Raw genomic sequence first — 131,548 nt, forward strand, 5'->3', positions numbered from 1 at the left:
ATGGCTGGTGGAAGGAAGAGAGAGTAGACAAGAAGAATTAAGGTGCTGCTTGAGCTTTTGGGGGTATGAGGAAACGGGTATGGTGCAGCGAGGGCGGTGGGAGAGGCGGGGTGAAGCCAAGTGGGGAGCGCGATCGCGGACGCGGGGCCAGCCATTCAGGGCAGGTCCGTGCGCGACACTGCCACGCGGACCTCGCGCATTACGTCAGCCTCGCCACGGAGTTTGTGCGGCGTCCTCCGCCTTGCCTATGCCCGCCTCCCGACCCACCAACACACGCTTGCTTGGATCTATTTTGGCGGGTGGGCGGTGCGTGGCTCGTGTCCTTTGTTTCCCACGTCATGCCAACCGCGCGCTAATGGCCATGTTCAGCAGGTCTGACCATGTGTTGTGGACGCCGCACTCCTTGAGCGGGCACTTTATCCAATGGAGGCATGGTCGCGTTAGCAATTTTACAACACTAGGGCATGCTTTGCACTTCTGGGAAACACCTACGCGACCTTCGGCGAAGGTCGGTGTGTGTGTTGCTCACCGCTTCTGCGCACAGTCATTGTGGCTGGACGCTCGGATCCGTCGGGTAGACCTGACTCGCAGCCAGGCGCTCTCCAGATGGTCTGTGAGGCGAATATATAACTCGCCTCTTTGACCATCCCTTCCATCGTCCCTCCCTCCCCCACCATGGACACCTCAGATATAATCCAGACTGTCCTCGCAGCGCTCCAGTCGAGATCTGATCGCCCCGGAGGCCAGTCCGATCCAACCGCAGAAGCCAACAACACGAGGCAAACGCCGACCCAGATGAAGGCGCCCGGCAGCCTCCCAGAGGCGATTCTGGTGCTGCTGTCCACGGCGGCCATTCGAGATTGGTTGATCCTCCTGGTGATCGGCGCATTCTTTGAGACCATCCGCCGCTCGCTCAAGGATCTCTGGACAAAGGCTGTCGAGCGCATGTGGGTAACAGCCGTCTTTGCATTTGACGATGATGCCTCAGGTCCGTGTCCTCCTGGGCGGCCTCTTTCCGTTCAGTCGGCTCACGTTTGGATCCGCATGTAGACTGGATCATGCATTGGCTATCTCAGCGGAAAGTGTTCCGTCAGTCCAGTTCCCCATCGCGGTCGAGGATCACACTGACCGAAGGTCCACAGAACACGCACGGAACGTCGAAGTCAGCGCATGCTTTTTCAACCTAGAATATGACCAAGCTCGGACGACTTGGGAGAAAAGAGGACGGCGAAGAGCCCATCGCTTTCGTTCCCGCCCGCGACATGACTTACTCGTTCTGGTACAAGAGGCATTTCGTCCGCGTCAGCCGCTCCCAAGAAGAAGCCTCGAGCTATTACAAGAGGCCAAAGGATATGCTTGAGCTCCGGTGGGTTGTCTTCTCGCTCATCCCATACGCGTGCTCATTGAGGTTAGCGTCCTGTCCTGGCGTTCCGATATCCTCCGGGACATCCTTCTCGAGGCAAGACGAGGGTACAAAAAAGCGAATGAATGCGCGATGCATGTCTACGTCTCTGACGGGTCGGTCTTACTCTTTCCTGTATATGCTTTCCGTCGACACGAGCGCTCACCGGGTGCCGCACAGACACGACGAGTGGAAGCACGTCGCCACACAAGATAAGCGTCCGTTGGTCTCGGTCATTCTAGACCCAGGTGTTATGGAACTCGTCCTCCACGATGCACGCGACTTTCTGGCGAGCAAACAGTGGTATGCCGACCGAGGTACGGACACTCACTCGGGCCGTCACGCGCCGCATCTAACCACATGCCGTCACTTTGGATGACACGGAACACCAGGCATCCCCACCGTCGCGGTTACCTCCTTTACGGAGCGCCCGGAGCCGGCAAGACGTCGCTCATCCACTGTATCGCCGGAGAGCTCGGCCTGCATGTTTACATCCTTTCACTCACCGTGGCGGGACTGGACGACAACAGCCTCAAAGCGCTCACTTCGCACCTTCCACGATCATGTGTGGTCCTCATCGAGGACATCGACGCTGCGTTTACGCGCACCATGAAGCGCGACATTGCTGACCCCGAAGCCGCTCCGCGCGACGGGCCCACCGACGCCCCGGCCTCGAGGTCTTCCGGAAAGGAAGAGGACGTAAACCGAGTGACCCTCAGCGGCCTGCTCAACGCGCTCGACGGCATCGCCGCGCAGGAGGGCCGCATCCTGTTCGCGACGACGAACGACATCTCGGCGCTCGACCCGGCGCTCCTCCGCCCTGGCCGGCTCGACCTCCACGTCGAGTTCAAGCTCGCGAGCGCGTACCAGGCCGAGGAGCTCTTCAAGCGCTTCTACGCCACGCCCGTCCCGTCCCCCTCCTCCGCACCGCGCGAACGCATCGCGGACGAGGCACAGAGCCCGAGCGCCGCACGCCCTGACACCACACCGCCGCCCGCGCCCACCGCCACCGCCCCGCCCGCGCCCACCTCCGCGTCTCAGTCGCCCGAGGACGAGAAGGCCGCACCCCACGGGTCCGCGTCCGGTGACCCGCTCGCCCCCGAGGAGGTCGCAGCGCTCGCGGCCGCGTTCGCGGCGGCGGTGCCCCCGCGCGCGTTCTCGATGGCGACGCTGCAGGGCTTCCTGATGGCGTACAAGGAGCGCCCGCGCGCGGCGGTCGCGGACGTGCCGGCGTGGGTCGCGCGGCGGCGCGGTGGGACCGTGGCGCGGGTGGCGGCGGACGCGTGAAGCGGCGGTGGACGCGTGCAAGGCGGCGGCCAGCCTCCACCGCTCGGCATCGGCGGCGGGGATTTCAGGCTCCAGAGACGTTCCGGCGGCGTCCGAAGCGGGGTTCTAAGCGGGGTTAACGGTTGGTGGGCGGGTCGTGGAAGGGGCATGCAACCAGCTGAGCTCGATCGGCCCACGACCCACGACCACACAGTGGTCGCGGGCAGGCGGCGGCGTGGGGCTGTTTCCGGCCCGCAGGGGCCCAGTGCGCGGGTTTCATGGGGCGAATAGACGCAAAATACACTCCTTCTGGCTTCATCTGCGTGCCTCCCGGAATCAATTGCAGGGGCGCGGGTGGCGCGCGAGTCAGACCAGGAGAATGTCCGAGGCGTCGTGCCTTCCCCTCGGCTCGCTTCGATGTCGGATGTGGGCCTCGGAGACGCTGCGACCGCCTCGTGCGACGGAGAGATGAAGTAGGGTGCTTCCCCCGTTCGTTCGCCTGGTAGTGAGACACAGAAGCACGAGCCGGCTCCTGTGTTGCGGCGCCCTTCTCCTGCGGACCCTGAGCGCCAGTGCATCCGAGAAGGCCTGTCCCAGGCGCAGTTAGTCTAGGCATTTCATGAACGGAAGTGAGCCGGGCAGGAGGACCAGGGCCGGCGGCTGGAGACGGTCGGAGAGTGAAGAGGACAAAGCAGAACAATAGGCTTCCAGCAAGTGGCACATAGCGCTGGAAATGTAGCCCTTGTAGCGCCTCTGCGCAAACCCCTGAGCACCGTGTTCTTGAGAATCCCTGGCGTGCTTCTGGTCCAGCCGTGGACGGGCCTCGAGGTGGTATGGGCTCAAAAAAAGCGGTGCAGTGGTCCGAATTTGTGCAAATCCATCACGAATGCTAGGACGAGCACTCACGATGCAGGTACACCCCATTCGGAACGCGGAGGCTGGAAGACATTCGGCGGGGGTGAACGGAGGGAGGGGATCGATGGATGGATGGAGCACAAATGAGGAAGTCGGTTGTGCCATTCGACTTGTATTATTGTCTGTGGACGCCGAGCGCCGCCTGGTGTGAACAAATCCCTGTGTGCGACGCGCACGACAAGGCCCTTCATCTGTCGCGACGGTACGAATGAGTTGTGGGCGTACGCTGGTCGGTCCCATGTCCTCCGCGAGGAACACCAGGCGGACTTGGTGTCGGGACCGCGTGGTGAGAAAGCAAGCTGCTGGGCGCCGGCAACGCCCGTCGCCTGATGCCGGGCGGTGCCACTGCCAGCAGCTTCCAGCCGACGACCACCTCGCCAGCCGCTGCCTGCGCCAAGGCCCGCGCCGCCCTCTCCGCAAACACCAGTCATGCGCCCGTCGCAGTGGTCGCCCGCATCGCGCCGCCCCCTCACGGCGCGGCACCACCGTTCGCGACGATCCGCCGCGCCACCCCTTGCTCCGTCGACGACGCATGCAGGTCCCGGTCGCTGCCACGCCCCGTCCACAGACCCATGTGGTTCTCCTCTCGTGTCCAAGGACGATGCACAAGGGCAGTGCAGCGAAGCGGCAGCAGGCGCACTCCGCCCTCGAGCAGTTCCTTTATTCGATCGACCCGTCCACATCCGACGTCCACAACGCCGCGTCCCCCTCCCGATCCGTTTTGGAGTGTACCGCCCGAACTGACACGAGTCACTGCACCTCGAATGCGCTTGACTCCATCCCACAGCAGGGCCCCTGCGAAACAACGGAAACGGAAATTCGGGTCCGGCCGCACGCACCCTGCTCTCCACCTCCGCACCCTCGCGCGCACATAAAGCCAGGCGCATTTGTGGAACCCGTTGTGTCAGAACACTCCGCCTCACGCACACATTCATAAAGCTGCACCAAGATCATCTAGCGTTTTCCCCGACCATCACCCGTCTACCCCCACCATGGAGGCCGTCGTCCTCCAATCCGTCCTCTCTGTGATCCAATCCAGTGGCGCGGACTTGAACGCCTCAAATGTCCTCTCCGGAGTCGCTCCCAGCCAAAACGTCACCCCGCCCATCGACGCCGCTGCTACGTCGGTGTCGCCCTTCCAACTCCCGGCCCTCCTCCTCGCTCTTCTGCACCTCTCCGCGGTCCAGGACTGGCTCAAGATCTTCCTCGTCGGTGTTCTCATCCAGAGCCTGCGCGGCTGGCTCCAGGACCTCTGGGACTGGCTCTCCGGATGTATATGGGTCTACGAGAATCTCGACGCTGACGATGACTGCGGATGTGAGTCCTTGTTGATCCATGTGGCGCCCCATCTCTTCACGCGCGGCTGCGGCTGACACAACCGCCTCCCCGTCCCGCAGTGTGGCTCCAGTACTGGCTGTCGAAGAACCAACGATTCCGTACGTCGTTCTCATTCCGCGCCGAGCCGCAGCTTACCGTGGTTTCCCCCAGTGAACGCCCGGATGCTGGACGTCAGCACGCGCAACGTTCCAGGGATGGAGGCGCCTGTGATGCTGGGATTAATGGACCCGTACCAGGAGCGTGGGAGGAACAAGAGCCGCACGCCCGCGTTCTTCCCCTCGGTGGGCACGACGTACACACTGTTCTACAAGTGCCGGTACATGACCGTGAGCCGCTCGCGGCTGAACGAGTCGCCGTGGCAGGTCGGCGGCAGCAGCAAGCTGCACATCCGGTGCGTCGGAAAGTTCGCGCCGATCCCGGGGTCCGAAGCTGACTGCGCGCGCGAAGGATGCTCGCCCTCAGCCACGAGCCCCTTCGCGAGCTCTTCCACGAGGCCAAGAAGCTCTACCTCGCCTCGCGCCAGCACAGGATCTCCATCTACACCTCCGACGGGTACGTTCATCCCTCCCGCGCGCCCGTCCCGTCCCGCTCACGCAGCCGTGCCCTCAGCGACTTCTGGAGGCTCATGTCCACCCAGCCCAAGCGGTCGATAGACTCCATCTTCCTCGACGAGAACACGAAGGAGGAGCTCCTGGAAGACGCCGAAGACTTCCTGTGCCAGGACACCAAGGACTGGTACACGCGCATAGGTCCGTGCCGCCATCTCGAACCGAATCTGCGCTGGGATGCTCACGTCCCCCTTCAGGCATCCCGCGCCGCCGCGGCTACCTCCTGCACGGCGCGCCGGGCTCGGGCAAGACGTCGCTCGTGCACGCGGCCGCGAGCGAGCTCGAGCTCGACATCTACCTCCTCCCGCTCACGCGCTACGGCATGGACGACAGCCTGCTCATGCAGTCCATCCTGCAGCTCCCCGAGCACTGCATCGTGCTCATCGAGGACATCGACGCGATCTTCCACCACGGCATGCGCCGCGACATCGATGACCCGGAGCAGCTCGCCGCCGCGCTCGCCGCCGGACACGCGCTCCCGCCCCCGCCGCCGGCGTCGGCGCACAGCGCGCAGCAACAGCCTGCGAGCCGCGTGTCGCTCAGCGGGCTCCTGAACGTGCTCGACGGCATCGGCGCGCAGGAGGGCCGGATCGTGTTCGCGACGACGAACGACTTCCACGCGCTCGACGTCGCCCTCCGCCGCGCGGGCCGGTTCGACAAGCACATCGAGTTCACGCTCGCGAGCGAGCACCAGGCCGCGGAGCTCTTCAAGCGCTTCTACGGCCTCCTGTCGTCCGACGCGGACGACGCGCGCGAGCGGAGCGAGGAGGAGCGCGAGCGCACCCCGAAGCCGTCCCGCAAGAACACCGCGGATGCCCCCACGGAGACCGCACTCCTCCTTGATGCTGCTGTCCTTCCGGTGGAGTCCCATTCCTCCTCTGCCCTGGCCCCCGCCCTCAACGAGAACGGGGGCCCGAAACGGCGGGCGCGCCCCCCGCGCCTTGCGCAGGCCGAGCTCGCGCGTCTCGCCGCGACGTTCGCGCGCGGCGTCCAGGGCGGCCGGTTCACGGTCGCGACGCTGCAGGGGTACCTCCTCGAGAACAAGGCGCGGCCGGACGAGGCCGCGAACCGGGCCGCCGCGTGGGCCGCGAACCTGGTCCTCGAGCGGTCGGCGGAGGGCGCGGGCACGCGGCTGGAGAACGGCTCGCCGCAGACGGACGTGTCGACGCTCGCGGACGACGGCTCGTCGGTGGCGGGGTCTGAGGCGGACGCGCAGGAGGGGCCGTCTTCGCTGGGCAAGGAGGAGCTGGTCGCGGCGTGAGATGACAAGGTCGCCAGGAGTTCCTCGGACGCTTCACCACATAGAGCCGTCGCGCACTCTCTCGAGCGTGATACATTTTGCTTTCTGTTGTCGCACTGTTGCTTTGCTGCTTGTGTCGTGTTCTCTATGCTATCTCTTCGCCCTGCTCGTATTGCTAACGTATGTTTAGGTCCCATGAACTTGCTCATCATCTCCGTTATCCGTCACTTAATACCTTCACGAATTTCTTCCTGACAATAATAAAAGTACCATTTTTTACCTATGATTGTCTGCGTGAGCTCTGCGGTGCTCTCAATTGGCACTTCAAGCACTTCAACTTCAATGGGTCCAAACTCCATCAGCTGGTTAGTCGTGGGAATATATCACGTACATATTCAATATACAAGCCCGCCCCCACCAGCTGATCTGCGCTCGGGCAGCATGGATACGTTGTTTGGGCCATAATGCATGAGAGTTGAGTCAGAGAGCGACCCAAAGTAGATGCAGAAGTACAAATATGGCGCGCCATCACTCTCACTTGTAGCTTCTGCACACCAGCCTCATGAGAAACGTGTGGCTGATGACTGTCTGTGAATTGAGATTGCTGCGGTCTGCCCGTTGCAGTGCTGCGCAACGGGTCATAACAGTCGTGATTATGTGTTATATATAATTCCATGCAGGTCATTGAACATGGCCGCCTGGCGAAATGGCATCGCGTCTGACTACGATGAGTAATCAGGAGATTGCAGGTTCGACCCCTGCGGTGGTCATTGCCAATGCACAGAGTCTTTTTTTCTTGGCTCTGTGGTCTGAGATCGCATAGTGGAAGATCTAGTTTCGTAAAGCATGTCCTGATGGGAAGCGGGACGCGTTGGTCCTCCGATCGCTTGTGTGGTAGGCAGTGATCCGCGAGGATTGGTCAGCTGCTGCAATCCTCCCGACCGCGGCTCTGAGCAGTGGACACAACTCCCGCAGGCAATGCCGCCCTTTGTGAGCACCGTCGGGATGCGCCTCGCGATCCTCGACCATGCTATAAAGCGCGGAAGGCCGGTCAGCGTTTCAGCAGCGACATCAGCCTCGCGCGACCGTCGTCGTCTCCGAGGCCTCCACCATCACTTCCGTCCTCCTCTTCTTCCCCTCTCATTTACACTGACCGCCGCACACATGGGGCTCCTCGACTACGCGTCTGACCAGGCCGCAAAGCTGCTCATTCTCAAGCACACCTTCCTCGGCCCCAAGCCCGAGTGGACGGCCGACAACATCCCCGACCTCTCTGGGCGCGTCATGGTCGTCACCGGTGCGTCCTCCCGCACCGCCTTCACGCGTCCCCTCCGCTCACCCCGCCCGCCCGCCGTCCAGGCGGGAACGCGGGCATCGGCGCCGAGATCGTCAAGGAGCTCCTCAAGCACAACGCGAAGGTGTACATGCTCGCCCGCAACGCCGACAAGGCCCGCGCCGTCGTCGCCGCGCTCAAGGAGGAGACCGGCGGCAAGGAGGCCCTCTTCGTCCCGCTCGACCTCGCCGACTTCGCGAGCGTGCGCGCGGCCGCCGCCGAGGTCCTCGCCAGGAGGAGGCCGTCCACGTCCTCTTCAACAACGCGTGCGTGCCCCCCCTCTCCTTTCTCTTCTCTCCTGCCCGCCCCCCGCTGACGGCCCCCACAGCGGCCTGTTCGGCCAGGGCGAGCGCACGACGCCCGCGGGCCACGACCTCATGTTCGCGACGAACGCGATGGGCCCGCACCTGCTCACCACCCTCCTCCTCCCCGCGCTCGAGCGCGGCGCGGCGGCCTCCGCGGACGGCCGCGCGCGCGTCGTCGCGCTCGGCTCCGCGACCGCGTACTTTGGCCGCCTCCGCTTCGACGCGCTCGCCGCCGGCCCCGCGCGCGACGCGCTCGGCACCGACGCGCTCTACGCGCAGAGCAAGCTCGCCGACGTCCTCCTCGCGTTCGAGGGCGCGCGCCGGTACAGGGCCCGGAACGTCGTCTGCGTCGCGCTCCACCCCGGGATCGTCCGCACGGAGCTGATGATCAACGCCGAGGGCTTCGAGAACCAGATGATGGTGGGTTTCGCGCGCGCGCGCACGCCAGACTCATCCGCGACGTCTGCTCACGCTCCGCCCTGGACAGCGCCCGCTCCTGCAGCCGGTTCCGCTGGGTGCGCTTACGCCGCTCTATGCGGGAACCTCGCCGACCCGGACGAGCTGAACGGGAAGGTGCGTGCCCGGTTGGCTTTGACGAGAGGAGGGGCTGACGCCAGTCTTTCTCGCAGTGGCTCGTTCCTTGGGCTCGCGAAGTACCGTTCCCCAACAAGCTCGGCAACGACGAAGAGCTCGCGAAGCAGCTCTGGGATTGGGTCGAGAAAGAGCTCGAGAGCCAGTGACCGCCTTCTGCTGTACCTTACATTAGATGTGCTCAATCACATTCGTGTTGGATAGTCGTCACACGGCCGAGGTGGGCTCTATGCTCCAATATCGTGTTAGCTACGAGTATTAAGACAGCGGGCAGAGGGAGAGGATACAAATGCGGGTTAGGATATATATGCGGTGCGGTGATGAGAACGGAAACGAGGATGGATAGGCGGACACGGACACGGACATCCACACAACACACATCATGGGCTCCATCAAGATAAGGCGAGACGGGTGGAGGCGGCACGCGAGACATGGGTGCGCGGCGGGGAGGAATGATGATGAACAGCACAGCGCACGGATGGTTGGGAACAGTGCGGGATACAAGAGAACAGTGATGGACCGATGGGTGCGTGGACAGCAGGATGACTGAGACGGGGACATGGACGTGGGGCAGAGACGTGCGTGCGTGCGTGCAGTCATCAGTAGAACGAAAGGTAGATAGAAGGAGGTAATGGACAGTGCAATATACAACAGATCGGTCGAGTCAGGCTTGAGAAGTCGTCACGTCATGAGGGGCCGTCACTGGGAGCATCTTCGCCGACGGGTGGCCGCTACTGTGGCTGCCCATGGTACAGCGCAGCCCGGGCTTGTTGGGTCATCTGCAGGCGCATGATCTGGTCGTCCGATACCATGTAGATCTCGTCCCGACCGACGCCTTGCGGCTGCCGCTGCATGTAGGCGTTCTGATAGTTCCCGTAGCCGTTTGAGCCGTTGGGGGGTCCGTACTGGTTGTAGCCGTATCCTTGTTGTTGGTAAGGTGAGCTGTAGGGGTTGTTGGCGGAGTTGGTTGTTGATGGAGGTGTGTCAGCGAAGAGACACCGCAGGTTGTTGCCCTGAATAATCTGCGACATCGAGCCCGTCTCCACATGACGGATCTCGACGAACGTGGGCTCGAACGCGAGGACGTAAGGGTAATGCAGAGCTATGGGAGGAGGAATTAGAGACCGTATGGGGTGAACGCTACGAGCATGCGCACCGAAGCCTGTTGGCGAACCCTCCCAATACACCATGAACTCCCGTCGAGAGCGCCACCCGGTCTTGTTGACATAGAAGGCGAATTCTGGGGGGATGATCAGACGACTGCGGCGATACATCAAGACAGGGAGCTTACCGTCATAACACAGGAGAAACTCGTTGTCTATTCGGTAGATGGCAAGCGGCTTCAAGTTCTCCCTCTTGTGGATAAACTCCAGCGAGGTGTCCGCTGGGTCCAACAAGCCTTGCGTATCCAGCGTATCCAGATCCACGATCTCGAAGCCGTTTGTGCAGCCGACACACAGACGAGTCTTCAGGAAGTGGATGGAGCTCGATTGGAGCGGGATATAGAACTCCTGCAGAACCCCGTTCAGGTCAGCGCTCCGTCTTACGCCCGCACGTCCACATGGGGAATCAACAAAAGATTTACGTGCCTTGAACACCTGCAGGGTGTCGTTCCCGCCCTGCAACCGCTTCCGGAATGTCGGCTTGCTTCTCCCGCGAGTGTGTTGATCAATGGGCTCGAGCGTCTTGATCGTACTTGATAGTGGACTCGACTTGACGGCACACACGAGGGTCCGGCCGAGACAAACGCCGGCCTTGAAGAACGAGATGTGCGATGCTATCCTCTTGGCCCGCTTGAGCCCTGACAGCGGATCCATGGGATCTAACGCATCCAGGGGAACGTAAGGACTTGTCGTTCTATTGGTCGACTGGTTAGCGCTAAGCAAGACGTCGAAGTCTCGCCAGCTCGCACCTGACAAGACGATGAGAAGCTGATAATATTCGAGCACATCCACTTGGGCAACGTCCTTCAGAGCAAGCACTTTGATCGGCTCTCGGTTGCGCTCCATGAGATTGGAGAGATAGACGCCGTCGTCAGTACCATAGACCGCCTTCCTACCGCCATCTGCAAGAGACGTGAGATACGGACCCTCGGATTAACGCGCGCAACATACCAAATGGCGCCGCACAGTTGACCCGGTTGACACCCACGAAGAAACCCTCGCTGATCGTGACCGTCTCAAAGATGTTGCTTCGTTCGCGCATCATGTCCTGCTGCTTCTGTATGTGCTCCACCCATTTTCGTTGACTGACGTAAGTGCTCGCCCACAGTGTGATATGGTAGTACTTCCGGCCAAGGTGGACGAAGGTGAGCGAGAATCCACCCTTCACATCCTTGACGGGGACCACGGGTGCGTGTGGAGAGTTCTTGACCAGCTGCCTTTGTTTAGCGTTATTGGACCTGGGCAGCGCGTAGTCGTCGGGTGCAGAGACGAGAAGAAGTTCAAGGGGTATTGGCTACAGAACAGCGGTTAGTCGGAGAGGGTTGCGGACAACGATATTCATACGTACGCGACGATACACCTTGTACTGCTCGATTTTGCTCTTGGGCTTGACCATGAGAAACGCATGATCGAACAGGAAAACCATGAGCTCGCCACTGTCACCCTGACCGCCTCCGCGCTTCTTGAGTGCGCCCTTGTAAATGAGCTCACGTCCCTCCTCTTTCAATCGTAAATCCTGAGAATGCAATCAGTATCGCATCGCTGTGTGATGCCACTGTATAACTCACCACTTCCTCTCCCTGACGGAAGACCAGTTGCTGATCGAGCTGCAAGAGGTTGAACCTGTTCTCCGCACGCCCCGTCTCCGCGTTGACGGCCTTCAAGAACTCGCGCACGACCTTGACAACTTCGGGCAGCGTGACCTTGTCCGGGTTATCGTCTGGCGTGTGCTTGAGGACCGCCTCGAGCAGAAGCGGGTAACGAGCGAGACGGGTCGTCGGTTTCGTGAGGTAACCGTTGAGCTCGAGCTTGCGGGACTCCGGCCTCCGCTCAACTTCCTCCACGAATTTCGCGAAAGCTGGGTTCGAGTTCTTCTCCTTCTCAAACTCGTACTTGCCGTACAGCTGGTGGGCGCCGTAGGACACGAACGGGTGGAAGTGTGGGACGGCCTCGAGAAGACAGTCGCCGATCTGCTCGACGACGGCGTAGGCCTTCTGCCGCTTGTTGAGCGCGTCTCGTAGTCGCGTGTTCACGGCGATGATGTCTTGGACGTTCCAGAACACCTGCTCGAGGAAGTCTTGTCGACGCTCCTCGGGGATGATGTCGGATTCCCTCAAGGGCTTCATCCAGAGCTATATGCGCACGTTCGCCTGAGCACGCGATTTAATGCAGAGAAAAGGGAAACGTACGTCTCGCAGGTACTCCATGTCGCGAACGAAGTCCCGCTCCGTGTAGATGACCTCGTTGATCGCCTCTTGCCGCTTCTTCTCCTGGTCCGACACGCTCGCCACGACTTCCGCAGGCACGGAGTGGATCCAAAGCGTTCCCGCTTCCTGCCATACGCCCCGCCCCGGTTTGCTTCGCCCGACACGCGCATGAAACGAGAAGAACAACGCACCACGATCTCGCCCAGGCTCTCCTTGCTGATCTGCTTCTTCAACTCCCGCTGTGGCTTCATGTTCAGCCGCGCCTGCTGCTCCAGCCGCCGCGGGCACGCGATGGAGTAGCACAGCTGGTCGCGCGTGCACGTCGGCGAGTAGCAGTCCGTGAGGAGCGTGAAGACCCCCGTCGGGAGCGGCACGTCGTCTGAGGACACCGAACCCGCGCGCGGGCGCGTTACGGGGGAGGCAGTAACCGAGGGCGTAGGCGAGCCCGAACGCGACCCGCCCTTCTTCTCCGCATCCCCGTCCTCGGCTTCCGCAGAAGGCGTCGGGCACTCCTTTTTGGCGCCGTCGTCGCTGCTGTCCGCGCCACCGATGAGCGGCTGCGGCGTCGCGCTGAGGGCCTTGAGCAGCTCCTCGTGCTCCGGGGGCACGTTCGCGAGCTCGCCCGAGACGAACGGGCTGGGCAGCTTCGTCCGGAACTGGTACAGGTCGTGCGACGAGTCGCGGAGCCGGTGGTCGTACGTGACCGCGTGGAAGAACTTCTGCGCGTCCAGCGCCCGGCCGAGGAGCAGCGCGAGGTTGCGGTCTGTGGTCTTGATGATGTACGCGATCGTGTCGACCGCTTCCCGTCCGTCGAAGGAGTCTTTGTACGTCAGCCCGTCCTTGACGCCGTCGCCGAGCTGCAGGCGCGTCTTGAACGCCTCCGCGACGCGCGACAGCAGCGCCGGGTACACAATAGGCCCTCGTTTCGGTCGAGTAGCTACAGGTGTTGCAGAGTCGCGCCCGCCGGATGGAGGCGCGGAGGGGACAGGAGGCCGGCCGTTCCGGCCCGCTTCAATCACAGCGTGGACGTGGGGCGACATCGTAGCGGACATGGACTGTGTACGGTCGTTGATGCTCCGGTTGCGGTGGAACTGAGGCGGGAGGGTCTTCGCAGAGTCCGAAGATCTCCGTCCGTTTGCGCTGTGGTGGCTAGGAGCAGCCCTGCTCGCCTGCGTTTGTGGTTCTTCGACAAGAGTGGACGATGCGGGGGACAAGTTGACGCCAGCGGCGTGGGCCACGGCCATGGCGGTGTCGACCTGGAGGGGGTAGGGGCGGGAGGAGCTCGAGGACGCAAACGGGATGGAGGAGTTGGTGAAGTCGCCGCTGCCGCCCTTGGTGGACGATGTCGACAAGCGCGATCGCACGCTATTCGGCGTGGACATGCGCTGCGGTCTACTGTACGGCAGCTCACTGAGATCGCCGTCGTCGTCGTCGTCGTCGTCATCGTCGCTGGTCGAGGTAATCTCCGTGGCCTTCGCCGTGCTGCCGCCGTTGTTCCCCCGCTCGCTGAAGTCCAGCCCCAGCCGTCCGTCCTCCGCCTCGAACTGCATGCTGATTTGCGGGAGCGCGAAGTCGAGCACCTTGTCCTCCGCCGTCGACGGCAGCGTCTGTGCGGACTGCGGCCGGGGTCCCCGCGGGCCGCTCTGGTGCTGCACGGGCAGAGGGGCAGAGGGCGTGGGTGAGTGTTCGGGCCGAAATCGCTGCTGGGGCTGATGGTGCAGGTGCTCTGCTGAGCTCCAGGCCTGTTGCTGGGCCATCGGGCTCCCGTTGGCGTGCGGCTGCGTCCGCGACACCTGCGCCAGGTAGGCTTGGGCGGGCGTCATCCCGGCCTGGGTGTAGTGCTCCAGTCCCGGGTCCGCAGACTCCTCCGGGAGCGGGGCGATGATCCCGGGAGAGCTGCCGATTGAGCGAGCGCGACTTGCGATGGATGGGGGCGCAAGAGAAGTGGCGTAGCCGTACCGTGGCTGCTGCTGCTGCTGCTGCTGCTGCTGCACATATGAGTGCTGCTGGAAGCCATGGGAGACGGGCACGGGGGGTTGCGGTACGGAGGGGGCGGCGGAGTAGTACGACTGCCGGTTGTTCGTGGGGGCCGGTTGGGAGTACTGGAGGGACGGGTTTCGAGCAGACGAGTGGGAGGTGCGGCGGTCGAGCGGGGGGGAGGCGTGCTGCGGATAATAAGGATAGGGTTGCTGTTGCGGCGGCGGCGGCTGGTACGGAAGTGGGGAGGGACCCGGGGCGTACTGGCCAGGGTCTTGGGGATGGAGCTGATGGTGGGTTGCGCTCGGCCGGCCGAAGATGGATTCGTAGGCCGCATTGCGCTTGTCGGGCCTTCGTGGGCCCATGGGCCGGTCCATGGCGGCCTAGGAGGTGGAGGGCAGCGAGGCAGCGAGGAGGGCAGCAAGGACAACGAGCAAGTGGTACAATCCGCTTAGCGCCGGCGCGAGCCTCGCGAGCCACGGGTGACGCGAGTGACCGTGACGTCACTCGTTACCTCTGCAAGTCGAATTCGAACGTGTACAACACATGCAATCCGCGGATCCAGTGATCAACCGGTGCATTAGGTCCGTGGTATACGTCTGTGCCCAGACCATTCATAGGACATACGGGCAGATAAAATACTCATACACCACCAACCAAAGCAGTCTCTGCATTCCTGCCTGCGGTGTCCATCTACACCACCCACGGTAACTGGCAACATCATCTCAGAACCGCAAGAACCCACGCTTCTTCTTCTTCTCCTCGGTGTATGTGCCGCCGGTGCTGAAGTTGCTCCCGACGCTCATCGACGAGCTCGTCTGCGACGACGGCGCTGGCGGCGGGCGTCCCATACGTCCGCTCGGAGCCGGTGATGCGGATGGAGGGGGCGCGCGTTGGGGTGCCGGCGCATCGCGCGTGAAGTACTTCTTGTCGTACACCTCTTGCGCAGAGGCCATCGCACCTCCCGACTCGGGGATGCCGTTCGGGAGGCTTCGAGAGCCCACTCCGCTGCCTTCCAGTGCCTTGAGGTCGTCCACGAAATCGCGCGGGGTGAGTGTGTGCGTAGAGCCTAGACCCATCGCGCGTGTGATAAGTGGGGACCGATGACCGGAAAAAAAGTCAGCAGGGGGTCGAGCGCACGAAGATCGCTGCGCCGGAGGGACGCACCGATGATAATATCTTTGTTGAGAGTTCTCGACAGAACGTACGCCTCCCGCATCTCGGAATACGTCATGCCGCCAGCAACGAAAACAATAATCCGCTGACGGTTGTCATCGCGTCCTCCACCGCCTCCTACCCGCGAAGCTTTGTGCCAGCTGGGTTTTTGGCTACGAAGCGACACCGCAGGTTGCACCGAAGGCGCCGGGGAAGAGCGCAGGCTGCTCGTCGTGGGTCCAGCTGAGGGGGAGTCTTTGACATACGGGAAGAGCGTGGGGTCGAGCTTGTTTGCAACGTGCTCCTGTGACGCGTAACAAGTTCAGGCACAACACATCAGCGATGAGGGTATGGCGTCATACCTCGAGCACGGTTCGGAGGACGGGCTTGTAACGTGAGAGCTCGTATTCTTCCTCGCTGTTCGTCTTCTGCTTGATCTTCTTCTTGACGTCTTTATCGCCAGCTCCCTGCTCCTATCGTCAGCACGAGTCGAGGCGCGCAACACATGATGACGTCTGCTCACGCGAGAGATCCGCACGCCGAGCTTCACGAGGGCGTTCACCGCGTCCTGCTCCGCCATCGTCAACCGCGCATGCTGGTACAACCGCCTCCGGTCCTCGTCGGGTACGCCTTCGCGGTGCTGGATGTAGAGCGCGATAATCCGCACTTTGTTCATGTTGCTGTTCGCCGACGGTCACCCGACCGGAGCATGCCGAAACGAGGGCAGCGTCAGCGCGAGAACGAGGCGGCCCTGAACGTCATGCCACGCACACAACATCTCGGCTGTCCAACAACGGCACCATCTCCTCAACAAGCGTCTTCGGCGTCTTGCCCTCCGCCGTAAGGCCGGTAGCGCAGTTCTGTTTCAGTCAGCACCCGGCTTGTCTCCAGACTGGTAAAAGCGCGCACTTGTTCGACAGTGGCCACGGCCGGGAGCTTATCGCGCTCGAAGATGCCCATGCACTCTTGTGCCATATTTAGATGCAGCGAAAACTAGAGCACAGGCGCCTGTGAGAATCTTTGACGATGAAGTGACCTGAAAAGTCCCACCTTGTCTCGTTGTTCCTGGAATTGTGGTAAGCTGGCAAGCATGTCCTTCATGTCGTTCAAGCTCGCAGCACCCTCTCTGTATGATATTTGCGTTAGCCAAACCCGTGCTTTCTCGAGATATGACTTGCCCCTTGAATCCAGCGTTGTCCTGCAAGAACTTGTTGAAGTCGGCCATGAGCTTGTCAATGGCCTCCCGCATGTGCATGTGCCTGATGTCGGTCCAGACGTTGTCGGCATCCGACAAAGTGGCCGTCTTGTCCTCCGTCCCCGTCTGGGTCTGGAATTTGTACCTGAACACACACCTCCCTGTCAGCCTCGTGCCAACAGAACGACGCGCCCGAGCGTCACTCACCGGTAAGACGTCCCGTCGTCGATCGGCAGCAGATCGTTCGCCATCGCCTGGTACGTGAACTCGTGCAGCAGCGGCGCCACCGTGTCCATCGCTCGGTCGGTGATGATGAGCGTCCCCCGCGGGCGGGCCGGGTCCGACGGCTTCGGGAAGTTCGGGTCGCTTTTCTTGTGGTCGTCGAGGTGTTGCTGGACCATGAAGGCGAGCACCTTCGCGACGTAGTCGCCCTCCACGCTCTCGTACGCCCGAGCCTCTCCTCCACGCGCCAGGTTTGTTCGCCACCGCCCGCTGCCTTCGGGTGGCGGCGGAGGGCGTGTGCTGGCGTGGGGTTGGAGCGGACCAAGGGGTGGATGGTGGGAGGGAGTGTAATAACGGACGTAAGGGTATTCGTTAAGGGTGATGCAAACGTTCGAAATCTACGAAGCCCACAAGTCAGCGGAGAGGTCGCACAGCAGGTCGGTCCAACGAACCATTTGGCTGATGAAGCGAAGCTCTTCGTTCAGCCTGTCGAGCCATGGCTTGAAAGACGTTTCGCTTCGAGGCGCACTGTACAGGTTGAAGAACGTGGCTGGAGTCTTGGACGAGAATGCCTGAGCTTCGATGGCTAACAGCGCGGACGCGACATGAACGGTCGCTTCTCAGAGAGAGTAGGATGCACGTACCCCAGAAGTTGACGAACAGCTCTTGTAGCGCCTTCAGACGCGGTTCAGCAGGTGAAGACATGAGACGTTGGAACAGCGGCTCAGGCAGCGCTTTTCACGACGACAAAATCAGAACGTAGAACTAGCACTGGGACCACAGGCACCGGAGACGATGATCTTCATGCAAACAAGGCTCAAGATCCGCACATACTTGCCCACGTCGAGACCCGTGGCAAGTCTATACTTGAGTGGACCTCCAGCAGTCAGATCATAAGCATAGCTCGCACGTACAACGTCATCCTCGTACTCAAGCCTCTCTTTGGACGGCGACTCGGTAGTTTCGGAATTGGCAACCGTGAGAGGCCACAAGCCTACGCGCCAGTCTTTCCCCATGGCGGAACTGCGTCGCCGACCGCATCGCCCTGCCAGGAAGCCGCAGCCCTCAGACGACGACGGCCGACCCGCCGTGCCTCCGACCGCACGCTCGGCCCATTCAAATCCGCCCCCACCGTCCCCGATGCCCGTGCGACGCAGACAAGCAGATCACGTACCGTCGACGAAGAACAGGTGCACGCCCGAGTACACCGGTTGGGCGCCCGAGCAGTCCTTGATTATCCGCTCGACGTTCTGCGACGTCGCCATGAGGATGTACATCGCCTCCAGCCCCGGCTGCGGCTCGCGGTGGTTCGCGATGCTCTCGATTTCTGTTCCGCGGGCGAGGCAGGGTGGGCGGGGGCGGGGGGCGGCGCCGCAGTGGCGAAGCGGTGGTCGCATCCGCGGCGGGGGGGCAGGCGCATCCCGCCGCATAGGTCGACGGCGACGGGGGAGTAGTTTGTGGTGAATGCGGAAGGCGGAGCGAGATGGCAGATCCGGGAGCGGGGAGGTACGAGCCAGGTGAGTGCACGGGACGCGAGGTGGACGGGCAAACGCACGGGTGACGTTCTCCTCGAGGATGTCGTACTGCTTGAGCACGGAGTTCAGCAGACGCTGCGAGTGCTCGTCGACGACCAGGATCTTCCATCGTCCGGGGGCACGACCGAGCGGATCGCCTCCAGGAACTCTGGTGGGCGAGGCGGGTGAGCGCAGAGCGACGATGCAACGGGCGTGACGCACTGGTCTTGACGCTCTCGATGAGCGACATGGAGAGTCAAATGCGGGCAGTGAAGGGGGCGAGGTGGCGAAAGGGAGGTCCGGGGAGATGCTCGAGCGAAGTGGATCCACCAGCTGGGACTCGAGGGAGGTGTTGGGAGGAGCGGACGATAGAGCGGTGGCAGTACGCCCGCCATCCCCAGGCATCCGGCGATCTGCGCCGCTGTGCCCGCCAGTTCGACATCGCGCGCGGACTCGGCCTGTTCCTGCGACGTGCGTCGCGCCCCCACCCAGTGCTGGACCACGCAGGTCCGTTCCTGCGTAAAAATCCTATAAAATGCATTTAAAACGAGCGAGTCAGGCCCGAATGGGGCGGAATCGTTTGTCTACGATGTCAGTGCGCACGACAGGCTAGTTTTACCGCGCCTGTCTCATCTCGGAGAGACCCACACAACTGAACCCTTATGCCCACGCCTTTTGGACCTGCTTTAGCACTCCGTATGATTCACGCCCATCGCGGCAGGTTTCAAGGTGTGTATTAACAGCAATTGCGGCCCCGCGCGTGGGGCAAGCGTATCGTACTCGGGCCGACGCGCACAATCGCCGGTATACTGTAAGTCCAGGGGGGGAATCATCGCGCGACGTGCGTCTGCGCATCTAGGTCGAGGTCCAGACAGGTAGCTAAGAAGAAAACCGTCCACGTCCCAGCCACCGTCCTCTTCGCGCTCCAGCTCAGAACGCCCCCGCGAACACCGCGGCGACACCCGCAGCGACGACCGCCGCGAGCCGGACGCGGGCGCAGGCAGGGACGAGGCGGGCTGGTGTCGTTGGCCGCGCCGGAGCTGTTCTTGTTCCCGCCCGTGCTGTTCGTGATCTTCGTCACCGCGGTCTCCTGGTAGAGATCGAAGGTGGGGATGGCGAGGCACTCGCCGATCGCCTTGAGCTGCACGTCCCACGTCACCCGGTCAGCACCCCAGAGCAAAAACCAGTGGACGCGCGGGAAACGCACCTTGAACGCCGGGTTGTGCGAGAGCGCGGACTGGAGCGTGTAGCCGACGGCGAGGTCGACGGTGGTCTCGAACAGGTCGTGCTCGAGCACGATGAAGCCGGTGTCGATCAGGGTCGCGTTCCCGAGCAGGCTCTGGAAGACCCCGAACTGGACCTCGCCGTTCGCGATCGAGCCGTCCTCGACGCGCCAGTCGTTCGTGTCGAACGGACCCGCGGGGCCGTTCGTCCAGATCACGGGCTTGAGGCCCATCGCGTTCGAGATCGCGCGCACGCGGTTGTCTGTGCGCGCGCGGTCAGTGTCTCGCGGTTACGTCGTGGGGCTCGCGAGGCGTACCGATGTCACCGCGAGGGGGGCGCATGAGCGTGGGCGTCACGCCGATCACCTTCTGGATGGCGTGGCGGGTCCAGCCGAGCTCGGCGACGATTTGCTCGTTGGTCATGGTGGTGAGGGCCTGTGTGTCTGAGGTCAGCACCGGGCCTGCATGAACCGCCGAGTCTACTTGCGTGATGCGACCAGGTGTGGACGGCGATTTCGTGGCCCGACATGTACTCTGTCCTCAGCATCTCCGGGTTCGAGACCACACGCGAGCCAACGACGAAGAACGTCGCGTGCAGGTCGTGGTCGTCGAGGAAGTTCAGAACCTTCGGCGCTGTCGCAAACCCGTCAGCGCCCCCGCTCGGTCCCCTCGAGCACACGACAAAGACGCACTGTACGTCGACGGGCCGTCGTCGAAGCTGATACCCCACGTGAGCTTGTCCGGGCAGGAGACGACGTCGGTGTCCGCGACGTAGTGGCCGCACGTCCACCACCCGCGCGCCGCGGCGTCCTTGGACGCCGCCGGGTTCTCCTCGCACGTCGCGTCGCCGACGGTCGGGTCGAGGTCGGGGATGTCCACCCCGTCGAGCTCCTTCATCCACTCTTTGACTTGGGGGGAATCTGTTCCGGGCGTCAACATCACCACTGCACACACACGCGAGACGGGCGCCCCGCGCCACGCAGCTACACGCACCAGTAGGGGGGACCTTGTCGAGCAGCGGCCAGTCCGCGGACGAAAAGACGACTGCACGCACACACAGAAGCTCTCAGTTTCCCTGTCCTTCCACAAACAAAACAACAGAAGAGAAGAAACGCACAGGCGGTGGGGAGCGCGGGAGCGCCCGAGTACGACGGCGTCGCCCCGGCGGCGAACGTCGTGCGGAGCGTGGGCGCCGCGCCCGCGGGCATGCCCGAGGTGATGCTCAGCAGCGGCGGGACGTTGTACGTGCCCGTGCCCGAGGGCGGACGGTGTTCTTCGAGGTCGTGGACGCGGTACCCGTCACGGGGTCGTCGCGGCGGCCGCGCCGGAGCTGACTGGGACGGTGCCGGAGCTGGCTGGGACGGTGCCGGAGGTCGTGGCCGCAGAAGTCGCGGACGACGTCGCGGTGGTGCCCGAGGCGGTCTGGCGTTTGGCGAGGTTGTGGTGGTGGGGGTTGTGGGCGTGAACGAGCTCGAGGGAGAGCGAGGCGACGAAAAGAGCGGACAGCGCGGGGAGTGCCAGCATCGTGGAGCAGCTTCTTCAGGTGGAGGGGGAGGTGCAGTGGTGGTGGTATAGCGTGTGCGTGCGTGCGTGTGGGGGACCGCAGGGGGCGCAACTCACGGAGAGGAGCAGGTAAAGACAGACTGGGAGGGATAAGGGACACGAAGGAATGAGGGAGGGACGCCAGATGGCGGAGGGGAACAGCAGCTGGCCAGAGGCGAGCGGCCTGGCCCTGCAGATTGGCGACGCCCGCCTAATTTGCCGGGTGCCGCGACCGACGCCAACACTCTTGGCGAGCAAAGGGTCTGACTCTTCATTCAATGCGTCTCGCGAAGAAGCGACGGTGGAGACCTCCAGAGCATCACAATTCGCGTCGGGCATGATGCTCCCCGAGCTACGTTCAGCTGTCAACTGCAGCACATCGATGCACGGTAAGCTATGTTTTCTCCGCAAAACCCAAGTTGACAAGACATACCTCGGGAAAGTCGCAAACGACACGATCGAGGGGAGCGAGGGTGCTTGGCGAGCCTTGGCAGGGCGCGTTCCGCGGAGGGCGTCCGAATATGAGGCTCACGTGACCTCTCAATTGCTCCTTCGGGCCACATTCTCGCCCCGAATATGCACAAATATGCTCGCCCACAGCACTCTTGGCGTCCAGTGGATAGTCATGGAAACGCTCGAACCACAGTTTGGAGACCTCGCGATGCAAGCAGGTCCCGTGGCGTTGGCTACATGCCCTGCCCATTCCAGTTGCATCCGATCACAACAAGACTTTTGTAAAACAAAAGAGACAGGCTTGGTCATGGAGGTGACTCGCTGTTTGACCAATCTCGTTTGATGAACTGCAGGAGGTTGCGAAGATATGATGTCACTTCTCTTCAACTCGGAGCCCACCACAACCCACAGCGGGCACACCTCACCGCGAAAGCCAAAGCCTAATACGCACGCGATGCAGTCTAATGCAGTGTACGCATCACTCAACTTTAGTCTTTAGGTGCTGCCTCCGAAGTCTGATGATACAAGATAAATGATCGCGAAGTCCGTTACCCATATGTCCCTATGTGCGCGTATCCAATTGGCTAGATTCTCATTCCTTTTTCTTCTTGCCCTTCCCAGCTGCTACATCGCCCTCGAGGATGTTCTCCTGAGCCTCCAGCTCCGCCGCCCACAACGCGGCACCCATGGCGTTCGTGAAGCTGAACAGCAGCCCGACGAGCGGCACGAAGTTGAACACCAGCGTCATCATCCCGAACCTACAAGCTCTCGCTCATCAGCACCTCCGCCCGTACCCCGAACGAACGAACGCAAACACTCACGCAGTGTACTCCGCCCGCCTGCGCTCGACGAACGCCGCGCGCTGCCCCTCCGACAGCCCCTTCAGCGCAAAGTACCGCGCGTGCCACCCCGGCCCGGCCTTGTGCCCGTTGTAGAGCAGGAAGAACGCGGTGCCGACGACGGGCACCGCGTTCAGCGGCAGCGTGAGCACGTAGCGCACCAGGCCGCCTGGCGAGAACGCCTGCAGCGGCCGCACGAGCGCCGCCCCGATCCGCGTCTGCGCGGACGCGCGCTTCGTCACGCGGGCCGTTCCGGCGCGCACGAGCTCGCGCTGGCCGCGCGCGGCGAGCGTGGTGTCGAAGACGTGCGTCAGGGCGGGCTCGAGGAAGAGCGCGCGGCTGAAGAGCGTGATGAGCGCGAGCGACTCGGCGCCGACGAGGAAAAGCGCGAAGAGGGGCGCGAGGGGACCAGTGAAGATCGCGAGGAAGGCCATTTGAGGAAGGAAGGCGAAGAAGGCGAGGACGGCGAAGATGAACAAGGATGAGATGAGCGACTTGAGGAGCGCGGAGCGAACGGAGAGGATGATGTGCGGGTCTACGGGGAAGATGCGCTTGTCAGTTGCCGTCCAAGTCTGGTAGTGCAGATACTGACTAGTTACGCAGAAGATGATGCCGCGGACGGGCCATAGCCAGGCTAGCGAGAGGACGGCATCACACGTGTGCGAAACTGTCTCCTTGGTCTCTTGCTCGACATTTAACAACCAAGAGCGCGAGATGCTTGCAACTTCGGTTCGCGATGAGAAAGAAGTATCTGCCTCTTGAGGCATGATGGTGGCAGGAGGCAAGGTGCACGCGCGCGAGTTGAGGCGCCACCGCAGCTCGCGCTGCGCGACCAACGTTCACGTTCAGCTAGCGCTCGGAGGAAGCGCTAAATTATACGGCCGTTTCGCTCTCGTCGCACGACTCAAGCGAGCATGATGCCGGGGATGTGGCGTGTACACAATTGCAGAGACGTTACAATATACTACAAAGCTTTGTCCTACACCCGATATTGTGGATCTACGGTAAAGAACAACATCTACTCGTTGAGTTTCTGCTGGGCCTGTCCCTTGTCCTGGCGGGCGTTGCCTGGGCGCGCGCATTATGAGCGATTCAAATGTCGATGAGCGGAAAGCACAACGCACCAGAGACCTCCTGCTGGCGGTCGCCAGTGACGGCGCCAACGATGGCGTCCTTCTTGCCGCCGACGCGGTCCATGGTGCCCTCGGCGTAGCCCTTTGCCTGGGCGGCCTTGTACTCCGTCTCGCCCTGGACGTGCTCCTGCTTGCCCGACGTCTGCCAGGACTCGGAGCCGGTGACGTTTCCGACAGTCTCGACGACGGTACCCTTAAGGGAGTGGTACTGGCCGGTGGACTTGCTGCAACACATGTGCCACGTCAGAATGGTGTCGGCTGAGTCAGATAGATGCACGTACTTGGGCTCGCCTGTGCTGGAAGACATGGTGAATGCGAAGCGGTGGAGGTGGAGGACGTAGTTGAAGAGGGGTGGTGTGCGGTGCGTTTGCTGACGATGTTGAGCACGCCGTGGGGGTTTATATACGCCTCTGGAGGGCATCCGAGCGATGTCGACAGCTGCATCCCGCCTTCGATGTCCATTGAGCAGGCGTTGCGGAACATGCGGAAGACGTGGAGGGCGAGGTGACGTCACGAGACAGCGCGGGATAATGACGTCAGCCCTGCCATCCGCCACAACGACCGCGCGTCATCTGACGTCATTAACTCTGCCTTTATGCCACAGAAACCACCCACAGCGGCGCGGAATCGGTCTGCTGATTGCGGACAGCGTGGGTGCAGAGCCCGCGAGCAGGGAGCTCGGCGTCCAGCGCCATCCTCGTTCATGGCTTATAAGCCCGGCAAAGAGTTCGTGGACTTGCACCACAGTCTACACACACCTCTACGAACCTCCCGCCCATATCATATCCACCATGTCCTACTCCGCCAACACCAACGAGCCCAGGTGAGCATTCCGCTCGATCCCGCCCCTCTTTCGCTTCGCACAGAATCGGCCGCTGACGTCCCGCCCGCAGCAAGGTCTCCGGCCAGTACCACTCCGTCAAGGGCACCACCGTCGAGACCATCGGCGACCTGACCGGGCTCGACTCCTGGAAGTCCTCTGGCCGCAAGGAGCACGCCGAGGGCGAGACCGAGTACAACGCCGCCCAGGCAAAGCAGTACGTCGACGGTGCCGTTGACCGCGTCGACGGCAAGATTGACACCGTCGTCGGCGCCGTCACCGGCGATCGCGAGCAGGAGCTTTCGGGTACGTCCGTACTCCCGTCCGAAAATTGTCCTCGGAGCGGTGGCTGATCGGGTCTGCAGGCAACGTTCGCCACGACAAGGGCCAGGCCCAGCAGGAGATCAACAAGCCTAACGTGTAGATGTGCTGTGACCACTTCGAAGCTTCGCGGGCGTACGATAATATCATGTAATCGCGACATCCTTGCATACTCCTTGCATACTCAGAAGGACGTTCATCGTTGCCATTTCATCTGAAATAAAAATTCTGAACCACGCGCGAGAATGCTGGGTAAGTTTGAACGTACGCTTGATCCGTGCAATCCATGGGACACTTCACCTCCATCGATACCTGCACGGACTATAACAACGAGAGTACCGCCACCGTTGCGGTGACGTTCACAATAAGAACAAAGAACAGACCACATCATCACGAGCGACCGGCCGTGTGGCGACAACACGCGCGGGTGGCGAAGACCACGAGCGCCTCACGATATCTTGTCTGTGCCCGGGCCGCCCGTAAATCGGCCACTCGCTACTTGTTGACCACAATCACGCCACACCACCGCCAAGGGCGTTCAGAAAGCACGCTTTGGCCGTCCAGGAGCGAGCGTCGTTGCGCGAGGGCGTATAAGAGGGGCGCGCGGGACACCTCGAATCGACAGCATCGTCTTCCCCTCATCCCGGGCCCGTTTCCGTTCAACACCTGCTCCGTTCACGAGAGGCCCGTCGGTGCGCCACCGGCGCGCTGAGACTGAGTAGTTTATCTGTCAGAGAGTGTCTGACAGATGGGCGGCTCGGTCATGGCGCGCTCGTGGCCGCGGGCGTGGCCTCTCCTTTCCCCTGCGTCCGCGCGAGCACCCGTTCGGAGTATCCGCGTGGGGGTCCGCGTGGGCGCGCCGCACCTCGCGTTTTGTAGTGTAGAGAGAGTTCCCCTGCTCTCGCTGAGTGGTTGTTCTATTGGCGAGTGCGCGCAATAGATCAGCACCTTTGCTAGGCAAAGACTCAGGAACGACATCTGATTATATGTGGTGTCAGCGTCAAACGGAACGTGCGCCAAGAGCTGTGTGAATACGGCCGTGCATATTGTTCCTAAATGCGCATGATCCTAACCAATATGAGTACCAACGTGGAACAACAAGGGTAGTTGAAGCTTACCATAAGGCTGTTGCACTTGTTGTTAATTGTTGCCACATCGGAATCTGAGGCGTTCATGTGGGCGGCGGACCGTATCGGGCCGGTGAACTATAAATTTAGGCCTGGCATGGCACTCATCCCAGTCCAAGCAGCAGCCCGCACCTCACCGCCACTTAAGCCTCTTCTCATGTCAGACTCCTCCAGTGCGTACGAGAAGAGCCCTTTCGATGACCCGTCCACAGATATCGTCCTTCGAAGCTCTGATGATGTCGAATTCCACGTTCACCGACTCATACTCTCGCTGGCGTCCGTTGTCTTCACCGACATTCTCTCTCTACCGCAGGACCCTCAATCTAAGCATGTCGATGGAAAACCGACAGTAGACTTGCTGGAGGATGGAAACACTCTGCGCCACCTCCTCCTGTACTGCTATCCAACCCCCAAGCCCCGCCTGGAACATCCAAACGAGATAATCCCCGTGCTAAAGGCGGCTTTCAAGTACGAGATGCATGGACCTCGCGAAGAACTCATCACAGCCCTGCGACACGCCGCTCACGTCGACCCCGTGCGCGTCTGGTCCTTCGCGGTCTCCCAAAACGGCCTCGACGACGTCGTCCGCCGCGCCGCCAGACACATCAAGTCCCACATGAGTGGCGCACCCGCGCTCGCCATGCTGGAGAAGAACCTGAGGGCCGCAGGCCTCGAGGAGGTCCTCTCTGAGGTCAGCACAGGGGCGTACTTCCGTCTCCGTGAGTACATCGGCGGCCCCGACGGGACAACCCCCCTCCGTCTGGAGCCTGCGCTGTCGGAGTCGGATGCGGCCGCGGACGCGCCACTGAGCGCGCTCGAGCTCGCGAAGACGTGCGCCACGTTCATACCCGCCCACCCTCCCCCCGACGCGACCCTGCGATGCTCGGACGGCGTCGAGCTCAAGGTGCACCTGCTAGAGCTCGTCCGATGCAAACTCGGCTCGTGCCCTGAGGACGGGGACCCCGCGGTGTACCGTGTCGACGCGCGAGGGCACGTCGTCGTGTGCGTGCTCCAGGTTTGTTACGCGAAGGGGGATCTCGACTTCATGTCTACCTTCGATCACGTAGCCGGCATCCTTTCCACATTTCGGTCGCTCCACGTGTGCGCAGACCTGGAATCCAGGGTCAAGCGTTATTGGGACACGAAGGTGGCGCGATCCGTACAACGTGGGGACGGCGCCCCTCTGGAAGCTTACCTTGCGGCAGTGCAGTACGGACTCAAGCAAGAGGAGATCAAGGCGGCGGTGAGATGCACCTTAGAAAGGACGCTCGTCGAAGTACCGTACATGGAGGAAGCCTCGGCTCTGGCTTACCACAAATTATTGACATGTCACGCCCACGCGCTGCGGAGACTCATCCCCTGGCTGGAGGGGATACGAAGGAAGTGGAAGTCCCATACATGCCACTGCCATTTCCAAACGACAAGCTGGATGGAAGTGGAGCTGAATAAACTGGAGGCAGACCTGAGGCACGGGAAACTGCGGCCCGCGGAGAGCATACTTGCTGGCTTCTCACTGGAGCGATCTCTGCCACTCGTCCGCTCGACGGTTATGCCTCTAGCGTCCGTCCCTCTCGATGTATACCCTTCGGCGCTCGTGGATGTGGTGGTGTGGGTAAAAAAACAAATGGCTTCTGCGTTTCGCGATGCGTACCAGGTGAGTGCGCCACTAAACTCTTATCGTCCTGGTATGAGATGCTGAATCACCAACTATGAGTACGCGACAGACATGTTCGACATGAACTTTGTTGACAACGAACACTCCGAACTTCCGTCCACCTCATAGTTGAGAGCGGTGTGCGCCATGTAAGCTAGATAAACGAATTGGAATTGTCATTCTACGACTCCGCATTCGGTCATCGCACTTTCCGAGTGGTCGTCGCTCGTCTTTGAACGACCAAGTCGCCCGTGCGTGCAGCTTAGCGTGTCGATTAGTTGACCATAACATGGGTCCGGTAGGTAGTATACGCAATCAGGCCTCAGAATGAGCGCGAAGTCCCGGATCCACTCTCGGACAACCATGTGAAGCCAAGTCAAACCCAGTCGCCACGTTCGCCTCCCTGACTACTACCCGGACAGACGACGATCACACTGCACCATACTCCGATGGCGCCTCCACTATCCTCCCCGAGCCCTCTGCAAGTTTTGCACGTCTCCGTGCAGCACCACAACCTCGGTCACCGACAACGACACCGCGTCTGAAGCGCTCCCGTGCGAGATCACGTTTGCCGTCTAGGTTGAGGGCGCTATTCTCCCAGTCAGGCTGGCTAAGTTTTACGGTACTACGCCTCGCTCTTCCGCCATATATCCGAAGCTAAGAACAAGTAGTCTGGGGCGATAAGCAGATCTTTAGGCGCCATCGAGGAGACGATATCAGTGAGCTCTTTCAACGCCTCATACGCCGTCGGACGCTTTGACGGGTCAACCTCGCGCAAACGCTCAAGGGCGGTGTCGATGGCGGGTATGGTGGACTGGGACTCTCGTCATCAGTCGACGACAAGCGGCACGGGTGCGATTCCGAGACCCACCTTGAACTCTGCGAAGCTCGTGCCGAGCTGCCACACGTCCAATTTGTACGGACTGTACGGCTCGCCCGTGAGCACCTCCGGAGAGCTCCGATGGTCGGCCGGTGTGCTCTTGGATACCGTCCCGCCGTAGAGCGGGCCCGCGCACACCTGCTCTTCAGGAGGGGTGTCCTGTGGGAAGCCACATGCGAACTCGAAGTCGTGCAAGTAGACGCGAGGGTGACCCACTCGAACGGGGTCCGTGACGAGTGATTGGGGGTAGTAGTCGATCAAGAAGTTGTCTTTGTATGCATCCTGCATGGCAAGTGTTAGAACGCTGAGCACTCCCGTGACCAAGATTTCCGACATACCCTGTGCGCAATCCCGTTGAGGTGAAGAAAGTTGAGTGCCTAATGTATATCAGATCATGCGTAACAGTAAAATGATCAAGGCGTGACGAACCTCTAGGCATTGCATGATTATGTCGACGATGTCTCCGACGGAATTGTGCGCCGGAGGATTCAATACACCTATCAAATCCGGACCCGCCTTGGGGAAAATAGCAAATACTATGTCGCCGAGCTCGACGAGTTCGAGGACCGGTAGAGTATGGTTCGTGCTGATGGACGCTATAGGCTCGGACCCAAGGAATTCGATGACAGAGAGGTGTGCGATCTCCTCGGCGCCGGCTTGAACGACACGAATGACGACGTCTTGATCACGGGCCTTGGAACGAGCTGCACGGAGTGCGGATGTCTACAGGGGCATGTTAATGTCACCGTGAGAACACGAAGACAATATGCAACTCACACCGCAGCTCAGAGTGAAAAGAGGGTGCCAGGTATTTATGTCGTGATGAAGATGTTTTCCATAGCCAGCGGTCATCACGGGTCCTGGCGGCGCAGATTGTCTCAAGATGCCAGGAATCAGAATTTGCCACAGCTCGTATCCACGCGAGCTAAAGTAGTCGGTCAACAAGTCCCAGACTGCGACATCCGCGCCTCGCCAGGCGGGAAGGTCGGGTGGAAGCTAACCGCGTAGCGATAAGAAATCAACAACGGAATACGTGACATAGGATACCCACCTTCGCTCGAAGAGCCACTAGATCCTCCGTCGCTGTCTGTGACATACTAGACTTGAGCGCTTTTTCACAGAATGTAGAGGGTGCCGGTCAAAAGCGGTTTCGATAGCGGAGATATGTCACCAGAGTCTTCCTGGAGAGTTTCGAGGGGGGAGGTAAGGAGTGTCGGGGAGAAGAACCTTGGACGCGCATCATGATCCACTCCAGATGCGCGGCGCTTGTCTTAGCTGGGTGTGGGCGCATACTGTAAAGGCCTCTTGCGACACGCTGCGGTCGACGGACCGCTCGGAAGTGTGTGCGTCGAAGGAAAGAGAAGTTGGCTCTGTGCTCACGCGCGGGATTTCGCGGGCATAGGCCCGCGCCGCGTGGTGGATGACATCAGATAAGAATCCTGCGCGCCGAGTCATGGTTCTCCGAAATCATTTGCAGGGGCCTTTGGCCGCCCGCTAAGAACCGAGGGCGGAGAAGATCGCAGCGTATTCTGAACCACCGCCTGTGAATCAGGCCAATGGATGGGCCCCAGCACAAGGGGCCTTTGTTCCCAGAAGGTCGAGCTAACCGGAAAGGGTGTGAGTAGCACGAACGGGGTTGCGTACCAAAGCGATCTTCGGCTCAAAGCCCTGGTTCAGCATCAGAGGGCGCGAGATGGAAATTTGCAGGCCCGCCGACGCACCACATCATGTGTCAGGTGGAGATTGAGGGACTCTTTGGTGTAGGGCGCGAGTTCAGGGTAGAGAATGCCAGTGAGGAAAACAAGCATGTCGAGAGCGAAGCTATGAGACCACAGCTGTGTGGGAGTGCTGGGCGATCGCTTGTATTGGGGTCGGGTGATGGCCTCGTGGAGACATCCTGCTGTCTGGGTCGAGCGACCCTCAGAGCACCTCTCGCGCAAAATGACGGCAGAAGAGCAATACGAAGCCCCCAGTTTACATATGAATACTTGGATGACTCAAATACTCAAGCAAACGAGTCAGACAGGAGCGAAATCGATCTATCATGACACGCTTACAAGATAGCATAGAGATATCAATGCCCTGCAGTCCCACATCGGTCCTCCATCTCCTCTTCTTCCTTCTTGAGCCGATTCATAGTAGCTTCTAGCATCTTCCGCCGTCGTTCCTCAGGCGAGTCAGTATCGCTACTGACACCCGAACCTCCGAGAGCATACGCGCCACCGAGAGAATACTCTTGTGCTTCCGCCTCAAGGGCAGGCCGCGGACCGTCGAAGCTGGATGCGCTCCCCAGGTGATGTGTCCCAGCAGCCTGCGCACGCTCGAACTCTGCGACCTCCCGGTTGAGCGTAGAGTTGAGCTCCTTGAACTATCAAAATGCACCGTCAGTCTCCCTCCCCGTCTCCCTCCTCCGCGCGCGAACCGTGACAAAATTAAAGACTCACATTGTTATCATGGTCCCCCCACACGTTGTGCGCCAGCTCGTGGCACAGCACCCTCCGCACCTCCTTGTACGTCCTGAAGCCGTCGTACAGGTTAGTCCTTATCCGAAGTTTAATCGCCTGCCCTGCGTTCACGTTGAGTCCGAGCAGGTGCGGCTGCTCGTGCGGCGCGAGCTCTGTAAGGAGCCCCACGGAGAACCGGTGCTTGCGCATGACGTGCACGATCGCTGGGTCCGCCGCGAGCCGCGCGAGGAGCGCGCGGGCAGCGGGTGGGTCGGGCAGGTGCGGCAGCGGCTGGATCTGGTGGAACGTGTATTGCGCCGCGCTCGCCTCGGCGGGGGACGGGCCCGTGGCGCGCACCTGTGCGTGTGGAGGTCAGCCACGGCTCCACTGGCATGCAACGCACACCGCCTCGCGGGGGATGGGGGGAAAGCGCAAGAGGGGGCGCACCTTGACAGTCCCGCGCCGTGCGCGCTCGCGGAGGATGCGCTCGCGGCGCTGGTGCTCGTTCTCTGCCGCCTCGAAGCCGTCGAGTTCGCCCGCGGTCGGGCCGACGAGCTGCACGCGCGTGCCATCGGCGAGCCCGGCCTGGAGGAGGGAGATGTCGTGAGGGGTGCTGGAGGCGGGCTTCTTGCTGCCCTTGTAGATCAGCTTCTGGTTCGCGGGGCGGACGGAGGTGAGCTCTTCGATGCGGTCGTGGAGGTCTACGAGCGTGGAGTCGGGGCGGAGCGAGAGTGCGTGTGTGGCGCCGCGGTAGGTCAGTGTGAGGCCGAATGGGGCGCTAGACGGGCTGCTCTCTGCTTCCATGGGTCCTGTGTTGTGTGCTGGAGGTTGCAGAAGAACGCGGTAGAGATGTATGGGGGAAAGGTATGCATAAGCCGTCCGAGGTAGTCCGAGGCAGTGGACGAAGAGAAGTAAGCAGAGCGTCCCGGACCGCAGATTGCGCAAGCGTTGCTATTCCCGGAACCCGGAAAATCCTATTTTGGACACGGAAACGCCCAGTGGCTGGGACCGGTTGGTGTCAGCGGAATGATGACATCATGTCATGGTCGGGACACAGTCCGAGGGCCGTCCAAGTTCAAAACATACTCAGTGTGCGCAGGCCACTAGCTACAGGCCGCTCGAATATCCTCAAGAGACCACCTGCTATCTGGAAGTCGGAAGTCGGGTGGGTGGAGGGACACGCTGGCACAGCCTCTTGGACGGGAATTGGTTGATGCGATTTCGCACGTGTTGGGAAACGCAGGTGAAACTGCGTGTGCAGCCACTGGGACAAGCTCGCGTGACTGGCACGCCCGTCGAGTTCTTCCGTCGTCATCTCTCCTTTCCCCAAGCACTTTCCCTGCCTGTCCTCTTACTCTCTCTCTTCCTCCCACCTCCACCATCGCCCACCTGCAATCCACCACGGCGCCGCCATGGCCTCTATATTCAACGGACGTCGAAGACAGCACAGGCCGGTGCCTGTCCCCAATGAACATGGTACGTCCGCTACTCCCCGCCCTGCCCCATCCCACAGCCTGAGCCCCTGCACTGCTCGTGCAGACCCCTGGGACATGCACGACCACCCATCTACCTCGGACGACAGTTCGTCCCCAAGCTCCTCCACCCCCCGCGGCGCTGCGACGAGAATCATGCATCACATGAGGCGTTTCTCCGCCAACAGTACCCCAAAGAAACGCGAGCACAGTCCCCTGGTGCGTGTCTTTCGCGTACCCCTCCCTCTGTTTTCCTTACGTCCTCCCTCTGCCGTTGTGATTTCGCGTCGTGCCTTGTGACGGTGCAGGCGCACGGGATGTACTCGACCGCTGCCGAGACCTTGCCGCCAAGTCCCTCTCCATTCGCCGTGCACGCCCACGGCCATGCACCGCGCCCCACCATCGAGCAGATCGCGATGGGCCTCCACATCTCGCGCACCCCACATCTTCTTCCCCAGCCCAGGGCGGTCTCTCTTTCCCCGCACGCCCACCGGCCACACTACCACCACCATCCCTCCGCCGACGGCACGCGCCCCGGCGCGCTCCCCCTCACCCGTCCCTCCGCACAAGTCCGGCGCGCGTCCGTGTCCGCCGTCGTCCTCCCGCCGCCCCCCGCGCGGTCGTCGATGAAGAAGACTCCAAGACCGCCGGGCCCGCTAGGCGCCTCAGGCACCAGGAGCAGTGAGAACGCGACGCTCGCCACGTCCGCGTCCGACGCGTCGCTCTCCACCCTCACCACGCAGACGTCGAGCGTGCCCGCGACGCCGCACTCGGCCCTGGCGCGCGCGGGAGGCATGCCGACGTCGTTCCACGGGAAGCTGCTCCGGTTGCTGCCGAGCCGCAAAGGAGGCGGGCTCGTCGCGGGTGCGAGAGCGGACAGTCCCGCCGGGCGGACGTCGTCGGACGGCGAGTCTGCGTCGAGACCGTTGACCCCACGGAAGGCGGTGCGCTTCTCGACGAGCACGGATGGTCGGACCTCACACGATGAGCGCTAGCTCGTGTGCATTAGAGTCTGGTTCGTACATATATTATTCGCTCTATGGGCCCTCGGCCGGGTCGTCAGGACCTGGCCAACCAGTGAGTTGTTGTTTCTGTCTCTCTGGGACGCTTGCTGCACACGGTCCTATCTATCGTTCACTCGGCTGCCGTGTCGTCTCCTAATCACCTTCATTCGCGCCCGCACTCACACCTTACTTATTCTCGCGCATCGCATACCACGCAGACTGCATCGCTGTAGCTACTTAGAGTCTCTCCTTTGTCCCCACCCACGCGAGCTACCATGCATACTCGCACATACTATACGCACTGAGCATTGCATCATACGAAGCCGGCAGAGATAACCCAATGTGTGTAGTAGTACTAATAGTAGAAGTAAGCCGCCTATCCAATACCAATACCTGATATCCGTCTGGCGTCGTGCAGTTGTATCTTCGTTAGCTAGGTGCATTGTGCCTGGTAAATGGGATGGATTCCGTGGCCAAATTCTGGGCCGTGGCTGACTCCATCTGAATTCGTATTATTCCGTGGCCGATTTTGCGCATGGAATCGCAATGAAATCGGGGCTCCATTCTGATGGCCAAAAACCGATTTCGCGGATGGGTCACAACCGAGGCCCAGTCATACCGGCTTTGCAGTTTCTCCAAACGTACGTCCATTGTGACCGGTGCGTGGGACACGAACGCAACGTGCGCGATCCCCGAGGAAAAAGGGAGGAGGCCGCGCGAGGGCGCGTCCGTGTTTTGAACAGTACCTGTACCATGAATATTTGCGACTCTCCGTCGCCGCATGTCGCCTTGGTACCACAGGCGTGACGAAACCCTCGAGAGACCTCGTGCGCGTATCTTGTCCACTGTGGATTCCATTGATGTGCTTCTTTATAAAGGGGGCGGGGCGCGGGGAGCTTCTGGTCGCGGCACTTCCTCCCACGCGCGCTCAGCACGCGCGCTACGGAAGCTACGGCCGAGGGGCTGCGCCTGCAACGGAATCGGAATTGGAATCGGGTGTTTGATATCGCCTCTCTCGTTCTCTCTCTTGAGTGCAATCTTGACCTCCTAATCTGAATTCGTGTGGGCACATATGCCATTTGAGCGATAGCCCCTCAGTCACAGTGCCTTCAAAGCAACTACTTTACAATAAGACGCATGGATATCATCATGGGCGGTGATAGTCGGCACTTCCCTCCTTGACATGATCCTGTAGGAAACATGCTATGGTTTTCACAGTTTGTGCCAACCGAGTATTCTGTAGTCACCTCGCATACTGAGGCACCCGAGGCCGAGCTGGCGACGAGCAAAGAAGTTCTGCTCGAATGGAGTCAGCTGGGGACGAGCCTCGCCCTCACGCTAGCGGACGATGTCATAACGTCCGATTACGTGCCGCGGTGCCATCAGCCGTTCGCAGCCGTGCTCGCCCTCGTCCGTCTGCCCTCGACCACCACCCTCTCCTCCCTCCCCCGCGTGACCCCCACCCGCCCGCACGACTGCCTTTCTCCCCGGCTTGCCCGACCGTCTCGCCGCCAGCCTCGCCCGACCCTCGATCCTGATCACACGGCCGATTTCCAGCCCCGTCCAGCTTTTTCGGCATGGCGCCAGTAGAGACCGAGTACTATGACCTCGTCCGTCGTCCCTCCCCTCCCTTCGTCCTTCGCTCATCCACGTCGCGCGTGCAGCTCGGCGTGCCGACAGATGTGAACGATACGGACCTCAAGAAGGCGTACCGCAAGCAGGCGATCAAGGTCCGTATTCCGTTTTCTCGTATGTACGTTCGCGTCCTCACGCTCGTGCCCACTTCCCCCTTGTGTTCCGCGATGCTGCCTGTGTGGCGGCGCGCACGAACTAGTACCATCCCGACAAGAACCCATCGCCCGACGCCGAGGAGAAGTTCAAGGACATCAGGTGCGCCACCCGTGTACCCCTGCCCGCCGCTGTCTGTGTGTGCTCATGTTCGCCGCAGCAAAGCGTACCAGATCCTTTCGGACCCTGTGAGTCTCACTCTCACCACGATCTGCATCCTTTCCTGATCGTCACCACCTCGCCGCTTTGCCAGAACCTACGCGCCGTGTACGACAAGAATGGCGCCAGGATGGTACGCAGTTGTGTCTTCCTCTGGCGGGCGCGTTTGCTGACTGGTGCCGCGGACTGCAGGCGGAAAAGGAGGGCGGCACGACCATGGAGGATGCCGCTGGCTTCTTCGCGAACGTCTTTGGCGGCGAGCGGTTCAAAGATTATGTGAGTGCCTCCCGCGCTCTTCGCCCACCTTCCCTGTGCGTCTCGCCTCCTCTCTGCGCGCTCACGCCTCTCTCCGTCGCAGATCGGCGAGATATCTCTGATGAAAGAGATGACGTCCGTCGCGACGACGATGATGTCCGAGGAAGACAGGGCCGAGGCCGAGCGCGACCTCAACGGCGGCGCGACCCCCACCTCCCCCGCCGTCTCGCCCGCGCCCGCCTCTCCAGCGCCGGCACCGCTCTCCCCGACGCCCGTGCCCGCCGCAGCCGCACCCACCTCCCCCACCGCCGTCGCCGCCGCCACCGAGCTCCCCCACTCGCCCGCCCCGACCCCGTCGCCCGCACCCGCGTCCCCCGGCGCGGCCGCGGACCCGCTCACGGCCGCGGCGCACAGCCCGGCGTCGACGTCGACGACGAACCTCGCCGCGGCGAAGGAGCGGGACGGCGCGCGGGCGGAGGCGCACGCGAAGCGGCGGTCGAAGCTGAGCCCGGAGCAGAAGAAGAAGCTGCAGGAGCTCGAGGAGGAGCGGCGGAAGGCGATGCAGGAGCGCGTCGACGCGCTGACGGGCAAGCTCGTCGACCGCCTCCGGCCGTTCGTCGAGGCGAAGCACCCGGGGGACAAGGACGATCCGGAGACGCGCGCGTTCGAGGCGCGGATGCGGCGCGAGGCGGACGACCTGAAGCTCGAGAGCTTTGGGGTGGAGCTGCTGCACACGATCGGGACGGTGTACATCATGAAGGCGACGAGCTTCTTGAAGAGCAGGAAGTTCTTGGGCATGTGAGTGTTTTCCCTTCGGGTTTGGGGGGTGGGGTGAGATCGGGGTGTTGACCGGTGGCGCGACAGTCCTGGGTTCTTCTCGCGGCTGAAGGAGAAGGGTACTATGGCGAAGGATGCGTGGGGTGTCATTGGCAGCGCGTACGTCCACTTTGGTGTTTTCTTTCCTCTTCCTTCCTCAAGTCTTCTGTAGCATTGGCGTGCAGCAAACAATCCAGGAGATGGAACGATTGCAGGCCAAGGGCGAGCTCGGCGAGGAAGAGCTCAAAGCACTCGAAGAGGATGTCACGGGGAAGATCATGCTCGCGTCATGGCGAGGAACGCGCTTTGAAGTTTCGCAAGTACTTCGAGACGTGGTTGTTCTGTTTGCAGTCCAGCGGATTTATGCTGATGGAGGGTATCTTAGGTCGTCGACCACGTACTAAAGGAGCCGGAGTGCCTGATCAGGTCCTCTACAACCGCGCAAAGGGCCTTCTCCTCATCGGTGCCGTCTTCAAATCCACTGTCCCCGACGAGAGCGACGAGGAACGCCGCGAGCTTGAGCGGTGCGTCACTGTTCTCTGTCGTTCGTCCACCTCGTTCTGAAGAGTTTGTGATGTCGCAGGATGGTTGCGGAGGCCGCCACCGGCAAGTCGAAGCACCACCAAGTCCGTGCGGCCCAGCGCGCGCGCAAACACGAGTCGCACATGCCGTCGCCTCAGCCGTCGCCCGCGCCCGCGGAGAAAGCTCCGCCTGCGTCTGCCGCATAGTCGCTCGTTGTCAAACCCGTCGTCCTGATCTCTGGATCTTCTCCCTTTGGTCACGTGAAAGCTGAAGCCCACCCCCGCAGCTAGGTATCGTACAGTCTATTGTAATCCTCCCGCACACGCCCCATCGCTATACCTCCGTCCATGCCCCTCTCCGACACCCGTTGATTATGTCCGTCCTCCTCGCTATCCGCCACACGAATCCGCTCGCCTCTCACTCTAGTCGTTGCCCTTGATCTGCGTAACCACTTCCAGGACGTTCTCCGTCGAAACTCCCCCCCTCCCTCTTCCGGTTGCTCTTTCTCGGCGTCGTTTCCCTTTACCTTTAACACCTCTATCCCTGGATCCCGATCCCCGTCCTGACCCCGTTTGGAGTAGATTATCGCACGGGCAGCCCTCTTCGCGTTTTGTTTACGTCCACAAGCTACCCCGATCTACACTCGTGACGTGTTTCCTACTGCTTGGTTGACTACGCGTATAATCAGTATGTCTACGGTGTCGAAGCATTGTTTTGCGTCCTCTTCCACCCTCGAAGCTGGCGTATAGACCGGTAAATCATCTCTTGGTGGGCGAAGTCCGATGAAGGCGTGTTTTGAAGCAAGCCAGGTGAGTGTCTGGTACCGTCGTTCCATTCGGACACTCGCTGACTGTGTCTCGTTCCTTGTTCCATGTGCTGCTGAGGACTACAAGACGCCCCCGAGAACATCGCCGCCAGAGACGACTGGAAGATCGATGGCAGCGGCAGTTTTCATGTAGATCTCGACCTCGGCTTGCTGTCGTGGCCGGAAGCATTTCGAATTCAATGAAAAAATCCTTCGCGTGCTCGCGATTGTCTCGCGTCGCGACATGTGCACTTGTACAACTACGCACAGTGGTTTACCCTTTGGCTTGGTTTCACGGCGGACCCTCCCTTGACCACTTGTCAGTGCGGTTCGATAGTCGACAGTCCTTCGCGAGCGGGGTGTATCTTTAACAGTCAACGCGATGGACTAGCACCACCGCGTCCCTCCACCGACCGGCCTCAACGCATTCCCTTCCGCCCGCTCGTAAGGGAACAGAGAGTGTCTCCGAGTGTCCGACTTCGGGAGAGTTATTCGGTATGTGCCAGCGGTCTAATCTCATCCAGTGCTCCATGACGAGGGCTTAATTGCTAGCCTCTGTATAAAATGAACTGTACACTGGCTCACACTGGCTCACACTTACACTTCGCTTCCAGATCACCTACCTCTAGAAACACCTCAATTGACAGCTACGACAACTGATTTGACGCCTGCTTTGTATCAGAGCGCCCTCCAGAGCGCTAACATGAATGTGCTCCACGTCTGGCTCGACGGCCAAGGGCACGGAGAGCAACCCGTTCCCAGACCGAAGAAGATCTGTAACGGTGACCCCCCTGTCGTGGTCGCCGCGCACTCTCATAGGACCAAGGTCCGTAGCCCGTCTCGTCCCCCTCCTCTTTGTCCCGTTCTCCGCGTCTCCCTCGCTCACCCCTGCCACCTATTCACGTACACACTACAGCTCCTCATCTTGATACATAGGTTCAACGCGCTCAGGTCTAACGACGTCTACGCCAAGGAGTACGGCATGTGTGAGTTCTACGAGAAGCCGACACCCCAAGCCTCGCAGTTCAACAACTTAAACCACGCTGAGAACGAGGCAACGGTCAGCAACGGCCCGAGCCATATCGCCGCGCGCACGCGGCGGTAGTGCAACCACACTCAAATGATCAACAAGGCACACAGCAACCTGGTGCATTTACACATCGGGAAATTGTGAGAGAGGGGGCGGGACGGGCTGTCACGGGCTCACATCACGCAACAGATCCTTGTGACGGCCGCTTTCCTGTGCGCCGACCGAGATTTTTGCACCAAGAGGAGGGGAATGTCGAGCGAGGGGCGTTCCGGGGTCAGCAGTGAAATTCGGTACGTGTACGTACTCTGGTTCAGCTTCGACCGGGATATTTCAAAATGGCGGCGCAGCTCACTACCACAGATGACTTGAATGAGACTCGGATGAACGTTCATGTCCAATCCCACCGGCTTCCGCTGATTCTCATCGCCGCGTACGTTCCCAGTATCGAGGCTTGTCCGGCGCGCGTTATGATTCTTCTGGTATTTCCTATCATACGCGCACGGTATGTACACTCTCACACCTGACTCTTGCCATGAGAAAAAAGACCGCAATGTTCGCACATCGCCCACAATTCCTTGTCGGGCGGCCGGTGCGTTCCTAGGCATCGATCTGACAGTTCTACATATCTTGACCACAACACCGGAATCATCTGATGCTTCGGTAGCTGATGCAGGCACAACTTTTTTCGGTCCTGGTTGGCTAGTTTTCGCGTTCTCCGTGGTGCTGAAACTACTAGTACGGCATATGGGTGGCCCAAGAACTGGCGACGAAGAACTTCAACTACATCACCGGGACAGACCTTGTTGAACACCCCGGTCAGGTTCCATGGCATAAGTATACGGCTATATTTAGGCGACGCTCAGGCATTTATTAGATCCAGACTGCAAGCGATTATCAGTTGCGTGAGCCAAGGGCTTATTCTTTGGGCCCAAGGAGAGACACAAAATGCGAGGCGCCGAGGTGCGTCATACACGATCAAGTGCGTTCTTTGTATGGATTCTGTGTGGCGTTATCGTGTTGGTTTATAATTTCGGTATTTCCTTCCTCTCAATGCCTCATCAAAAGGGAAGAATATTTTCAGATGGTGCCCCCAACGATATTCAGGCGCCATCCCTGCTACCTGAGTAGCGACGCGCACACATGTCCCCAACAATTGATGTGACACAGGACGCGGTGAGGGCATGAGGATAGAGAGGCTCGTCTAACATGCAGTACGTTTGGTACCTGTGTGTGTATCATACTCAAAGGGGAAGCAAAGGTTGAATCTGGGAGACAGAGGTTGATGACTGATTCGCCCTTCGGCATATCGTAATTCGCAGCACATGCGTATGCACACCTCTCGTGGCATCAGAATTTCAACAATAGTGTTCACACTGCGCCCACAATTCCCCTCCGGCGGCCGATGTGTGCCTGGACCCTGCTTTGGCAGTTTAGCACGCCCCGACCATGTGTTTCATCATCTTCGCTACACGACACCAAGATCATCTGACACTTCGGTAGTGGATGTGTAACTTCCTCCGGTCCTGGTCGGCTGGTGTCGGTGCTTTCTATATTCATGTTGATGGGAAGTACAACATAGGGGTGATCGAAGCACCAGCGACGAAGGACTTCGTCGGAAAAATCTTTTTCGGAAGCTGGATGGTCAGAGAGAGCCAAGGTGCAACTTCTTGTTCTGAGGAATACTGGGGGTCGCCCTACATCTGTATTAATCATATATGTGCTACCTTACTGTGCGAGTTATGATTGGCGAATTGCGGTACAGATTGGCGAGACGCGAGGGGGCTGCGAGGGCGAATGAGAGAAACCCAAATAAGGATAGATTTTTACGCAAAGTGGCAAGCGCATATCGCATGGCACCAGTGACTGGTTTTCTGCCGGCGCCCACACGACTATTGTATGCGGAGCCGCGGTCAAGTGCCCCAGTTGTCGGAGGCATTACCTGCCGCCATGTTTGTGTATATTTGCACCACTTCTCCTCAAACATTTAAATAGGGAGGGGCCGATGAGTGCTGCCATCAGCTGTTGGCCTTCATTCATAATACCACTCACCCCTCGAGACCGCGCCCAAGTCCCTTATGTATCAACCTGTGAGTAGTGCTCAGCTGCCCATTCTGAGCATGCGTCTCACACCTACTCGATATCGTCCGCGGCCGCAGCGCGCCGGCAACTACCGCATCACCGTAGAAGGGGAGTACTATGTCGGAAAACTGGTGCGAAGCCGGACTGCAAGCCACGCTAACGGGGGTGTCAGTATCCTCTCATTCGTATGTTTTCAATCGCTCACCGTTGTATCCGCTCAACAGAGGTCCTACTTGCTCGAGTTCAACAACCTGGTTCAGAAGTGGTACACCGTCAGATACGACATCACTTTTACCACGTTAGTATCTATGTTTCATCAGATGAAATATCGATCTGGCTGTTAATCATCTCTTAAGCTCGCCTCGGACGTCTTCCCCTCCCGAGGAGCGGTCTCGCGGATGATGCGGTCGCCGCCGTTCGAGCTTAGATAACGTGTATGAGAAGTACCCACGCTGCTGAAAATGCCGTATGGTAGTCTACTGTCAAAACGTACTGGGAATATGGTTTGGTCTTTTCACTGCAAATATACTCGCGCGCGAATCGGCACCTGTAGTCAAATAATGGGCACATATATCGTTTCGAGTCCTCAGCGTCTGGATCTGAGGGTTAGGGCGGCCAATCAGTGATCTCACGCCCCAAACCGTGGGAGACTCTCACGGAACAATCAGTGGGCGACGGATAAAAGGGAGTCGTGGTTTCCGAACTGCCTCATCATACGCTCCGCCCACTTCCTCTTCCTGACCGAAGTACTGGTCGCTCTTCAGCGTTGATGCCACCAGTGACTATGCCCGCTTCTCCAAGTGTCTCCTCGGTACGTCTGGTTGCATGCTTCAGTTGCTTCACTCAACAATGATCACTCACCACTTCTATCAGGCTCACGAAAGCACCTCGTCCGCAACAGAGGGATTGGAAGCACTACGTCCACAGGTACACTCCCTTTTGACTTGCCAAAATTTCTTCAAACATACCGTCGTTTCCAGTTACCTCCTGATCTGCCGGCGTGGATGCTAGCAGTGGAGAACGAGGCTTGGTTTCCACTGAAGGACTTTTTTGAGTCTCGCGGCTATATTTTCTGGGATGGGGATCCGGCAGACTGTACCACATGGCTGCCGAAGACGTACGATGCTGCCAACACGTCAGGGTATGGCCTGGTCCCAGTGTTCGAAGACCGCCTGCTGTTCGAAGACCTCGAGTATTTCAACATCGGCGTACGTTATCCTTCGCCGTATACGTCATAAAAACTCACATATGAGCATTTGTAGACCGGAGTGCTTCAAGCAGCACGTATGGTGGACGGACGGGACGTAGTGATTCGGGTTGTTCGTATGGGCGCAGTTGGGGAGATGCACTTGCGCATCTTGACTGTCCTTGGACGAGGCAAGTGGGCAACACTATCCCGCAACCACGCGCTACCCCTTTACGATACCATCGACCTCGGCGATATCACTTTTGCGGTCTTCCCCAAGGCTGGACCCCGAATGGATCTCGCGTTCGGTCCGGGGATCGGTTGCTCCGTCGGGGACATTATGGATATGATCATGCAGTGTCTTGAGGTACGTTTGGCGTGGACGGGGAAAAGTAATCGTAGTTCTGATGGTATCTTATCATCCAGGCACTCGAGTTTCTGCATTCCAACGGGATAGCTCACCGGGTTAATCCGCCTTTCATCTCGGCCTCATTTTGACGCTGACATGGGACTTGCAGGACGCCTCCGTGCAGAACTTCTTGGTGCAATATCTTCCTAGATCGATCGCTCATAGGAAGTGCGCCAACAAGGACTGTACTCCGCAGAGCAATGTTGTTCCAGAGAGCACCGACGCTGTAGGGAGCATGAGCGTTCTCAGGACAGAAGCCGTTCCAGAAAGCGAGGTGGTTCAGGGGAACTCCGAACCACCTCAAGATCCATGGCCTGGACGCCCTCGGGTCTTCATCATTGACTTTGAGCTCTCCGTCATGTTCCCAGAGGACACGCCGTCTCACGAGCAGGTGTGCGTGGGTCCGCTCTACGGCGGGACAGTCCCAGAAGGGAATATCCACCCGCACCGGTGCCCGCCCGAGGTACTCACTGGCGAGCCGTACAACCCCTACATGCTCGACATTTGGCAGTTCGGTATGAGCCTTCGTTTCTTCCGGGTGAGCAGCTCGTTTGTGTTGTCTCCATCATTGCCTTCCTTCGCTTATGACATTTTCCCCAGTCGACTATCACGGAGATCGACGCCGTACTTGAACGCATGCTCGCGGCCGATCCAACGACGAGACCATCGGCGGGCGAGGCGCTGAAGCAGCTGGCAGGCATTGTAGCTGGAATTGCACCACGCGATCTCCAGATCCCGCCGATCAGACTTGAGGATTATGATTGAGAGTATGGGTCGTAATAGATGTCACTCGAGAAGGTCGTAGGCACGCTCCTCCACCTATACACCCTCGGCGTCGTTTGCCTCATCCGTCACCTGCGCCTCGAGGGCTGCCAGCTCCGCCGTGACCTCGCGCGCCCAGTCCACCTCACCCTCGACCTCTACTACGCCGCAAATTCGCATCGGTTACAGCGCGCGCGCTGCGCCGCCTGTGCATCACGCAGATAGAGTGCCTCAAGGCCTTAAATCCTGTTCGTGAGTGATGGCTGCGATGAAGCCCCCGGTTGACAATAAGTGCATGTCTTCTTTCCTCCCCATCGACACCATCTCCCAGACCGCCTCCGCCGTCCCTCCCGCGACGGTCCCCACCGCCCACGTTGATCGTGACCTAGACACCCCCGGCCCAACCCCCTGCGCCGCGCCCTTCAGCGACGGGACCCAGGACGAGCCCAACCACCCCTTCTCCATCCCCGACGCCCCGGGAGACCCCTTCGGCCACAACCACTTCTTCCGCGTGCTCGCGCGCGGGAACAGACTCGGCCACAACCACAACTCCGTCGACCCTGGCACCCAGCCCAGATCCCCTTCCTCGCCGTCGGCTCCGACCAGCCGCAGCCGTTCCACGACCACCGCGCTGATGCGCGCGCTCGCGCACGGCCTTGGCGCGCTCCAGGTCGTCCTCCCCCGGCGCGCGAGCGCGGACGACGGCGCATCGGAGCACTCGCCCCTGCGCTCGCCGCTGTCCCCGCGCGCGTCCCCGCGCGCCTCGCGCCGGGGCACGATGTTCTCCGCCGCGCTCGACGACGGCGAGCGCGCACACGCCGCGCGGCCGTCGCCTCTCGGCTTGGCGGTCGGCGGTGGACGCGCCGACGCGGAGGACACGGAGGGTTCTGCTGAGCGCGACGGCGCGTTCCTGGCGGACGCCGGGGAGCATGCCGCGGCGCGCGCGGAGGGCGGAGAGGTGTGAGTGCTATGCAGAGGCCCCGCGGTGGGGCGCTCTGAACGCGTTCTGTCTCTGTGGAGTCGTGTACGGCTCGACGGGTACAAGACTGGACAGAGCTCGGTTTTTGGTTTGCTGATCGTCACTTATTCGCTTCGCTAGCACCGCTGTATCCATACCTCTTAACTTATTGCGCACGTGCGCCGTGTAGCATAGATCCTGTCCTCCGTTGTCGCCAGTCGATACGCGATTTTCTGTGCTGTCCGTACTATGTATATACTGTTTTCGATACCGGAATTTCACGATTCAACGATTCAACATTCACTTCGCACGTAGTCCTGCCGCCTGCCCCCACCTATCACTCAACTATCAACTTCCAAACCCCATGCGCTTTAGAACCTGCCCGCTCGCAAAGGAGGCGAAGCCTCCGCGCGCGCGGCCAACTGCTCCTCGAAATCCCGGAAGTCCTCCTGCCCAACCGCCTCGAACTCGGCGCTCGGCTCGCCACCGCGCGCAGACGCCAGCGGACCCCCTCCCACACCCTTCAGCGAGAGCGCGACGGTCTGCAGCATTAGGATGGCCACACAAAATCACGAGCCGGCTTTGTTGGCGTGCCCTGCTCCGCGGAAAAGATCTTCGTCGCGCTTGACCTCGACGGGCTAGCGTGAAGGTGAGCGTTTTGAGGGCTTGGGGTCTACAGATGGCGACCACCCAGCTCTCCTGTGCGCTTGTGAGCGGCGTGAGTGAAAATAACGGGAAAGGGACACCATTGCTCCCCCGCAGATCTCTTCCCGCGGGGTCGCATCCGTGCCTACGGACTTGAAGTGTAAGTCGAGGCGCTCGATCCGCGGCGTGCACACTGTGCCCGGGTCAGGTAAGACCTCCCGTCGACGTGGTCGAGGGAGAGCGGAAGCGGGAACGTCCCGAGTTCGGCGAACGCGTATGGCCTGCGCAGGGCGAGCGTGCGGATCGGGCAGAGCAGCGCGAGCCCGTACGTACACGTCGACGAGCGTGGCGTGGACGCTCCCGAGGCAATATTTGATCTGGGCGCCGACATTTCAGTTGTGGGCCGGGACCGCTTGATCGATTATCCCTGCGGATGAGAGGTGGGGGAACGCGCAAGGCGTGATTAGGGCGGTTGGCAGTCTGTAATTGCGTCATTGCTGGATATAAGGATCTCCACGGCGTTGATTGGGAGGCATATGTATGGTGCTCCGGCGTGTTTTTCGGTCCTGTGCGGCCCACTAGCGGAGTGGGCTTCACATGCATATGATCTTCAAAGAGGGTGCCATCGAGGAGGCCGCGCACGAACTCGGAGTTGTACATGTAGACGCGAATTCGAAATGGCACTACATGGTAAAGGAAACCGAAATCAGGGAGCAGCATCTCGACGGAAACATCAAGATTGAACACTTAAGAATCCCCAAGTTCAACCGGAGGGATCTGGAGGTTGCGTGGTACAATTCCAGCAACGATGCCTGACAGCTGCTTCAGTGCCTCTCCCGCCGAAGGTCTCTTCGTGGGATCAACGTCGCGCATGCGTTCAAACATGGCGTCGATCTCCTTGATAGTCGACTGGGAAGGGTGTGATAGATAATGGTGACGACAACAAAAACGTGTTGCTCACCCGGAAAAAACGAAGGCTCGTGCCGAACTGCCATATGTCGAGCAAATAGGGGTTGTACGGCTCGCCGGTGAGCACCTCGGGCGAGCACCGGTGTGCGTGGATATTCCCTTCTAGGATCGTCCCGCCGTACAGTGGACCCACGCACACCTGCTCATGAGCCGGTGTGTCATCTGGGAACATCACAGCGAGCTCGAAGTCGATCAGGTAGACTCGAGGGCGTCCGGGCAATGGGTCTGGAGGTGATTCCGAGCTCTCTGGAACGCCCGTTTTCTCGGAAATGCCAATGCCCGGCTCGGCAGCGTCTGGGACGGCACTACCCATCGGGACGCCGTGGCTCTCGGAAGACCCTCCGCGCTCTGAATTGTTGTCCGTGCGCTTTGTGTTAGCATCCTTGAGGGATCTCGGAAGATATTGCACCAAGAAGTTCCGTACAGAGGCGTCCTGCAAGTCTCTTGTCAGCGTCGAATCGAGGTTGAGATGAGAGGCGGGTATACTCGGTGAGCTATCCGGTTGGAATGTAGAAATTCCAGTGCCTAGACGGTAAGGTACTATAAGAAATCCTGTCGGGTACATGGGACACGACAAATATACCTCGAGACACTGCATGATCATATCCATAACGTCCCCAACGGAGCAACGGATGATCGGATTGAGAGCGTAACTCATTTGGGGTCCGGCCTTGGGGAAGACCGCGAAAGTGATATCGCCGAGGTCCATGGTATCGTAAAGGGGCAGCGCGTGGTTGCGAGACACTGTTGCCCACCTTCCTCGTCCAAGGACGGTCAGGATGCGCAGGTGCATCTCCCCAACTGCACCCATACGAACAACACGAATCACTACGTCTCTTCCGTCCGCCATTCGTGCTGCTTGAAGCACTCCTGTCTATGAAGGCTCATCTGTGGGCTTGTATAACGCATGACATGAAGGATAACGTACGCCGATGTTGAAGTACTCGAGAATCTCGTGCGGGAGGCATTCAAGCGCTGGAACCAGACCATACCCCGACGTGTTGGCAGCACCGTAGACCTTGGGCAGCGTCGTGGTACAATCCGCTGGGTCTCCACCCCAGAAAGTGTAGCCGCGAGACCCGAAGAAGTCTATCAGTGGGTACCAAACCTCGTTCCGAGCGTCCAACCTCCACTCCGACAGATCAGGAGGCAGCTGAAAGTAGTAACAGGTGAGAAGAATGTTTTCCGGGGGAAAAAGGCACATACCTGCGATCGTAGCGCTTGCAACACCTCCATCGTAGACGAGCTTTGCTGAAGATTATGGGGCTTGTGAGCGCTCGGCGTTGTCTAAAGCGAAGGCAGGGTGCAGTCAGACGTACTATGGAGGGACTTGGAGAAGGGACCATGGTCTCTGACATCGTCGGCGCTGGAGAGCGACCAGCAGTCAGGACAGTAGGAGGAAGCGGGCGATCGGATGGTACTGGCAACTCGACTCCCTTTATCTGTTGCAATTGTCCATATGTTGTTCCGTGAGAGATTCCCACGGTTTGGAGCGCCAGTCACTGATGCGTCACTCGCCGCGGTTTCCCGCAGTGTAGCGCAGAGCCCAAACTTCGGAATTGTCTTGCGGCAATAGTTGAGTGATAAATAGGTGAGATCAGGCGGCAGGACTACCTGCGGGCTGAATGTTGAATCGCGAAAGTCTGGTATGGAAAGCATAGTATAGACAACACAGAAAAGCGGATGTCACGGATCTATGCTACACGGCGCGCGTGCGCAATAAGTTAGGAGGTATGGATACAGCGGTGTTAGCGAAGCGAATAAGTGACGATCAGCAAACCAAAGAACCGAGCTCTGTCCAGTCGTGTACCCGTCGAGCCGTACACGACTCCACAGAGGCAGAACGCGTTCAGAGCGCCCCGCCGCGAGGCAGCAGCGCTCGTGTGCTACGTGCATAGCACTCACGCCTCTCCGCCCTCCGCGCGCGCCGCGGCATGCTCCCCTGCGTCCGCCAAGAACGCGCCGTCGCGTTCAGCAGAACGCGCCGTGTCCTCCGCGTCGGCGTGTCCACCACCGTCCGCCAAGCTGAGGGGCGACGGCCGCGCGGCGTGCGCGCGCTCGCCGTCGTCGAGCGCGGCGGAGAACATCGTGCCCCGGCGCGAGGCGCGCGGAGACGCGCGCGGGGACAGCGGCGAGCGCAGGGGCGAGTGCTCGGACGCCCCCTCGTCCGCGCTCGCGCGCCGGGGGAGGACGACCGGAGCGGGCCAAGGCCGTGCGCGAGCCCGCGCGCGCGCGTACCAGCGCGGTGGCCGTGGAACGGCTGCGGCTGGTCGGGACCGACGGCAAGGAAGGGGTTTGGGCCGTGTCCAGCTGGGTGGGGCCGACGGAGTCGTGGTTGTGGCCGAGGCTGTTCCCGCGCGCGAGCACGCGGAAGAAGTGGTTGTGGCCGAAGGGGTCTCCCGGGGCGTCGGGGATGGAGAAGGGGTGGTTGGGCTCGTCCTGGGTCCCGTCGCTGAAGGGCGCGGCGCAGGGGGTTGAGCCGACGGTGTCTAGGTCACGATCGGCGTGGCGGCGGGGACCGTCGCGGGAGGGACGGGGAGGCGGGAGGTGGTGTCGATGGGGAGGAAAGAAGACATGGTGTATGAAGGGGCGGATGGAGAGAAAACAAATGAAAAGTGGCGCTGAAGTGCTCCGGTGGGAACAGAAGAAGAAGAGCAGAAGGAGGAGGCGAAGAGCGGAGGGGTGTAGAGGATGTTGGTGCTTCACCGTCTCTGAGCTCGAGCATTTATACCCTTACCTCTGAGTGGAGTTTCTCCTAGCTCGCCGGGCGGCATCCTCGGCGAGATCGCGTCGTGGCGCCCAGACTACACTGGAAGGCAGGATGCTGTTGAAACGCAACGCAGCCTCGTCGTTCCACGAGAGATTCACCGCCCGCTGTTGGAATCCAGATATCCATCAAGGAAGTCGATGCCGTGAGTAGGCGGGCTCGCTCCACCGGCCCGCGCGCACCGTTCAAGCAGGCAGCGTTCGGGCTCCCGTGTCGACAAAGCTTCTCGCTGCTGAGTCCAATCCCACACATGTATGCATGACTCTCGCTTGCCCTCTCGGTTTGTGCCCTTGAAGCCCGAATGTGCGCCCTCAGCAGTTGATAAATCGGATTCGGACGGAACAAAAACAAGCGCCCTGCCCAGCATGCACTCGCGCTCTACATCCGCCACTGACCGCCCAGAGGACCGCCCGCTGTCGAGTTGGAGAGATGGCGGAGATGGGGACTGCGCCAGGGCCGTCACTCCGTCTCTTCCGCACCCGCCCTCTCCAAACATTGAGAATCGAGCATCTGGCCCAAGTCGCATGGCCCCGGGCGGTCGTACCTGGCCCGGCGATGCCCTTCGTTCGTTCGCGCCGACAATCGCGGGGAGAGAAAGCACGCACAGATGTGGACGCGGTGATCGCTCCCGGCCGAGCAGAGCGGGGCACCGCGCGCACTCCACAGAGACCTAGTGTTCTCCATGCAGGGCGCCGGCACCGCGTGCCCTTGTACTCCCAAGGGACAGCATGGCGGGCGAATGATCCCGACGGTGGAGGAACGGGTCCGTTACCATACGACTCGTTCGCGCGCGCCAGACTCAGCGGCACCATCCGGCCGCCCTGAATGAGGAACGTTTCCGTTCATGAGATGTGTGCGCTGCCTCAAGGCCTCAAGGCCTCATGTCCCTCGCCCGTGGAACGCGATCAGGTATAGAGCTCCCCGCCGCCGCATTGCCCGCACCCTTGGCAACCGGCCCCTGCTCGGGCCTACAGGTCTCCGGGGAGCTGAGAAGTGACTGATTTCATCTGTGGCCCGCTCGCGCCGCTTCCAATGGTCGATGGCCCATCCTGGCCGTATGGGCGACAGTGATTTGGCGTGGCAGCGCAAATTGCGCGGAGACCAGACTCCCAGAAGTCGTGCACAGCGTTCCGGGCTCGGTGATGAACCCGCGAGTCTGAGGCGCCCGATCAGAGTTGCGGAAGAACAGAAGGGCAAACTCCGACAGAAAGATGGGTAGAAAAAAGATCGCAAGTGTACACAGCGCTTGCGGAAGGTGGTCGTTGCAATGCATCCACGTCCAGTTTTCAGAGAGACAAACCCAGCATCGAGAGGGCGACAACATTCATATGATATGTTGCCTTCACTCGAGACCAGATCGCTGTGACGAAAAGTGTGGCTCACCTCAATTATCGCACCGTTACCGGCGGCCCCGACCAAGAAACCGACAGCATCTCGACGGGGACGGCAACCAAACAGGGGTCCCGTGGGATCCACATCCGTTCCTGAGAGGCTGTCCTTCCTGGTAGTCCCGTCCTTGATGGTATACACATCCAAACATACACAACGCCCGCGCCCCACGACCGGTCGCGTCGCCCCCAAGTCACAGCCTTGACTTCGTGGCCGGCTCCTCGAACATCGCCCGCATGTCCTCCGCCGCGCGCTCGAGCTCCGCGCAGAACTCCGCGTGCGGCATCTCCGTCCGGCTGGTGACCGTGAACTGGAGGAAGTCGTCGAAGCCGGCGGTGTACGCGACCCCGAAGCCGTCGGGCACGACCTCGCCCCACCCGTACGGCCCGAAGTTCTTCGTGTAGATCGCAGACGTGCTGAGCACCCAGTACGCCGCGCGCTTGATGACCGAGTCTGCGAAGACTTCAGGGGCGGGCTCGCCGGCCTTCATAGACATCTTCAAGCCTGTGTAGAGCGCGACGCGGTCAGCGCGCCCGCCGAATCGAAGGGAGAGGGACAGGGGGGCAACATACCGAGAATGTGCCGGTCGACGCCCAGCCCGCTCCCCGCCGCGCGCGCGTCGCTGCCGTGCTTCTTCAGCGCGTCCTTGAAGAGCGCGAGCCGCGCCTCGCGCGCGGCGCCCGCGTCGTCCATGCTCCGCACCCACGCGTCGCTCTGCGCGCTCACGATCCGGATCGCCTCCGTGCGGCCCTTGAAGAACCTGCGCGTCGCCGCGGCCTCGTACGTGGCACCCTGACGCTGCTCGCCGCGCGCGCGGAGCAGGCGTGCGTACGCGAGCTGGATGAGCATCTGCGACCAGCCGTCGGGGGAGGCCCCGAGGCGCTTGATGAGTGCCTTGCCGTACGCCGTACGCACAACCGCGAGGCTTTGCGAGTCGATGAGCGTGCGCGCGGCGTCGGTCGCGGCAGTCATCGCCGACTTGGTTTCTACGCTCACGTTCCAGTCCAGAGGGTCGGGTCCGGCCCGGAGGTGGCACCGGAGGACGACGAGGCGAATGCGGGGGAAGCCACGATGTCGAGCACGCGGTCGCACATCGTCGCGGTGGGCGTGCCGTCCATGACCGAGTGCTCGCCGACGAAGCCGGCGACGCCATTAGGGAGCACTACAAACTGGCAGGGCTTGTCCATCCAGCGATTGCGGAGGCCTAGCTGCGGACCGTGGGCTCCGTGCCAGAGCTGGCGCGAGACGTCGTCCAAAGAGGAAGTAGACTCTGAGTCCAGGCAGAGTATGAAGGCAGAGGAGTGGATGGTGGAGATGATAGAGGCGTTCAGCGGGTCTTCAGCCAGGGCATGGAAATCCTGTTGAGGCGCAAAAAGACATTAGAAACTGTGGATCGACAAGCGGGGTGCTTTCCCCTCCCTCTGCCATAAGCAGGAACACTTGCCTTGAACCACACATCGCGATTTGACGCGGTGAGTATGCCGACACCGGGGTATTCCTTTGTAGTGTTATCATAAATGTGTTGGATTTGCCTACGACCCAATTTCAGCCACTCGGACACAGGAAAAGCGCATATATTCACCTTTGCAGCTCATCTAAGGAGAGGAGCGAGCCGTTCTGCCAAGGCTCGAGCTTCCACACCCGTCCTTTGTGGAGAACGACGACATGACCTGAACGGCCATCATCGCCTTCTTTGGCGTGTGTCACGGCCCAGTCGTGCGTGGGCCCAGGCATGCGACAGCAATCGAACATCCACCTGGTGACATCCGTCAGCGCTCAATAAGACAACTAGAGGAGTAGAAGAAGGATAGAAGAAACCGAGAGACACATGTCTGGATCGAGAACGAGTTGCTGCAGCCGCAGCTCGACGTAGGAGTTGATAGGAAGAGAACGACGATACACACCTCCATGTGTCCATGCAGATCGGACCTTCTTTCGTCGCTTCTGGGGGGACTTGACCGAGCTTGTACTGCTCGCGGAAGAGCATTACTGCACGGACTAGAGACGCAGCGCGGTGAAGAGGTGTTTTCGGGAAATGAGAAGGATGCTCCTTGAATCCATCTGCAACCCACGGGGGCTCAATCAGCATCCCCCTGTAGTAGGCGGACACGCTGCGACATACAAAAGTACGACACGTTCACGACCACCTGGAGGTATTCAATGAGACGAAGTCGCGCATGAACGGAAGAAGAACACGCACCGAGTCGCGGTAGCCCATGTACCCGAGGTCATCCCACCACTCCTCCAGCCAATGCGGCCTCTCCGGTTCCGCCGCGCGAGCCTCGAGGCGTCGCTGAAGCTCTTGCCCGGCCTCGCTGCTCACGAACGCGTCGACTTTCGCCGCGGCCTCCGCGTATTCCTGCTCGCTCCACGCGATGGGATGCAGGCTCTCCTTCAGCTTCTTCGCGGTGTCTGCCAGCGCAGGCACGGGCAGGCGGGGGAGGGCCGCTTGAGCCGCAAATGTCGGTCCGGGGCGGGGAGGCGGCGCGAGGTGCTTCCAATTCGTCGGGCGGGTTGTCGGGAATGGGGACGAGGCGGCCGGGCGGGACATGGAGAACGCGCGGGCAGCGGGGATGAGGCGGAGGCGGAGGCGGGAGAGACGACCCAGGCGGTGGGAAGCGAAGGTGTGCATGGGGTGGGAGAGGACGTCGGCGGGGTGGTGAGCAGGCGCGGGGCGGGACAAGACTTATAAGGGCAGCTGAGCGACAGCTTCGGGTTGATGCACTATCACATGCTAATCTGGTCCTCGGTAGGCGACTCGCCAAACCCGCGTGGACCCTGGTCAATGTATTGGCATTTTTTGGTTGACGCAGGGCGTAGTTGTGAGAGCTTGACTGGAGAGTCAACTAGTGAAGATGCTCCGGGTCCATGAACCAAGTCGAGGCTCGAAGGCGTATTGAGCTACATTTATAATCAATACTCAACCTCCACCGGCCGCCTGGCGTAATGGCAACGCGTCTGACTACGATGCAGTAATCAGGAGATTGCAGGTTCGACCCCTGCGGTGGTCATGCGCAGAAATAGTATGCCTTTTTGGAATTTCAGTTCTTTGACACTATAAGTAGCTGCATATTGGCCCCATTGCAGTGCTCAATAACAACGTTCAAAAATCTATTGCAATTTATCTATAGCATTACCCCAGCATCTAGTGACACCTATCAGCGACACCGAGGTACGACGGCGCAGGTACTCCATCACTGCCCGTGCGATGCGGTGTAGGCATCGCGACAAGGACGGCGACACGAAGAGGAGTGGGTTCTGGCGAGGAGCCTCTGACGGGACTGGGCGGATTCCGTGATAGGGAGAAAGCTGAAAGACCCCGGTGGCCGGTGCGTTCAGACGACGCCAGAGACGCAGAAGATGACGAAGGAGAAGAGCGGCGGGCAGGCAGTGACATGAGCGACGTATGCGACGACATTGTAAGAGGTTTTGAGGGCGCAGATGCGGGGCAATTGTGCGGGTCGATATACTCCGCGGAAACGGGCTAGAAGCACAGGTGAACATCCACACGATGACTCGAGTCCACACGCAAGCAACATAGATACGCACCATGATGTCCGACCACGCAAGGCTACTTGTGGTCCCGCTGCTCGCAGCCGACCGCACCGACGCCGTGTCCCCTCGCGCGCGCGCCGCCAAGTTGTGCATCTCGTACCCCTGCGTCTCCCCCTCGCCCAGCGCCCCCTCCTTGCCCACGTCCCCCTTCTCCCTCTCCCTCTCCTCGACAAGGCTGACCTCCCACATCCGCGGCTTCTCCTTCCACACCACCATCTCGTCCTTGCTCGGCGAGGGGTACGTCGCCCACCGCTGGAGCACGGTCGGCCCGTCCGAGTCGCGGAGGCGCGTGTGCCGCATGAGGTGCAGCGCGACGATCATGCTGATGACGAAGAGCACGACCGCGATGATCGCGGGGAGGATCACGCCCGAGGCGGGGCCCGGGGACCTGCCGTTGAAGCCGTCGGAGAAGAACGTCGGCGTCGAGCCAGGCGGGAAGCTGAAGGTGGGGAACTGGCGCGGGTGCAGCGCGGTCGTGGACGCCTGTGTGGTAAATCACGAGCGGAGTGAGTAGACGAAGCGACGAGCAGAGATAGACGGGGCGTACGGCGTTTAGATAGTCGCGAGGAGGCTGCTGGTTGTACATGGTGGGTATGGAGTTGGATGCGGGGGAAATGCGAAGCGTAGAGGCCGGGCCGCCGTCAACTGGACTCGGGTAGTTATACTCGCGCGCGTCGGCTGCAGAGTGCGCGGTGGGAGAGGCGAAGATAACCAGCATTTGCGGATATGTGGGAGCGGAGAGCGCGGAGTTCGCAGACGCGGCAGTAGGCGAGCGAGAGCACGGGAGGAGGCGGCAGTGCGTTTTGAGGAGGCGGGAAGCGGAAGAGGGGCGCGGCACGGCGACTTGCTCGTCCCGCGCGCTCTTGAAATGGCTTTCTATCCTCGCATAACCGTGCCCGATGTCCTGCGTTTTCTTCCGCGGGAACGGGCGCGGCTCGCCAGTGCGGATCTAGCCTGTGTAGCGCGCCTCGTGAGGCAGCCCCTAGCTCGAGCGCCGCCCAGTGGCTGGTCGATTGCTCCGCACTCAGACGGGAACAGCTGTCATTCTGACGTCTTATTGTACCAAAGGTGGGTTTATGGATTCCACTCACTTTCGCGACTTCGAAATCGCCGCCATCCAGGCCGCGTCTGGCGAGAAGCGCCATTAGATGGCGGTGAGCAAACGAGCTTACGGGGATAGCCCCTGGATACGGTCGCATTTGGGATCCCAAGCCCGTTGGTGGCTGTGGGTGTGCGGTACTCCTCGGCGAAAAAATTACATACCTGAGCCCACGGGATAACGGCACCTTCCGGTTATCTGGTGACCGAGCACAGTTTGGAGTACGGATGCATGAAAAAGCATGATTGGAATACCTCGTCTCGGGGAAGTGTAAGGAGAACATACCAAGACAGAAACCGCAACAGCAACGGTTCTATAGAATCCATGCGGGCCGCTTACCAGCGGACATAGACAATCTTGAGCGGTCAGGCGGAATCATCTTATTGAAAGGTCGAGCCTGAGATTGAGGCGACCACCCGTCCTGGTGCTGTGAGCAATGCTGGTCGTCCCTGCATGCTGTGATATGGACCTGGTGTGTACAAAGTGGACTGAGCGACACACCGACAAGTTTGCGAGACGAAGAGGTTGTTCCATTACATAAGCGACTGTGCCAGCTCATATGGAGATTAAGCGCTCTATGGGTTTGTGCCTGAAATGTTCACTCGCCGTGGCACTCGCGTGATGCACTGAGTGGACTGCTCTCAACTCGAACCATGCCTACGATGTTCTTAAAAGGCTAAAAACGGGGCTTAAATCATGAGGTAAATTTCCCATTAGCTTGAAGAAGTTCACTCGGATAGTGACGTAAGGCCTAAATGGCAACAGCGCGGGCCTGGGGGCCCCTGAAGGCCTGAGATATCGACACAATGCAAATGACCATCGCCCCGGCTGCGCCTCCCGGGCCATCCTCTTCTCTGAAAGATCCTGCATCATACTGCGCAAGCCCTGCACGTCCCTGCACAGCGTCGCGACATCAGTCGCCGACAGCGCGTCCGGCGCGCTCCCCCCTCTCCGGTCGCATGTTCCGTCGGCGACGGACGACATGGAACCCATCTGTCGGCGCCGTCGTGGATCAAGACTCAGGCCGTCGCTCATACCGTGGGGGCATCTTCGACTTTGGGCTCGTGCCAGTTGGATCCGATCGGCACTGTGCGCGTCCTCCTGAAGCACATATATCGCGGTGCATCAGCGGCAACGCAGACCCGCGCGACTAGCCCCGACGCTCCCGACGATTGCACCGGTGGGTGAGCTGCGACTATGCGACTAGCCCCCGCCCCCGCCCCGATCGTTGGTCGTGGGGTCAATGTTGGAAGTGCCGCATGGGACGCCGTCCGAGGTGAGATTAACAGTTCTTCTGGATACTAAGATGTCACTTCCGTCTGCTTCGAGCGCAGTAAGAAGGTCTTCACGTCAAAGCCAGGTAGGAGTACACCGCGCCGAGGCTCGGCCTGTCGCAAGGCGCTGTCAACACATATGATAGGGGACGAGCACAGAAACGAACTTCGCCCCACGCTTCCGTCAAGCTGCCCGTGTGTTAGTGATCCACGAACGGGCTTCCGCGCGCACAGGCGCATGAAATCAGTCGCTATATATTTTACTCCGATCCTGTCTCCCGTGCATGACTCAACGAACGAGTCAAAAATTCTGGCAACAGCGAATAGTCCGGTGCAACACGCAAGTCTCGGGGAGGTGTGGATTCCACGATCTCCGCAAGCGTCCTTAGGGCTCCCTCGGCTGTCGGGCGTGTAGAAGGATCGGGATCGCGCATACTTTGTACGACGTCGTTGATGGAGGGTACGTTGCACTGTGATTCGGACCTCAGGCGCCTCCCGTATACAGCGCGGACGAAAACAAACTCACCATGAACTCCTCAAAGCTCTTCCCGAGCCGCCATACATCCGGCGGCACTGCATAAGAATCTGAATGATGTCCCCAACGGAATTGCCCACGAGAGGATGCAAACAGATCCTAGATCGGCCAGCCTTGGGAAACACCGCGAATACGATGTCTTCGAGCTTTAGGATGTCGAGGAGAGGAAGCGCGTGGTTGCAGCTCATGACGGAGACGTCCGTTTTCCGAGAAATTTGAGTATGGAGAGGTGGTCTTTTCCTTCGGTACCGGTGCAGATCACACGAATGACGATATCTCGTCCATCGCGAGCACGTGCTGCTTGAAGCGCCATGGACTACGCAATCTTTGGGTTGAGCCGCATTGGAGAACGTAAAGAGAGCCGCGCACATACCCCAAAATGAAACTGATGTAAGTTCTCGAACGCCTTGTCGTCGTCGAGCCCGATGAATCCACAGCCAGAGGTGTTGACGACACGGTCTGAGTCCATGGGTGCGTACTGGTAGCACCCAGGCTGACCGCGTTCCCAGAACGTGTATCCGTGAGACTCGAAGAACGGTCTCATGGCGCCCCACACTGCGGGACCATTTGCGTGTCCCAGGCAGGAAGATCGAGAGGTAGCTAAGGGAAAAATGGACGCTCTAATGTTATCGCAGACCCGATTGCTGGATAGGAACTCGCCTTGGCGCGTATTTCTGGGAGAGAGAGAGACTCCGACTCAGTCTGGCGGTGGGTCGAGGCTGGCGTCATACTAGCGTTGGCTCAAGTGCAGTGCACCAGACGGGCTGGATTCGACCAACCGAGTTATTGAGGGTATTGAGACAAAAGAAGTTGATATATGAGCAGACTGACTCTACAGCACACGAAGGTGCAATTTGGGGGGAAGAGACAGGTTATCGGAGACGCATGAGGCCAAGCTGTCAGTGGCGAGCGATGAGAGAAATACGGTATCTTCTCACGCTTTAGCAGTCTGATGGACTACCTTTGGAAGCATAAGCGCTGATATTGATCGCTGTTATGGCGGACCCCGATCAGCGTGTGCGACCACCATATGCACATGCACAAACAAAAGAGAAGTTGGTGTGCAGCCGCAAACAAGTGGCTGAAAAGGTGCGGAGCTATGAAAAGGGCAGCAACGAGTTGGCAACTCCGAGTGGCAATCAGTTCTACACAACAATTCTTGGTCTAAAGAACTGTTGTGGTCCGGGAAAAAACATCCCGTGAGCATACGAAGTCCGTTCGCATAGTGCGCGCCAATCATGCACTACATATTATGCTCCCTTCAACAATAGGGATCGCAACAGGTACGCTAGCAAGAAGGATGAAGTGCTGCGTGCATGGTATACTCGGGACATTCCTGTCAGCCTCCGCCACCGCGACACATTTTCCGTCAGCACCTGCCGCGTACTCAGAACGGATCAACCTATTCTCATCCCACCCATGATCTCCTGGAAGAGACGGACGGCCTCCGCCCCGCTCGTCTCAAACTCCGGGAGCGGCTCCCCGCACCGCACGAACGCCGGCGCGCGCCCGCGCACGCCCCCGAGCGAGAGCGCGACGGTCTGGAGCGCGGGCACCGCCTCGCGGAACCGCCGCGCGAGCGCGTCGAGGTCGAGTGCCGCGAAGAAGACCTCCGCGGAGAACCGCCCCGGGTCGCTCGCCGACGACGACGAGGCCACGGAGCGCTGGCGCGCGCGCGAGCGCACGGGAACGGGGCCGGGGAGGAAGCTCTGGACGGCGATGTCGAGCGCGCGGAGGCGGGGCAGCGCGCGGACCGCTTCGATCCAGCTCTCCTGAGGGGGGTGCGCGGCGCGTGAGATGCGCGCGATACAGGCGGCGAGGGATGTGAGGTGGGGGAACGGACGCACCACCAGCGCGGGCCCGTTGATCCGCGCGGGCGCGAGCAAGCCGCCGACGGACAGGATGACCTCGAAGCACTCTGTACGAGCCGCGCAAGCAGAGTGCAGGGTGTGTATGATCTCCGGCGTGAAGAGGCCGGCCTCGTGGCGCTCGAGGCAGAGGTGGACCGGGCGAGCGTGGGTGAGGACGTCGAGGAACGCCGAAGGTCGGATCGTGTGCGGCCCCCGGATGCGAAGCTCGCGGATAGGGCAGAGTATGCCGAGGGCGTAGAAGTCGAAGAGCAGTGCGGTGGCCTTCTGAAGAGACGGCCACGAGCCCCGCGCGCCCTGCTTGAGAATGTTCATTCGGCGGTGCATGTCGAATTCTGAGGCTTCAGCGGCTTCGACCTGCCGGACCGGGGGGGCGATGTCCAAGACTGTGAGGTTCGGGAAGACCTGCGCGAGGATGGTGGTGACCAGCCCATCGGAGTATCTCAAGGTCAGGTGGGTGAGACTAGGGTAGATGTTGGAGGGAGAGAAGAGGCCGGACAAGAGGCTGGCGCCGGTCGCGGTGAGCGATCGGAGGGAAGATTTAGAATGGGAGAGAAGGATTATGGGGCTCCGCTGGTCGGTTTCTTCTCCAGAAACGGGGTTCCAGTTGACTTCCACGGTGTGGAACTGAGACTGGGAACGACGTAGCATGTCTGACCCGAAGACGCCGACTTCACTAAGCTCTATGACTTCGAGTGTTGACAAGCGGGAGATGAGATTGGCCACGACGGGGCAGCCCATGAGAAGCGACTCTACGTGGGAGATTTGGAACCCCTTGATGCGGATTTTGTCGTGGTGTGTCTTCAGTAGCGCGTCCAAGCGCTTTGCGATACACGCGCTGAGCGCACTCATGTTGAGACCAAGACCTTTGAGGAAGACAAGTCGATAGCCGCCGTACACGGAGAGGAAGCTGACCATGGAGTCCAAATCCATCTCGTCTTCGATGGAGATAAGGATGAGATCGAGGAGGTACTTGGCCGCTTCGCGATACAGGAACTTGTTCGCTTTCATGAGCTGAACGATGACGGCGTCGGAGGCGACAGCGGCAACGTCGAGCAGGACGTCTGGAAAGAGAGCTGGACCCTAGAATGATATCAAATGACTGATATTTGGTGCCGACAAGAGAAAGAGACCCACGGCAGACATATTGAACGCTGGTAGAGCCATAGCATGAGTGGATGCGTCAAAAACAGTCGAGGACATACCGATGCAATGATCGTGTGGGATTGAGTGTATGCGAAACTACTGAAGAGCTCGGCTGGCGAGTCCGAGCACCTTGCTGTTGGGCGGTGGGGACAGAGTGGAGGGCGAGCAAGCATCGTGCCCCAGAGCCAGAGCGCGGCGGTCTCCGCCGACGTGAAGGACGGCATCCAAGACGAAGGAGGGAATAGGCAGAGCGCTGTCCATATTTCAAGCGCTTGTTCCGGGGTCCCATCCCGGCGCTGTACGACCATGACGTCATCATCCAGCTCCTGGTCACTGGGCGTCTCCACTGCCAAAATCGGTGAATTGCGCAATCCGCGGTCCGAGCTCGGCGAAGGCTGCCAGCGCTCTTACCTCTCGTCGTCCACCTCGCCGAAAGCCCTATGCATACAGTTCCCCGCCCGCACATCGCCGACGCGGACGTCCCTCTACGACAATCAGCACACAAAGCAAGCTGAGAATGCCCCGATCATCTTCACACTAACCTACCTGCCACACATGCACTCTCCCTCCGTCCCCACTCCGCGCTCGCAGACGTTCAAACGTTCACGACAACATCAAAGAGCTCTCCCCTGTCTGCCCCACGAACATCTTCAAGTGCGGCGGGAAGCCCCCCGTCTCACGACCTCTCCTCCTCCAGTCCGGGCTCGCGAACGGCACGCGCGTCGGCCCGATCGCGGGTGAGCTCGACGGCTTCGAGGCGGCAGAGAATGGGCACCAACGCCGCGAGCGCGCAAGGCGCGGGACTGTCGAGGTGCGTCCCTTCTTCCGCCCCCTCTTGCGCTTTTCCTCCCATCCCTCGTGGGGCGGTATGCGTTGCATACTGGTGGAGCTGTGGCCGGCCTCCACATGCTCCTATGGGCCCGTCCCCTGCTACGGCGACGCGGCGCAATACACGTTCCAACACATCCAGCCGCTGCCGCACCTGCCTGACCGATCCGCCGCCCGCGCCCTCCTCGCGTGGCTCGCGGCAGACCCAGCGATCGTGCACGTCATGCACACGCACCGGCTCTCCGTGGGGTTTCTTACGGAGCTCGCCCAGCACGAGCAGCCGCACCTGCTCGGCTCAACGTGAACGCGGGCCAGGGGATCAAGCTTCGGATAAGAACGAAGTGGTACGGCGGTTCAAGACGTACAACGAGGTGCGGAGAGTGATGTGCCATGGGCTAACCCATAATGTATAGGGGGACCATGATAACAATGTGAGTTCTCGATACTGGCATGGTTCGCGCGCGGAGGAGGTGTCAATGGGGATGGGGAGGGAAACTGAGGATGCATCTTGGTGGTTGAAGGAACTCAACGCTACGCTCAATCGGGAGGTCGCGGAGTTCGAGCGTACATATCGGACTGCTGGGGCAGTGCACCACCTGGCCAGCGCGTCTAGCTTCGACAGTCCGCGATTTGCCTTTGAAAATGAAGCGCAAGAGTATGCTCTCGGTGGCGCGTATACTCTTGGAGGTTCAGGGCCAGTACTCAGTACTCAAGTACTCAGGCCTCAGGCGAGACTGGCCGCAGTTTGTGATGACGGGATGCTCGCCGTAAACAATTTGGCGAGTGTGACGGCAAGAACGACCACGGCCCGCAGTCGCCGGATCTCATGACCGCGAAGGCACACCGCGCATGGCCGTGGCCCGCGCGTGAACCCGGAGCCGCGATCAACAGAACGTTTCGGCCATCCAACGCAGGCTCCAGAAGCTAGAGCTCTGAGCATCATCTACCAGCTCCTATCCCGTGACGGACGCGCTCGCCCGGAAGTACGCTTTTCAAATTTTAATCTTGGTCGCATGACGCCCTCGGGTCAAGCTTTCAAGATCCAGGCCGGACCATGTATAAATGCAAGCTTTCGACGAAGAGCACGCCCTTCGTCTGCGCCCGTTCATCCTGCACGATGCGCTACCTGCTCTCCGTCTTCGCCGTTCTATCCTGGGCCGTACTCCGTACGCGCGCGCACGCTCCCGCCTGGGCGAACCTCGCCATTCAGGCCAACGGCCGCCTCCTCGAGCGCACTGTGTCAGGCGAACCCTTCCTATGGCAGGCCGACACCGTCTGGGAGATCTTCCAGCGCCTGAACAAGTCCGACGTCGACTTTTACCTCCAGAACCGCGCTGCGAAGGGCTACAACGTCATCCAAGCCGTCGCCATCGCCGAAATCGAGTACGTCCATCCCGCGCAGACTTTTTGCCGCCAGCTGATGGTATTACCAGTGGCACGACGCGGCCAAACTTTTACGGGGACCTTCCCCTTCAAGACCAAGACCCACTCCTGCCGAACGACGCGTACTACAAGTACGTCGACTACGTCGTCGAGCGCGCGGCTCACTTTGGCATCCTCGTCGCTCTCGTCCCGACTTGGGGACGCTACGTCAACGGCGGATGGCACCAGGCGCCCATCATCTTCAACGAATCGAACGCGTACGAATACGGGCGCTTCATCGGCGCGCGCTACCCAGGCTTGCCCAAGATCATCGGCGCGGACTCGAACGCGTTCTGGAGCATTAACGTGCCTGTGGCGCAGCAGGAGTTCCGCGACGACCCGACGCAGGACCCCGACAGCCTCATCGGACCGGTCATAGACACGCGCGCGGTGTGGGCGTCGATGCGCAATGGTCTGGAGGATGGCGAGCACGAGAAGGGGTTCGAGCTGTTCTCCACCTACCACCCGACGAACCCGCGCGTCCGCTGGACGCCCGAGGCCTACGGCTCTAACGTACGTCGTCGCGCCCTACTTTTGATCTCTTGTGCTTAGACATGCGTGGCAGTACATCAACGGTTCCTACGGCACGCTCTCCATGAACGGCGTCCAGTCTGGGCACTCCTCACAGGACCCGAACACGCTCGACTTCGAGATGACGGCGCTCCCCGGCTGGGACGCGACCAAGAACTACGAGAACATCGCGGCGATGCGCGCCATCTTCGACGGGCCGGTCATCGACCTCGAGAACCACTACGAGGGCGCGAACGACAACTTCAACACGAGCAGGCCGGCGTGGAACGCGTCGCAGGTCCGCCACGGGCTCTACTACGGCGTCTTCTCCGGCGCGTGCGGCTTCACGTACGGCGCGAACGCGGTCTGGCAGCTCTACGACCCGCTCGCGCTCCTCGCCCGCCCGGACCTGTACATCGACCCCATCCTCAACGTCCCCGCGGACTTCTCCTGGCGCGAGGCGATGGACATGCCCGCCGCGGGCCAGGCGCAGCACCTCACGCGCCTCCTCGCGCGCCTCCCCGCGGACGTCTTCCGCGCGCTCGAGCCGGACCGGTCGTTCGTCTCCGGCGCGAACGGCGCGCTCGACTGGGAGTCGGACCGGCGCACCGCCGCGCTCGCGAGCGGCGGCACGCACTTCTTCGTCTACGCCGGCCACGGCGACTCGTTCGCGCTCGACCTCGGCAACGTCGCGGGGCGTGCGGGCAAGCGGTTTGCGCGCGCGGCGTGGTACTCGCCGCGCGATGGGTCGTTTAGCGAGGGGGGGATCGTGGAGTTGGGCGGGGAGCGGACGTTCGAGCCTCCGAGCTCGGGCAGTGTGGACGACGACTGGGTGCTCGAGCTTGTGGCTCTGTGATTCAAGCGTCGCGCGGCAGCAATGTAATATCGCCGTCTTCGACCTTCCTCGCGGAAGGCAGTATCTGTGGGCGGAGCGACGCCGTGTCGGACATATACCGACACGATAGTTGCTTGTGATTATATCTAGAGACTCCTCGCTCTTGCGCGAGTAGTCGTAGATCTTGAGGAAGCAGAATCTGGGCGCTCGATGGCGATGGATACGAGGAGAACGCGCAGTGGGTCCAGCACCTCCGACATGTAAAAAAACTAGTCAAGCATGAGATCTTCGCAAGTAGAATGCGTACTACCTTCGCGGGCGCCAGCGAACTCCTCGACAAAGGGCTTGGCGTGGTAAAATGTCTCGTGCGAGCGCCTATGGGTCGCCTCTCGACTTCGATCCGAGTCACCTCAATTGCAAAACTGTCTTGTGCAAGCCATAGAACGGGTATGGAAAAAGTGGTATAATCTATGGCTCACAATGACCGTGAAGTACAGGGGCCACCCAACACACATGTGAGTTCAGAACCTCTCCCCAGACTTGAACGATCGCACTGCGCTGTGTTCTGGTGACGCCTTGATTCTTTTCTTCGACAGCTCCCTCATGGCCCTGCGCAAGTCCCAACTTCGTGACCTCAGTTACTGACAGCGACGTCGCTTTCGATGCGGGACCACTTTCGGGCCCGCCACATAAGTTTGCCACGTGTGTGGCGGCGCACTATACTATGGCTTCGGAGGGCGCATGCCGCCACCGCCGCCACCGATGACGACTAAGGGTGGGATCCCATCGCTGAGCGAGCCTACTGCTTCGGCGACATCGCAGCTCAACTTATCGCTGGGAACTCGGCGCATAGGTCTGTGCGTCACTCCTCGCCGAACGTTGTCTTATGTGACGCCGTTGACGCTGTCCTTCGCTCGTGCGTGTTACGCCTGCGAATTTCTCAACGCGGTATTCATGGTTTTATTGGCACATTTGTGTCGTATTAGATCATCAACCTCGTGCGTTCGTGCTGGGATCCAACACAGGCTCACTAAATCTGAAAAGTAGTACATCGGTATCGTACACGTGGATATGCTTCGAATTTTGCTTCAAGGATCCCTTCGCCGCACTACCCCCGGGCCATAGGCCGGCACCCTTACTGCTGGCTGCGCGCCCGCCTGAGCGCTTGTCATTGGCTCTCTGCAAGTCGATGCATGCCTTAGCACAGTGTTCGAATGCTCACGAGCACAAGGATACATACTCTGTCTCTGCCCACCAGTCAGGTCGGTTCGTGTGATCGACATTCACCCATAGGGTCATCTCATCCGTGAAGTTGAGAAGGTATTGCACCTAAATGCGAATAAAACGTGGGCGCGTCATTAAGAGGCTCAGTACTAAGTGGCGGGCCTCAAGCCTGCTACTCACCCCTCCGCTTCCGATCCTGCCCAGAACAAATGCGGACTCGGTGTATCCTATAATCTCTCCTACGTAGCGCACCCCAGCGTAGTACGGACCCAGAGGGTAAAGCGTTTGGCCGTAACGTTTGCCCTACACGAAATGTTGGCATGAGACAGGTCCCTACTAATCTCGAAAATATTGTACTCACCCGAAGTCGAGCGGGCACTCTGGATCCAGAATTCACTTGGGTAGGCATGATGGTTTGTATACGCGATGAAGCGAGACAGGAGCGTGTGTGACCCGCGAATGGCAGAATAGAGGGAGGTGAAAACTACGCGGGCAAGGGGGAGTGGGGATTGACTTGGGTACAGCTCAACCCATGTTCGGCCTCCTTTTTGTGCCAGTTTTAGGCGTCTGCGATTTCGATGAACCCTTGTCCCAAAGCAGCAGCTCCCACAAAACAAGTATCCCGTGGGACACATTTCCCGGACCCGGGGAGAAGACCTGACTCCGCTGGAGACCGGCAGAGTCCGTTACTCACGCGCGCACACACAGGACGGTATCAGCCGCTTGTTGAGATGATCATTTGAGGTTTATCGCGTATCCTCGATATGTGTAGAATGCACAACTGCCAGATAAAGAAATTCACAGGTATAGAAGTAATGGCAGGTACGAAGACGTTCGAGACTGTAATTTATACGTGGAGGACCGCGATCTGCTGTGTTACATCGTCAGGTGGCGGAGTAGGACGCCACACTGGGTCTAAGAACGAATAGTCGGGAGGGATGACTAAGTCTCGAGGCGCCATAGAAGACACAATATCCGCGAGCTCCTTCAGCGCCTCGTATGCTGTCGGCCGTTTCGACGGATCCGGCTCGCGTAGCCTCTCGACAGCAGCATCAATCGATGGGATTGTGGACTGATAATAGTGATATTAGGGAACGACCATATCAGATACCCATGGCAGCGCACCTTGAATTCCGAAAAACTCGTCCCTAGCTGCCATACGTCAAGCTTGTAGGGGCTGTACGGCTCGCCCGTCAACACCTCCGGTGAGCACCGGTGATCCGCCGGAGCGCTCTTCGATATCGTACCCCCGTAGAGAGGACCCACGCACATCTGCTCCTCAGGAGGAGTGCCTTCTGGAAAGCTGCACGCAAGCTCGAAGTCGTGCAAGTATACTCTCGGCTGGTCGACTCGGATGGGTTCTGTGACGAGTGATTGCGGATGATACTGAATCAGGAAGTTTTCCTTGAATGCGTCCTAACGGCGTGGACGCGTTTAGACAGTTTTCGTGCATGGAGCGTGAGAAACGACGTACTCTGTGCGCAATCAGGTTGGTGTGCAGGAAATGAAGAGCCTGCTCATTATGTCAGTGGTGCGCTGGACATAAGGTGAAGAGGACGAAACGAACCTCCAGACACTGCATGATTATGTTGACAATATCACCCACTGAGTTGCGCCTCGAGCGAGTCAGGACCATCATCAAGTCAGGACCGGCCTTAGGGAAAATGCCAAATACTATGTCGCCGAGCCCGATTAGTTCGAGGACTGGTAAAGTATGGTTCGTGCTGATGGACACCCTGGGCTCGGATGCCACGAGTGTGAGGATAGAAATGTGCGTGATCTCCTCAGCGCCGGCCTGGACGACACGAATGACGACGTCTTGTGCAAGAAATTCCGTGGAACGAGCCGCACGGAGTGCGGATGTCTATAGGAGTATGTTAGTGTCGCCGTGAGAACACGAAGAAAATACGCAACTCACACCACAGCTCAGAGAGAAAAGAGAGTACCAGGTATCCATATCGTGATAAAGATGTTTTCCATAGCCAGCGGTCAACACAGGTCCTGGCGCAGATTGTCTCAAGATGCCGGGAATCGGGATTTCCCATAGCTCGTATCCACGCGACCTGAAGAAGTCGGTCAACAAGTCCCAAACCGCGACATCCGCGCCTCGCCAGGCGGGAAGGTCAGGTGGAAGCTTTCCGCGCAGCGATAAGAAATTAACAGCAGAATACGTGACATAGGATACCCACCTTCGCTCGAAGAGCCACGAGATCCTCTGTCGCTGTCCCTGACATGGTTTGCAGAATGTAGAGGGTGGCGATTGTCTTGGGACAGGAGAGAGGATATACGTCGCCAGACTCGTCTTGGAGAGCTTCAAGGAGGGAGGCAAGGAGTGTCGGGGTGCCGGGAGAACCTGGGACGCGCATCGCGATTCACTGCTCTCCCACGGTTCGGACTAATGCGCGGCGCTTGCCTCATCTGGGTGGGCGCAAACTTCTGCGGTCGACGGACGCCCGCCGGAAGTGTGGGCGTCGAGGGAAAGAGAAGTTGACCGGTGTGCGCTCACGCGTGGGATGTCGCAGGAATACAAGTACAGGTCCACACCGAGTCATGATCTTTCGCAATCATTGGCAGGGGTCTTCGGCCGCCCGCGAAGAACCGAGAGCGGAGAAGATTGCATCATATTCTGAACCACTTCCAGCTAATCGATTGTGTATGACTGATGGACGGGTTCCTAACGCGGAGCCCGTTGTTCCCATCCTCCGTCGATTGCGGTGCGACGTGGAACATGTCTTGTTGGCCTCCAGGTGGCTTTGAAGCTTTGGTCGAAGCAAATCTTCGCTCTAAGGATGCCGAGGGCCAGTGACCGCCCATAGACACACATTCGGACCACTGCTGAAGCGGTAGGTAACACGCCGAGGGACCCACAAAGCGACGGACGCTGCTTCCACAAAGAGTCCGGACCGCGTCAAGAAGGGGCGGTGCCTGAGCACAGCCTGTACCGTCGCCACGGGAACAGTAACGTCTGAGAGTGGTGCGCGACCAAGACGTCCACACGTGGGGAGCGAGCACACAGCGCCCGTCGCGTCGAGTTCGGTGCTCCGTGCAGAATGAGCTCAAATAGAGCGACTTTTGATGTATGCGTGGTGAAAGGTGAAGACACGACGAGACGGCTGTGCGCTACTCACCCGGAAAGAACGCACGGTCACCCAGAACGGCCGGTCAAACGGCGTGCACGAGAACATGACCGATGCCGATCGTCCAAAACGTCGCCTTTATGCTCTATTGCGTAGCCCTAGTAGCAAGCGTACTTCGAACGCGTTTGTACTGGACAACGACCAGGCACACTAGTGGGAAACGTGCCTGCAGCAGAGAGAAGAACGAAACTAAGTGAATGGTAACTCATCAGGCACAGCGCCCCGCGTCGCATATCTCAATACCACCGGTCCTACAAATGTCCGAGGAGGTAGTCCAGCGAACCTGAAGCGGTCTTACTTGCCGCCGTGAAGCGATCTTCATCTCAACGACCTGTTCCGGCGCCAAAGGAGGCGAGATGCACTCTGCGGATATTTGCATGTCCGACGACAACACACATGAGCACATTATGTGTCGCGTAGAGATTGAGGAGTGTAGGGCGCCTTTGCAGGTAGAGGACGCCAGTGTAGAAGAGTAGGAGTGGGGACGGCGATACGGTACTACTGCCAGATGTTCAATCATTTGTAGTGGCCGTGACTGGATGAATTTGGGACCTTCCGAGCCGTATCATGTCACGTGGTCACAAAACGTGACACGGCGTTGTTACGATATCGTTCGAGACACGAAGTTTGAACGTGAACGTTTGAACACAGCGACATGGAGGTGGAGCACGAGGTGAGTGTGCACACATGTGAGTTTTATGAAAACCACCATCGCCTCTCTGAAACCACCACGCCCGCAGCATTCCTTGTGCCCCGATAGTATGGCACGCTGTAAGAGATAGGTGCTTCCTTGCTGTTGCCGATCGCTGCATATGTTTGCTTCTGGGTATGCCACGAAAATGATCGACGGGGCTCGCTGCATATGCTACTTTCTGGAGCTCGCGCCCGGCTCCGTTTCACATCGTCCCCCACCTTCTCTCAGAGCGCCGTCATCATGGCCCCAAGTCTTCGAGTCGCATGGCTGAACACCATCTCCTTAGCAACGCCACGTATTTTGGCATATGGTCGCCTTCGAGGCCCCAACGGCCCATGAGCCAGGCCTCTTACAGCGCGTCTCATAGGTACGCCACGGTTTTCAAATGCTGTACTGCTCGTCATCCGGGGTTCAACCACCTTTCCCACTCCTCCAACCCGATGCACACTGGCATGCAGTGCGCCGATCATCGTCGAGGACACGAGCCCTTGGCGGTGACGATCTTCTAGGGCAGCCACGTATTTAAACAAGTCAGGATCAGCGCAAAGTCCCCATCTCTTTCGGTCCCTTCAAGCTACCCACTCCTGTGCTTCTTCTCTCTCTCTCTCATCTTTACAGCTGGTAGGAACGTTCTTTCAATCGCGCTATGGAGACTGGCTGACGTTCACATCCTCCTGTCATTGCAGCTGTGCGGCTTTCTACTCACGAACCAGCTCATTTATCGCCGTTCTTTGTCCCGTCCAAACACTTTGTTCGCACCCAACTACCCGCCCACTACGTCATCATGCCCTCCATCAGCCGCCTCCTCGTTCTCACCGTCCTCGGCGTCTCTCTCTCTGTCAACGCGATTCCCATCCCAGGAGCCCCCACGGACATTGAGGTCCGTTCGATTTTCTTCGAACTGTGCACGCGATCAGATCTCATATGATCAATCCAGCTCCACCGGAAGGATGTCCAGGACGTCGACGCACGCGCTCTCGACGACATCTCGTTCTTCGAACGGGCGAACCATGAGGTATGCCCCCATCACCCTGCAACATCCTGCTCGTGTGCTGAGAATTCGCTCCAGTTCGTCGACTTGGAGCGCAGCGCTGGCGCCAAGACGACTGCGAAGACTATCGCAAAGACTACCGCAAAGACCACTGCAAAGACTACTGCAAAGACTACCGCCAAAACCACGGCTACCACAGCGAAGACCACGTCTGCCACTGCGAAGATCACGTCTTCCACTGCGAAGACCACGGCCGCTTCCTCGACGAAGTCGTCATCCGCCGCAGGCTCGGCGAGCACTTCGTCTGCTGCTGCCACGGCGAGTGCGTCGTCTGCCGCAGCCTCGGGGAGTGCGTCATCTTCCACGGCCTCGGCAAGTACTTCATCCGCAGCGGCCTCAGGGACGACTTCATCCGCAGCGGCCTCGGGGACCACCTCATCCGCCGCGGCCTCTGCGAACACTTCGTCGACTGCGGCCTCGGGTACCGCTTCATCCGCCGCAGGCTCGGGGACCGCTTCATCCGTCGCAGGCTCGACGACGACTTCTTCTGCCGCGGCGAATCCGACCGCAAGTGCCTGCTCGGCGAACAAGTTCAGGAGAAGGCGTTACGCACGCGACCTCCCTTTCGAGGAGTTCTCGTACCTCTTCCGGCGCGACGAGGAGGAGTTCATCGGCTGGCACGGGACCAACAGTGTACGCCGGCCCGTCTCGGCCTCGTTCGTTTGTCCGCAGTGCTGATCGACCCGTACGTGTGCAGGACACCGCCGCGTTCTGGGCGCAGCAGGGCCAGCTCGAGAAGCCGACGAAGGCGACCGGCTTCTTCGACTTCTTCGACTTCGACTCCAACCAGGCCGCGGGCAGCAGCGGCGCCGACGCGGAGAACGGGCCCGGGGTGTACGTCACCGACGACAAGGACATGTAAGCACCTCCTTGATGCAGTCCGCTCTCCCGGTCTCGGACCCGCTGACCCGCCCGTCTCCGCCCCGCACAGCGCGATCGCGTTCGCAAACAACAACGCGAAGGTGAACCCGGGCACGACGGCCATGCTCTGCGCGATCTTCGCGAAGAGCTCCGACAACTGGCGCACCGCGATCCGCAAGGCGTTCCTGCCCGAGAACCTCGTCGGCGACTCCTCGACCCCGTCCGTGAAGGCCGCGAAGGAGACCTCGCGCACGCTCTACCTCCAGGCGGTCGTGCCCGGGGTGAGCGCCGAGAACGTCGTCCGCTTCTCGCTCCTCGACCGCAACGGTGCGTCTTCTCCGCTCTTCCGCCGCTTCGCTCCGGACGGTCCGCTGACACGCACGCTTCCCTTCCACCCGCAGCGGGCACCGGCCAGCTCGTGCTCTCCTCGGGCATCACGAACCTGTTCACGGCGCAGTGCGTGGCGGCGACGGACACGGCCCCTGAGGGCACGAGCACGTTCCCTGATTTCAGCTACAACGGCGACGAGCTCCGGAGCACCTGGGACATCGCCGCCGAGCAGACGTGCTCGGCTTGAGGGGGGCGTTGGACGTTTCGGACCTGTTGTGGGCCTGGCGCCCATGGGAGTCGACGGGGTGCTCGCGAAGTTCATGCGGAGGAAGTGATGTAGACACGGTATTAACAGCAGCTAATCGAAGAGATGTTGGAATCGGGATGCTTGGTGGATGGCGAGCCGCGCGTGTCCGTTTGCGCGGACGAGTCCACAGTAAGCAAGTAATGGCGCACTCTCACCACGAGGCTTTCCTGTGATACGCATACTATCGAGCCATGGCGACCGGTTCACGGCCTGAGGTCAATCTGGGGCCTCAAAGCCTGTTTAAACACAAGTCCGCGATGTGGTACCATGCGACAAACCGGGCTATGATAACGGCAAACACGGCGCGGGAGGTGCGCTTGTTTGTCACTCTCCTACCACCTATTATTCCTTGCCTGCCTCGTCTAGGTTTCGCTTGTTTTTCGAAGGTAATATGTACCTACGCAGTACTGTGTTTATTTTTGATATTATTCCTGTGTTGTAGGCGAGAGCGCTGCTTGGACCCGATGCCACTAGCCTATCAGTCATGCGAGCCTTCATCCTCTTTCTGCGCACCGGAAACGTAAGTAATTTCCCAGGCTCCTACCCAGCCGTCGGTTCGAGTTACGTGTGCCCGACGCTGAGCGTGTCCCGCACCTGGCGGCGCGGCAGCCCTGAGGGCTGGGGACTAGTAGAGTAGTTCTAATGGAGCTGTAAGCAATAATAGAAGCGGGCCGAGGCGGCTCGGCGCCACAAAGTCACGGGAACACACTCAACACCGGGCACACGTAACTCTCACCGACGGCTGGCTTCAAACATTGGTAAACAACGGAGCCCCGGCGCCGAAGCGCTGGCATCCCCTCCATTCGGGATTCTCGGGAGGTTCCGAAGGCAGAAATGCCTGGGAATGCAGCGGAATTCGCGGTCGCGCGTTGACGCGTCGATGCGCGTGAGGTGTATGCGCAACGCGTCCGACGATGGCCGTCTGTCTCGCTCTCCCGCTATGAGTGACCTTGCTGCCCCGTTGCCCCTGGACCCCAGTACACTTCACTGGATACTCGGCCAGCTCGTGAGCTGCCGTGTTTCTCTGTCTCAGCTTATCTCGTTTGTACTCGTGCACAATCAATTCGACAACCCTGGCCATCCAATCTTTGACGACCTCGTTAAAGAAGGTCCCTCCATCCTCTCGGCCCTGTTGTTGATGCTCCTTCACGCTTGTAACACCCCCGAGAAGGTCATCAAAAAGGGTCGTGGGTGCGGAGTTCGGAGCCCGAGGCGGCAGAGGTGCGGATGATGGCATGGCAGCAGCGCAGGGAGGATTGTACAAATTCACTGAATGTATGCGCGCGACTTGCGCGACGCGACAGGCTACGTGAGCGTGCAATGGCTGTCATTAAATGAGAGAGGTCTCCGGGATTTCTCGTGCTCGGACAATTCCGTGCATCCCGTTCTGGTTGTTGCCAGCGCTTCGGCGCCGGGGCTCCGTTGTTTACCAATGTTTGAAGCCAGCCGTCGGTGAGAGTTACGTGCCCCGTGTGCTGAGTGTGTTCCCGTGACCTTGTGGCGTAGACCTGTCTGGCCCGGCCCCACCCGGTATTCTATTCCTTCCATTGCTACTTCATATCCCACATACTAATGCTTTCAGGCCCGAGAGGCCTGCCGCGCCGCCAGGCGCGGGACACGCTCAGCCTCGGGGCACGTAACTCGAACCGACGGCTGGGTAGGAGCCTGGTAATTTCCGTGGAAGACGTCGTAGATGTGTTGAATGAAGTCTTCGGAATCGTAAATGAGCCATCTATGATTCTATGTACCCGGAGAAAATGATGACCATGGCCGATGTGATAAAGTCACGTGATTAATTACCTCAGCACTGCGTCTAAAACGCTCACCAGTACTCCTTCTGGCACGATGACTTCTCCAACGCATCCACTATCCACCGTGTTCCCCCAACCTACCAACTGTTTGTTTTACCTTCGTCATGGAAAGTCGTCCCCCAAATACTCAAGTCGCGGCATCACCATTTGATCAGCCCTCCGCGGACGTAATCGTTCGCAGCATCGACCACGTCGACTTCCTCGTCCACCGAACCATCCTCGCGCAGGCATCTCCCGTCTTCGCGGACATGTTCACCCTCCCCCAACAGCCTCGAGAGACTACGGACACGGACCTCCCGGTCGTTGAGGTTTCCGAGGATAAGGAGACCCTGCGCCAGCTCCTCCTGCTCTGTTACCCAGTAAGCAAGCCCGCATTGACGTCGCCCGAGGAGATCGTTCCGGTGCTTGCTGTGGCCTTCAAGTACGACATGCAATGGCCGGTCGACCTCCTTTCCGCGTATCTCAAGCCCATAATGTCGACCCGTCCTCTGCGGGTGTGGGCCGTCGCGTGCGGCGCCCATCTCGAGGAGCTTGCGCAAGAGGCCGTGGAGCAGATCAAGGCGTGCCGGGTGGCGCCCGAGACGGCCACAGGGGTGGTGTGCAGATTGGTGAGGGCGGAAGGAAGGCGTGTTCTGACCAACGTCAGTGCCGGGGCGTACGCCCGCCTGCGCGAGCATTTGCTCGGTCGCGATTCCTTCACGCTCTACCCCGCCTTCCCCCCTGCCCCCTCATCCACAAACCCTCCCGCAGTGGAGGCTTTCGTGGACTTCGTGCCCGCAGATCCTCCCCCTGACATCCGCCTGCGGTGCACGGACAACAAGGTCGTCGAGGCGCATCGGCTCATCCTGCTGCTCTACATGGCGAAGGTCACACTCACAGAGCAGCCGCGTGAGGACCCCCACTCCCTCCCTCTCTCGTCTGTCAGCATACCCTCCACGCAGCTGGTTCCGCTGCTCCGAGTGTGTTACCGGGGCGCATCCGGATTACCCTCTGGGCCCGAGGCCGTTGCGAGCGTGCTATCGGACTGCCGGAAGCTCCAGATGGACGGTATGTGCCCTATGGTTGAACACAGATGGAAGGAGACAGCAGAGGCAGCACCCTTCGAGGCCTACTTTGCTGCGGCAGACCACTTCGACCCCTGTGACGCTGCCACGGCCGCGAGGAAGACGCTCAAGCACCTCGACGACGTGTAACCCCGAACATGGAGAACGCGTCTGCGGCCGCATACCATCACTTGGTTGAGTTCTCCCGTGATAATCTTGAATTATACCGCGACGAGGTTTCCAGGAGAAAATTGGAGGACAATGTCAGGGACCTTGCGGATAGGTTATACAATTGGAGGCGAAGAGATTCGGGTGCGCCCGTTTGATAAGGTGAGCGGGTATTTCAGAGCTGCGTGAAAAGACATGGGATGATCCCTTACGATTTCTAGATCGCGATCACTGCAGCGTGAACTGCTTTGGTGGTTCGATGTCTTAGCCATCAGTAGAGGCGTGGGGTATGTCTGGAAGTAAAATAGGACTGGTGTGATGTTGTTTGTAGAAACGAGGGGATTCCAGTCTCGCCAAGACGCAGCGATCGCACACCGGCCGAGTTTGGATTATCCACGGCAATTGTCATGACACACGGCTCGGTTATCCCGAGGCTGGACTGCTCTCAGGCCTGCCCCACACGCCCTCTTGCGCGTCCCATGCGTCGACCCTCGTGCCAGCACACCACCATGAAGCATGAAGTAGGTGGGTCAATTGCATGTGCTTTCTGCTGATCGCAGGCGGTTATGCTGATGCATCTGCGCCGTTCACAGCCCCTCGTCTTGCTCGACGTACGGCTTACAATCCCTCCGACGCGCTGACAGCATTCAAATGTTCACAGGTATGACCCCCACCCTCTTCCTTGAATTTTTGTTCGACATCATGTTTCACTCAGACGACGTTACCGTCTCTCGTCTCATGCAAGTCAACAAGGCTCTCAATCTGGAGGGCCCCAAGTACCTGCTCACTCCCTCTCCGCACGTTGCCATACGCACTAGCAACAGGCTTGACTCCTTCATCACTTTCCTGTCTGCGTGCAATGGTTCTCGCCTTGCCTTTCTCGAGCGCCTCTCCCTGGAAATGGAATCTCTCGAAGCCTCTGTCGCGAAGCGTCTGGTCGACCTGCTCACGACACACTCGCATAAGCTCGCTATCGCCTCTCTGCGCATCCTCCACGGCCACCCTGATCTTTCGGTTGCGATCGCTGGACTCACAACTCTCCCCGAGATCCGTTTCGGCAACGTCGACGTCCTCGGCTCCGACATGCTGCGCCGCTTCAAGTCTAGAGTCAAATTCGTCGAGGTGAAGTGGCCTGAGGGTCCCTCCCTGTTGACGCGCCAACAAAGCATGAGGATCCCAATGCTCGTTCTCGAGAACTTCCGGTCATCTCTCGTCAGCTTGATAGCGGCTGTCGTCAACCTCCAGCGCTTCCGGGGGGACGGCGCGTTCCAGCAAGTATATCCTCTCCTCAATTACATCCATCTCCGTGAGGCCATGATCCTGGGGGTCCACACCCGCAACCTGGTTCATACCTTTCCCAGCCTACAAAGCCTCATCATAGACCAGTACTCGGACGACAACGACGACCAAGACACCATCGACGCGCAGCACGAACGAAACGTCGCCGACCAGCTCGCGCACGGCTCGTGGCCGTCCCTCAAGCTCGCCTCGGGTCGGCTCGTAGACCTCTACATGCCCAGCCCGACGTGCCCGATCCGCATGGTTCACATTGTTGAAGCGCGAGCGTCACGGGTCGAGAGAGAGAATCAATGAAAGAAGTGGGTAGAATACATGGTGGTAGAAGTGTCTACAGCTACAGGAACGAGTCAGTGGACGAGTCTGTAGATAAGGTTCAGAGTCTGACCGGAGAAGCCCGAAGTACGAGGCGCTCTACTTTAACACACATCAGGGGCCCATTCATGCAGACGCGCGCGCCCCGCCGCGTCCTCAAGCGCACGAGCACCGTCCACCTCTCGCTCGAGCAGTTCGAGGGCGCGCTCTTCGCGCCCGCCCTCATGGGCATGCTCCAAAAGCCGTGCGCGGCGCAAATTCAGTGCTTCGAGGTCGTCTTCCGCATCGGCCGCTCCATCCCCGCCGAACTCGTCGATCCGCCCGCGCTGCTCGTGAGTCCCGCGAGCCCCCTCGCCGCGTCCCATCCAGTGCTGACGGCGATCTCGGGCGCGCAGGACAGCTGGGTCGCCGCAGTCCGCGGCCTCCCGTGCCTACGCGTGCTCTGCATCGGCGTGTTCTGCCAGCTGCGCTCGTTCCGGGACGTGAGGGAGCCGACCGCGGCGGAGCGCTTCTTCGCCGCACTCGACCCAGGCTCCTACCCAGCCGTCGGTTCGAGTTACGTGCCCCGAGGCTGAGCGTGTCCCGCGCCTGGCGGCGCGGCAGGCCTCTCGGGCCTGAAAGCATTAGTATGTGGGATATGAAGTAGCAATGGAAGGAATAGAATACCGGGTGGGGCCGGGCCAGACAGGTCTACGCCACAAGGTCACGGGAACACACTCAGCACACGGGGCACGTAACTCTCACCGACGGCTGGCTTCAAACATTGGTAAACAACGGAGCCCCGGCGCCGAAGCGCTGGCAACAACCAGAACGGGATGCACGGAATTGTCCGAGCACGAGAAATCCCGGAGACCTCTCTCATTTAATGACAGCCATTGCACGCTCACGTAGCCTGTCGCGTCGCGCAAGTCGCGCGCATACATTCAGTGAATTTGTACAATCCTCCCTGCGCTGCTGCCATGCCATCATCCGCACCTCTGCCGCCTCGGGCTCCGAACTCCGCACCCACGACCCTTTTTGATGACCTTCTCGGGGGTGTTACAAGCGTGAAGGAGCATCAACAACAGGGCCGAGAGGATGGAGGGACCTTCTTTAACGAGGTCGTCAAAGATTGGATGGCCAGGGTTGTCGAATTGATTGTGCACGAGTACAAACGAGATAAGCTGAGACAGAGAAACACGGCAGCTCACGAGCTGGCCGAGTATCCAGTGAAGTGTACTGGGGTCCAGGGCAACGGGGCAGCAAGGTCACTCATAGCGGGAGAGCGAGACAGACGGCCATCGTCGGACGCGTTGCGCATACACCTCACGCGCATCGACGCGTCAACGCGCGACCGCGAATTCCGCTGCATTCCCAGGCATTTCTGCCTTCGGAACCTCCCGAGAATCCCGAATGGAGGGGATGCCAGCGCTTCGGCGCCGGGGCTCCGTTGTTTACCAATGTTTGAAGCCAGCCGTCGGTGAGAGTTACGTGTGCCCGGTGTTGAGTGTGTTCCCGTGACTTTGTGGCGCCGAGCCGCCTCGGCCCGCTTCTATTATTGCTTACAGCTCCATTAGAACTACTCTACTAGTCCCCAGCCCTCAGGGCTGCCGCGCCGCCAGGTGCGGGACACGCTCAGCGTCGGGCACACGTAACTCGAACCGACGGCTGGGTAGGAGCCTGCACTCGACCCGGCGATCACGGGCGCGCAGGACAGCTGGGTCGCCGCAGTCCGCGGCCTCCCGCGCCTATGCGTGCTCTGCGTTGGCGTATTCTGCCAGCTGCGCTCGTTCCGGGACGTGGGGGGCGGAGCGCTTCTTCGCCGCGCTCGACCTCGACGCGCTCGCGCGCCGGCTCGCGGACGCGGTCCCGACCCTGGAGACCGTCGAGCTCGCTGTGAAGGGCGTGCGGGGGCGGAGCGCTCCGGCGTCCGCGCGTCGTGGGCCGGAGAACACGGAGTTCCGGACGCGCGTGGTGGAGGTGGTGAATACGTTCGAGGAGATGACCGCCCGGTTGCGCTCGGAGGTATGTGGATAACCTGTCCTCCCCCAAGGCAAGTAGAACGAACGGACCCATTGTTTGGGGTCTCGCGTTGCCGCACGCTGCCTAATCAGCATCTCCTACTTGTCCCGCTCTCCACATAAAATCCTGAAAAGCGCCTATCTGAACGCTCCTCTGGTATCTACCCTGTCCGATTCTTCGCCAGACCCAGCGGCCATGCCTGCGGATGCGGTATGTGTGGGAGGCCGGCGGGTCGACGCTACGGCCTGAAGATGGTGGAGTCACCTGCGCGCGAATTGAAGGATTCCTCAGGTTGTATCGCGTGAAGGCGATGCACGAGTTAAGCACACATGACCGTCGTGGGGGCAAGAAGATGTTTGACGATTACAAGAATGAGCAGCGGAACGTCGAGGCGTACATCTTGAACTCCGGGTTCTCCGGCCCGAGGCGCGCGTACACAGGCGCGCGCTGCCCGCGCGCACCTTCCACCGCCATCTCGACGGTCTCGAGCGACGGGACCTCGGCCTTGAACAGCTGCAACAGACGAACGTCCAGGCAAGTGAAGTACGCTGACGCCGCGCACGGCTCATGCGGGCTTGCGCGGCCGGCCTGGAGGTTTTCGAGGTGGACGACTATGCCGAGCACGCGGAGGCGCGGGAGCCCGCTTATCGCGCAGATCCAGCTCTCCTGTGTGCGCACGACCGATGGCGGTTCGAGTAAGCAAACAGAGAAAGGGATCGGCGCGCAGGGTGGGGGGCTACTCACCACCATCTCGGGGGCGTCGATCGCCTCGGCCGGAAGCACGCACCCGACCCAGAACGTGAGCTCGAGAAACTCGACGCGCTCGACGCACGGCTTGCGCATCATCTCCGTGAGCGCGGGCGTGAACAGGTTGCCTTCGAACCCGGAGAAAGCGAGCCGGGTGGTGCGCGTGCGCTTGAGAATGCGGCGGAGCAAGCGCGTTTGCATCTGCGGTCCCACGATGTGGACCTCGCGGATCGGGCAGGTCGGGGATATGAGGTAGAGGTCGAGGATGCCGGCCATGAAGGTCTCGAGGGACGACCAGGAGCCGTGAGCGAGCTGGTCGGCGACGTTTCGCTCGTGCTGGGCGTCGATCGGGTGGGATCGATCGTATTCGATCGCGGTGCGTTGGTGTATGACGATCTTCTGCGCGTTGGGGAACGCGCGGATCATTGTGCGGGTTTGCATCCCGAGCAGCATGATGTCGCGAAGCTGGAGGTCGGTGAGGAGGGGGTATACTTCCTGGAACGTGTTGTCGCCACGGAACCGGTGCAGGTTGCCGAGAGTTGTCGCCAGGGTAGTGAGCGACGACTGGAAGTTTCTGAGCACAAGCATCGGGATCCTCGTATCTTGTACACGGAAAAGTCGTCCAATGTTTTCTTCCTCCTCTGCACCGAAAGGGTGCCACTGGAGCACAGCGCGCTCAACCTTGGACTGGAAGTTACGGAGCATCTCGGAGCCCGATGCATCGACCCCTTCGAAACGGATGTGGGTGACGGTTGTGAGCCTAGCAAAGGCGGTAGAGATAGATGAGCAAGATTTGAGGATTGCTTCCAGATGTTGGATGTCGAGCTGAGTGAGAACGACCTTGGTGGCGTGTGTCGTAAGCAAGTCATCTAAGCGCCTGGCCACCGAGGTTTGGAGTGTTTGCATCTCCAGGGAGAGACCTCGGAGAAAAGCGAGTCGAGTGCCGTTGTATGCGGACAAGAAGCTGATGAGAGAGTCGAGATTCTTGCTAGACCTCATCGAAATGCAGGGCTCGTCGAGAAGATACTTGGACCCTTCGATGTTGAGGGACTTGTTTACTCGCATGAGCCGAGAGATTGTAGGGTCATCGGAGAGCGCCATGATTCCAAAGAGGACATCAAGGTAGAGTAGTGGGGCCATCTGAGACTCGCTTGTCAATATTCGGAACACCCTAAGACAAGCATACGACGGAGATGGTTCTGGATGCCGTATATCGACGTACTTGCTCTGTGGGTCACTTGACTAACGACCTCGTGATGAGAGAGATGGGGAGGTACGGAGCGCGGAGTGAGCTGGAAGAGCCAGAAGCCAGTCGGGGACAGGCAAATTGCCAACATGGTGCGATGATGAGGAAATTCGAATGCGGATCGAACCATCTGAACCGTGAGAACTACCGGAGTGATTCCCCGGCGCTCCATGCCCAGCAGTGCCCAGCAGCCTTCGTCTCTACGTTCAGCTGCCATCGTCTCCTTCGTGCCCTGGGGTAAGGTGTACAGAGGGAGTGTACCCCAAGGATGTTCTTTATCGCTCATGTTCCTCTGACGCCTCTCTGCCACCAACCCCGACATCCTGCTATCAACAGCTCCTGCTTTCGAGGAGGTCTATCCATGAGTCACCGCCCCTACTCTTAAGAACGCAGACGCGCTGATCACCGCCGCCTGGCCGTGCGTACCCCAACCTCCTCAGGCTCATGATCCCCGTATACAAAGACCTTTTCGACGAGGGCAACTTCGACAGAGTCCACCGGCGGGCGGGGCAAACATCTGTGGGCAGCGCGTGTACGGCACCTCGGTTTTAGACCGTGCTCGACTGCGTCACCGCGGACCCCAAGACCTCTACATCCTCGCGCATTTGCCATGTCCGGACCTGCGCACGCGGCCGGCGAGCTCGGTTCAAGTACTGCGACGCGACATGTTAGGCCGCGTGCGTGCGTGCTATCTACCCTCATCGACAAAGCGCACTGACGTCCTTGGATCCTCAAGGAGGTCGGTCAGTCTGATCCGCACTTTCCAGCGTCTCACGGTGACCAGCCTCGAGTTCCCTGCGACTTTACGATGAGAACCCGATGGTGCAGAAGATCGAGCTGACGCTGCACGGGTTGCGCGGCGCGTACCCGTGTGATGTGTTATGGGAAGCTCGACTTCGAGTACGAGACGGTGGGAGCAAAGATAGTCGCCAGTTTCAAGAGCGTCGGTAGGTGTTTTTGATTGAGAGTATGCGCCGCGTAGTTAATGGGGTGTGATACAGTGAAGTCCAGATCTTCGGATGCATGCAGGCGACAACGTACAAAGCTTGATGCGGCTCCGGTGCTTGTCAATCTGTTGCTTGACCATCTTAGACTCGGTGATCGGATGCATACTGTTTACGCAGTCCTAGTGAATCTTAAGAAGTGCGGCGTGCCGTGGCGTGCACAAATATACAATGGCAAGTAGCTAGCACATATTCTGCTGAAGTCGAACATCATACTATTACAAGTATTATGCGCCATTTCATTAGGGGCGACGCTCACGCATACGGCTCTCCGAGTAACCAGGCAGAATCTGCGCGTGCGCATGCTCTGGGTCGCCGCGGACCCGATTCTTGGAGCGTTGCCACTTCTGCTTAGCAACGTCCACTCTGGCAGCGAGCGAGTCAGCGCGCGTAAAAAAGTAAAGCGCGGGGAGGTGACGAGCCGCAAGAGAACGCTGACTGACCTTCCATGGTGGGTACGGGTTGCCAGACTCCTCGAAGGTGTTCTTAGCGAACCCTTCACGTTGGAGGACGGCGAGTCCTTGACCGTCTCGAGCTTCACGTCGTTGTTCGGGCTGCAGGACGCACTCAGGATGGCGAACCAGGGCAGAATGCTCGGGGGGACGTACCGGGAAAAGTAGAGAATGCCGAGACGGTCGACATGCTCCTGATCTTTCGGCGGCGCCGCGACGCTGCCCACATTCATTAGTTTATCACGGACCGGGGCGCACGACTTGCCGGTGCACGTGCTCCTCACGTACCCGCCCGTGAGGAACGAGAGCGCGTCGCACGCATTCACCGTCAGCGTCCCGTCCTGCGGCTTCACCCACTTCCACTCGTTTGTCGTGTGGTGCCGGATCTGCAGCGCCGCAACGGGCTGACGGAATAGGAGCGACCAGGATCCGAGGTCGGTGTGACCTTGGCCCCAGAGGCGACCAAGCTTGGCGTTCTCCTCGGGCGTGTACTTGCTGTACTTCATGTACCGGAAGTGGTCCTCGCTCTTGCGCGAGTAGTCGTGGATCTTGAGGAAGTAGTCCTCGGGGAGCTCGAGGGCGATCGCGAGCAGGACGTGCAGCGGGTCCAGCACCTCCGTGTGAAGAGACTGGCCAAGGCATGAGACACGGACCTCTCGAATGATCAGAGTGAACGCGTACCTTCGCGAACTCTTCGATCTCAGCGAGATGGTCCTGGATGACTGCCGGGTGGTTGTGGGTGAAGAAACCGTCGAATTCTGCGAGAGCAAGGCATGAGCCAACGCATGAATAGCCGAGTAACGATGCGTACTAGGAATGTTGTAGACTTCAGTACGATCCCTGAGTCCGGACTCGGCGTCGAGACTGGAGCCAAAGATGAGATTGGTCGGACCGCGGCATCGGGGAGAGCACTCACATGCGGCGACCAGATGGTACATAACCATTGAATCCTCCTTCGTCTAGTGTACCCCAGGTATCTCAACAACGCATATACACAGTGAAGGTACACGGTACTCACCGAGGTTCACGGGTACATACTTCAGCTTCTCCTCAAGCGGCAACTCGTATAACTGCTTGCCCAGTGAGAACTGACGGTTGACGCGCTCCTGCGAGATGTTGAAGTTCTTAACGTAGAAGAACCCGTGCTCTCGGACGCCCTTCACAAGCGTTTCTGCGAGCTGCTTGTTACCCTCGGGCGTGCCGTAGAGAGTGAAGTTGAGGGTGATGAGATCGGCCCAGTCAAGATTTTCCTGCAGCGTTTGATCGGCAATATTCGTGAGAGTTTTAAGGTAGGTAAAACATGACGCACCTGCGTCTCGGCGACGTAGTTGAACTGGCCGAGTTCGGGTACTGGGACGGCGACGGGCATGTTCAAGGTGAAGAGCGTACGAGGCGGAGGACGACCAGAGCGGAAGTCTGGTGAGCAGAGACCTCTACTCCACTTTTAAATGCTGAACGCCATTCCGCACCGGCCATGATAAGTAGGGCTGAATGATGCGGATGTCGCACGCAAAAGTGAGAATGTATCACCTCATAGAAGGACTTCATGACGCGGAAGGCACCGTTGCGGTCCAGAAGAGATCTGGTGACCTTAAGAGTCCACGCGGCACCTATATGATAGCCGCAGATAAAGACCTAGAAACTTGGGTTTACGTCCGCGGGCTAGATCCACCGTCACCTTGCGTCATTCTTCTCCTAAGTTGGCGCGGCTTGCCACCTAGTACTCGTCGAGGAACGGCTCTCGTGAAAAATCGGAAAGAACTACAGGGGTTTTCTGTGATTGGTGCACTTCTCTCTAAACCTGAGTCATAGCGATATCAGAGAGTCCAAGGTGCATGAATGTTATAGTGAGCAGAGTTAGGGAAGGATGGCGCAAGATGGAAGCCAAACTGCGTGTGCCACGTGTCAGCATCAATGCTGTTGAAGTCGTCGGTCCGGGCCTCGGGCGCTAAAGATCTCCAGACGGACTTCGTCCTCATCTCCCGCATCTGCATGGTAAGTACTTTAAGTACTAAGGGTTATACTCCCGTGAGTGGCTGTTCGTCTGTCCGTGATCTGGCTCAGGAGTAGTAAAAATGGGGACCGTCGATTATCGATGGTAAGGCTCCACCGGAGAGCATCGTAGATTCATAGCAGTTCATAGTACATCAGCTCATAAACATCAGCTCCAAAACGACCGCCAGCTTCACCAGCGGTCGATGCTCAACCCACCGGCGCCTTCACATCAACCTTTTCGTCCACCTCTTCAATGCCACTTTTCCTGTCGACTCCGTGTCGTCCACGGGGACATCGGGAGCGTGCGCACCCTTGCGCTGGTCGCGTCGGGATAGGTATAGTGTGAGCATCGCAAACAACACTGACGCGATCGCTTCAGCGAACAGAGGGAGGTGATGAAACGAGCACGCACTCATGCCGAAGTTTATCGCAGCGGTAGTGATGTTCCCCTTGAGCACTCTGCAGCGGCGACGCGGTTGTGACGGTCCAGAGTAAAGTAACGATACTCACCGCGGCTGCTCGACCTGCGGGAAGATGAGGCTGGAGCAAATGGCGTGAGCATGGGGTCGTGATGTAACTGCCTAAGTGAACGTACATAGGAAGCCACGCTTGAACAACATACGCCCACATGTTGGAGTTGCCGATGACGAAGGAGCGCTCTAGAGGTTACTAGGTCAGAAAATGAAGCACGGAGTAACCAAGGTCATTAGCGCACTCTCGCTGTCGCTGCTGCAGAGCTCGTTCGTCCACGCGAGGATCAGGCCAGAAAGGCCATTTTGAACTCCGGTCTGTGCGTGGGTGTGAGACATCGAGAATGATGTGACAGAAAGGGGCACAAACGAAGTAGTAGAAAACCCATCGTCTGAAAATCAAGGTCAGTTGATGCTGAACACGAAGAATGGAATCCCGCACCTCGTGATGTGAGTGTACAAGGGCGTCGCGGCAAGCACGATACATGTGATCATACTCCATGTCTGATAAATGACGTGTCAGCACTCTAGAAAAGGCTCGGTCGAGAGCGTGACGTACGCCTGCAAAGAGCATGGGAGGCCATCGAGCGCCGACGATATCTGACCACCATGCGTACATCAGGGCTGTCGAGAAGGCGTCCTTCAACAGCATTCTTTGCAAGAACCGCGAGGAGACGCACTCGTAACGACTTGAATCGCTTGAATGGCGAGGGGGTACGTGTTGATTTGGCCGATGGTATACACCGTGTGCCCGGCGCGCGTGTTGAAGCTCTTGAGCCTGGCAAGAACAGTCAGCGCTCGCTATCCGAAGCGAAATAGAGGAGGCTGTACGGACCAGAAGATCATCTCGGTGTTCTGGTTGTTCCCGTTGTTAAACTCAACGCTCAGCGTAAGCAATCGCACGGGATAACATCATGATCTGATATCACTTACGAGAACGTACACTGGTGATGGGAAGTGTCAGCATGAATAATGGGGAAGATAATAGAGGACGTACAAGGGACGAGCACCCATATGTGCCATGTGGTGAAGAAACCCTTGATCTGCAGTCGTGGCTCAGCATGAGTCAGAGTAAGCATGCCTCAGAACGCACCTTCTCCCAAGTGAACGGTGAAGGTGGCTTGCGCCCAGCCTTCTCCATCCTAGCGATCGCGATGTTAAGTTGTTCCTGAGTGTAAAATATGGATGGTTTGGTGGTCGTGGGAAGGTCTGTGGTGCATCAGACTTGAATTATACCCTAAAGATCAGCAGAAAGACATGTACATACCAGGCATCAGGAAGAAACCCAGGAGAGCGATCGGGATTGTAATGATGCCGTCGATGATGAAAAGCCCTGAACAGACGTCAGTTCAATACGTCTCCGCAACGAAGGAGACCGCTCACATTTCCATCCCGCCAAGCCATAAACACCATTCAACCCGTTGTAGGCCCCCTGGACAGGTCTTCGTAAGATGCATCTTCATTTGATAATATACGACTCACGGTTTGCAAGAAACCACTGAACATGGGTCCGAGAGCGTTTGCAGTCTGAAAGGGTCTTCATAAGTAAGGATAAAAGAGATCGGAGATGTAAAAGTACTTACATCATCAGGAAAAACCCAAATCCCTATTGAGAGGTAAAATATTTGTAAGCCGATATACTCCAAAATACTGACGCTGTTCCAACTCACCGCAGTTTACAGACACTATCATCTTTCTTCTGGTCGCTTATGGTGTGGATGAGGTATAATTCAACATGTTTGAGGGATATCTGTACATGCAGTTAGCCAATGATGATACATTCGACTGGATCTCGACAAGTAGCAGCGACAGTGTACGACTTCCCCCACTGCTCACATATTAGCACCACACAAAGCTGTCATTGCTTCATGATCTAAGTACTGCGATACCTATGACACGGGTTTGTAATGAATATGTACTACGCAATCTCGATATCCCTGTCACCTCTCTCCGCGTACAGGCTGCCTGCCTTGTGCGACGAACGTGATGGCGGACTGGGCGTGGTGGGTAACGAGGCGGAGACGTTGCAGCCCAACGATCAGACGTGCCGGTGTGGGATCGGCGCATAGCTCGGCGAGTCAGGAGCAGCGATTGTGGCGTTGCTCGCGGAGTGCGTGTGCGGCGTGCGCGCGTGGCCGTAGTTGGAAACGACGTGGACATAGGGGGAAAACCAGATGATAACACTCCCAAGCGTGTTAAGGAATCCCTTCAGCGCGCGCTGGGAGAGGAGGACAAAGAGGACGATGAACCAGGGCAGGTGCGCGGCGAACTTGACAGGGAAGATGAGCGGACCCTCAACGAACGCTTTGAGCTATTTCGGCTGCAGGAGTGCCGCGCGGTTGTACTGTCACTGTGCGTAGCGGTCCGTCGTGCGAGGACGCGTGCTTTGACCGTAGCGCCACGGCCGAAGACAATCGTATTGAGACGGAAGCAGCCGTCGCACTCGCCACAGAGACCGTGCAAAGAGCGCATCGACAATTCAGCAGCCGTCGTGGAGCGTCCAAAGGTGGCACTCACCCAGGCGCGCCCGCGAGTGAGTCAATGACTACATCGTGCCCGATCTTCGCGCCCTGCACCAGTAGTAGAGAACCTCAAGGGACCTCGTCGCCGAACGGCGCTGATGGGGCGTGCTCAACGCGGGGGAGGTGGACCATCAACGATGGTGCGAGCCGGGCGAGGAGCGTGCGCTGAACGGCAGCACATCCGCGTGCTCAGGAAGGAACATGGAACAAAGAAACGCGTGAAAAACCGCGCGCAGAGCTTCGTGGTCTCTTCATGGCTGTAGTACAGGTCCTGCTTGTCGGGAAGTTGGGAGATTAAGAATGCAGACAAGGTGCAAGGAAGAGGCACGGGAACTCACGTCCACTTGGTGCGAGCCCGAGCCTCCAGAGGGCCGGATGGCCGCTTCTTGAACGAGGGATGTCGAGCAGCAGAGGGACTAGATACGGCAGCCGTGGGGAGGCGTGAGGGGACGAGACCAAGGAGGTGAAGGAGACGAAGGACGCAACCACGGGCAACGCAGTCGGCACGCTACATAGCGCCCGAGCACAACGACTTGGCGACACGCGTCCCCGCGCCGTGCCTAGGTGTCTCCAAGCTGCCTCCACCACCACCACCACCACCACCACCACCACCACCACCACCATCACATTCGAGCTCCTCCTCTGTCAAACTCCTCAACCCCTGGCGGCGTCGTTGTTCTCGTCCAGTTCTCAGACCTCCACCTGGTCGCTTCGCCGGCCACACATCTTCCTTCGCCCCTGCGGTCCCGTCTGGGTTGCGTACCGTCGACTATTACTACGACGATGACTACTTGACCAGCCCTCCCTCGACTCGTACGGCCCGAGGGACATAAACAAGGCAATCCCTATGCAAATCGACCCCGCCGTCGGGAGCCCCATGGTTGCCTGCAGCCCCCTTCCAGAGCCCACAATTTTGACGTCTAGGTGGTGAGTGCCTTACTCCCATGATTGCATGTTGTCGCCCTCTCTCTCTCGCCCGCCCCGGGGGTCCAACAACTGGTCACGCTCCTTGCGACACCTACCCCTCCACCCGAGGTCAACCCATCTTCGATTGTGGCGGTTCACCAGCCTCCCGTCCCTCTATCTCGGGCGGGACCGGACATAGACTCGGACGCAGACGCGGATGGCAGAGGCCGGGGCGTGAGTAGTGCGGCGGCGGCGGGCTGAAGAGTGCGCGAAGAAAGGCAAGGTGCGGGAGAACGCCCAGGCTGTGCGCGAAAGGACCAGCGGATGGACGGTGCGCGAAGAGTTCGGGAAGGCTGTCTGTGCGTCTGCACGTTGGTGGGGACGGCGGCGGGCGCTACTGCTCATCTGTGGCCCACGGCGCGATCGGCGTGCACACCGTATTCGCGTGTGCGCCCACCTGGGCATACCTCACGAAGGAGGCCCAGTACTTGATTATCGCGCCCTTCATGACCCTCGGTATTAATGTACATCTATGTCGCTGTGTGGTCTATATCCTATCCTGAATCAACGCTTCGATGATGCCACATTGTATGTGTGATGAGCGCTACTCCTTGGTGCGTGAAGCAGCGATCTACAAACATGAGTGATACTAAATACGTCTGGTGAGGGTCCGCTCTCCCGACTAATTCTTCATTCTCTGTATAATGGTCTCTTATTAGCAGAGGGGTAAGCGAAAAAGAATACTTCTGAGTAACATCATAATCCGGCTCATTAGCCCTCACAAGGCTCAGTAACGTCTCATTATGGATTTGGGTTTTTCCTGATGATGGAAGATACAGCTGCGTTTACCGAGCTCTTCACCTTTGTACCAGCTACCAATCACGTACTGGATAGCCGGGTAGAACGTCGCTTCCGCGAGACCTAGACATGCATACAGAGTAAATAGTTATGCGAAACGATGAATTTTATATCTACCCACCTACGAAAAATCGAATGACGAGAAGGGTCTCAAAGTTTTTCGCGCTCGCCAACGTCATTGTGAGGACGCTCCAGACGATCTCCATAGCCGGAATCTGATGAACATGAGGATCAAACAATGAGTCTGTAGCGAACGCGAACAAACTCACCCAGATGGAAGGACGTATGCGCGTGACGAGCATACTGTTGAGGATATTCAGATCCACGAGGCAGGTGTGACCGCGTATGTACCCACTTGGAAGGGACCTGTCCGAGGACATATCCACATGTCCACGCGGTCGTGATATAGTTGAGCTCGTTGCCGTGTCTGTTTAATGGTGAGCTATGCCTGAGATCTTCAAGCGATCATGCATACAGTTTGAGGCTACGAAGATGGAGTTAGTACGTGAATGCCACAATCTCGGCGTAACGAACGCACTCCTCTTTCATTCCCGAGACGTACGCATTCTATCCCTTCGTCAGGTCCCGAATCATTCGACATCGAACACGAACTAACCGTGATGTTCTGTTGATCCAGATACTTGCTGAAGTACGAGAGCGCTGCGTATGTGAGTAGACACGCGTCGAGCCTGGACAAAAATCGCCGTTCTTCTTCCGGCTTGTCCCACGTATCCCTAAAACGCCAATCAGAGCCGATCGCGATCTACGTGCGGCGACTCTGATACTCACCACACCAGACTCTTCCACGATCGCGACTTCGGAGCAACGATGGCGGAATTTTGAGACATTTTGAACATACTGTCCCGAAGACACCAAGAAGCACAGAGGGGAGGTCGGCCACGGGAGGTCGTAATGCTTTTCCCTCAACCGCTAGATAAGTGCGCTCCCTGCGCGCTTCTCGCGGCCGAACGTCATTCTGGCGACGAAGGCACCGGTGGGCGGCCTGTCGGATGCACGGCTGGAGGCCGCCATTAACCGTACGGTACCTGTAAGGGCCCCGAGATTGTCATCACGCCAGATGACACCATATCGAAGTCAAAGTGCTCACCGCAGATCAGGAGCTACCCCGCCAACTTCTGGATGATGACAGCTCACATGGTTCGCAAATGCCTCTTAACAGCCGCGGTGCCCCGACGGCTTTTGCGCTCTCGGATCGCGACAGAATATATGCTGGCTGAAGGGGTGTTCCAGAGAAGATGCGGTCAATGCTGCTGAAACTGAACAACCTCACTAGGTGGACGAATGGCGTCATTGACGCTTGGTTCGGACCAAGCCTCTCAAGCGCCGAGGCAACTTAGACGACGCTTGGTTTCGGTGCCCGCCGCCTTGCTCTGTGGGGCGGAGTTCGCGGAGTTCTAATTACGATGTGCCTGTCCAGTTCACGCAATGGCTGCACTGAATTGCACCAACGCTCGCTCTTGCTTGACTTTGTCATCTATCAATTTTGTGCCTGATCATCATGGCTCTCAAACGTGTGCCGATTCGTCGTCGCGGTCGATCATATGACTACTGCAGTCAGCCCCACCACCGCCGGTCGATGCGACCGTTCGGCCTTTCAACCTCACGTCCCACGAGCCGTGTATTCCTCGGGTACCCAAACATGCGTATCCGTCATAATTCAGGCAGCGATTACCTTCAGGTCGATACTTTTGCGATCAGGATCCTCGTCCGCTTCCGCGACAGAGGCGTCGAGTGCGCTCTCGAGCTTGCGCTGCTTGGCTGCCTTGCGCTCGTCGCGACGAGAAAGATAGAGCGTGAGCATGGCGAATACCACTGCGTCATATGTCTGTTAGGAAGAGGGTGCACATCGAGCAAGCGGACGCGTACTCATGAAGAAGTCGATGACCGCCGTGGTGACGTTGCCTTTCAGAACGCTAAGGCGAGTGAAGACTAAGTCGCTGGATCATATGAAAAGTCGAGGTCACGAACCGCGGCTGCTCGACTTGTGGGAATATGAGGCTGAGGCGCGGAATATTAGTGAGATATCAGATCAGTAGACGGCTTGAACGCTCACATCGGTAGCCAGGCTTGCATCACGTACGCCCACATGTTGCAGTTGCTGACGACAAACGACCGTTCTGCCACAGGACATGGATGATGAGCGTCACAATGGGGATAACGCGACGGTGCGCGTACTCTCGTTGTCGCTGCCTGTCAATTCGTTCGCCCATGCGAGGATCAGGCCTGATAAGCCACCCATGCAGCTCGTCTACAACGATCCGCATGTTAGGTAGGCAGGGGAGATGACGATCAAGAATCACTGACGAAGTAATAGAGTACCCATCGTCTGGGAACGTAGGTCAATCCCGATGAAGGAAAGAGCAAGATGAAGATGTGCACCTAGCTGTGTGGGTGTAAAGAGGCGTCGCAGCGAGCACGATGCAAGTTATCATATTCCACGTCTGTTGAGCACAGTCAGATCATAGACGGCACAGGGATCCATAAGCACGCACCCCGGCGAAGAGCATGGGAGGCCATCGAGCGCCGACGATATCGGACCACCAAGCGTAGCAGAGCGCTGGAACGCCGTGAGCCAAGTTGGATAAATACAGAGGGAACGGAGGTTCTTACTTGTAACAACTTGCACGGCATATATAGGTAGGGGATAAGTGTTGATCTGACCCACGCTGTAAACCTCCTTGCCGGCGCGAGTGTTGAAACTCTTCAACCTGGTGCGCATCGTGAGTCCGGACATCGACACTAGAACCTCAAAAGTAGTACATACCAGAAGATCATCTCGGTGCTGGCACCATTCCCATTATTGAACTGCGTAGATCAAGACTTCAGTCTCACCAAAGCAGACGCGACATGTGCGCGTTACCAATACGTATACTGAAAACCAACCCATTCAGATATGTTCAAGAGAAAAGTGACAATAGACTTACGCGGCACCAAGGTATAGATGTGCCAAGTGGCGAAAAAGCCCCTGGTCTGAAGAACGATGAGAAGAGTCTTCGCATGCCTTCCCTTAAGACTTGCCTTCTCGCGGGTGAAAGGTGCTGGTGGCTTCCTCCCAACCTTCTCCATCCGAGCCTTCGCGATATCAAGATGGGCTTGAGACAAGATAGCAGACGGCTTCGTGGTCGTCGGAAGATCTGTACGCGGTGAGTGAGCTGTTGGACAAGCGTTTGATATCGTGCAGAAGACATACCCGGCATGATATAGAAACCGAGAAGCGCGATCGGGATCGTGATGATACCGTCTATTATGAACAGCCCTGTAACGAGCGATGTTAGCTGGTAACGCGTACGCAGCGACGAAATACTCACATTTCCAACCCGCTAGGCCATACGTTCCGTTCAAACCGTTGTATGCTCCCTGCATGGCGGATACAATTGGTACAGGTTTAGACGATGAAGTCATGAATATCCCTCACCGTCTGAAGGAACCCGCTGAACATCGGACCAAGAGCACTTGCTGTCTAAAGATATGATATCGGCGAACCATCCGTAGCGAGAAGACATCGCATAATACGCACATGAAAAATACAAGCACGTTTGCCGAGTTCTTCTCCCTTGTACCAGCTGCCGATGACGTACTGGATGGCGGGATAGAATGTCGACTCGGCAAGACCTTTCGTGGCGCGTGAGCGCATATCAGATGTGCAGAAACAAGCGAACATCACATACCGACAAAGAACCGTATCACGACGAGAGTCTCGAAGTTCTTCGATGTCGCCAATATCATTGTAAGGACACTCCAGATAACCTCCATCGCGGGTATCTATGTGGGAGGGGTGACGTCAGTATGTGCGGTGCCCCCAGCCAAAGGCATGGATCGAACCCAGATCGAAGGACGTATGCGCGTAATGAGCATGCTGTGAATGGGCTTAACAAACGTCGCATAAAACACACAAGAGCTCGACAACTCACTTCGAAGGAATTTGCCCGATGACGTAGCCGCACGTCCACGCGGTCGTAATGTAGTTCAGCTGGTTGCCGTGACTATGATCGGCTCGGGTGAGTCCGTATATATATGTAACATGGAATAACTTACAGCCCAAGACTACAGGATACTAGCTATTAGCAATGGCACAGAAACGACGTTGGCGAGGCTTACTCTTCTTTCATCCCGGAGACATAAGCGTTCTGCGAAGAGGTCAAATCTCGGGGTAAGTCCTAGTAGGTGAATGGACAACGCACCGTGATGTTGTTCTGGTCCAGGTACTTGCTGAAGTAGGACAGCGCCGCGTACGTGAGGAGACACGCGTCGAGTCGGAACAGGAACTTCCTCTCCTCCTCAGGCTTGTCCCAAGTGTCCCTAAAAGCGACTGAGATTCAGTCGCGCGCGCTGAGAGACGGGATATCACTCACCACAGCAGGCTCTTCCACGAGCGCGGCGTCTTCTTCTTCACAGGGGACTGTTCAGACATGTCCAGAGGTGATCGAGAACGGCGATGCGGGATCTCGTGCGGGGAGAGCGCACGAAGACCGCTTGCACACTGGGGCGCCAGCTAAGTACTGCGCAGGATACGCTAGCTGCCCGCGCTTGGGCGGCGTGCTTGTAAGAGGGAGGCATTGCGAAGCACCCTCCAGGAAGCTCGCCATTATACTTGGCGTTAGTGCGCAGATTTAAGCACGCAAGATGACACCATATGGAAGACCGGCCGAATGCTCACCGGGAGTACTTTTGCACGACGGGCTGTGGCGGAGGTACCATATTAACCCCGTGTACATGGAAGCGCGTCGAAGGTCGGCGTGTAGAATGGTGGTGGTGCGAACGTCTGTTGTGGGGTAAGCGCCGGAGAAAGACTTGCTCAATGCGGCCACGTGGAATAGGCGCCGAATATTTTCCAACATTGCTGCGGACAACGGGCTTTGATCCTTCTCCGTAAGTATGTTTCCATCTTGCACCATTGTGCCTCCCCTCGACGCTGTATGACGTGCGCGCACGCAGGTTGTCTATCACTTTATCTCCAAGGCACAGAGAGTCGTCTGAGCCACTCTTCCAGCGATGTTTCCGGTCTCAACGACTGGTCAGCAGCCAGATTCGCAGCATAGGAGACGAATGACGCGACGCAACAGTGTTTATATACCGGAATAAGCCAGAAGAATTGATCATATCAGGACTCGCTGGTCATCGGACTCCTTCTGCACCGCAATGGTCTCCTCAACGTCATGAACCGCTTCTATGAGGTGATACGTTCTCACTCTCGCGTGCGACCTCTGTGTTATTCAGCTCCCTTATCCCGGCTGAAATATTCTTCTTGAAGCTTTCTAAAAGCCGTGGGGAGTACACCCTGTTCGTCGTACTAGTTCTGCTCTCACCCGTCTCCAACGCTCTCCGCCAACATGCCCGTCGCCGTCCCCTTGCCCGAACTCGGCCAGTTCAACTACGTCCCAGAGACGAAGGCAAGCCATTCCTTCTGGTTCGCCCGTCATCAGAGCGCTGATCGGCGGTAACTCAATCTGACAGGAGAACATCGACTGGGCCGATCTTATCACTCTCGACTTCAGCCTCTACGGTACGCCTGAAGGCAAGAAGCAGCTCGCGAAGACACTTGTCGAGGCCGTCCGCGTTCATGGCTTCTTCTACGTCAAGAACTTCAACATCTCGCAAGAGCGTGTCAACCGCCAGTTCTCTATGGGCAAACAGTTCTATGAGCTGCCGCTGGAAGAAAAGTTGAAATACGTTCCGGATCTTGGTGAGTGCTATGGTCGCGTGGTGGGTGCGTCGCTCATTTCATGTCCTATCTGTGTGTCAGACAACGGTGCCTTCAACGGTTACACTCCAGCGGGCCGTCGCATGTGAGTTCTTTCGCTCGGCGCTGCTCTCCAACCCTCTCATCTCGCTACAGTCTCGACACCGAGTCTGGACTCAGGGACCGCATCGAGATCTACAACCTTCCTAGTAAGCATCGTTACTGGGCCTGCGCATGCGCTGTGGGGCTCATGCCTTTTCTCTCGCAGAATTCGACGGTTTCTTCACCCACAACCACCCGGCAGTCATCCAGGACCATCTCGCTGAGATCGAGGAGTTCGCAAAGGTACGCGTTCCGCTGATCATCCGAGAAGTCCGTGTCTCATGCCTCGACCAGTCTCTTCACACGGAGGTGCTGGACCCGCTGCACGTCCTGCTCGCGATCGCCCTCGAGCTCCCCGAGGACTACTTCCTCAAGATCCACGACTACTCGCGCAAGAGCGAGGACCACTTCCGGTACATGAAGTACAGCAAGTACACGCCAGAGGAGAACGCCAAGCTCGGCCGCATCTGGGGCCAGGGCCACACCGACCTCGGATCCTGGACGCTGCTCTTCCGTCAGCCGGTCGCCGCCCTCCAGATCCGCCACCTCCAGACGAACGAGTGGAAGTGGGTGAAGCCGCAGGACGGGACGCTGACGGTGAACGCGTGCGACGCGCTCTCGTTCCTCACGGGCGGGTACGTGAGGAGCACCGTGCACCGGTACGTCGACGCCGTCCCAGCATCTATCATTGATCCAGTCTGATGCGATGAGGGAAGCGTCGTGGCGCCGCCGAAGGACCAGGAGCACGTCGACCGTCTCGGTGTCCTCTACTTCTCTCGGTAGGTCGCGTCCGTCCCGACTGCGATCCTCGTCAGCGAGCTTACTGTCTGTGTCCTGCAGCCCTAACAACGACGTCAAGCTCGAGACGATCAAGGACTCGCCTGTCCTCCAGCGTGAAGGCTTCGTCAAGAACCAGTTCGAGGAGTCCGGCAACCCCGTGCCCACCATGGAAGGTCAGTCGGGTCCCTCTTCTCCGCGCCCTTCGCTGTCTCCCGACCATCTGTTCTGTGTCCATGTCCTGATGCACCGCCCACAGAGTGGACGTTCGCGAAGCAGAAGTGGCAGCGCACGAACAACAAGGTTCGCGGCGACCCGAAGTACGAGACCGCCCAGATCCTTCCCGGCTTCTCGGAGAAGGTGTACGCCTGAGCGCCGTCTGATGCGGCGCAAAAGTAAACGCATAGGGGCTTTGTAAGTTGCGAGTCTGTTTTGTATACGAAGTGTACTTCTATTGGATCCACCCACCGCTCGGCTTGATCGCGGGGCGGCGCGGGAGCCCATCGCGCCTCAGTGTGTGTGTGCGGCCTGCTCTCGAATCGCCGGGGTAGCGGGTCCGTCGATGGAGAAGCCCGAGTTGCAGGGTCCCTGGGAGATCTGCGGGCGACGCTTACGGACGTGAGCCACAAACTTTCCGCATCTTGCGCGCTCCCTGACACTCATCACCTTCGTGAATGTGTGTGTCCTCGCGCACCACAGAACGCAGGGCCTCGTTGCAGCGCCCTTCTCACCGGCGCCCACACGAACGACTGCGCACTCCGGACGCCCGGACGCGTACTCCGCAGAACGCGCCCTCGAATCCGTTGCGCCGAATGGGCGCACGGATGCAGCATGGACGGCTGCGCCAACAACACGTTGTCCATCCCGCGACCGTCTCCCGCCCCCTCGATCAACTCTCGGGTCATGAGGAGGTGAAACGGCCGACGCGCGGTCCGCACTTCCCTGTTACCTTTGCGGCTTCCGGATTCGAGCTCGCCTTCGCGGCTGGCGGCGGGAGCGGCCGGTGTTTCGTGTTGGTGACTCCGCTCCTCGCCGTCGCCGTCGGGTCGGACGATCAGCTCGCCCGAAGGCAATAGGACGGAGCTTGTCTAACTAGCTCCGCAGGGATGACTCGCCATAACTCCTTTCAATTGTTGGCGAAGACGCACGAACGTAACTCAGGGTGCGTCTCCGCTCGCGCCCCAAATCGCCCTGACATGCGGTTCTACAGCGAGCCACAGTGTGCCCCACACACCGCACCTCGCGTCCGCGGCCCGCGGACTGCCCACGAGCAACCCTAATGCTAGGAGGCCCGCGACCGCCGTGCCGCCCCGCGCGCCCCCGTCTAAACTTACGTTCGGGGGGCGTGGCCATCACAAGACGTCCTCGAGGCCCGCGGCCCGCCAGGCGTCGCCGATAAGGCGAACGCTGCCCGGCTGGGCGAGCGAGCATCGACCGTCGTGTCGCGCGCGCGACACGCACCGGTATCGCCGCGCGCGATGGTTCACTGGGGGGCTGCGCGCGGCGGTTTGGGCCATCTGGTTCCCGAAGGCGGGGGCTCGCTTCGAAAGATGCGGCGGGGGTGGCGGGGCCCATCTGTCGAAGTGCACAGGGGCTTGGGTTCGGACGCAAACCTCGAGTGGCACGGTGCACGTCCGTCAGAACCGTACGTGGCTGGGCCAGAAGACGGATGGGTGCAGCCTCGCGATCGGTTGGCGTGCGCGCGATGGATGTGAACGCGTCTCTGCCCTGTGCGTACCTCGGTGGCACAATGAGTGCAGCCCTGCGGCCGGTGCGGCGCGCTTTCCGCGCCTTTGGTGTCTTCACAGACAAGACGGCTCTGCCGGGTGGAAGAGCGCATCAGCAAACGAGCGTAGACCGGCGGACGATTCGCGAGGCTGGGCCTCCGCGCACGGTCCATCGCCCCCTCGTGGTCCGGAGTGGCACAGGCCGCGCGGCGCCTAAACGGTAGCTCCTGGGTCCTCGATCACCGTCCCGGCGCGGGTGGCACTTCGCGCTCCTTACCGGGCCACCACGCTGAACGCGCACAGCCGGGCAAATCTTCTCGCCCACCGAGCTGGCCATCGCCTCAGAGATGAGAACAAGGGAAGCCCGCACGAGCGCACGCGTGGGCCACACATCCTGCGCGAAGCTGTCGCAGTCACCGAGCGGTACCTGGAGGGTGAGTAGGTGGCGCTGCAGCCATCAGCATCCACAACTTGTTACCCGCCGGCTGTAGATCCGGCCCATCAGCCGCGCGCGGCTCGCGTCTTGTTTGCCCCCACCGCGTGCTTCTTTTTCGCGGGTCCAAGCTCGAGAACCAGATCGCGCGGCGCGAGCCGCACAACACTGAACACAGAAGGTGATGATGCACGGTCTTGTCTGAGCTGATGCGCAAGTGGATCCAGGCCGGCTTTAGGAAGCCAGCGAGAGTTCCGCGGGCCTGGGTGCGCTCCAGGAGGCGTGTGCGGAACGTGGAGATGCGACGCGGCGGCTTAGGTTTCTGCAAGGAACGAAGGCCCGGGTGGAAAGGACTCGGCGCTGCTGGGACGCAATGGAGCCGTGGGCGAAGATTGGGCGGTGGTCAGCATCTCCTTCCCCGATGCCGGATCTACGTGGTCAGAGGCACCAAGCTCGGGCTTTCGTGCACGGGTGCTGGGAGTGCGGGGGTCGACGTCGATAATTAAGAGCGTCGCGCGCGTTCTCGAAGGTGTGCGTTGCCAGCCGGCGGGGGAGACAAAAACCGGGCGGCTGCCGTCTTTTGTGTGCTCGCGGAGACGAGCGGGCGGAGGCGGGCGCGCAGGGTTCGCGAAGAGCAGACAAGACAATAGCCCCGTGCGGGCGACGGTGCGAGGCCGGACGCGTGAGGGCGCGCGCACGCCCAGACAAAAAGCACGCCCCCCGATCCGGCAGGCGCCGGCCCCGATCTGGCCGCGCGCGCCTCGGCCGGGGCAGCACAATTGGCGGAGGCGCCCGAGACTTTGCTCAGATCTGCTCTCCCCGCCGTGCACGCTGCTCGTCCGCCATGCCTCCCGCTATAAAACGATGGCCCGCAAGGGCCTCGAGTCATCACGGCTCACCCTCGATCGCATTCGCACTCTCCCCATCTCCAGATCTCCCTACCACGCTTCCAAATGGCCACCCGAGTCTACTCCCAGCCCGCCGCTGCCAACTACTTCACGGCCCCCTCTCATGCATCTGCCAAGCAACGCGCCTATCGCGTCTGCGACCAGTGCGGTGCCGCAGAGCAGCCTCAAGTCGCCCGCTTCAGGACCTGCGGTGGATGCGTGAGTCCTCCGGTCTCTCCTATCCGGGCTCCAGCTGAAACACGCCGTGCCTCGCACAGATGACTACCCAGTACTGCGTGCGTGCCCCTCCATTCCATTCTACGCTGCATTGCATTCTTCTCTTACACCGCCTCTCTGCAGTCTCCTGACTGCCAGAAGATGCATTGGCCATCGCACAAGGCGATCTGCCAGCACACCGCATCCCAACTCTCCTCCGCGAAGCAACCTAGCCCGGGAATGCACGCCGCCGACGAGGGCCTCGTCAACAGCCTGCGCAAGTTCGTCTCCGCGCACTCCATTCTCCTCGGCTGGGCGGGCTTCCAGGCCCTCCAGCTGAAGCGTGTGCCCTCCAACGTCCGCCAAAACGCGCTCCTCATTGAGCTCAGCTACCACCCCTCCGCCTCCTCCTCGCTCCGGAGGTGCGTCTGCACACATCGTTATCTCGCTTACCGTTCTGACGTCATCTTATTCCACAGGTTCACGGTCAAGTCGACGCACATCGTGCCCCGCACGTACGTGACCGACAACGACCCGCTCGTCGGCGACGACATCCGCCGCCGCGAAGACCGCTGCCGGAAGAGCGGCGGCATCGGCTGCGCCGTCGTCCTCATCCAGTGCGGCGAGATCAGCCAGGTGATGCCCGTCGAGGTCGACTCGCCCGCGCGCATCACCTGGGACCTGCGCGACGACTGGGCGGAGACCCTCCGTCACTTCGCCGACTCGGCCCGCACCGACTTCAAGCCGATATCGACGACCTCCCGCGGGTGAGCACGCTCTCCATCACTCCGTCCCTCCCGCGATCGAAGCAGCTGACGCCGCCGATCTCGCAGCATCGTCTACGGCTGAGCGATCTGCGCCGCCCGCCTTCTGCCTCTTCTCTTCTCGCCGGCAGCGTGCGTCGAGCGTCCGCTGCGCTTCTCCCTATCCCCGCCCACGACCCCGCCCTCGCCCCCACACCCCCCGCTTCTTCTTCTGTCTGGCACTGTGTGCCCGAGCGACTCCTTGGTGCCCGGCCGGACGCCTCCTTCCCTCCCCGCCCCTCGGATCCCCGACTTCTCCCCGCTTCCCTTCGCTATCCCCGCTATCGAGTCCTCGTCCCTTCCGCGCGCCAGCTGCCCCGGTTCATTTCGGTCTTCGTTCGTACCCCGGTCCCCTCGCGCTGTGTACATGTCCCCCGTTCGTCCCCGCACGCTAAGTTATAACCTCAGCATCGACATCTCTCACCCTGTACCACCACGACTCATACCGCCTCTGCATGTATTCTGATGGATTAATGACATTTTGGATAATCCAAACACAGCCAGTGTGCCAGGTCCTTGCCACAACGATCATGACGCCATAAAGGAATATGTTCCCTCGTTTCCGCGAATGTCTCGACAACACACAAGTCCCATTTCATTTCCAAAGGTGCCCCACGCCCCTGCTGATGATTGAAACGTCCACCCACTAAGACAGCTCACGCTGCAGTGATCGAGATCTGAAAATCGCATGTGAACACCCCACATACTTGTCACGCAGCCCCAAAGTACCCGCTCACCTCATCAAGCGGGCGCCGCCAAACCTGTTTGAGGGTCAACTTATCCGTAATGCGCCTGACATCGTCCTCCAGTTTCTTCCTGGAAACCTCGTCGCGGTAGAGCGCGAGCTCATAGGTGTCGCGGTAGAACTCAAGCAAGTGATGGCATGCGGCCGCGGACGCGTTCTCCATGTTCGGGGTGTACACTCCGTCGAGCTTGTGCTTGATCGTCTCCCTCGCGGCCGCGGCAGCGTCGCAGGGGTCGAAGCGGTCTGCCGCCGCAAAGTAGGCCTCAAAGGGTGCCGCCTCTACCGTCTCCTTCCATCTACGTGCCAACATAGGTAGCATGCCGTCCATCTGGAGCCTCCGACAGTCTGACAGCATGCCGGCAATGGCCTCGGGCCCGGAGGGCAGTGCCAATTCGCCCCGGTAACACACTCGGAGCAGCGGAACCAGCTGCGTGGACGACATGTCGATAGATGAGAGAGGGAGAGAGTCGGGGTCCTCGCACGGCGGCCCTGTGAGCGTGACCTTCGCCATGTGGAGCAGCAGGATGAGCCGATGTGCTTTGACAACCTTGTTGTCCGTGCACCGTAGGAGAATGTCAGGGGGAGGATCTGCGGGAACAAATTCCACGCAATTATCCACCGGAAACGGGTATGTGGATGACGGGGCAGGGGGGACGGCGGGGTAGAGCGTGAAGGAACCACGACAGCGCCAATGCTCGAACAGGCGGAAGTACTCCCCACCACTGATGTTGTTGAGAACGTCCAGTCCTTCCTCCTTCACTAATCTGCACATCGTCTGCATGAACCTCTTGGACACCGTCCTGTTCGCCTTGATCTGCTCCGCGGCCTCTTGCGCGAGCTCCTCGAGACGGGCGCCGCACGCGATGGCCCACACCCGCAGAGGGCGAGCCGACATCATGGGCTTGAGATACGCGGAAAGAAGGTCGACCAGCCACCCCATGTCGTACTTGACGGCCGCAGAAAGCACCGGAACGATGTCCTCGAACGACGTCAACGCGGGCTTCTTTACTGGGTAACAGAACAGGAGGAGATGACGCAGGGTCTCCTTGTCCTCGGAAACCTCGACGACCGGGGGTTCTGTGTCCGCGCTTCCTCGAGGCTGTTGGGGGAGGGTGAACATGTCCGCGAAGACGGGAGATGCCTGCGCGAGGATGGTTCGATGAACGAGGAAGTCGACGCGGTCGGTGCTGCGGACGATGATGTCCGCGGAAGGTTGGTCAAATGGTGGTGCCGCGACTTGAGTATCTGGTGGACGACTTTCCATGACGAATTTGGGAAAACAAGTGGTTGGTGGGTTGGAGACACACGATAGATAGTGGATGCGTCAGAGAGGTCATCGTGGACGGAGTGAGGTACGTTTTAGACGCGGCGCTACGTAATGCATCACGTGGCTAGAATATGGACATCTTTCATAGAGAGTCTCTTAGAGAGTCGAGACGAAGGTTCGCATAACTGGTACTGCGTCTCGAAACCCTCCCCGGAGACGGATCTAAGCTGGAGGCTGTTACAGAGAGGGAAGCGCATCCGTAGGCATGGCCGCTGGGTCTGGCGAAAAATCGGACAGGGTAGATACCAGAGGAGCGTTCAGATAGGCGCTTTTCAGGATTGTATGCGGAGAGTGGGACAAGTAGGAGATGCTATTTAGGCAGCGTGCGGCAACGCGAGACCCCAAAACAACGGGTCCTTTCGTTCTAATTGCCCTGGGAGGGTACAGGACATCCACATACCTCCGAGCGCAACCGGGCGGTCATCTCCTCGAACGTATTCACCACCTCCACCACGCGCGTCCGGAACTCCTTGTTCTCCGGCCCACGGCGCGCGGTCGCCGGCGCGCTCCGCCCCCGCACGCCCTTCACAGCGAGCTCGACAGTCTCCAGGGTCGGGACTGCGTCCGCGAGCCGGCGCGCGAGCACGTCGAGGTCGAGCGCGGCGAAGAAGCGTTCCGCCGCAGTCGGCTCCCTCATGTCTCGGAATGAGCGCAGCTGGCAGAATACGCCGATGCAGAGCACGCGCAGGCGCGGGATACCGCGGACCGCGGCGACCCAGCTGTCCTGCGCGCCCGAGATCATCGTCAGCGCTGGATGGGATCGGCAAGGGGGCGAGGAGGCGAGGGACTCACGAGCAGCGCGGGCGGATCGACGAGCTCGGCGGGGACGGAGCGGCCGATGCGGAAGACGACCTCGAAGCACTGAATCTGCGCCGCGCACGGCTTTTGAAGCATGTCTATGAGGGCGGGTGTGAAGAGCGCGCCCTCGAACTGCTCGAGCGAGAGGTGGACGGTGCTCGTGCGCTTGAGGACGCGGCGGAGCGCGCGCGTCTGCATGAACGGGCCCCTGATGTGGACCATGCGGATCGGGCACGTCGGGCTGAGCATGTAGAGGTCTACGAGCCGACCCGAGGCGAGCTTGAGGGACGGCCACGAGCCGTGCGCGAGCTGGTCGGCGACGTTTCGTTCGTGCTGCGCGTCGATGGTGTCTTGGTCGTCGTGTCGTCCGAGTACTGGTCTATGATGAGGCTTTGTAGGCTGGGAAAGGTATGAACCAGGTTGCGGGTGTGGACCCCCAGGATCATGGCCTCACGGAGATGGATGTAATTGAGGAGTGGATATACTTGCTGGAACGCGCCGTCCCCCCGGAAGCGCTGGAGGTTGACGACAGCCGCTATCAAGCTGACGAGAGATGACTGGAAGTTCTCGAGAACGAGCATTGGGATCCTCATGCTTTGTTGGCGCGTCAACAGGGAGGGACCCTCTGGCCACTTGACCTCGACGAATTTGACTCTAGACTTGAAGCGGCGTAGCATCTCGGAGCCGAGGACGTCGACGTTCCCGAAACGGATCTCGATGAGAGTCGTGAGTCCAGCGAGCGCAAGCGAAAGCCCAGGGTGGCCATGGAGAATGCCGTCCATGTGCATCAGGAAAAACCCAAATCCCTATTGAGAGGTAAAATATTTGTAAGCCGATATACTCCAAAATACTGACGCTGTTCCAACTCACCGCAGTTTACAGACACTATCATCTTTCTTCTGGTCGCTTATGGTGTGGATGAGGTATAATTCAACATGTTTGAGGGATATCTGTACATGCAGTTAGCCAATGATGATACATTCGACTGGATCTCGACAAGTAGCAGCGACAGTGTACGACTTCCCCCACTGCTCACATATTAGCACCACACAAAGCTGTCATTGCTTCATGATCTAAGTACTGCGATACCTATGACACGGGTTTGTAATGAATATGTACTACGCAATCTCGATATCCCTGTCACCTCTCTCCGCGTACAGGCTGCCTGCCTTGTGCGACGAACGTGATGGCGGACTGGGCGTGGTGGGTAACGAGGCGGAGACGTTGCAGCCCAACGATCAGACGTGCCGGTGTGGGATCGGCGCATAGCTCGGCGAGTCAGGAGCAGCGATTGTGGCGTTGCTCGCGGAGTGCGTGTGCGGCGTGCGCGCGTGGCCGTAGTTGGAAACGACGTGGACATAGGGGGAAAACCAGATGATAACACTCCCAAGCGTGTTAAGGAATCCCTTCAGCGCGCGCTGGGAGAGGAGGACAAAGAGGACGATGAACCAGGGCAGGTGCGCGGCGAACTTGACAGGGAAGATGAGCGGACCCTCAACGAACGCTTTGAGCTATTTCGGCTGCAGGAGTGCCGCGCGGTTGTACTGTCACTGTGCGTAGCGGTCCGTCGTGCGAGGACGCGTGCTTTGACCGTAGCGCCACGGCCGAAGACAATCGTATTGAGACGGAAGCAGCCGTCGCACTCGCCACAGAGACCGTGCAAAGAGCGCATCGACAATTCAGCAGCCGTCGTGGAGCGTCCAAAGGTGGCACTCACCCAGGCGCGCCCGCGAGTGAGTCAATGACTACATCGTGCCCGATCTTCGCGCCCTGCACCAGTAGTAGAGAACCTCAAGGGACCTCGTCGCCGAACGGCGCTGATGGGGCGTGCTCAACGCGGGGGAGGTGGACCATCAACGATGGTGCGAGCCGGGCGAGGAGCGTGCGCTGAACGGCAGCACATCCGCGTGCTCAGGAAGGAACATGGAACAAAGAAACGCGTGAAAAACCGCGCGCAGAGCTTCGTGGTCTCTTCATGGCTGTAGTACAGGTCCTGCTTGTCGGGAAGTTGGGAGATTAAGAATGCAGACAAGGTGCAAGGAAGAGGCACGGGAACTCACGTCCACTTGGTGCGAGCCCGAGCCTCCAGAGGGCCGGATGGCCGCTTCTTGAACGAGGGATGTCGAGCAGCAGAGGGACTAGATACGGCAGCCGTGGGGAGGCGTGAGGGGACGAGACCAAGGAGGTGAAGGAGACGAAGGACGCAACCACGGGCAACGCAGTCGGCACGCTACATAGCGCCCGAGCACAACGACTTGGCGACACGCGTCCCCGCGCCGTGCCTAGGTGTCTCCAAGCTGCCTCCACCACCACCACCACCACCACCACCACCACCACCACCACCATCACATTCGAGCTCCTCCTCTGTCAAACTCCTCAACCCCTGGCGGCGTCGTTGTTCTCGTCCAGTTCTCAGACCTCCACCTGGTCGCTTCGCCGGCCACACATCTTCCTTCGCCCCTGCGGTCCCGTCTGGGTTGCGTACCGTCGACTATTACTACGACGATGACTACTTGACCAGCCCTCCCTCGACTCGTACGGCCCGAGGGACATAAACAAGGCAATCCCTATGCAAATCGACCCCGCCGTCGGGAGCCCCATGGTTGCCTGCAGCCCCCTTCCAGAGCCCACAATTTTGACGTCTAGGTGGTGAGTGCCTTACTCCCATGATTGCATGTTGTCGCCCTCTCTCTCTCGCCCGCCCCGGGGGTCCAACAACTGGTCACGCTCCTTGCGACACCTACCCCTCCACCCGAGGTCAACCCATCTTCGATTGTGGCGGTTCACCAGCCTCCCGTCCCTCTATCTCGGGCGGGACCGGACATAGACTCGGACGCAGACGCGGATGGCAGAGGCCGGGGCGTGAGTAGTGCGGCGGCGGCGGGCTGAAGAGTGCGCGAAGAAAGGCAAGGTGCGGGAGAACGCCCAGGCTGTGCGCGAAAGGACCAGCGGATGGACGGTGCGCGAAGAGTTCGGGAAGGCTGTCTGTGCGTCTGCACGTTGGTGGGGACGGCGGCGGGCGCTACTGCTCATCTGTGGCCCACGGCGCGATCGGCGTGCACACCGTATTCGCGTGTGCGCCCACCTGGGCATACCTCACGAAGGAGGCCCAGTACTTAATTATCGCGCCCTTCATGACCCTCGGTATTAATGTACATCTATGTCGCTGTGTGGTCTATATCCTATCCTGAATCAACGCTTCGATGATGCCACATTGTATGTGTGATGAGCGCTACTCCTTGGTGCGTGAAGCAGCGATCTACAAACATGAGTGATACTAAATACGTCTGGTGAGGGTCCGCTCTCCCGACTAATTCTTCATTCTCTGTATAATGGTCTCTTATTAGCAGAGGGGTAAGCGAAAAAGAATACTTCTGAGTAACATCATAATCCGGCTCATTAGCCCTCACAAGGCTCAGTAACGTCTCATTATGGATTTGGGTTTTTCCTGATGTGGAGGACGCGCAGACAGGTGATAGCGAGCTTATGCGCGTGTGTCGTGAGCAGGTCGACCAGACGTTTCGCGACAGAGGTCTCGAGGGATTCCATTTCCAGGGAGAGGCGCTTGAGAAAGACAAGGCGAGAACCATTGCACGCAGACAGGAAAGTGATGAAGGAGTCAAGCCTGTTGCTGGTGCGCATGGCAACGGGCGGAGAGGGAGTGAGCAGGTACTTGGGGCCCTCCAGATTGTGACTTGCATGAGACGAGAGACGGTAACGTCGTCTGAGTGAGACATGATGTCGAAAAAAACGTCAAGGAAGAGGGTGGGGGTCATCTGTGAATATTTGAATACGTTCAGCGCGTCGGAGATACTACTGGAATGACGAATGCCGTACGTCGGGCAAGACGAGGTGCTGTGAACGGCGCGGATATCAGCACAACCATAACCCCATCGCCTGCGATCAGCAGACAGCACACGTAATTGACCTACCTGCTTCATCGGCGGTGTGCTGGCACCGGGGTCGACGGAGTGGGACGCGCAAGAGGACGCGCGGCGCAGGCCACGACGAGCCGGGCGGCAGTGACAGCAGACAAGGGGAAAGAGAAGTCTGGCAGTCCGGCCTCGGGATAACCGGGCCGTCTTGCCGCCCTTTGACTTTCGTCGAAAGGTTTCTCCGGGTACATACACTACTCATGTACGATCTCCAAGACTTCACACATCTACGACGTCGTCCACGGACGTTCCTTACCATTCCGATGCGCAGACGGGACGAAGGCTCGCATGGCTGATGAGCTAGCGGCATCGGGTGCAAGCGGCTCGCCTACAAAACGGAAATAAAATTAAGAATAAACATAGTAATGCGTAGGTCCATATTGTCTTCACAAAACAAGCGAAACCTGGCCGAGATAGGCAGGGAAAGATATGAGAGATGGTAGGAGAGCGAGTGACAAACGGGCGCACCTCCCCCACCGCACCGTCGATCGCGGGTCGCAACGAGTCGCCGAAACTCTGCACCGCGTCCAGGTATTGATCGAGGTTCGCTCGGACCGCGTTAGGCCAAAGCGGCACACTCGCGCGTAGCAAGGCGCGTACGTGGAAGTCGTCGATGTCCGCCGCAGGACCTTGTTCTCCCGAGAGGATTCTCTCGCAGGCGCTTTCGATAGGGGCGACGAGACCGTCCAAAATCGCCTCGATGAAATCGGCGGATCGATGCGTCCCCAGCAGTGTGAGCGCGTTTCGGTAGAATCGCGTCTTCGCTTCCTGAGTGTAGCGCAAACCGTTTTGGAGCGCCGTGGTGGTATACCATAGACGTGGTACACTTGCGCGGGAACGCCCTCCATCGCCTTGACGTACATGCCGACGAACTTGTGCTTCAGGGTCTCCTGCCGCGCGCGGATCTGACGGGAGCTGAGTTTGTTCTCCGCCGCAGCGAAGAAGGCTTTGAACGGATACAGTGGTATCTTCTCGTTCCATCGCGTTCCAGTGCAGCAGCTACGCCATTCATCTTCAAGCTCCGGGACGCCGCCAGAAGGCGAGCGATGGCATTGACGTTTGTGGGCAGCCCTCGCTCGCCTAGATAGCATATTCGAAGCAAATCGACAACGATGCGTGAAGGGAAGTCGATACGGAGGGGGTCTCCTTCGGTTGTTTCCGCAAGATGATAATTGCCCGGCATGTTGATGACGAGTATGAGCCGATGTGCCTTGACGCGCACAAGGTCGGAGCATTCGAGGATGATGTCGAGGGGAGATCCGGTGGAGATGAAGACAGGACTGAGCTCGGGGGAAGAGGACCTCTTGATCGGATGGGGATGTGCAGCGGAGGGTGATATTGGCAAGAGCGTAAATGTGTGAGAGGCGGGGGAGCTCAGGTACTCGCGCAGGCGGAAGTAGACTCCCGCACTGATCCCTTCGAGAACACCCAGCCCATCCGCCCCAATCAAAGTTTTGAGACTCGTCTCCATGGTGGTTGTACTAGGCCGAGGTGCCTTCATTTTCGCCGCGGCGTTTTGGGCGATGCCTTCGAGGCTTGCTCGGCACGCGATTGCCCACACTTGCAGGGGATGTTCGTTTGCGGAAGACTGAAGACGATCCGAAAGGGAGGAGATGGGCCACTCCATATCGTACTTGATAGCTGCCGTCAGGACCAGCTCGACGTCCCTCAATGACTCGATGTCGGGTTTCTTCAGGGGATAGCAGAGGAAGAGCAGTCGGCGTAGGGTCTTCTCGTCCTCGGAGACATTTACAATGGGGGGATCGAATGCTTCTTCCTGCGAGATTGGGGAGGGTTGGGGGATTGAGCGCATGTCCGCGAACACAGGTGACGCTTGGGCAAGGATGTTGCGATGGACGTAAAAGTCGACGCGGTCCGACGAGCGAAGGATGAGGTCGACAGACGGCTGGTCAAATGGCGGCGCTGCGACCGTGGCTTCTTCCGGTGAGTCCGTCATCAGAGAGCAGGTGTAATGAGGCAAAAGCGGAGAGAGACAAGAGGATATAGTACCCTACAGGGCAGAGCCGCATCAGCAAAAGGTGTTTTCCATGGTAGCGCCCGATAACACGCGACACCGCCATATCGGGACAGGTCATCTATTGTCTGCGCGATAAATGATGGTAGCAGAACGGTAGCAGCTGACATTAATTCGTCTTTGCTATGACATTTGATCGCATTTTGTGGCCCCATACAGGATATGATGTATTTACTACCGGCACTAGTAGCTTAAACAGAAAGCTGTAGTCGATGATCGTCGATGATCATGGGCTCCTTCAAGGGTGAATCATGGGGCGCGTGGGGTGCATAAGAGGTTCGTATTGAGCTATACATTCGATTTGCAAAGACGCGAACAGTGTGCACGGCAGAGAACGCGGTGCGCGCGCACTGGGTGGCGCCAGAATACCCCGCCACTGGCGTTCATATCAATGACCAAATACCCCGCTACTGGCGTTCGGATAAGCTCATATGAGCGGGCGCTCTGTTGCTGCTACTGCCGGTCGTATGTAGCACCGCCACGCCTGCGTTTACCAGCGCACCCCGTCTCCCGCTGCTCATATGTGTTCCCGCGCCTCGCACCGCTCATATGTGCGCCCTCGCTCCCGCTGCTCATATGTGTTCCCGCGCCTCGCACCGCTCATATGTGCGCCCTCGCTCCCGCTGCTCATATGTGCTCCCGCGCCTCGCACCGCTCATATGTGCGCCCTCGCTCCCGCTGCTCATATGTGCTCCCGCGCCTCGCACCGCTCATATGTGCGCCCTCGCTCCCGTCCTCATATGTGTTCCCGCGCCTCGCACCGCTCATACGTATGGCCGCGCCTCCCGCTGCTCATGCGTATGCAGACCCTCACACTGGGCTGCATCCATACCCTTCCGCCAGTTCGCTGTTCACTGTTGCGGTCGCGCGGGAGCGCGGGCGAGGTCGAGCGGGCGCGGACAAGGGTAGGTGCACGTGCGCGGGAGAGGGTGTCGATTAGGTGGGTACGGGTGGCGTAAGCGTGTAAGAATGGCTCGCAGAGCGGGAGGGAAGGAAATGCGGGGGATGACGAGGGAGGCTGAGGCAATCGCGTGCCGAAGGGATGCGGAGGTAGGCGTATGAACCATGCACACTAATTAGTGGCTGCAGCGATCGCATGCTAAGAGGTCCGTTGCGGGTGCGCGACGACGCTCGTAAACGGATAGGCGGAGCAGGCCATGGCATTCACCAAACAATGGATTGTTACGGTCGCGGAGCGCGGGAGCGCGGAGGTCGGGCGAGTCGGAGACGAGCGGAAAGGCGGGATCGGATTAGAGGACGCGCTTGACCTCGGAGAGGCTCGCGGTAGCGGGGAGACGGGAAGGATAGGCGACGGGGAGGAGCCAGGAGGCGATCGCGCAGCGTGACGGTAGGTGTGGGAGCAGTACATAAAGGCAGGGTGGTGGGCGATCGTTTGCTGGGCATCCGTAGTGGGTGCGCGCCGAAGCTCGTAACCAGACAGGCGGCGAAGCAGGCCATAACATGGATGCCGCTTTCCCATGGGCTGCCCGACAGCCCAGAATGCACGCTGCTCGGAGAAGGCGTGCGTGCTGCATGGAGAGGAAAGGCATTCACAAACCGACGTCGCCCCTATCGGTTCTTTGGCGCATGGCAGTGGCGGGACAAGATAGAGGACGCGGGGGCGACGCAAACGACGTGGCGGTGCGGTGAGAAAAGACGTGGGCAATGCGTGGGCGTTGCGTGGTTGAAGCCCAGTGAGAACGCACAGGCTTCAGAAGGTTTTAGAGGGCTGAAGACGCGTTCAGAGGGGCTGAAGACGGCGGCCCCGGTCATGATGTCGCCGCAGAGGGGGGCGGGCTGAGTGGGCGCACAGGCGTCCGGCAAACGGCAAGAAGCAACGCATACGCGGGCCCGAATAGGGAAACGGCGCTGCCACGGCGCATCGTGATGGGCAATGCAGGGCGCCTGCTGGGAGGAAATGCGGATAGAAGCTGGCAGAAAGCATGCATTTCATCCGGCTGAGCATCTGCATCGCTGATGGGCCGATTCTTGAACTGTCAGGCGCATTTCGTCCCGGTCGAAAGGCAAACCACCCGCGCGTCGGTCTTTTGCTCGATGCTGCACAGGCCTAGATCGCGTCAGTCGCAAGCTAGGGGAGGCGGGGACCCACGCGCGCGCTGTGCGTTGCGTGGGATTGTGTGGAATGGGCAGCTATGACACGAGAGCCGTGCCCGTCTGTGGCACCCCGGCCTACGCACAGAGCGACGCTCAAAGAACAGCGCAGCGGCAGTCTGCCGAGGCGAGAGCGGAGGGCCAGCCAGCCGGGGCGACCATGCTCAGGGCGCGACGGCACTGCAAAAGGCGAACAAAGGCCCGGCTTTCGCGAGCGTGCGTCGACCAAGACAAAGAAGACCCCTTGACGGGCTCATCGCCGCGTGGCAAGCGGGGACCGCGGCCACAATGCAGGGGGCGCGAAGCCCAGTCCTTTCGGAAAGCGCTCCCATCGATACGCGATACGTCGCCCCCGGGCCACAGGCTCGGCGGCGCCTCAGCTAGCTCTCAGCCACAGTGGGAATGGGGGAACGCCGCTCGAGCCACGCGTGTGGGCGGCAAGCCCATGGGCATCGATATGCCATCCCCGGCGGAGGTCGGATTACGCCCACGGCATGCCAGCAGGCGGCCCCGGTCCGGTCGCTAATCGAGCCCCGCCGGGGGTTGAATTCCGACGGGCTCCGGGTGGCAGCGCCCATCCGGTCGGCAATCGATCCCCGCCGGGGGCCAAGCTCCGCATGCCTCGCTACCCGAGAGCCTGCCCACCGCAAGGCCCCTTTGTTCTGGCCGTGACTGCGCAAAGAAAGGAACACCGCTGACGGCTCAGCCGCACTCTTCACTCGACGTGGCCTAACCAGGGGACGGATACATAAACGGCCCCACCACCACGCCCCTCCACCAACCCACCCGTCTCCCCCCTGCCGCAGCGGCTTTATTGCGACGACTCCCTCCCAGAACACGGCCTTCATTCAGACATGCTCAGCCTCCTCTCCCTTCCCAACGAGCTCCTGTGCATGGTCTTCGCGCTCTTGGATGGGCAAAATGCCTTCTCGCTGTCCCACACAGCGAAAAGGCTTTATTTCTTGCACGTCCCCGATGCGTTTAGATCGCTGACCGTCGACATCCCCGAGAAGCCCCCTTCCACCGGCCTCCAAGTGCTGGCCTTGTCCGAAGTCCTATCGACAAGCGGCCCCCTCCTCGAGCTCCGCCGCGGTCGATACGTTCGCCGCCTCAAACTTTGTGGACTCACCGACCCCGACCTCGCCCACATAAGTCGCCTCTTTGCTGCGACAGAACGCCTCGAACACCTCTACTTCGACGACCTCGGACACTTTCAGAGTCCGCAGTGCGGCTTGGTCCCACTGGGCGCCATGGGCCGCCTCGAGCAGGTGGTCTTCCTTGGAACGGGGCCGTGGGCCGTCCAGCAACTCCCGATGGTCCTGGCCGCCCCAAACCTCACCTCCCTCTGCTTCGAGCTCACCAACTCCTGGTTCGTAGCATCACCATCGACGTCGCCGCCCTCGTCACCGCCCTCTCCTGCACCCCGAGACTGCGCACTCTCCGCTTTAGATCCGACGAGGCGCGGCCGGCCATCCCTGGTCCATACCCCTCAGTAACTATCCCGTCCGTCAGGGAGCTTTCCCTCCGCTGCCTCCCCAGCATCGCCGCCGTTCTCGTTGACGCCTGCGCCAACGTCAAAGCGTGCCATCTTCAGCTGCAGTGGTGTGGCCCTCCTGCGGCGCTGGTTATGCCGCACATGGCTCCCGGAGTCCCCTCCCCTTGCGGAACTCCGCATCTCAGGCTGCATCGGCGTTCCTGCAGAAAGCGCCAAGCGCCTGGGAGAAGTCCCCTTGGTATCCCTGGGCGAGGTCTGCTTACCGCTCGTCAAAACGAACGACGCTCGGCTCCTCGCCCCCCTTGTACGCGCCACCCGGCCTATCGCCCTGGGGGTTTTCACGGCGGGCGCTTGAACGACCCGGAGGTGGCGCGGTGGAGTGAGCCGACGCCGGCGGGCAATTCGGACGACGCGAGGCAGATGTGGGCCTTCCTGTTGCAGGGAAATCCGCGCCTGCGCTCCCTGGAGATCACCGTCACAGAGGGAAAGTGCAAGCCTGTCATCTACAAGGTCAGTCCAGTTTTCCTGCACCCCTCCCTTCTCACCAGGCTCACTGACTATGCTTTTGTTGCGCACAACGCCTCACACAGTCGGCACTGCTGGATGCACTCCGGTCGACAGCGCTGGAGCACCTCAATGTCTTCTTTTTGGCGGGCTGCGGGCATCCCATGGGATGGGGAGAGGGGTGTCCCGAGAGAGAGAGGAAATTCCTCGAGGCCGTGGCCTCATTCCCTGAGGAGTTCGCGACGAGCCTGCCCACGCTGCGCGCCATTGCGATGTCTTGGCCCCGAGCTGGAGCGGCCGACTTCACGCACCGGAAGGACTGGGAGGAGGATGCGAAGTATGGACCAATGCGCGTTGAGCGGTGGTGGCGGGTTGACAGCGTTGGGACAAGGCGGACGGCGGTCGAGATCGGGCGTGAAGAAGGCAACCGCTTGCGCGAGCTTATCCAACGGGGGGGCACCCATTGATGCGCTGATACGCACATGCCGCCGATGCACGGTGCACCGCGACTACGCTAGCACCCGTGCGCCGCCGCCCATCTCGACCTCGCTCGTCCTTACGCATCTCGACTCCTCCGCCGCGTGCAGCCATCGCGATCAGCCCGCGAGCACCCAGGATAGACGCTCCAGCAGTCCAGGCCAGACACGACACCCACGGACACACCGCGGCGCAGTCCACGCGCCACCGAGGCCGGCACTGCGCGCACCCGATCCACCTCCTCTGCAGTACGCCGACCTCGTCCGCCTTCCGATTTTCATTCCCCTCCTCTTCCTGCATGTTTAGCATGCTCTCATTTTCTGCATTTCTTACATTTCGTGTTCTTTTATCCACTTCGTGCGTCCCCCATTTCGGTTCATTCTGCCTTGACCTATCCCTGCTCACCTTCACCTCGACCTTGGCTCGTGTCCCCCGCGTTTTCGGCCCAGCCCTTCGTTCTCTGTCTCGACCCCGTACGTTTTCATGTCTTGGACTGTGCACTGATCTGTCTGCATACTCGTCCTGTGCGTCGCATGCACTTAGGCTCGCGCTTTTCGTGGTGATACACAGTTCACTTCCCCGCTTCATCTGCGCGTGCAGTGTGCTCGCCTCGTTTCGCGTTCGTCTTCGACTTCGACTTCGCCCACGCCCACGCCCACGCCCACGCCCACGACCTCGATCTTGCCTTCGCCTTCCAGAGGCGCACGTGTGTGTGATCTCGTCTATTCCTCCGCGTCCATTCCCTCCTCGTCCTGCGCGCGATCCCCCGATCCGTTCTCCCTTCGCGCTCGCTCTTCCTGCGGCGCGTCGTAGCTGCTCCCTTCATTCTTTATTCGACTTCCCGCGTCTCACGCTTGCTCGAGCTCGCTCACTCGCCCTAACCAATTTTGACTCTCCATGGAGTTGACTACGCATCAGCGCCTGCTGACGCTCACGCTGAGTGCTGGAGCACAACCCGCGCCCCACACGCGGCACCTCAGCCTGTTCCACGAGCCCGGCTGCGGGCACCGCGCTGATGGATTGCGCCCGCCTTGCGTTGAGAAAGAGACGGAGGGAGCGTTCCTCGAAGCCATAGCGCCATTCCATGGCGGGCTCGTCGGGCATGCCGGTGCTCGAGGTGCGTCTCCCGTGCCTTGCCAGCCACTGACTGCGACGCAGCGCTGGCCAACCTCCGAAGGCCTCCCGCGCCTGCAGCAAGCCCTCCTCGGGTGCGTCCGCCTGTCCGAGCGCGTGCGCGCTTGTGTGCCATGCCCACGCGGTTCTCCACAGATCTCGGACGACCGCCTGCCCGCGACCATGATTTGCGCTTCGTCGTGCACTTGCTCATCTGGGTGCGTCGTGTTCGCGCTCCTCCTTCGCCCCTGAGCTCATGGACCATACGCGCACACTTCGGGTTTAGCCTCGGGGACGTGTGCATCGGACGCCGTTCGTGTCGCCCGGCATTCATATATTCCGCATCACCGTCCCTGCCTGCCGGCGCTGTCGTGATTCCTGACTGAACCGGCCGGCCTGGGCACAGGAACGCGTGAAGCGGAATCCCTGACCTCCTGGAAGCCCTGATCACACCGTGGCTCCCAGGCGCACCCTGGAGCCCGTGATAGGCCGAGAGAGCCGACGCCCTTGAAGACGCCGGGTGGCCGAGGAAATCCGCAGGATCCACCCGGGTGTGGCGCACGGGGTGTACATCGCATTGAATCGCCCGCGCGGCTCGAGGTCTGTCCGAGTGTCTTGAAGAGAGCGAAGCGAAGGGGGTTCACCGGGGCGTGGCAGTGATATGGCTTCATGCAAAGGGGGGGCAAAAAGAGGCCATGCATCGCATGCTGCCGGGGATCGACTGCCGCCGGGGATCAACAGCCTCCGGAGATCGGCTTTATAGGGCGCCCAATGCGGACGGAGGGGCTGACGGCAGCCGGAATTCGTGGCCCTGAAACTGGGAAAGCTGTTAAAAGCAATACAAAAGCCGCACGTCCTATAGCTGCTGACGGCGGGAAAGACACTCAGAGTGTGCCTGGGACGGGAGGCCGCTATCATGGGCCGCCGCACCTCCACGGCTTCACGGCTTTGAGGCCGGCCAAGGCCTCCTTAAACAGAGCATCCGATGGCCAGACAGCGCTACATTCGCCGCCATCCATCGATCCGCCACTCTGCTTCGGGCAGAAGCCTGCGCCTTTGTCGCCACGCCGCCTGGGGGTCCCATCAGCAATTCTCTTTTGCCCTGCACACCGCCGCATGCCAACACATCTTTTGAGGCAAAGCGCAGAGATGCTCCGCGCCGTGCGTCTGGCGCATCCCAGACCTCTTCAGCAGATTATGCGCTGTATTTAGCTGCATAGACGCATCCGCATCGGCAATAGCGATTGCACACATCCGGCAGTGAGTTCTGTGCCGAAAACTCCGCCCTTTAGCACTTTAATAGGCTTCGGCATGCCCGGTGCTCCGGCAATCGCACACACCGGGAACAATTTTTTCATTTAAGCCTTCCGATGCAAAGGTTTACGATGCGCATTCCTATCCCGTAATCTGACTTGCTTCTCCTCCAGCTGCCAAGGCCCGTTCCGGAAGAGGGCCATACGAGGCGTGGTCTCTATCAGGCCTGGTCAGCGAACATAGATATTAAGCCGATAAGATCATACCGTCGGTGCACGTCGCCTCTTGTGCCGTTATGAGCTCTTTGCACTCAAACGCGTTGTCCTGCTCAACGAATCCGCGGATCCGGACCATTTGGCCAAAATTCGGACGCGGAAAGACCAATGCCTAGACGCATATTATCAGCGCACATACAGCTTTGGAGCGTCGGCATTACTTGCCACATCGTACGGGTCTAAGTCGACCTCTACCGATTCGCAGCCGTTCACTGGGCATTCCAAGTATATTGTCGGGGCAACGTCCGATATCTACGTTTCAAGCGGTCAGCGGTGATCATCTCGGCAAGGAAAGCAACAGCGACCTCTACTACGCGGGACACAAGCTCAACGTAGTATATACCTTTTGCTGTCTTCAGGAAACACATGGCAGTGGGGGAATAGATGATGGTGTGGGCCTCTAATACACCCCCTTATCGACAGATAAGGGGCATATTGGCGCCCGGTAGTGAAGGTTCGGTATTACCTGTGCCTTCTGAATGCCGACAATAGGCTCTGTCAAACCTGCCGCCCAGCCTCAGGCCCCATGCCCCCTCAGGCAGCAAGCATACCGCACCCGTCACGCTTCTGCCCCGGCATCCTTCTCCGCGATTCAGTGGTCTCCCGCGCAGGTCCCACGGCGCATGCAAGGGCGTCTGCATGCCACAGGGATACCAGCACGGACCACATCGTCCGTGATCACCCACGTCTGTGGCCCATGACGGCTCCTTTTTTTGCCAACGACGACGAGCGTATCCGGCCCGGCCTTTCCACGAGCAGCGCCGTGGCGCCCTTTGCGTTTGGCGCGATTAAATTCCGGGGCCGGTCACGTTCGCGGCGGGAGCAAAGCTGGGGACTCATGAGCCACACATGGTTGTGAGCGGGATGCCAATGAACGCACATTCGCGGGCAGTGCAAATTCATCTCGGCGAGCGCCAATGCAGACAGCTGAGGACATATGGGGGCCCCTCACGAATGCTGTGGTTGTGCTCGCTCTCGAGCGCGCTAACTGCAGCTCGGAGCGGCCCCCGTCCGTTTGCTCTTCGGGTTTGTCGAGCCAGTTGCCACAATGCAGGAAAACATTTCCACCTCGTCAACTGCGCATCACTTGGAGGAAGTGGGCGCATGCGTCCTGAGCAGCCTGAGCTGTCGTCGTGTATGTATCGAATACGCTCTTCTGTTCCCGCCGCCAATGCCTCGCGTGCGATCTGGCAGTCCTTTCGTAGCAATGATGGGATCTAATGGGAGACTGACCGCCTCTTCTCCATGGGGAGGCAAATGGTGTGCTGAGGATGGGCGAGGCGTCGGGCGCCCTGCAGAGAGGCGCCTGGCGGCCTGCGTTTTTGCTGCCGGACAACGGCCGCCGCCGGAGATCAACTGCCGCCGGGGATCAGCTCCACCGGCGCACACGCAATGCCCAGAGCCCAGCGAGAGCAAAGCTTCAAGGGCGGCATGAAAGCAGCTTATACTATGGCATCTAATAACGGCAAGGGGCTCCGAAGCACGCATGCTACGGAAGGGCGCCGCTACGGGGCATCGTGGCCCCAGGCCTTCGCGACTTTGAGGCCAGCCAAGGCCTGCTCGAGCAGCAGATCGCATTGCTCCACGACGCCACAGTCGCCACTATCCACGGCCCGCTCCAGTCTGCTTCGGGCGAGAAGCACCTTCGTCCTCACACCGCCCAGGTGTCGCATCAGAAAGACTGTCAACTGGTCAGGACGGAGGAGAATGCAGGCCGAAGGCTGCGCTCACCGGAGGCGACATCGCCATCGCTGCCGTCCGCCCTCTCGATCGAACGGGCGCCCGCCATTTGGTTGCCTCCCAGCCGGCTTGCGGAGGATGGCTCGCTTGACTGCCTTGGGGGCAGTGTCATCGCGCTATGCGCATCGCCATGTGGCTTCTTCGACGCGGGCGGGCGGGCCTCACGACCGCTTGCCCCCGGGTCGCTGTCTTCTTCGCGTCGTCTCTTGGCCGATGGAGCAGCGTGCAGGACAGGCCCGCTGGGGCCTGCGGGGCCTTTCGGATGGTCTTGATTTGGCGCCTCCTCGCCCACGGTCCCAATGGCCTGCTGTGGGGGACCTCTGCCCTCCGCGCGGAGCACCTCAGGCGACCGGGAATGCACGGGGGTTTGCGTTCGGAGCTGCCATCCGGCGGGGCGCGTCTTGAGCAGCGCTGAGAGGTCGGGCAGCAAATGGCTCATTGCTGCCGGCCCCAGCAGGCCAGCATTGCCCGCAGCCGTAGAGGCCCCAGAGGTGTCATCTGCGAAAAGGAGGGGCCGGCTTGTGCCCCCGCGGCTTGCCCCGTTTGCGATTCCGCCGTGCCATAGCCCAGGGCCTGCAGATGTGTCTGCGCTGGGCCAGAACGGCGATGCGCCGAGGCCATAGGGGCGCACGTGGCCCACTTGCCCCGTTTCTTGTTCCGCCACAGAGGCGGCCTCCACAGCCGTGTGGCCCCTGGCAAAAGCAGTGACTCCAGTGCCCGCTCCCAGTGGGCCCAAGCCGTCTGCGCCGCCAGGACCGAAGAGGCCAGCACGTGAAGCAGGCCCTGGGTGCTGTGGCTGAGGGATCGCCCAAACTAGCTCCGCGTTTGAGCTGCTGGGCAACGGAAGTGCGGGTGAGTGCGCGGGAAGGGAGGTGGGCAATGCAGGGCGTGACTGGAGGGCAGGCGGTGGTGTTCGGCGGCCTGGTTGGCTACTGCCGGTTGAAGGCTGCTGGGCATCTCGAGGATCGCAAGGCCGAGTACTGCGTTCGGAAGCGATTGCACTGCTTGGTGTGAGGATGTCGCTTTTGGCGCTGTGCTCTGTAAATGGGTCGTCGAATCTGCGAAGCTCTGTCGTGATGTCACACGGTGGGCATCGGCCAGGCCATCGCAGCGGGCGCCCGTTCTGCATCCGGGTCAGCGTCGGGTTTGTCAAGAAAACGGCGCCTGCTCACCGTTTCCCAGAGGCCAACCAGAGCCATGAACATTTTTCCGCGGTGCCATCCCGCTTTCGCAGCATCCCACGGGACGACGCTGGGGCAGATCAGCCGCTCGAGGGAGTTGTAGACCACAGCGCAGGACTCCATCGTGCCAGACGGGAGGTGCGTCGCCATCGCCGATTCCTCCTGGGCCCATCGAATGCTACACCGGCCCAAGTGGTTGTCGATTGCCCGCCCCGTGCGATGAACGAAGGCTTCCATCTCTGGACTCAGCTGTTCGGAACCAGCATGCGGATCGACGACCGTGTACCGGGAGCTGGGGATATGGAAACGGACGGCGGCCCAGCGGCCCTTGATGGCACTGGCCCATGGCACCAGAATGAGTCCTTGTTGTGGTTCGGATAATGCTCCCAGAACCGTCGCTATGGCGAGGCTTTCCTCAGGCCCGTCCACCATCGCGGCAAAGGAGGTGTCGGCGAGCACCGTCTGGTCGGAAATGGGCGATCGGCGAATCAGCGGCTGAAGGCAGCCTAGGTAGTCTTCGAAGGCGCCATCCGAAAGAAGGCCTTGAGGTAGGATTGTGGCAGCATGCAGGGTGAGCTCAAGGTGGAAAGCGGGCAGGCCGTCGATCTTTGTGAGCAGACAGCGAAGGTCGCCGTCGGGCCAGTTCTCTGCATCCGCAGCAGCGGCTGCCCACCGAAAAACCCTCGCCCAAGCTCGCTGATGGAGCCACGCCTGTTGGTAAATGCGCCATACGAGAATTGCCCAAGGGGGTAACGAAGGTGTGGGGCTGCGGGGTGTATGACCGATTGGGCCGAGAACGGCAATTCAAGGAGGGCCCGTTCACAGGGGAGGGAGACACCGCGATGGTCGAGTTCGAAAACCCACAGAATAAGCTCCGCCGGGGCCGTTCTTTGTTCACTAGAGAACACCACTTCGCCCTGGGCCCCCGTAAACCCCTCCGGAGGCGAGTGGGTGGGCAGCCAGCGCACGAGCTCCGCCACAGTGGGGGCGGGGTTGGGAAAAAAGGTGCCCATGGCGGACCGCGGGGCTTCATACGCCGCACTTGTGTCCCAATCCGACCTATCAGGGCTCTCAAGTGCCCATCGCAGTGTGCTTCTGGGAGCTGGGTGTAAAAGCGCGTCAGCCATGCTCTTGCCGAGGCGGCGCTGGGGTCTGCTCACTCACCATGGCGAGGTTCGGCGTCCATGTCCGACTGGTGGGCATCAGTACCAAATCTGGGGAAGCGTCATCAGGCGCACCTTTAGAAGAACTGTGATGAGCCGAATGAATTATAATGGAGCGCCTAAAGTCGTTGGGAGATCGCGCGAGGGAGGAGGAGGGGGTAGCGCGTGGGTGGCTCCTTTCGCTGGCGAGCGATGGTTGGACGCGGGTGGGCACGGCCCGCACGCGCCTGTGCCCTTACGAGGGCAACGGTGACTGGAGCTGTGTGTGGCCTAGAGTAGGCGGCCCATGCGCTCTCTTTCTCTTTCTCTCTCACCCCGATCCCTCACTCAATCTCCACAGCTCGCACACTGCCTTTTCAATGAAAGCTGGCCCAGAATTCAGATCTCGCATGCAACAGGTGGCATCCGCCATTCACCATCTCTGCGAGCATCGCCCAAGCAGACAAAAGGCTCCTTCTGAGGTGCGCCAGCGGTTCGAGCAATGTTTATTCAGGGCAACGGAGGAACTTGCGGATGCCATTGGAGGCCACGACGCCGGAATCACCACCCTTCCGTCCTGGGCCCTCGGTGCTTTTATTGAATATGGCAGGTCCCAGCAACGCCACGGCTATGTTTCCTCAGCCTTCAACATCGAACGCTTCTCCCCCGACAATCTATCGCCCAGCGATGCCGCCATGGTAATGGGTTTGGTTTGCAAGGACGATGGGGACGCCATTCTCCCGTTGAATCAGATTGACTTGGAATGGGCCCAAGCCGGTGCGTAGACCCTCCTCTGTTCTGCGCCCCTTTGTGTCTTAGGCTGCGACAGTCATGGCGGTTTTACTGGGTGAGGCCCACGATGGCATTGCCGTGCCGTCGAGGTCCCAAAGCATCAGTGGCTCCGACAGCGCCGCCTCCGGCTCTGAAAGCGGGAGCTCCGGCGATGGCAGTAGTGATGAACGGGTTGCCGACAGGAAAGGTATGTGCCCAGGGCTGCTCTCGGGAGACCTTTCTCATCTTGGCCCTGGGGCATTGGAGAAGGCAAGGCGGCCCAACTTGCCGCTACGGGGCCCAGGGGGAAGAGGCAGAGGGGGGGTCCCAAGAAGCCCGAAGGTGAGCAGCGCTTCACCAGCAGGGGCTTATGCTGAGCTTCAGTGAAGACCAAACCCCGTCTCCCTTTTCCACAGGAAAACAAAATACCCATCTGATCCCGGCAGCGCGCCGATCCTCCCTCGCGCGGGCGTCTCTTCCTCCTCCTCAAACGCTGGAAGAAACCGCCACTGCAGGGGCTTCCACCAGTGCCGGGCCACCGTGCCACGAAGGAGACGGCTTTCCGCCCCCAGGTGCGCCCTTTGGACCCTCTCCATCTCTTTCCGTCCCACGCACCGCAGGCGACGGCAAACGACTCCCCCGCAAGAAGGACACGCACGTGGTGCCTCCTGAGTATGGCATTCCCCGGCACCCTAGCGATCTGCACAAGAGGTACCCCAGGGGCCAGATGCCTTACGTCAGCTGCTTCTCTGTTTGTGCCCAGTCTGCTGAATGCTAAATCACCCTAACACCTTAGCATCCCGGCCGCGGCATTGACATGCGCTGCGCCGCATGCCAGGCCTTCCAGACGCCGTGCGAGTTCTACCCGTTGGACATCAAGGCGACCTGCCTCACATGCTTGTCAAAGCACACAAAGTGCAAGCTCAACGCCATCTCCGGGGGCACCACTGCCAGAATCGGCCGCTACAAGATGCTGCGGTTTGCCATCCAGGCTGCTAACCCCACGGTCTACGGCCACGAGCCAGTGGAGGTCTCCGACATTTGGATTATGGCTGGTAACCCGGATATCCCGGATTGGGCTTGGGAGCTGATCGTGCATTGGGACGACAAGGACAGGCGCGAAGAGGCCATCAGAAAGGCAAAGTGCTGTGACCTCACATACCCGAAGAAGCTCTGCAAAGAGCTCGGACGGGTTAGCATGCCCGATAAGCAGGTCCCCGAGGTAAGCCTCTTCGTTGAGATGTGGAGCCCACCCCGACAAGGCCACAGGATCACCCTAAGTACATGGCCCACACCAAGGATCGGCTCCAGCGAGCTCCAAAGATCGACCTTGCGAAAGCGACCACTGTAGCCCAAGGTAAGAGCACTTTGCTGGGGTGTACGCGATGACCCTGACGCCCTTCGGTAGCCAATGCATTGTGGAGGGCGTCGTCCGACAGTGAGGAGAGCGAGCCGTTCACAGGATCCAGCGATGACGGGCCGTCCTCGGATATGGCACTGGACGGCGAGCGGCCACGCAAGCGCCCGCGAAAGACAGCGCACTTCGCCGACTCCCCAGACTCCCACTTGAAACCAGAGCACCGTGCTTCATCGATTCCTGGCGCGGGGCAAAGCGACTCACCCCCAAGACGAGGTCCGTCTTTGAGAAGCACTGCCGCGTGGCCGGCAGGAGCCAGCTTGATCCCCACTGACCCCTCAGCAGGTGTCTGGACGGCGCATGCTCCTGGACCCCAGCCCATGCCGGCGGGCAGCAATTTGAGGGGCATCGGGTCTTCGGTGCGGAGCACAGCACTGGGAAACCCCGCGGGTGGGGACAGGCTGCTGACACGGATCGCGGCGCTTGAGGCACGCTTGCTGGAGCAGGCCTCCGGCACAAAAGCGCTCGCAGCCCGCGTCGAGCTCCTCGAGGATCGGTTGGAGCGCGCGGGGGCTTTCGACCAGGGCCTCTGGCGCCACGGACAGAGCGATCGGCAGTGATGGGATGGGAGGCGAGTGACGCCATTCAGATGGGGTGCGCTGGCGCTCTCGTCTTGTGGCGCGCTGCAGCCACCCGTCCTGGCCCCACAGGGCCTGCATGCGACGCCTGCGGCGCTTTCTACGCGCGGGCCATCCGACGGCGGTATGCCGTATGCACCGCCCCATTGCTGTACATCATTTTTCGAATCGAGGCTCTGGAGGCCAAGCGACTGATCAATAGAATGCGCTTTTCGATGCATTGCCGTGTCCACAATGCAAAACGGTCTCGCAGTGAGCACCGCGAGGGCGGAATGGGTGCTGCACCCAAGCTGCACCAGGGGAGCATCGGCTGGTGGCCGACGTCGGCATCGGCGGAGCACGGGTGCCTGCGGGGCTTAGTTGCCGGCGGAGATTGACGGTCGGCGCAGGACGCACGCCGGCCGGCGGCGACTCCGGTGGATCCCCGGCGGAAACCGAACGCGGCGAGACCGCTGCCTGAGCACGTGTCCCGGGGAAAGGATACCTAACTTAGGGCCTGGTCGGCTGTCCGTGGGATGGGCTGGGTTCCCGCCAAAATGATCCCGCAGCACGATGGGCTGTGGGCTCGGGAGGGGTACGCGCCCGTCTCGGTGGGCGCGAGAGCCCATCCCACAGCCCATCCCACGGGCAGCCGACCAGGCCCTAACGTGCTCAGCTGGCGCCCATCACATAAACAAGCAACGAGGCTGCCACCTAAGACCCCCTGAACGGGCAATAAGAGGCACGCCAGCCAGCATCCGCGTGCCCCATCTCTTTGCTCCAAACTCACTCTACTTCTGCACAGGACTGCAGGCCTGGCACCAGATCGTTGTGACTCACTATCTCATCCTGGTCCAGCACGGCAGTATCAGCATGCCAGAAGCCACCCCTCCTGTGGAGCGAATAAGGCAGTTCGCCTCAACCATCCACCACCTATGCGAAAATCGACCAGACCAGCAATCCTCAAGGCAGGAGATCCTGCGTGAATGGGAGTCCTTCATGCTGGGCTGCGTGGTGGAGCTTGGGGCCCTCCTCGTGGACGCGGGGCCTGTCATCGATTCCTTGCCGTGCTGGGCTCTTGGCGCCATCACCGAATACGCACGAAGCCAGGAAGACACTGCGTACAGCCCCTCCCCTTTCCACATCATCCGGATCCTGGGCGCGCAGGAGGGCAGGGCGTTCGTGGGCCGCGATGATGGGCCACTAGGGGTGCTCCCCTTGGAGCAGATCACGGTCGACTGGGCCCCCGAAGGTGCGCCCTTCCCCACCATTCCTGCCGCCGCGTCTCATGCGCCTCCAGCCATTGCCTTCGTATCTCGCCGCCTGTCCCCAAATCTGTCTCACGGATCTGGCGGCTCCGTGGGCGGCATGCCCAATGAAAGGGCGATGCGTCAGGGGCGCGCCCCCAGTAGCCATGCTGCGGGCCAGCCGGAGATCGGCTCCGCGTCCAGTCGCCCCGAATACGGCACAAATGATGCAAAGCACCATGGGGAAAGCCGCGGCAGCCCTCCGTCGGCACGGGAGGCCAGTCCCATGGCCACACCGTTATCCGGCACAGCTCCGAAAAAGCGGGCACGTGACGAAACAGCCGGGGCGGGGCGAACCAAAAAGCCGCATGAAGTGACTGGCAGTAGCACCCCCGGGCCATCGGGACTCCGTGAACTGGCGCGACGGAGTGCCAACAGCAGAGGCAAGCGCGCCATCCGCCTCCCACCACTGAGCCTCCAGAACATGGCGACAACAAGGACGAAAGGCCACGGCTGGAGTGCCCCAGCCGCGGGAGTCCGCCCTGCAAGCCCGGCCTCGCGAGGCGCTTCCGGGCGGGTCAATTCATCCGCAGGTTCCTCTCCTTCGTCGTCGTCATCCAGGCCATCCAACAGTCCTCCCGGGATCGCCACGCCTCCACCGCCCGAGGCACCCTCCATTGCTTCTGCCCAGTCACGGGGAGGGAAAAGGCCTTTTGTTCCACCAGAGGCCGGGATTCCAGAATTTCCGTTGCAGCTCACCACAAAATACCCGATTGGCCGAATGCCCTATGTAAGTATCGAGTTAGGTGCGTCACATCGAGCAAACACGCTAACGCGCGGCCCCAGCACCCTCAAGACCGCGTAGACCGGCGATGCGGCTCCTGCAAGCTGTTCGGGAAGCAGTGCGAGTTTTACCCCCTCGACCGCAAGGCCACTTGCCTCGTCTGCCTCAAAAAACACTTGCCCTGCGAGCTGAATGCCATCTCGGGTGGAACCGCTGGCGACACGGGCCGTTACAAGATGCTTCGGTATGGGATTAAAGCGGCAAACCCGAAGGTTTACGGCCTCTGGCCAGTGGAAGTCTCTGATCAGCTGTGGGGCATGAAGAGAGCCGACATCCCATCGTGGGGCGCGGATGTCATCGCCTTCTGGAATGACAAGCGCAAGCGCGATCGCGCGATCGCTCAGGGGGATGTCATCGGCCTCAAGTACCCCCGGGATTTCAGACGGAGGCTTGGGGATGTCACGATGAGCGAGGGCGAGCTTTCAAAGGTGCGCCGCAAAGCTGCCTTCACGCTGCCGTTTTTATGAACGCGTCGGCCCAAAGGATCACCCGGCCTACATGGCGCACCGGCGAAGAAGCGGCGCCGCCGTCAAGAAGGACAACGGTGCCGAGTTTCCGTCGAGCTCTGCGGGTAAGCGGCGGACTTCTTATGGCCCACACACCCCCTCTGAGCGCGTGCAAAAGGTGGCTCCAGCGGCTATAGCACACCGACTGATGACCAACGCCCACCCAAACGGGCCCGGATGAGGCCGCCTATGGCTCTCAGCAGCCACGGCAGTCCTGGGGCGACGCCTCCCTCAGTAGAGCCCACGGGAGCGGCCGTCGATATGGAGGCCGACCCGTCTCCAGGCAGCGTGGAGGGCGCCAGCAACACTGTCACGCACAGGCGCCCCATTAACCCCGCCTTCGCTCCTGCACACCCTGGGAGCGCGCCCCAGTGGGGCTTCGAGCAATTGGAGGCTCGTCTCACCGCCCTTGAGTCCCGGGTCCAGGGCTGGATGCACAGGCTGGAGGCCTGCGGCCGGGCCCGTGATGAGCGAATTGATGGCCTAGAGGTGGACATTCGGGGCCATGATTCGGCCCTCGACGCTTTCTCCGATGACCTTGTAGCCCTCCGTGGCGCAATGGAGGGGACGGTGGCGGGCCGGCCCCAGGGAGGTGCGCTGCTCCCGGGCGCGGCCGCCCCTTCTGTGCGGCCCCCGGGCCCGCCCGTCTCACAGAAAGCAGCGGCTTCCGGACCGGACAGCGACCCGGACGAAGATGAGCTCCAATATTCGTAGGTCTGGGGCGCTATTATGCGCGCCTGCTGCATGAAGTAGCCTGTGCCTTAGCCGCAATGTTTTTGGGATATGTCGCAAATTTGTACCGTGGGCGAACGTGAAGGCGGCTCATTCTGGGCGAGAGCGGCAGTGGTGGCGGCAGGGCGCCAGCTGTTCCAAGATCGACTGGCTGCGCAGACGCTTCTACTACAGGACAGAGAGTCGGCCGGCCAGGCCCCGGTCAGAGCCAGCCGTGCTAAGCCAGCAGGCGGCGCCGGTAAACTGGATTGGCTTGGAACGGGCTGGCAGCGAGTGCAGGCGCCGAACTGGCGGAGTGACTGGGGCCCCGCTGCTCCAATGTAGATCCGAGCGGAGACAATGCTGCTGTTACGGTCGCGGAGCGCGGAGGTCGGGCGAGTCGGAGACGAGCAGGAAGAAGGGTCGGATTAGAGGGACGCGCTTGACCTCGGGGAGGAGCCAGGAGGCAATCGCGTGGCGAGACAGTGAAGCGGGCGCAAGAATATAAAGGCAGGGTGGCGGGCGATCGTATGCTAGGCGTCCGTTACAGGTGCGCGCTGCAGCCCATAATCAGACCGGCGGAGCAGGCCATAACAGCTGCGTTATAAGCCTACGGTGGTGATTCCCCAGATGCATCTGTTGCGATAGCGTGAGGTTCGAACGAGGCCCAACGAACGAGCGCCTCGGCCGAACGGGTGCTTTCTAGGCGTGGGTTGCCGGTGGTTGCCGGATGAGGGAGACGCGCGCTAGCGCGCAAAAGGCCATCGCCTTTCGTCTCCTCCCGCATCGCACCCACGCAGCTCAAAGCGCACCCACCCATCACTCCCAGCGCTTTGGTTGTGAGAGCGGCGCAGAACGCGTCGCACTCCGGCCTCGCGCTCAAGCGGACCGTCCGGGATCGCGACTCACATTCGTGTTCTGCCCAGCATCGGGCCCGACCTTCCCGGACGGGCGCTCTGCTTTTCACTAGGACTGAACACGTGGGGCGCTACAGTGACCAGAGCGCCCCTCGGCCATGGTCTCCCCTCACTGCCTGCCCGCCACAAGGCTTTCACCACGCAACTAGGAAGCCTATCGATCGGCAGGTGCGGATGCATCTGGTGCCGGCCGGCCCAGTTGCGCCCCCCGAGCCTGCTCACGCAGGCACCAGCCATGGCACGGGCGCGACACTGCCCTGGGCCCTGCCACCTGAGCTCACCTCCTTTGTTTCACACCACACTTTGTATGCAATTGGTGATCAAAATATATTTATCAGTGAACTATTACACAGGCAGACTAGCAAGTAACACGGTATACCACATCCCACAACAATGCTGAGGCAGAGGCAGAGGCGGGTGCAGGCGGGCGACACGGGCGGAGGTGGGCAACGCGGACGTGCGGGCGCAGAGGCGGTGGGTGGGTGTGCGGGACGCGGGCGACGTGGGCGCAGGCAACGCGGCGGCGCCAAGAGGCAGCGACGCGCGCGCGGAGGCCGGCAACGCGGCGAGGTGAAGGCGGGCGAGGTGGGCACGGAGGTGGGCGTGGAGAAGGCGGGCGAGGACGTGGGGGCGGAAGAGGGCGACGCGGTGACGAGCGACGCAGAGGAGGAGGGCGAGGACGTGGGCGGGACGAGGGCGGACGGAGGGGATGGCAAGGCTGAGGCGCGGGACGTGAAGGTGGGCGACGCGAAGCCGGGCGATGCGAGGGCAGGCGACGCGAGGGCAGGCGACGCGAAGGTGGGGAACGTGAAGGCGGGGGGCGACGCGGAGGGCTCGCGGGAGGACAGGGAGGGCCGGGATGAAAAGGTGGTGGGCGACGTGGGTTGGGACGACACAGAGGAGCGTGGGATGGAGGTGGCGGGCAACGCGGTGGCGCAGATGGCCAACGCGGGCGGAGGTGAGGCCTTGAGGGAGGCGGCGGGCGATGCGGGCGGACTTGGCGATGTGGAGGTGGGTGACGCAGACGCGGATGAGGTGGGAGGAAAAGGGTGACGCGGGTGGTGGGCAGCGTGCAAGCGGGCGACGCGTGCGGAGGTGGGCAGTGCAGATGCGACCGGCGCAGAGGAGGGTGGCGCGGGGCAGTGGGCGGCGCAGGAGAGGAGGGTGGCGCGAAGGAGGCGGGCTGCACGAAGGAGGCGGCAGGGGCGGGCGGAGTAGGGCGAGGAGGAGGGTGGTGCGGGTGAGTAGCGTAGGGCATCGCGGAGGCGGGTGGTGCAGGGGTTGGCGCAGGCGGGCGATGTGGATGGAGGAGAGCGGCACTGAGGAGGAGGAAGAGGACGTCCAAGCAGACGTTCTTGGCTGGCGGCAGGGGGCGTGGGTGGGCGTTGCAAGTGCAGGAGAGCAGAGTGGAGGACTCACCAGAACAACGGCCGCGGTGCATCACCGCGGGACCGTGCATGGTCTCCTCAGCCTAACCTGCATCCGCCTGGGATGTCTGTCGCGGAATGAGTGTGGGAAAGAACGCAATAGCACGACCCGGAGGACAACGACGCGCTATTTTCGGATAAAAAAAGAGGCCATGGAAGCCACTGCATGAATAGATGGCCCAGGAGAGGAGGGAAGCGCACAGAAAGCGACGGGGCAAAGCGAGCCAACAGAGGGCGTGATGCGAAGCCCTAAGAGAATGCGGAAGAGAGAGCGCACTCACGACTTCAGGTCGAGACGGGAAGAGAAAAAATTCGCGGGGGAATCGGCGCTGATGCGCAGGGGAATCTGCCTACGGTCTCGAGGGGAGGAGGAGGAGGAGGCGGGCGATTATGTCACTTAGCCGCCCCCAAACCAGCATAGTTTACGTGTCCCGCGGCAAGCAACTACACTAGTACAGGTGCTAACTAAAGATGACCCGAGCCCTGCTTAAACCAGCTGCGAGTCATACAATGAACCACGCTCGAGGCGCAACCGGGTCGAGACAGCGTTGGGAGACGCCGCGGGCATTAGCCGCTGTTACGGTCCGTTTCTTTGTTGTTACATGCCTGCATCATGTTGTATGTCTTCACGTGGGGACTTTTTGAGAAACATCCACGAGACATTGATCGTCAGCCAATCAGAACTCGAGTTTCCAAATCTACAAGGATGTTGGAAGAATGTTTTCGGCGCGTAGCATACTGCATGAGGCAAACATGACGCACCAAAGGAACACCGGGATACATTGGCTTATGCCCGGGCCGGTGAGAGGCATCGCCGGGGAAGCGCGTGCGCTGCTAGCACGCAGCTTCTGGTGCGGTTTGAGAGGGACGCGAGAGGTCAGCCACATGGCCCTCGAAGCGGACATGCGGAGGGTGAGGGGGTCGAAGCTGGTTTCGCGCAGCGTTTCTGGTGGGGAAGGGGACTCAGGCGTGGCGCCGCTGTCAAACCCGCATCCTCCGGTTATCGCCCATTGTGGAGTCGTGGGGCGGGTCTTGAACAGCTGCTGCGAAGAATGCAGCTCCGGAGCCAGAAGCTGGAAGCGGTGATCACATTCATGGGGAGGATGGGGCGAGCCGCGGCCCTGCGGCACCTGCTTATGACATGGCCACGTAGGCTGTAAAGGCGCTGGGACTTGCGCATGGGACCCGAGCCCCGGCGGGGGTGATCGCCGCGGGCGTGCCCGGATGCGGGGTGGACAAAGGAAGCGCTCGAAAGCTTTTCAAGATATGAATGCATGGATAATAAACACGCATCATGCTATTCATCCACCTCTCTTTCTGCCTTGCTCGCTGTGGGACGAGCCCCTCTTGCCCCCACGCCTGCTAGATCAGTGGCCCAGAGGTCCGCTGAAGCAGCGCCTTCGCCCGCCGCCTGCTGGGCGATTTTCAGCTCCTCCAGGGCCGTCCCAATGAGCGCACAGGCTTCGGAGACCCGGCCACCCTTGCCTCCTGCGTCGTCACCGCGCTTTGTGATCTTTGCAAGGAGCTTCTGCTCGGCGAGCTGCATCTTGGCCACGACGCCATTGAGCAGGCCGGTGAGCCCGCCTGTCGATGGAGTTAAGCAGGGAGCCGGGGAACCAAAGAAGCGGCTCACCATTCGGCCTGCCGTTTGCGGTCTGGGCGCCGGGGTCCGTTTGGCCTCCGGACAGGTCCACTGGGCTGACGCAGGGCCAGGCCGCCCCGGCATCCAAAACGAGGGCCCGTTGCTGAGCAGCGCCCCGCGGCTCAAGGAAAGCCCTGCGTTTCTTAGCCGGTGGCGGCGTTCCTAAGTCGCTCCCTGCCCGAACGCGTTTCCGGGACACGTTTGGCGGAGCACGTTTCTCTCCAGTCGACGGAAGGGAGCCAACGGCGGCCACGCCGCGTGTGACGCCAGCGCGAAGCCGGGCTTCGACTGCTGCCAGGTCGTCATACGGTGCGGTTTGTTGGGCTGGAGGGATCGACGCCGCCAGCGTCGCTGCATTTCTTGCCACCATCGCTGCGAGCGCGGGCATTTCCGGACGCTTCAGTGGGGCTGGCAGTTTGCTTGACGCTGGTGCCGTGGAGAATGTGGTGTGGGGGTGCTCACGGCGCTTTGTTTTACCTTGCGAGACATGATCAGGCTGAACGGGTTCGCGATTGTCGATGCTTTTGCGTTGGAGGGCGCCTCAGGGCACAGGGCGCCCGGGATGGAGACGTCAGTGCGGGAAGGGGCCACAGGTGTCGCATTTTGGAGATCGCTGGACACGGGGCTGGTCGCCAAGACTGAGTCAAGTGCGCCCTGGCGATCAGCGTGCAGGGGAGACCCGTTCTAGAAATCCGTTTAGCACCGCTATGCCTGTGGGAGGGCATCAGGGCTTACCCTTTGCCGCACAAGAGCGGCGTCGCCCAGCATCTTCAGGCGCCACCAGCCATCCAGCGGTGGCTCCGGATGCATGCCACGTTTATTAACCGCTGTGTGGAGGATGCCGTAGGCGATCGCACCAGATGAGGCGATCTTCAAATCTTTGTGCAACGGCGGAAATAATCTGGCCACCACCCACTCTGTGACAGGGCGGCCCAGGCGGAGGTCGATTTCTCTGTTTGCCTCATGGATGGCGGCCAATAGGTCCGGGCCAGGAGTCCCTGCGGCCTGAAAAGGGCAGTGCAGTTCGCAGTGGGCTGGGGCGATCATGAACTGCACCACGACCCAGCCTCCTGCCCCCTCGTCATACCATGGGGCTATGATGATGGCACTGGGGGGCGAGATGAGGGCGTCGACGGCGTCTGCAACCGCGGCCGCGGGAGGTGGAGTCTGGGGAGAGGAAACGAAGGGCCCGGCGACCACGAAATTTCCGTCGGGGAATTCTACTTGAGCGTCGCGTTGGAGAGCGGAAGGCAGGCCGAGAAAGCTTCCACGTCAAGCGGTGCGTCTGAAAGGAGCGCCTCTGCGATGCGGCGAAGAGGGATGCTGAGGGCATCGACGCGGTCGAATATGCTGGGTGCGAACTCGCCATCAGCTGTGGCCCACCCCTCCCTCACCGCAGCACGGTGGATCCATCGCATCTTCTCCTCCCAGAAGAGTTTGCCCCCCCAGACAGCGTCGTAAGCGCGCAATAGCGCAATCGCCCAAGGAGGGTGGCGGAGGCCGGGGGTGGAAGGATGAATGACGGATTGAAACGACCCAGCCCGGTCAAGGTTTTGCCGCAGGGAGGGGAGCACCACGCGAGGGTGGTGGGCTTCGTAGACCCACAAAGGGAGCTCGGATGTCGGGGTCCGTTCGTCATTCGAAAACTCCACTATCCCCTCCGCTGGAGAGGTGCCATCCGGGGCTTGATGTGTTGGCTGCCAGACCATGAGCTCCAAGACCGTGACGCCCGGTGGTGGGAAATACTCGTCCTCCACTGATTTTGGCGGACAGGCAGCGGCGGATGTATCCCATTGTGAGCGGTCGGGGAGACAGGGGCTTTGAAGCGACTGGCGCTGCGTGCCCTGGGGGGCGGGGATGGAAAGAAGGGAGGGGAGATTGTGGGCAGCGGTGCATGCACGGAGAAGAGGGCACCACCGGAAGTTGGGTTGACGGAGCCTGGATCGACATACATCGGCTGAGCTGGGACTTGGGGAGGAGTAGGTGGGCTATATCGGATCCTGGAAGCGCATGGGGGGGGGCGCTTGCTGGTGGGCCGAGAGGGCCTGTGGCCGGTTCGCTGGATGGCTGCGGCGCAACGGAAGGGTTACTGGAAACGTGGCCATGCGTGCTATCGTGGGCCGGCTGTGCGTGCATGGGTGTCGCGGGGAGGCCTGCTTCCCATTTGGCGGTCGTACTGTAGGACGTCGGTGACGGGCAGGGAGAAGGCCCGAAGAGGCAGTCTCGAAAGATGGTGGGGGTTGCCGGCGTCGAAGACGGAGTATCGAAGCAAATGGCCCCCATGTGCGCCCGAGTCGGCGAAGGAAAGGGCTTCAGGCGCAGCGGGAAGCCAAGCCCATCAGCGACAGCCACCAAGGAAGGGCTGGTGGGGAGATGGGCGATCGGGCTTGGACTTGGGGCCGACTGAGTGTCTGGACAGCCGAACCCCCTGGTGGGTCAGAGTGTGTGGGCCGTTTCTCGGGGGTGTCTCGGGGTTGCCCGCTAGACGGTGCGGAGTCAGCCGGAGGCTGAAGCATCCCCGGCTCATCGCGTGTGCTCATGCATGAATCGGATGATAGGGGGGCTTCGTTTCCAGGCTCAAAGGTCGTCTCGGAGGCGGAAGGGGTGCAGAACCATTCCGAGGGAATCTCCAGAGGGCCAACTCTGGCCTCGGATCCATTTTGCGGCCCGCCGGAGACTGCATGGCCATCAGAAAAACCAGCGTTCAAGCCACATCCCGACATACCTCCGAAACCAACAGCCATGGGGTCAGGCAAAAGGCGTTTTTCAGATGGGGAAATGGTGGTGAGAAGGCGTATGGGCCGGCTGGTGGGGACTTGAGGCGGCCAGGCGGCTTCTTTGTGAGGCGCGGTGCCAGCAGGGGCAGTTTCTCACGGGGCGGCCACGTCTTGGGAGGACGCGCACGGGGCCCGCGCTCTCCTCAGCCCCCGCCCGCTTTCCTGCCAACCCCCGCCCCGCGTTCCTGCCAACCTCCGCGCCTGACAGTCGCTCCCCCCGTGTCCTTCACTGTGGCCCTCCCTCTTCCCCGCTGAATCTCAGGCCACCGAAATGAGCCAAGGCGCCATACCCGACGCTGCTCTTGAGGAGCTCATCCAACTCGCGTCCGCCATCCACCACGTGTGCGAGGCATGCCCTGGACGAGTCAAGACCACCGACCCCCACCTCACTGAGCGCTTGAACGACTGGCTCCGAACGGCCGCCGAAAGGCTCGCTGAGTTAGTGGCCGAATACGACGCAGGCATTGAAAGCATCCCCTGTTGGGCCTTTGGCGCACTCCTCGAGTACGGCAGCGCCCAGTGCTGCCTGCCTGGCGAGGAGTATGTCGCCTCGGTGCTCAA

At 60.1% G+C, this 131,548-nt stretch overlaps 41 protein-coding genes and 2 non-coding genes across 43 annotated transcripts; 21 read left to right on the top strand and 22 right to left on the bottom strand.

Moving 5' to 3' along the window:
- Positions 1-675: 675 nt before the first annotated feature.
- BXZ73DRAFT_92936 (P-loop containing nucleoside triphosphate hydrolase protein) lies at positions 676-3,145 on the top strand (the record flags this gene model as incomplete). The annotated part of the gene is made up of 8 exons (XM_048026530.1): positions 676-988; positions 1,051-1,089; positions 1,143-1,162; positions 1,188-1,366; positions 1,414-1,518; positions 1,583-1,705; positions 1,795-2,654; positions 3,015-3,145. The coding sequence occupies 8 exons, from the start codon at positions 676-678 to the stop codon at positions 3,143-3,145; spliced, it is 1,770 nt and encodes a 589-aa protein (XP_047872241.1).
- A 1,430-nt stretch (positions 3,146-4,575) lies between these two features.
- On the top strand, positions 4,576-6,790 carry BXZ73DRAFT_106888 (P-loop containing nucleoside triphosphate hydrolase protein; the record flags this gene model as incomplete). Its single annotated transcript, XM_048016760.1, has 6 exons — positions 4,576-4,900; positions 4,981-5,019; positions 5,072-5,312; positions 5,369-5,473; positions 5,531-5,670; positions 5,727-6,790. 6 exons carry the CDS (start codon positions 4,576-4,578, stop codon positions 6,788-6,790), a joined length of 1,914 nt encoding a protein of 637 aa, XP_047872242.1.
- Positions 6,791-7,461: 671 nt separating this feature from the next.
- On the top strand, positions 7,462-7,539 carry BXZ73DRAFT_t192. Its single transcript has one exon. It is a non-coding gene; the product is annotated as a tRNA-Arg (tRNA).
- A 394-nt stretch (positions 7,540-7,933) lies between these two features.
- On the top strand, positions 7,934-9,147 carry BXZ73DRAFT_106889 (NAD(P)-binding protein; the record flags this gene model as incomplete). The annotated part of the gene is made up of 5 exons (XM_048016761.1): positions 7,934-8,066; positions 8,129-8,304; positions 8,337-8,368; positions 8,431-8,980; positions 9,037-9,147. 5 exons carry the CDS (start codon positions 7,934-7,936, stop codon positions 9,145-9,147), a joined length of 1,002 nt encoding a protein of 333 aa, XP_047872243.1.
- A 582-nt stretch (positions 9,148-9,729) lies between these two features.
- BXZ73DRAFT_92938 (CNH-domain-containing protein) lies at positions 9,730-14,722 on the bottom strand (the record flags this gene model as incomplete). The annotated part of the gene is made up of 10 exons (XM_048026531.1): positions 9,730-10,100; positions 10,155-10,238; positions 10,290-10,509; positions 10,588-10,820; positions 10,911-11,063; positions 11,113-11,455; positions 11,510-11,677; positions 11,730-12,293; positions 12,351-12,494; positions 12,560-14,722. 10 exons carry the CDS (start codon positions 14,720-14,722, stop codon positions 9,730-9,732), a joined length of 4,443 nt encoding a protein of 1,480 aa, XP_047872244.1.
- Positions 14,723-15,070: 348 nt separating this feature from the next.
- BXZ73DRAFT_92939 (Sec1-like protein) lies at positions 15,071-18,681 on the bottom strand (the record flags this gene model as incomplete). Its single annotated transcript, XM_048026532.1, has 15 exons — positions 15,071-15,414; positions 15,513-15,804; positions 15,863-15,967; positions 16,024-16,180; positions 16,272-16,360; positions 16,410-16,493; positions 16,551-16,626; positions 16,679-16,840; positions 16,903-17,315; positions 17,370-17,503; positions 17,562-17,651; positions 18,092-18,244; positions 18,473-18,554; positions 18,575-18,600; positions 18,654-18,681. The coding sequence occupies 15 exons, from the start codon at positions 18,679-18,681 to the stop codon at positions 15,071-15,073; spliced, it is 2,235 nt and encodes a 744-aa protein (XP_047872245.1).
- A 579-nt stretch (positions 18,682-19,260) lies between these two features.
- BXZ73DRAFT_92940 (uncharacterized protein) lies at positions 19,261-21,178 on the bottom strand (the record flags this gene model as incomplete). The annotated part of the gene is made up of 9 exons (XM_048026533.1): positions 19,261-19,286; positions 19,440-19,572; positions 19,639-19,916; positions 19,972-20,089; positions 20,142-20,287; positions 20,347-20,574; positions 20,648-20,698; positions 20,772-20,875; positions 20,958-21,178. 9 exons carry the CDS (start codon positions 21,176-21,178, stop codon positions 19,261-19,263), a joined length of 1,305 nt encoding a protein of 434 aa, XP_047872246.1.
- A 1,063-nt stretch (positions 21,179-22,241) lies between these two features.
- Positions 22,242-23,255, bottom strand: BXZ73DRAFT_55464 (uncharacterized protein; the record flags this gene model as incomplete). Its single annotated transcript, XM_048021351.1, has 3 exons — positions 22,242-22,407; positions 22,471-23,023; positions 23,081-23,255. 3 exons carry the CDS (start codon positions 23,253-23,255, stop codon positions 22,242-22,244), a joined length of 894 nt encoding a protein of 297 aa, XP_047872247.1.
- Positions 23,256-23,506: 251 nt separating this feature from the next.
- BXZ73DRAFT_106894 (uncharacterized protein) lies at positions 23,507-23,928 on the bottom strand (the record flags this gene model as incomplete). Its single annotated transcript, XM_048016762.1, has 3 exons — positions 23,507-23,556; positions 23,613-23,845; positions 23,903-23,928. 3 exons carry the CDS (start codon positions 23,926-23,928, stop codon positions 23,507-23,509), a joined length of 309 nt encoding a protein of 102 aa, XP_047872248.1.
- Positions 23,929-24,412: 484 nt separating this feature from the next.
- Positions 24,413-24,865, top strand: BXZ73DRAFT_55485 (uncharacterized protein; the record flags this gene model as incomplete). The annotated part of the gene is made up of 3 exons (XM_048021353.1): positions 24,413-24,444; positions 24,515-24,747; positions 24,807-24,865. The coding sequence occupies 3 exons, from the start codon at positions 24,413-24,415 to the stop codon at positions 24,863-24,865; spliced, it is 324 nt and encodes a 107-aa protein (XP_047872249.1).
- A 1,181-nt stretch (positions 24,866-26,046) lies between these two features.
- On the top strand, positions 26,047-27,334 carry BXZ73DRAFT_81884 (uncharacterized protein; the record flags this gene model as incomplete). Its single annotated transcript, XM_048023595.1, has 2 exons — positions 26,047-27,217; positions 27,240-27,334. 2 exons carry the CDS (start codon positions 26,047-26,049, stop codon positions 27,332-27,334), a joined length of 1,266 nt encoding a protein of 421 aa, XP_047872250.1.
- Positions 27,335-28,168: 834 nt separating this feature from the next.
- BXZ73DRAFT_55440 (kinase-like domain-containing protein) lies at positions 28,169-29,419 on the bottom strand (the record flags this gene model as incomplete). Its single annotated transcript, XM_048021346.1, has 5 exons — positions 28,169-28,357; positions 28,415-28,705; positions 28,762-28,800; positions 28,853-29,146; positions 29,201-29,419. Coding segments are annotated over 5 exons (1,032 nt in total), but the record flags the coding sequence as incomplete, so codon positions are not given.
- A 1,078-nt stretch (positions 29,420-30,497) lies between these two features.
- BXZ73DRAFT_55437 (WLM-domain-containing protein) lies at positions 30,498-31,671 on the bottom strand (the record flags this gene model as incomplete). The annotated part of the gene is made up of 3 exons (XM_048021345.1): positions 30,498-30,791; positions 30,868-31,224; positions 31,315-31,671. 3 exons carry the CDS (start codon positions 31,669-31,671, stop codon positions 30,498-30,500), a joined length of 1,008 nt encoding a protein of 335 aa, XP_047872252.1.
- A 608-nt stretch (positions 31,672-32,279) lies between these two features.
- BXZ73DRAFT_106898 (uncharacterized protein) lies at positions 32,280-33,334 on the top strand (the record flags this gene model as incomplete). Its single annotated transcript, XM_048016763.1, has 3 exons — positions 32,280-32,343; positions 32,407-32,558; positions 32,648-33,334. 3 exons carry the CDS (start codon positions 32,280-32,282, stop codon positions 33,332-33,334), a joined length of 903 nt encoding a protein of 300 aa, XP_047872253.1.
- A 1,586-nt stretch (positions 33,335-34,920) lies between these two features.
- Positions 34,921-37,089, top strand: BXZ73DRAFT_92945 (DnaJ-domain-containing protein; the record flags this gene model as incomplete). Its single annotated transcript, XM_048026534.1, has 12 exons — positions 34,921-34,953; positions 35,008-35,073; positions 35,178-35,233; positions 35,292-35,319; positions 35,385-35,423; positions 35,483-35,566; positions 35,649-36,343; positions 36,410-36,481; positions 36,534-36,693; positions 36,747-36,758; positions 36,788-36,885; positions 36,945-37,089. The coding sequence occupies 12 exons, from the start codon at positions 34,921-34,923 to the stop codon at positions 37,087-37,089; spliced, it is 1,488 nt and encodes a 495-aa protein (XP_047872254.1).
- Positions 37,090-38,391: 1,302 nt separating this feature from the next.
- Positions 38,392-38,793, top strand: BXZ73DRAFT_106900 (uncharacterized protein; the record flags this gene model as incomplete). Its single annotated transcript, XM_048016764.1, has 2 exons — positions 38,392-38,514; positions 38,605-38,793. 2 exons carry the CDS (start codon positions 38,392-38,394, stop codon positions 38,791-38,793), a joined length of 312 nt encoding a protein of 103 aa, XP_047872255.1.
- A 3,272-nt stretch (positions 38,794-42,065) lies between these two features.
- BXZ73DRAFT_55441 (kinase-like domain-containing protein) lies at positions 42,066-43,157 on the top strand (the record flags this gene model as incomplete). Its single annotated transcript, XM_048021347.1, has 5 exons — positions 42,066-42,350; positions 42,410-42,448; positions 42,502-42,577; positions 42,698-42,930; positions 42,993-43,157. Coding segments are annotated over 5 exons (798 nt in total), but the record flags the coding sequence as incomplete, so codon positions are not given.
- A 2,347-nt stretch (positions 43,158-45,504) lies between these two features.
- BXZ73DRAFT_106902 (kinase-like domain-containing protein) lies at positions 45,505-47,084 on the bottom strand (the record flags this gene model as incomplete). Its single annotated transcript, XM_048016765.1, has 7 exons — positions 45,505-45,666; positions 45,719-46,159; positions 46,213-46,251; positions 46,310-46,600; positions 46,655-46,879; positions 46,933-46,977; positions 47,046-47,084. 7 exons carry the CDS (start codon positions 47,082-47,084, stop codon positions 45,505-45,507), a joined length of 1,242 nt encoding a protein of 413 aa, XP_047872257.1.
- A 2,991-nt stretch (positions 47,085-50,075) lies between these two features.
- Positions 50,076-52,433, bottom strand: BXZ73DRAFT_92946 (carnitine acetyl transferase; the record flags this gene model as incomplete). Its single annotated transcript, XM_048026535.1, has 7 exons — positions 50,076-50,386; positions 50,455-50,868; positions 50,919-51,240; positions 51,327-51,414; positions 51,465-51,638; positions 51,787-51,943; positions 52,079-52,433. 7 exons carry the CDS (start codon positions 52,431-52,433, stop codon positions 50,076-50,078), a joined length of 1,821 nt encoding a protein of 606 aa, XP_047872258.1.
- Positions 52,434-52,814: 381 nt separating this feature from the next.
- BXZ73DRAFT_t193 lies at positions 52,815-52,893 on the top strand. The gene has a single exon. It is a non-coding gene; the product is annotated as a tRNA-Arg (tRNA).
- Positions 52,894-53,217: 324 nt separating this feature from the next.
- Positions 53,218-56,533, bottom strand: BXZ73DRAFT_106905 (uncharacterized protein; the record flags this gene model as incomplete). The annotated part of the gene is made up of 5 exons (XM_048016766.1): positions 53,218-53,366; positions 53,428-53,920; positions 53,985-54,386; positions 56,337-56,383; positions 56,440-56,533. The coding sequence occupies 5 exons, from the start codon at positions 56,531-56,533 to the stop codon at positions 53,218-53,220; spliced, it is 1,185 nt and encodes a 394-aa protein (XP_047872259.1).
- A 1,209-nt stretch (positions 56,534-57,742) lies between these two features.
- On the bottom strand, positions 57,743-59,359 carry BXZ73DRAFT_81894 (uncharacterized protein; the record flags this gene model as incomplete). Its single annotated transcript, XM_048023596.1, has 2 exons — positions 57,743-59,296; positions 59,351-59,359. The coding sequence occupies 2 exons, from the start codon at positions 59,357-59,359 to the stop codon at positions 57,743-57,745; spliced, it is 1,563 nt and encodes a 520-aa protein (XP_047872260.1).
- Positions 59,360-59,665: 306 nt separating this feature from the next.
- On the top strand, positions 59,666-60,491 carry BXZ73DRAFT_106907 (uncharacterized protein; the record flags this gene model as incomplete). Its single annotated transcript, XM_048016767.1, has 2 exons — positions 59,666-59,670; positions 59,951-60,491. 2 exons carry the CDS (start codon positions 59,666-59,668, stop codon positions 60,489-60,491), a joined length of 546 nt encoding a protein of 181 aa, XP_047872261.1.
- Positions 60,492-61,304: 813 nt separating this feature from the next.
- BXZ73DRAFT_55471 (uncharacterized protein) lies at positions 61,305-62,975 on the top strand (the record flags this gene model as incomplete). The annotated part of the gene is made up of 3 exons (XM_048021352.1): positions 61,305-61,570; positions 61,621-62,122; positions 62,175-62,975. 3 exons carry the CDS (start codon positions 61,305-61,307, stop codon positions 62,973-62,975), a joined length of 1,569 nt encoding a protein of 522 aa, XP_047872262.1.
- Positions 62,976-65,025: 2,050 nt separating this feature from the next.
- On the bottom strand, positions 65,026-66,544 carry BXZ73DRAFT_81898 (kinase-like domain-containing protein; the record flags this gene model as incomplete). Its single annotated transcript, XM_048023597.1, has 6 exons — positions 65,026-65,250; positions 65,304-65,594; positions 65,653-65,691; positions 65,746-66,042; positions 66,097-66,312; positions 66,368-66,544. 6 exons carry the CDS (start codon positions 66,542-66,544, stop codon positions 65,026-65,028), a joined length of 1,245 nt encoding a protein of 414 aa, XP_047872263.1.
- A 3,098-nt stretch (positions 66,545-69,642) lies between these two features.
- On the top strand, positions 69,643-70,498 carry BXZ73DRAFT_55449 (uncharacterized protein; the record flags this gene model as incomplete). The annotated part of the gene is made up of 4 exons (XM_048021348.1): positions 69,643-69,693; positions 69,758-69,918; positions 69,992-70,248; positions 70,323-70,498. Coding segments are annotated over 4 exons (645 nt in total), but the record flags the coding sequence as incomplete, so codon positions are not given.
- Positions 70,499-72,512: 2,014 nt separating this feature from the next.
- BXZ73DRAFT_19299 (uncharacterized protein) lies at positions 72,513-73,541 on the top strand (the record flags this gene model as incomplete). The annotated part of the gene is made up of 1 exon (XM_048017581.1): positions 72,513-73,541. A coding segment is annotated over one exon (1,029 nt), but the record flags the coding sequence as incomplete, so codon positions are not given.
- Positions 73,542-74,089: 548 nt separating this feature from the next.
- On the top strand, positions 74,090-77,207 carry BXZ73DRAFT_106912 (uncharacterized protein; the record flags this gene model as incomplete). Its single annotated transcript, XM_048016768.1, has 7 exons — positions 74,090-74,105; positions 74,174-74,191; positions 74,242-75,106; positions 75,310-75,523; positions 75,587-75,736; positions 76,748-76,821; positions 76,883-77,207. The coding sequence occupies 7 exons, from the start codon at positions 74,090-74,092 to the stop codon at positions 77,205-77,207; spliced, it is 1,662 nt and encodes a 553-aa protein (XP_047872266.1).
- Positions 77,208-77,555: 348 nt separating this feature from the next.
- Positions 77,556-79,079, bottom strand: BXZ73DRAFT_106913 (uncharacterized protein; the record flags this gene model as incomplete). Its single annotated transcript, XM_048016769.1, has 2 exons — positions 77,556-77,858; positions 77,937-79,079. The coding sequence occupies 2 exons, from the start codon at positions 79,077-79,079 to the stop codon at positions 77,556-77,558; spliced, it is 1,446 nt and encodes a 481-aa protein (XP_047872267.1).
- A 1,352-nt stretch (positions 79,080-80,431) lies between these two features.
- Positions 80,432-82,010, bottom strand: BXZ73DRAFT_92948 (Clavaminate synthase-like protein; the record flags this gene model as incomplete). The annotated part of the gene is made up of 10 exons (XM_048026536.1): positions 80,432-80,536; positions 80,633-80,674; positions 80,716-80,743; positions 80,798-80,860; positions 80,900-81,270; positions 81,323-81,399; positions 81,453-81,505; positions 81,558-81,600; positions 81,660-81,891; positions 81,951-82,010. The coding sequence occupies 10 exons, from the start codon at positions 82,008-82,010 to the stop codon at positions 80,432-80,434; spliced, it is 1,074 nt and encodes a 357-aa protein (XP_047872268.1).
- Positions 82,011-82,860: 850 nt separating this feature from the next.
- BXZ73DRAFT_81902 (major facilitator superfamily domain-containing protein) lies at positions 82,861-84,798 on the bottom strand (the record flags this gene model as incomplete). Its single annotated transcript, XM_048023598.1, has 18 exons — positions 82,861-82,997; positions 83,049-83,095; positions 83,147-83,176; positions 83,232-83,295; positions 83,352-83,424; positions 83,477-83,498; positions 83,549-83,610; positions 83,666-83,730; positions 83,787-83,884; positions 83,942-83,961; positions 84,040-84,050; positions 84,104-84,149; positions 84,200-84,315; positions 84,374-84,439; positions 84,490-84,538; positions 84,589-84,633; positions 84,690-84,712; positions 84,777-84,798. 18 exons carry the CDS (start codon positions 84,796-84,798, stop codon positions 82,861-82,863), a joined length of 996 nt encoding a protein of 331 aa, XP_047872269.1.
- Positions 84,799-87,321: 2,523 nt separating this feature from the next.
- Positions 87,322-88,240, bottom strand: BXZ73DRAFT_81903 (major facilitator superfamily domain-containing protein; the record flags this gene model as incomplete). The annotated part of the gene is made up of 7 exons (XM_048023599.1): positions 87,322-87,455; positions 87,514-87,607; positions 87,662-87,695; positions 87,748-87,819; positions 87,931-87,959; positions 88,009-88,126; positions 88,182-88,240. 7 exons carry the CDS (start codon positions 88,238-88,240, stop codon positions 87,322-87,324), a joined length of 540 nt encoding a protein of 179 aa, XP_047872270.1.
- An 830-nt stretch (positions 88,241-89,070) lies between these two features.
- Positions 89,071-91,824, bottom strand: BXZ73DRAFT_106917 (MFS general substrate transporter; the record flags this gene model as incomplete). The annotated part of the gene is made up of 23 exons (XM_048016770.1): positions 89,071-89,225; positions 89,280-89,326; positions 89,382-89,411; positions 89,467-89,530; positions 89,589-89,661; positions 89,718-89,739; positions 89,793-89,854; positions 89,906-89,970; positions 90,024-90,121; positions 90,178-90,218; positions 90,274-90,284; positions 90,338-90,547; positions 90,604-90,669; positions 90,722-90,770; positions 90,829-90,873; positions 90,931-91,025; positions 91,082-91,175; positions 91,236-91,269; positions 91,325-91,396; positions 91,449-91,457; positions 91,512-91,540; positions 91,595-91,712; positions 91,766-91,824. The coding sequence occupies 23 exons, from the start codon at positions 91,822-91,824 to the stop codon at positions 89,071-89,073; spliced, it is 1,548 nt and encodes a 515-aa protein (XP_047872271.1).
- A 919-nt stretch (positions 91,825-92,743) lies between these two features.
- On the top strand, positions 92,744-94,344 carry BXZ73DRAFT_92950 (Clavaminate synthase-like protein; the record flags this gene model as incomplete). The annotated part of the gene is made up of 9 exons (XM_048026537.1): positions 92,744-92,803; positions 92,868-93,096; positions 93,157-93,199; positions 93,250-93,302; positions 93,362-93,438; positions 93,490-93,854; positions 93,912-93,974; positions 94,036-94,148; positions 94,232-94,344. The coding sequence occupies 9 exons, from the start codon at positions 92,744-92,746 to the stop codon at positions 94,342-94,344; spliced, it is 1,116 nt and encodes a 371-aa protein (XP_047872272.1).
- A 2,741-nt stretch (positions 94,345-97,085) lies between these two features.
- BXZ73DRAFT_55454 (uncharacterized protein) lies at positions 97,086-98,006 on the top strand (the record flags this gene model as incomplete). The annotated part of the gene is made up of 4 exons (XM_048021349.1): positions 97,086-97,238; positions 97,298-97,315; positions 97,380-97,657; positions 97,715-98,006. The coding sequence occupies 4 exons, from the start codon at positions 97,086-97,088 to the stop codon at positions 98,004-98,006; spliced, it is 741 nt and encodes a 246-aa protein (XP_047872273.1).
- A 742-nt stretch (positions 98,007-98,748) lies between these two features.
- BXZ73DRAFT_55456 (uncharacterized protein) lies at positions 98,749-100,047 on the bottom strand (the record flags this gene model as incomplete). Its single annotated transcript, XM_048021350.1, has 1 exon — positions 98,749-100,047. The coding sequence occupies one exon, from the start codon at positions 100,045-100,047 to the stop codon at positions 98,749-98,751; it is 1,299 nt and encodes a 432-aa protein (XP_047872274.1).
- A 6,165-nt stretch (positions 100,048-106,212) lies between these two features.
- Positions 106,213-106,761, bottom strand: BXZ73DRAFT_22343 (uncharacterized protein; the record flags this gene model as incomplete). The annotated part of the gene is made up of 1 exon (XM_048017645.1): positions 106,213-106,761. A coding segment is annotated over one exon (549 nt), but the record flags the coding sequence as incomplete, so codon positions are not given.
- Positions 106,762-109,844: 3,083 nt separating this feature from the next.
- Positions 109,845-111,456, top strand: BXZ73DRAFT_106922 (uncharacterized protein; the record flags this gene model as incomplete). The annotated part of the gene is made up of 4 exons (XM_048016771.1): positions 109,845-110,359; positions 110,591-110,789; positions 110,852-110,995; positions 111,076-111,456. The coding sequence occupies 4 exons, from the start codon at positions 109,845-109,847 to the stop codon at positions 111,454-111,456; spliced, it is 1,239 nt and encodes a 412-aa protein (XP_047872276.1).
- Positions 111,457-113,937: 2,481 nt separating this feature from the next.
- Positions 113,938-114,777, bottom strand: BXZ73DRAFT_81910 (uncharacterized protein; the record flags this gene model as incomplete). The annotated part of the gene is made up of 5 exons (XM_048023600.1): positions 113,938-114,059; positions 114,100-114,220; positions 114,244-114,360; positions 114,575-114,612; positions 114,660-114,777. The coding sequence occupies 5 exons, from the start codon at positions 114,775-114,777 to the stop codon at positions 113,938-113,940; spliced, it is 516 nt and encodes a 171-aa protein (XP_047872277.1).
- Positions 114,778-115,613: 836 nt separating this feature from the next.
- On the bottom strand, positions 115,614-118,215 carry BXZ73DRAFT_106923 (uncharacterized protein; the record flags this gene model as incomplete). Its single annotated transcript, XM_048016772.1, has 5 exons — positions 115,614-115,789; positions 115,840-116,971; positions 117,021-117,676; positions 117,928-118,131; positions 118,194-118,215. 5 exons carry the CDS (start codon positions 118,213-118,215, stop codon positions 115,614-115,616), a joined length of 2,190 nt encoding a protein of 729 aa, XP_047872278.1.
- A 787-nt stretch (positions 118,216-119,002) lies between these two features.
- BXZ73DRAFT_81912 (uncharacterized protein) lies at positions 119,003-124,227 on the top strand (the record flags this gene model as incomplete). The annotated part of the gene is made up of 13 exons (XM_048023601.1): positions 119,003-119,150; positions 119,210-119,284; positions 119,389-119,514; positions 119,563-119,678; positions 119,739-120,164; positions 120,212-120,299; positions 120,351-120,915; positions 121,191-121,280; positions 121,431-121,527; positions 121,730-122,953; positions 123,010-123,435; positions 123,491-123,578; positions 123,632-124,227. The coding sequence occupies 13 exons, from the start codon at positions 119,003-119,005 to the stop codon at positions 124,225-124,227; spliced, it is 4,065 nt and encodes a 1,354-aa protein (XP_047872279.1).
- A 1,307-nt stretch (positions 124,228-125,534) lies between these two features.
- On the top strand, positions 125,535-126,194 carry BXZ73DRAFT_81913 (uncharacterized protein; the record flags this gene model as incomplete). Its single annotated transcript, XM_048023602.1, has 1 exon — positions 125,535-126,194. The coding sequence occupies one exon, from the start codon at positions 125,535-125,537 to the stop codon at positions 126,192-126,194; it is 660 nt and encodes a 219-aa protein (XP_047872280.1).
- A 972-nt stretch (positions 126,195-127,166) lies between these two features.
- On the bottom strand, positions 127,167-130,164 carry BXZ73DRAFT_81914 (uncharacterized protein; the record flags this gene model as incomplete). The annotated part of the gene is made up of 8 exons (XM_048023603.1): positions 127,167-127,306; positions 127,350-127,641; positions 127,878-128,152; positions 128,202-128,607; positions 128,673-128,894; positions 128,946-129,377; positions 129,482-130,054; positions 130,111-130,164. The coding sequence occupies 8 exons, from the start codon at positions 130,162-130,164 to the stop codon at positions 127,167-127,169; spliced, it is 2,394 nt and encodes a 797-aa protein (XP_047872281.1).
- Positions 130,165-131,548: the final 1,384 nt, after the last annotated feature.

This window comes from Epithele typhae, assembly GCF_022376455.1.
Source record: "Epithele typhae strain CBS 203.58 chromosome Unknown BXZ73scaffold_94, whole genome shotgun sequence".
Taxonomy (NCBI): Eukaryota; Fungi; Basidiomycota; class Agaricomycetes; order Polyporales; family Epitheliaceae; genus Epithele; species Epithele typhae.